Raw genomic sequence first — 127,847 nt, 5'->3', positions numbered from 1 at the left:
CTTTCAGGATGGTGCATTTCCACCTTAAACTAACTGCATATGAAATACAAAAATCAAATGCTCATCCAATCAAGTTAAAAGAACATTCTCCCAGCTTAAGTGTCTACTAGTTATTTTTTTAATGTGACGGCTATGATATCAATAGTTACATACACAACCACAACAGTTTGTATACATTAAAATGAGTGCAGTGGTTAATGCTGCTACCTGACAGTTTGAAGTTTCTATAGACTTCTTACATTGTCCTTGTGTCTGTGTGGGTTTTCCCTGGGCACTCTGGTTTTCTTCACACATCCTAAAGCTGTGTATGTTAAGTTACTTGATAACTTTAAATTGACTTGATGTAAGTAAGCATGGTCTTCAATACACTGGCATCCAGGATTGTTTTTTGATTTGTGACTGCCAGAATGTATATTAAGTTTTTAAAGCAGAACTCAAGGATATTGTGCTATATAGTGTGGCAAGATATTATGATATGGCAAAAACATGCAGTCTCAACAAAGATATATGACTGGAAATTATCCCACTGTATCCCAGTGGGTTGGTTGGTTCCAGTCTTATGTAAATGCTGTCTGGCACCCATTTGATTCAGAACCTGGATGGATGGATAAAAAAACTGAAATCATGTTGCTTGTGTACAATGAAGCAAACTAAGCATCATTCTTGATGGAGTTGATTTGATTTCAGTTCCCCTCTGGTTTCTTTCTGTTAATCTAGCACTTGTTCACTTAAATCCAGACACTTCAATTCACATTGCCAGATCTGGTCTGACTAACCAGCAGGCAGCCATCTCAAGTGTGGTTTTGAGCTCATCTGTGACACTATTGCTTTTTTATCTATCCATTTAAGCTACCCTTTTTTGGAATCCACTTTATCCAAAGAGGACACATCCAAACAGCATTGTGCATAAGGTAAGAACTATATCTGGGTGGACTGCTTGTTCATTTTATAACAAGAAATGGGCTAATTTAGAGTCTTCAACCAACTAAAATGCATGCTTTTGCACTTGAAAGAAAAACTGGATTGTTCTGTGGGAATCCATGGAAAGAAAGAAAGAGCATGTAAAGTGGATATAGAAGGTGCCTAGCCATAAGGAAGCAACTCTGATAACAGCACCTTCATATCACCTTTCTTCTGCACGCTCTATACCAAAGTGTTTTCTGTAATTTGTAATGCTTTGTTTGTACCAAAACTTGTTTTATACATTATTTGAGATGTTCTGTAAATAGTCACAATCCAATCAAGAAAAGTAAAGGTATGAAAAAAGATGTGTATATAATAATACAACAGTAATCATATAATTATGTTTTTAGTTATTAGTATGTTATGTACTAGTGAGTGTTACTTTACAGACTTGTTTTTTTATTTATTTAATTATTTATTAAATATATCTCTCATACAAACACATTGAAAATTGGGCATAGTGTTACAAAATATTCTTTTAACAGTGAAAAAAAGTGTTATTTTGATTTGCTATTATTTTTCTTGAAAAATAGGTTTATGAGCCTGTAAAAGTCCATGAACCCCTCTCCCAATTCTCACTCTTTCTAAATATATACATTATTTCAATTGCCAAACAACTCATTAGTCATTAATGTCAAATAAACACAAAATCCTGATATGCAAAAGAGTGTGTCCTAAAACAAAATTCAGAAAATGCGCCAATTGACAAATCTATTCAAATCTTTTCAACCTATACAAGATTTGCAACTTGAGGCCTCATGCATTTTTCCATGCTCACTTCAAGATGTATAAAAACTAAACTTGGCGTGAAGCTATGCACATTTTCACAGCAGCATCACACCATGTGTACGCATTTTTCTGCTTTTTTTTTTTTGCAAACTGCCGGCACACAGCGTCAAAGCAGTGCTATTTCTGTGTCATTTCCCTTTCTTTTTAGATTCACATCCATGACGCGGGCTGTATCAAATACATCAAAATTAATTGCATAGCGTTTACAAATTTAATGCACTTGAGTGTAATAATTCTGTAACAATATAATGCTGCACAGAGTGACCAAACTATTTCAACTACCAAAGTTGCTTTAGCGTTGTTAGAAGACATTGCAAATGGAAGAATTAGAAGAGAGTACGTATTTATAAATGATGATGATTGGCTTCTAAGTTGATTTCCAAGAGCTATTCTCTTGGAGCTGTGTGCTGAACTAGCGCTGGCTTTACAAAACCAGACTTTGAGGAATTGTGCTCTACCTGCTCTTTGCAAGTTCTGTCCACTCTCGGGTTTTTTTGCCACAGGAGCTTTTCAATGTGAACTTGATGACTGATTGGGTATTTCACAGTCATCATTGAGGTGCGCCATGCCAGCTGTATGGGATGGTATTATCGGCTTGTCATCCAGATATATAAGATTTACTTACACTGTGGTTGAACTGGAAAACATCAAAGCACAATTCACAGCAACATTTGGTTTTCCAAATGCAATTGGAGCGGTCAACTGCACATTGCTATTGTAATGGCACTGGACAAGTTACATCAGCCAATGATGAATCACTGAAAGAATGAGCTGACATTACAACATCTATATTAGGAGAGCATATAAAAACGTCAACTCTGCACAATCGCAGGTGCTTTTTCCAACTAGTCTGGCAAAAAAGCAAACAGTCCTTTTAAGTACAGCGAGTCACATCAAAGAGCCATGTAAAGAAAAGACAATTTATTTGTTGTGTCACTCAGCGCCGATGCTACACTATAAAGGTGCCCACATAGAATGAATAAAGTGGCACACAATTGTAGCTTGCTTGCACCTGAAGAGATGCCCTATGATGAACATGACCCTGACCCACTAAATGATCCACCAAATCAGACAGCACTACAACTTAATTTCAATGTAATTAGCAGAATGTAAAAACCAGTAATCAGTTGCAGCATTTATTTTCATTTATTTATTTTAATACATTTAATTAATTATTATTAATTTAATTTAGGGTCAGTATCACATAGTACAACCCTTATATTCTTTAGTTCATTGGCCACATCTCTTACAGCATCCACTATTGCATTTTATGATGCCTAGTGGTTTCTGAGGCAGAGGTGTGTGTACAGCCGGCGTCTGAAGATGTGCTGGGCACAGCAGCATCATCACCACTTAAGAATCATGTCCTCGGCATGGGAGTCAGCTTTTGTAATATTGTCAAAAACAGAATAAACAGATGGTGGGCTGCAACTCACCTTTTCACATCAATTTTGATATCTGACCACTTCTTTTTTATTTCGGGCACTGTGCGACTTTCTGAGCTTTAACTTCGTTTTGTTGCTTACACCACTGCTTAAGCCAACAAATAGTACGTTTTTTCTTGCCTCCACTTCGCATTTGCCGAAATTCTTCTTTTTTCCCACGTGCTTTTGCCATTGAACAGTAGGGGCTATTTATATTGATATGCCAAATTCGGGGAGGAGTTGGGGTAGGACTGTAGGTGCGTGCATGTGCGTTAAAATCCATGCTAATTAGGATTCATAAAGGGAAAGTGCGTGGAACTTGACGCACACCAGTGTTATGCATCTTAACTTTTTTCTGCATACACACATTTCCAGTTTTGTCCGTATACCATGTTTTAGTGTGAAATTCTATGCACGGCGTTATACCTGAGGCCCCTGATTATTAAAACACGATTGACACCAGAATCTTGGATATCACATACCAGATTAAATTTTTAAAAAGCATGAATATGTTTTTAGGTAGTTTGGTTGATAAAACAATATGAACATGTTTTAACAACTTGGTGTAAAGTTCCTACTTACTGAAAACATCTGCCAGTGACAGATATAGATGAACAATAAAGAGAATGCAATGACATTTTAATAAGTGAACATCTTTTCATCCATACACTCTCTAATCAGATTCAGTTCTCTGCATTTAAGAATTGTTTTGAGAACAACATAACGAGTAGGTACTAATATAAGCATACACATCTAAGGATATTATTACATGAAAAATCAACATATAATTATATATTAGCAGAATCATAATTAGCATGTAAAGGCAGGTCAACAAGAATAGGCTTTCTATGCATTAGAGGAGTGGTTCGCTACTAACATCACATCACAAATTCATGTCTTTTGATTAATAGTATATATAAACAGACAACTAGCAAGCTGAAGAACAGCACTATAATGTAATGCAATGAAAAAAAAATGCACTTATTTTTTGAACCGAATTGTACAATACAGAATTGTGGGAAACTAGAAGACTTAGAAGCATTGAGTGTAAGGCAAGAGTAAAATGTACATGGAATGATATCTCAATGCATGGGACACTCAAGCACACACTCACACTCATTTACACTAAACCAAGGTATACGTTTCAGTCAACATAAACACATTTATCAGAAGGACAGTAAGAAAAAACGAAAATCATATCTGAACAATACGAGAACAACAAAGTTTTAAGGAAACCCACATGAACCAAAGGGGGACATGTAAACTGCAATTATAAGATTTGTGCCAGCCACAGAATATACGTATTAGCTAGAATATGTATGGAACAATTAGAGATTACTTCATCTTATGCTTAGAAAGATGAGAATCGGCAGGTATTGTCTGAATAGAAAGAACAGAATAAGGAAGTAAGAACACCTTATACAGGATAGTGAGAGCATATAACTGAACTGTGAGAATTGAAGGAGCAGGTATTAACAGGCATCTCTGGAGGCATACCTGAATCACACAAACTGAACAAACAGATTCATCTTTACTAACTGAAATGTGATAACATGACAAACACAAAGTAAAACTAGAAAGTAATAACAATACAGTGAAATAAAGGACTATGTATGACTAGGAAATTCCTGCCTTTCCACCATCTTCTAATGTTAGGTTTAGGTCCCGCTAAATCCACCTGGGACAGGCAATTGGAGAATACAGTATGAGTGCATAAGAAGTGTAATGCAGAAAATGACTTGCGAAGGATGAAGAGGAGCATAATAGCAAAGCAAAAGGGCAATGATCAATAAATAAACATATGAGCAGTTTTCTATATTGTACTCATTCACAGAGAGTCCTTTAATGATTTATTTGTTTATAGATGCATTTTAATATATGTGTATAACTTATTATTTTGAATTTTAATGCAGAAAATGTCTTCTGAAATATTTTTACGTGAAAAGAACAAAATATTGTTTGGGCTAGCTCCAAAGAAAGCTATATTTTTCTACATATTAAAAGTGTAATATAATTATTTCAACAAGATCCTAAAATTTTCTTTGGAATGTATACAAGTTAACATGTAAGAGAATAATAATTTAATTATTGTTTAATAAACTAATGTGCTTTGGAAAACTATAGATTTGTGAGAGAATTGTTACTGTAGTGAATTTCAGATTGTGTGGGACTCTAAAGAAAATGCTGATTGTTTTACTTGCCAGAAAGGAAAGACTCAATAATAATAGTTTTCTATTAAAGATTGATGCTGTTACCACACTATGAAACAGTCATACTTCCATGTGCTTGACTCTCATTGGCGTCTATTAGCACAATACCTCTGTGCTACTTAACAATGGAAAACCCAAATACTTACGTTTACTTATCTCTGACCATAGTTTACATTTCCAACTTTTAAAGGAAACAGTTGATTATATTTGAAAACAAAAATTGGATTGAAACAAAGATAAATAAATCATTGAGCCTTTTGTGTTATGTAATCCCACCAAAAAAAGTGGGAAACTGACATAAACCTGGCTGACAAAAAATATTTTCATTATTTATTACATTGAAGAGTTTTAACAAGAAAACAAAATTCAAAATGCAAACACACACACACACACACACACACTAGGGCCATTTTAGCAATACCAAGGCACCTACCAGCACATCTTTGGACTGTGAGAAGAAACCCATGCAGACATGGGGAGAACATGAAAACTCCTCTCAGGGAGGACAAGGGTCGTAAAACCTAGTCTACTTACAAGGAGGCAGTTAATCAAAATTCAATGTCAAAAGAAAAAGGCAAAATATGAAAAACAAATAATCAGGTAATTACAAGAGCAAAAACAATATTATAAACATAAGAAAAAATAACTGAACAAAAAATTAACTAATATGAACTAAGCCAAAGAAATCCACATCCTAAATAAAAAACCCCCCAAAATAGGACAAAAAACTCAAAATCATTAATCTAATATCAGAAAGGTCAAAAGCCCACCAGACTTACAAAAAGGTACTGGGGAAATCAATAGCAGAGGAGCAGGAACACGCTAACCCATTGCCACTCTGTTGAAACAGAAACTGAGACTACACCCACACTATTATGGTTTCATTTAAAAATGGTGTTTTTAAATGAAAACCATCTCTATCCTCACCAAAACTACTGAAAATGTATTTGACTTTGCCATTTGCCTACAAGGGGCATGTGAACATCAGCAGAAAGTAGGGCCAGTAATGCCACCGGCCAGTGGATTTTTCACAACACTGTACATTCACACTGTACAAAACCCAATTTAGATATGTACTGGTAAGCAACACAACAAGTGCCATGGAAAGCAACTCTTATTTGTCTGCTGTTTTAGAATAAGGTTTTCTTCCATGAAAGGTGACCAATCAGAAAACGAGACATTGTAATGACCAGGATCCCGTCCGGTAAGGGCCACATAATAAGCACAAACCAATCGCAGTGTGATTAGTGTCTGTGTCTCTGAAATCTTTGTTTCATCCACCCACATTACAACGCTGAGGCTGCTTTGTCAGAATACTGCATATGGCTCTGGAGAGCGTTTTTAAAAGTGTGTTTTTGGTGGGTTCAAAATGCTAGGGTAGTGTGGATGAAAGGTGAAAACGCATACTAATGTCTGTGTTTAAAAGCAAAAACATAGTAATGGGGACAGAGCCTGAAAGTTCATTAAATAGTTTGCAGTACTTAAATAAAGGCAAAAAGGCACCTGGGGCTTGCACTCGATTAGGGGTCAGACCATCCCCCCCATCAAAACAACATAATTAACAGAAGATAAAGAAAACCTACTAAAGGTTAATGAAGAAACTGAAGAAAATTAACCATAAATTAAAAAAAAAACTGGTAGAAACAATGCACAATAATATAAAAACAAAACCACAAAAAGACATCCACAAAAGAATATTACATTTTGTTAAAATATTTAATCCATTATGTTAATTCAAGAAGAAATGTACCTAGCATATTGAGAAATATAAATTACTAAACCACAGTTGTATCAAGTATATGCACGGACGCTGGACGCAGAACGCACCAAGGCGCATGCGCAGAGCGCCTCAGTGCCCCAGAGTCAAACCCAGTGGCTTCCCAGAGTCAGTAGGTGGCGCCCAAACAACACAACCTGTAAACTAAACTTGCTCTAATCCACTGTGCCAGCAGTCAGTGTGGTGTATTTGAATCACATAACGGTAATTCAGTATTAAAAGTAAGTTGAATTATGATTCCTAACAGTAAACGACTTCTACCTAATGACACAGCCACAGAAAAACAAAAATGAGACTGCATGGATAAGAACAATAAACGAAGGCTCCTACAACGCGCTTCAGAGACACCAGAAGCAAAGAAGTCACAGCTCCAAAAAGAAAGAGCTCAACTAACGGAAATACAAAAACGAGCCCGTATGGATAAAATCCATGAATGAAGGCGCCCACAACGCGCTTCTGAAACAGCAGAGGCAAAGGAGTCACGGCTCCAAAAAGAAAGAGCTCAACGATTAGAAATACAAAAACGAGCCCGTATGGATACGACCTGTAAACTAAACCTGAGGTAAAGCATGCACGCCAGGTTGTACAGCCGCCCATACGCGACCGCCCACACCACCGCATATACCACCTTTGTTTAGTAATGTAGCCCTCCATGCCCGGATCTGCCGCCATGGTCACTTCAGCATGCGAATCCGCTTCCGTCAGCAAACGACTTCTGGCTAATGACACAGCCATAGAAAATCAAAAACAAGACCGCATAGATATAAACAATGAACGCAGGCGCCTACAACGCGCTTCTAAAACCGCTTTAGTACAAATATATTTATTTAATTAAATGAAAACTCTCCCAAGACGCACCCACCCTCCATGATATTTTTTCCCTCCAAATATCGGAGGAAACAGAAAGTGACTGCCATTCTTGGATTTGCAATTCTTTCCAGAATCGCGGGTTTACTGGTTAGCATATATACAGCAGTGGATACATCTTACACAAAATGAACTTTATGGTCTCAGCTTTACATGGTTGACCTCCCCAGAAATGATTTCTGAACTTAAAACAAGGCTTCTGAAAGCACCACCAAGCTAGTAAGTCTGCATCAACCCTTCTCCTGGTGAATCATGTCTGGCTATGCTTAGATACCCTCCGTGTCAATCTTGTACGTCCTCAGCTCTCACATGTTCTCTCGTCAATTAGCTGCGTAGTCTAAAGAGTGCAAAACTTAGCATTTTTTCTGTATATGCTATGGATGCTATCATGGCTCCTAAGCATTCAGCACCACGTGCTTCTGATACCCAGATGAAGCGTCAGTGACCCGTTTCCACATTAGGTTAAAAGTTTGAGAATTTTGACACCTTGTAAAGCAGCAGACAGTGATGGAGCCACTACAACCTCATCCAGCAGCACATATATATATACAGCAACAGCATATATATACTGTACATTCTAAGATAATATTGTATATTTTGTACATGTATGCTGTGTATGGTATGCATTGTCAAACAAGTAACTAATCCAATGGTCATAAGCAGAAATATCAAATGTTTTTTTTTTTTTTTTGCTCAAGTAAAAGAGATTTCTCAAGTGGCTCAGATTAGATCATAGTTAACACTAATTATGGCGTGTGGAATGCATTATGCTGATGTATCTCGTGTTAGGAAAACTTGACCCACTGTATGTTGTCTGAGAAGGGTTCCACTAGAAAGTGTCCTTCCCATAGTGCCCAAAATGAATATCCAGGACTTAAAAAATAGGGACAAAAGAAAATGTATTTCTCTACAGTGCTTAGTTTCCTGCTCCCTGTGTTGTAAATTCAGTTGTCCACATGAAGAAATTCTTTTCCATCTTTTGTGCTAAATTTCCCCTAAGCTTAATTATTCTGTGCACTTGTGTTTTGTTGAAGAATCGATTCTAAACATTTACAATCATGACACCTTTTAATCCCCAAAAGCTCAAGCTGAAATGGATCAGATTCTTCTGTCTGTTCTCATAAGTCGTACCCTTCAAATCTGAAACTGGTCTTTTAGCACCTCTTCCTAATGCTGTTATGCCTTACTTGTAACATGGGGGAAAAAACTACACAACCGAATTCAGATGAGATGATACAAGTGTGCTTATACTGTATACACTTGACAATTTTTCTCTATTTTGAGCTTTTGTGTGGCTTCTGCCCTTTGTTTTTATGTTCTTGGAATGGTTCTTAGAATCAAATACTGGTAATCACACTAGGACACAATGCAGCTGGACATTCCCATGAGCCTGGGGAACATAAGTGGTTGCTCTTCCAAAAAGCAAAGAAACTGGGAACAAAGGAAGAACAACAACCTCCACACTTATTTGAACACACACAAAAAACCTTCTGTTGTATTTAAAAAAATTGCAAAACTGTTATTTTGTTTATTTTCTTAATTTTAGGGACTTGTGGCTCTGGATTGAACAGGAGACTTAGGATAAGTCCGTTCCTTTCTATTCTTTTCCTTAAAGCTGTCTAATTCTTACTAAACAGTGGATGTTCACTCCTTCAGAATTTGTCCCTTGTGACACTAAACAGCAGCTGTCTGGTCCAGAAATGTGAGTTATCTCATGCAGAGCCCTGGCCAGGTCCTGTTCTGCTAAAGCAATCATCAAGGAAGGACGTTTCTCTTTCATGTCTGTCCAGCACTCATACTGCTGTTCTGTTAATGTCTGATGACTTATCCAACAATGAGGCCGTAACCTTATCTGTCCAAATAGCTAACTTCTATGCAGCTGTTTTGTCTGATTACTGAACCAGAGAGGCAGCATCAGGTTCTAATTTTGTCAGACCATCACACCACTAGATTACTGTCCTTCTGCTTTCAGCCAGCTATCAAATTAGGCAACATCTGCCTATCTAAATGAAAGACAAAGACATAACTACCTGTTTTGTGCTTGTCTGCTCATCCCAACCAGCAGCTGTCATGCATTATTTTTGCATGCTTCAACTATAAGAATATAGCTCCCTGGTGAGATTGTCTGGCACCTTGCATTTTTGTCATAGTCTGCTGTCCAAACTACACGCTAATAGATGCATTGCCAAGTCAGATCATCTCTCCCAGCGAGAAGATGATTTGCTTTAGGTCTGTCTTCTACATCCTTAAAGATGGTAACTGATTTGACCTTTCAGACAGCTGAACACAAAACACTTTGACATCATACAACCCAGGGATCCCAGTTGGTTCAGAGTCCAGATTACCACCTTGAGAAAGTGTTCTGAGCGTTGTTCAAAGTTTTTGTTTCACCTGTACTGTTCATGACACTGATTACATATTACTTCAGTGGTAATTGTATCTAAAAAGATGTCCACTTAAGATCCCTGTTCTCTTTCAGGACACATCTTCTCAAGTGCTTTGAATGTTCAATGTTACAACTCAATGTTCTGCCTTAGATAGACAGGAAAGAGTTTTACTGATGGCAATGAGAGGAGACATAAACAAGATATGCGCTAAGTTTGCTAACCAGGAATCAAGATGATCTTTTAACAAATCATGAAGGCAAAGGAAGAATCAAAGTCAGGAAGTGGAAATGAACCAATGTTTTTATCCAAAATTACATAATGTGAAGTTGGACTTAACTGACTTTTATGCAGTCATGTTAAAGATGTTACATGTTGCACAGCCCCAGAGAATTCTGGGAATGTAACCATGGAAACCCACAACACAAATGTCAGAAAATAGTGATGCCCACAGGAAAATCAAAATGGCACCACAGCATAACATTAACATTTTTTAAACTCTTCCAGGATGTTTTAAAATAAAAAAACAAATGCCAAAATTGGGTTCCTTAGTTTTGAATAATCATGGATGGAGAGAAACTCCAGGAAAAACAGAAAAAAATTAAAGATGGAGACCAATCATAACACTCAAAAGTGCCACCAGCAACCCAAACAGAATGAGTAAAGTGCCCATATTACCGTAATTTGAATTTCATATGGTATGCTATATAAACCAATATCATATTAGCCTTGTCCATATAGTCTGGTTGTCAACAAATTGTGAGTCCTGTGGGTCCCTCTAGAAAGTTCTAAATAGGTGCTTTTGCACTGCAGGCATTTTTTTCAAGGAGGAGGAACTTTTTAGAAACTCAGGAACTTCTGTAGCATTCCCACTACAAGAACTTGGGCCATTTGTAGTTCCTGGTAGGTCACTCCTACTCCAGTGTATGCACTTTTAGTTCAACGAAAAACTATTATTGGTGGGGCTCGGGTGATGAATTGTCCTGACTGGTGGACCACAAGTGCTTGTACCATCTTACAAATCTGTTAGTAATTTGGACTTTGGAGACTTATCGGTGAAGATGGAGTGCTGAGGAACGCCCCGCATTGAGGCAATAATCTCCCCCATGAACTCCCGATTGCACCACACTTCATTTTCTGTTAATCTGTCTTGTTGTTTATTGCCATTTTATGTTTTCTTTCTGCAAGGACACATGCAAGTTAACATTTTATTGTACACAGTACTTGTACATATGACAATAAAATATTCCTATTGTTATTCCTTGTGTTGAATGATAGTTTTTACTATGAAGAATTCACTTTGTGGGATTTAAGCTGTTTTTATTATTTGGATGAAGGTTCATTCTTACTTTGGTCGTTATCTTTTGTGTATGCAACACGCAGTTCGTATCACGTGATCATGAGCAGAACATCAAGCGGCGTATTTGAAATGGATAAATTCTTTAAAATAAACTAACTGCACTAAGGTTTTATTTCCTGGACAAATTCGTTACCATCAACAGCTGAGCCATTTTGGTTTAATAGCGCAGTTTTACTTTTGTTTCCACATCCCAATTACACCCCAATTCTAAATGGAACTTTATAAAGGCCTAAAAGTCTAGATTTTAAGATGTATCATAAGTAATATGCCTGCAAAATATCCTGAACTTCAACTTGGCCATTTCCAATGATGCATTTTTGTGCCACTACTACAACCTTTTCCAATTAAATGTATGTAATAATAATATGAGAACCGCTTGCTTGCTCATTATGTATTGTGTCTCCCAAACTGACTACACACACAGACAGACACTTGTTATATGTTACATACCTCTTGATTGAAAAGAAAGCTTTTACGACCACAGCTAAATAAAAAGCTGAGTGAGTATTCTTCAAGCAGAATGAGGCGACTAAAGAAGGACACCTTTTCAGAAAAACATTAACTCAGCCCTGAGGAAGCAAACCTAGGCTCAAGTAGTTAATAAACAGCCCGGCCCTCACTGCTGAGTACTGTACGACTTCTGTCTGAGAGCCATTTGCCCGCTCTGGAATGCATGCTGGGGCTTGGGGGTGTGATAGCGGCCAGGGGACCGCGCCCTTCTCAAAGGTCTAGGAGTTAGATGCCCGCTAAGGAATGTTTGATGGGGTTTGGGCAGTGGTGGTGAAGGGTGGGGGGTCTGGGTCAGGGGGGTGATGAGGAGATTTTGGAGTCATGTTGGCTAAGGCACCATGCAGAGCAACCCCGCCCTTTTCACACTCCAACAAACATTTAAAATTCAGCAAGATTCTTCTTGCCCGAGTTCTCTTCTCCCTTGTTTTGCAGCCAACCTTTGTGGCTTTATTTTTGATCTTTGAAACAGATATTGAGAATCATAGGACATCTGACAGCAGACTCTGATATCTTTAAAAGTGAGTGAGTTTACACACGCACACAAAACCGGGTTAAGGTGAGTAACCCAGTTAAGGCAGGAGCCTAGTTTCTTCATATCCTGCATTTACATGCACAAGTCCACTTCTGGTATTCTCTTTGGCAAAACACTCCGATATCATTAAACTGCACAAAAAAAAAAAGAGTTAAACATCAACATTGACCACTGAGAATCCAAAAACAAGCATGAAGCCTGGGATCATTTTCATGTGTTTTATAATTATGTGTAGTCCTTCATGTGCTCTGAAGTAAATCACATCTGTCCTCTTTTCACATGTCTGACCTGAGCCCCCGATGGTTTGTGGTATGAGCACTAGCCACTGTGTCACCCAGTCACATTGTTTTAACATATCTCTAGCAAGTAGGAGGTTATAACTAAACTGACACTTTATTAAGTTGGCTCAGTTACAGGATTGCACACAGCACCCTCTTCTGCAGGGCTGGCCAACTCTGATCCTGGAGAGTAACAATGGCTGCAGGTTTTTGTTCCAACCCAAGTTGCTTAATTAGAAGACAATCCTCACCACTAACAGATCTTATTTAATTTCGTGGCTTGTTAGTGTTTTAACTCTACCATGCCAGTTCATTCTTAAATCATAGATTTTTTTCCTTTCTAATCATGCATGTATTATCCAAGTGATTTGAAGCCTAAAACGGAGGAGTAATTTTCAGTTCTTCACTTTCTCTTCAGTTTCCTTCTGAGTACTTAATTAAACCAAACAGTGAATGATGAATACACAAAGATAGAAATGGAGACAACCTAAATGTAGAACTGCTGGTTCCTTTGTCACTTAAATATTATTGCTAATAAGGAGCAGTTAAAACAATGTTTAAGCCTAAAATGAACAATTAAGGGTTCAAAATATTAACAGGTGAGATAACTAAAATGAACCAATTGAGCAATAAGTGCATCACCAGCAATAAATGATTTCTCATGAAGCAATTGGGTAAGAACAAAAAATCTGAACCTACTGCAACCCTCCAGGACTAATGTTGCTTAGCTCTGAATTAAACGGTCTGAGTCTTAACAGCAAATACATTCAATGAAGTTAATTAGTAGCAAAAATAGTCACTAATGAAGAAAATATAGTGGTTCCTGGTTTCCTCCAAACGTGACGCCTGGCATTCACACCAATGAGTCCAATCTTTGTCTCATCAGACCAGAGAATTTTCTTTCTCGTGGTCTGAGAGTCCTTCAGGTGCCTTTTGGCAAACTCCAGGCGGGCTGCCATGTGCCTTTTACTAAGGAGTGGCTTCCGTCTGGCCACTCTACCATACAGGCCTGATTGGTGGATTGCTGCAGAGATGGTTGTTCTTCTGGAAGGTTCTCCTCTCTCCACAGAGGACCTCTGGAGCTCTGACAGAGTGACCATCGGGTTCTTGGTCACCTCCCTGACTAAGGCCCTTCTCCCCTGATCGCTCAGTTTAGATGGCCGGCCGGCTCTAGGAAGAATCCTGGTGGTTTCAAACTTCTTCCACTTACGGATGATGGAAGCCACTGTGCTCATTGGGACCTTCAAAGCAGCAGAAATTTTTCTGTAACCTTCCCCAGATTTGTGCCTCAAGACAATCCTGTCTCGGAGGTCTACAGACAATTCCTTTGACTTCATGCTTGGTTTGTGCTCTGACATGAACTGTCAACTGTGGGACCTTATATAGACAGGTGTGTGCCTTTCCAAATCATGTCCAATCAACTGAATTTACCACAGGTGGCCTCCAATTAAGCTGCAGAAACATCTCAAGGATGATCAGGGGAAACAGGATGCACCTGAGCTCAATTTTGAGCTTCATGGCAAAGGCTGTGAATACTTATGTACATGTGCTTTCTCAATAAATTTGCAAAAATCTCAAGTAAACTTTTTTCACGTTGTCATTATGGGGTGTTGTGTGTAGAATTCTGAGGAAAAAAATGAATTTAATCCATTTTGGAATAAGGCTGTAACATAACAAAATGTGGAAAAAGTGATGTGCTGTGAATACTTTCCGGATAGAAGAAAACGAAAAAAAAAAAAAAACCAAGGGAGCAGATTAAATTGTGAAAATTACAAAAAACAAAAGAGACTGAAAAACAAAAACACTGTTATAACAAAAGAGCATTGGAGCAAAGCTCACTGGTGAGAGGAAGACAGGAAAGTGTTTGAAGAGTGTGACAGCATGTGACAGATAAATAGGGGAGAGGAAAGGACAGAATGCTTCAGTCTGGCTCGTGCGAAGTGGTCAAGTGGGTGAGACACTTCACCTGATATGTGGGACAGAAGCTGTTAAGACAGGATCAGGGAGGGAGCAAAACACTTTGTCCTTTAACCTCCTCTGTGACTTTGACCGCTCCTCCACTGTTCATCTACCACAAAAAACAGTAACAGTCCTCGGGGTTCTCATCTGACCAAGCCTTAGCTGGGGCCATATGACAGGTTGTAGATCTGAACTACATGTGAAATGCAGCATGAAACAAGGTACAACATCAAATTTCACTAAAATGATATTCCACGTTCAGGCTAGCCAACAGACCCCTTTGACCCCTTGAAAATCATATCCTTGAGTAGACTGGAAAGAATGTCAGGTGAATCTTCTGATGATTAGCAAGGAAACAAGGAAGGGATCACTAGTTAATCTTTACTTCTCCAGTTAATCATTATGGAAGATTCAGATCATGCTTCTGTGTGTATGCACAATTTTGCTTCATTCCTTCACGCAGAGCTATTAATACGAGACTTTAATGGACAGAGTGAAGCTTGGAGCACTCTGTACTGAAAAAAATACAGCAATGAGCCATAATCTTCTGCTGGTGATTTTATCAGAAGCAATCAAAAATGAAAAATTGAACAAATTGAAGGTTAGTGAGATGTATTTGTATTTACTAGTGAAAAATCAATCAATCCATCATATTTAACTAAAACCAATCACAAAGATTGTCACAAATAACTTAAAACAGCCCACTCATCCATTCGCGTTCAGAAACCACTTTTTCCATTACAAAGTCATGAGAAGGGGGAGCCAAACAGGACAGAGATGGGACACCAGTATCTACTGTACTGATAAAGGCCCAAATTATGATCTCCTTTTAACCTAACATGCACAGAGGATACAGAAAATATTCAGTCACCTTTACTTTCTGCACACTTTGTGTTGTACATGCAATTTTAAAATGGCTAAATTTGTCATTATCAAAGCAAAAACATATTTTCAGAAAGGTTTGCAAATTTGTTAAAAGTCAAAAACTGAATTTTCTCAATTCAGACCCTTTGCTCTAGCACTCCAAATTGTGGTCAAGTGTGTCCTGTTTGCTTTAATTATCCCTGAGATGTGATTGCTACTAATTAACTCAGTCAGTCATCGTCCAACACGCTATATCCTAACACAGGGTCACAGGGGTCTGCTGGAGCCAATCCCAGACAGCACAGGGCGCAAGGCAGGAACACATCCTCAGGCAGGGCGCCAACCCACCACAGGGCACACACACACACACCAAGCACACACTAGGGACAATTTAGTATCGCCAATGCACCTAACCTGCATGTCTTTGGACTGTGGGAGGAAACCGGAGCACCCGGAGGAAACCCACGCAGATACAGTGAGAATATGCAAACTCCACGCAGGGAAAACCCGGGAAGCGAACCCAGGTCTCCTTACTGCGAGGCTGCAGCGCTACCACTGCTCTTTGCCTTAATTTTAATTGATGCACAACTTAAGACTCAGGTTCCTTAATTATTTCTTTTTTCCTTAATTAGCAACCAAACAATATTAAGACATAAAATGAACCAACACATAAACAACAACCTGCGTCCATCAAACAATAACTGAAAATAAAGAAAGGTGAAGGCTTCAGTAATGTTAATCTGCTCAGGTCCACAAAACATTTTGACAGTTTTGGAAATGTCTGCCATGGCAGAATGAGCACCATGGGATTAAATACGGGTTTAATTAGCAATGAGAACTGGCTTCAAGTTAAGAAATTGAATGAAGGTTGGAGTTTGAGGCCCCAACTTAGTTGGTCATCTGTTGGCTCACTTTTTCAAATTTACAGTTAGGTCCATAAATATTTGGACAGACACAACTTTTTACTAATTTTGGTTCTGCACATTACCCAATGAATTTTAAATGAAACAACTCAGATGCAGTTGAAGTGCAGATTTTCTGCTTTAATTCAGTGGGGTGAACAAAAAGATTGCATAAAAATGTGAGGCAACTGAAGCATTTTTTAACACAATCCCTTCATTTCAGGGGCTCAAAAGTAATTGGACAAATTAAATAACTGGAAATAAAATGTTCATTTCTGATACTTGGTTGAAAACCCTTTGCTGGCAATGACAGGCTGAAGTCTTGAACTCATGGACATCACCAGATGCTGGGTTTCCTCCTTTTTAATGCTCTGCCAGGCCTTTACTGCAGCGGCTTTCAGTTGCTGTTTGTTTGTGGGCCTTTCTATCTGAAGTTTAGTCTTCAACAAGTGAAATGCATGCTCAATTGGGTTAAGATCAGGTGACTGACTTGGCCATTCAAGAATTTTCCACTTCTTTGCTTTAATAAACTCCTGGGTTGCTTTGGCTGTATGTTTTGGGTCATTGTCCATCTGTATCATGAAACGCCGCCCAATCAATTTGACTGCATTTAGCTGGATCTGAGCAGACAGTATGTCTCTGAACACCTCAGAATTCATTCGGCTGCTTCTGTCCTGTGTCACATCATCAATAAACACTAGTGTCCCAGTGCCACTGGCAGCCATGCACACCCAAGCCATCACAGTGCCTCCACCGTGTTTTACAAATGATGTGGTACACTTTGGATAATGAGTTGTTCCATGCCTTCTCCATACTTTTTTCTTGCCATCATTCTGGTAGAGGTTGATCTTGGTTTCATCAGTCTAAAGAACGTTTTTCCAGAACTGTGCTGGCTTTTTTAGATGTTCTTTAGCAATGTCCCACCTAGCCTTTCTATTCTTGAGGCTTATGAGTGGTTTGCACCTTGCAGTGCACCCTCTGTATTTACTTTCATGCAGTCTTCTCTTTATGGTAGACTTGGATATCGATATGCCTACCCCCTGGAGAGTGTTGTTCACTTGGTTGGCTGTTGTGAAGGGGTTTCTCTTCACCATGGAAATGATTCTGTGATCATCCACCACTGTTGTCTTTCGTGGACATCCAGGTCTTTTTGCGTTGCTGAGTTCACCAGTGCTTGCTTTCTCAGGATGTATCAAACTGTAGAGTTTGCAACTTGTAATATTTTAGCAATTTCTCCGATGGGTTTTTTCTGTTTTCGCAGCTTAAGGATGGCTTCTTTCATCTGCATGGAGAGCTCCTTTGACCGCATGTTGTCTGTTCACAGCAAAATCTTCCACATGCAAGCATCACACCTCAAATCAACTCCAGGCCTTTTATCTGCTTAATCGATAATGACATAACGACGGACTTGCCCACACCAGCCCATGAAATAGCCTTTGAGTCAATTGTCCAATTACTTTTGATCCCCTGAAATGAAGGGATTGTGTTAAAAAAATGCTTTAGCTGCTTTACATTTTTATGCAATCATTTTGTTCACCCCACTGAATTAAAGCTGAAAGTCTGCACTTCAACTGCATCTGAGTTAATTCATTTAAAATTCATTGTGGTAATGTACAGAACCAAAATTAGAAAAAAGTTGTCACTGTCCAAATATTTATGGACCTAACTCTATGTTTAGGTGCCGTTTAAGGAAAAAAGAATCAATTCAGCGGTCAGAGTATCAAGAAAAGTCAATTAAAATAAATGGAAATAGTTAATTAGTAGCAAGAACTGGTCAATAATTAAGAAAAGAGTTGGAATGAAAACTTGCAGCCACAGTAGCTCTCCAGGGGTCTCATGCATAACGCCATGCATAAAATTCACACTAAAACATGGCGTAAGGACAAAAGCAGAAATGTGCGTACGCATAAAAAAATCCAGACGCATAAATCTGTGTGTTCGCCAACTTCCCCGTTCTTCTGCTCCAAAAATCCCGGTCAGCGTGAAAAGTAACGCACATGCATGTGCCTGCTGCCACTCCCCAAACTCCTCCCAGAATTACATCTCTTTGAATATGCAAATCAATATAAATAGCCCTTAAGCTCAGCGTTCTGTGAAAAGGCAATGGCAAAAGCACGGGGGAAAATAGAAGAATTTCAGTGAATACCAAGTGGAGGCAAGGAAAAACATACTATTTGTTGGTTTAAACAGTGGTATAAACAACAAAAGGAAGTTGATCAAGTGACATAGAGTGTCGAAGAAACTAGAAAGCTCAAGTTCACAAAGTCGCACAGTGCCTGAAATAAAAAAGTTGTCAGATATCAAAGTTGCCGTGAAAACGTGTGTCGTAGCCCACTGTCTGAGTGTCATATGAAAGCTTATTAGGGTACAGAGGAAAAAAAAAATAGGCACACAGTGGGAAAAAAGCATGAAATGTCAAGTTTAATCTTGAAATTTCCACTTTAATCACATAGTTTATTTTGTCATTAAAGTAGATCAAAAACTTCATCTTAAAATCGTTTAATTTACTAGTTTCTCAAATCCCATCATAACTAAAGTAGCACATTAAATGCTTTGTTTTGTATTTGATCTTCTATGTGCTCCGTGTGTGTGAATAACTACGTGCTTCTTAAACAGGCTTTCTCTTCCTCCAACAGCACACAGAATCCATTACATTCGTGATATTACAGCTCTCTGAATAATTAAAATACTGAGATGTATACTCGATATCATTTTCATGTTGATAGGAGTTAAAGCATGTTATTAAACATGGGAACACGGTGGCGCAGTGATTGTTCCTGCCTCACATAAGCTGCTTGTTGCGCCATGCGCGACCTTTGATGAAATATTTTATTGCGGCAGTACTGTCTCTTTCAAACGTACTAACCCCCAATTCCTTTCCTTACTTTTCTTTCTCCAAATACCCAATCGCCAACCAATCAGCTCTGTAATAGATGTTAAGCCATCTGTAAGCTTAGAACGCCGATTCTTCAAAACTTCTAAGGAACATTGAAAAATCCTCATAGTACATGTTTAACTACCCTATCCATCTATTCTTCCAGTGTCACGCCAGCCCCAGCAAGAATACAGTGCAAGGCAGGAACAATCCATGAACATGTTTACACATGTTTAATTATTAACAATATACAGTAGATCATTTAAATGAAGTTAAAGTTTTATCTGCATAATAAACATATTTTGCTGCATTTCATCTTAAAAATGATATTGTCATCATATGTAAATACGCGCTTTATAAAGTGGCTCAGGTTGTGCAATACTATAACTGCATTGCAAGTTTACAGTGAGGTAATTGTACTTACTGTATAAGTACAAAGCGTTCTACAAGGAGCACTTGATGGACTGATTGAGTGCGTTTATAGTTCTTGGGATGAAACTGTTTCTGAACCGCGAGGAAAGGCTCTGAAGCGTTCGCCATATGAGAGAAGTTCAATAGACAGCATGGCTGAGGCAGTGTGTGCTTGATGCTGTATACCGATAATCTCTTTCCAATCAGCTGCTGTAGAGCTGTGATTCTACACTCAGATACAGTGATATAAATATTCCGAGTGGTGCAGTGAGAGTAATATGGAAAAAGATGATCCGCTGTGGCAACCCCTAAAGGGAGCAGCTGAATGAAGAATAAGGTGCAGTGAGAGTAACAACGCTAAAGCAGCTATGGTATTTAGAATAGTTTGACCATTCTGTAGACCATTATATTGTTATAGGTTAATTACAATCAGATGAATTAAACTAATAAACAATATGCGGTTAATTTCAGTGTGTTTAAAAAGCCGCGTCAAGGATGTGGATCTAAAAAAGAAAAGGAAACCAAACTGAAACAGTAGCACTGCTTTGACGCTGGGTGCCGCCAGTTTGCAAAACTGAGCGGAGAACTTGCATACGCCAAGCATTTAGCTACCGTGAAAATGCGCGAGGCTTTACGCCAAGTTTAGGTTTAATACATCGTGATTGGAGCGTGGAATCGGGCTTACGCAACATTTTTGTGCGTATGCACTGTTTATACATGAGGACCCAGGACTGGAGTTGGAGACTCCTGCCTTACAGCTTTACAGTCACAGATGGAAATCTCAGGCTGGGCACACTAAAGTGTGAAGTCTGAACGCTGATTTCTTATGTGAGTCTTCTTCTGTTGCTTTCCCAATCCTTGCAATGCGCTGGTTTGTTGGACTGCACACTCTACACTGTCAATCAAATGTCTGTACAAACCCAGAAGATTTCATGTTTCTGATAGAAATTGTTATCTTTTTTTTTTGTCAAGATACCATTAAAATCATTTTAAATATACAAACAGTTCATTGATAACCATTAGTTTTATTGCTTGAAATGACTGATTAATTTATTATTCACACATGAATTTTCAGCAGCAATTCATTCAATGTCCTAATACTCGACACTCCTAACTTATCCATCCAAGTTGGATCCAGTTTTCCCTCTTCTCAAAGGAAAGTAATAAACAGCTTTGTATGAGACTGTCTAATAAACAATTAATGTTTAAAATGACTAGTTAAGGATATGTTAAATGTGTTAACTATTAGGACACAGAAGGAATGGTGCTTAAAATTGGCTTTGCAGTCATATGTTAAAAAAAAAAAAAAAAAAATCAGTCATTTCAAACAGTAATAGCCATTAGCAATACTAGTTATTTCTTGGCTGTATTTTAAAATAATAAAAATAAATGTTATATATATATATAGCACCTCTCCAATAAATAAATTGACTGGCATTTTGCTAAAAAGGTATCAATTTCAATCAAAAACATGAACATTTCTTGGAGTGTCTGTACTTTTGACTGGAAGTGTAAATGGTGCTGGTGTGAATGTCCCCTTAAATAAAGATCAAGAGATGGGATTGTACTTGTTGCACTACCTACCCCTATATACTACAGTATATAATTGAACACTTCACAATGTTAAGAAGTCTTTAAAAATGTATTGGTAAACAAACTCTAAACAGAGGCAAATCCAATTACTATCTCTCATAGAAAGTTGAACACCGAGGGAAAAGAGGCTGTGTCTGACAAGATGCGGACAGAAATGGACTTTTCTTACCTTAAAAAAAATACTGTACAGTACTTAGAAATCAGGGCACGTGCAGCCCCAAATGCACACTCTTTAAAATTCTCAAGTTCAAATAACACCCAAAAACTGAAAACACTTGGTCAAAATAATAAGGCAACAAATTTCGGTGTTCATCGAGCAGCTATTTCTTTTAACATAAAGCATTTACATGAAGATAGCGTGCCACCTCGTGGCAAATTAAGGGAAAATCAACCCAAGAACAAATACTGTACTGTACAGGAAAAATACAATTTTTGAAAAAGTTCCTTTGGACGTCCGCAAGATTATTGTGAGTTGGACTAAGTAGCAAAACGTTTTATGATGACCTAAATATGTATTCCCTAAATTTATACTAATTGGGATTTTCCAGTGCTTTTTCCCAGCTAGAGCCAATATACGCACACATTTTTCAAACTGAATGATTTGCAGGTTTAAATTCGTACGACCGAAAGAATGACGACAACAAAGAAATGATGAACAACGCTTCAGACTTGACAACATGGCCATATAACGAAACACATTGATTTCACAAATAAATTACAATTATTAAGCTACTTTACCTCGCTAGTTTCCAAAACCCTAATTCAAAACACACGAACACACTTTGCGAAGTTACAATCCGGAAGTAGTATCTGCCGTCACTTCCGCCGAGCCTGTCATTTGTGGTTTGAGGGGCTGTGCGCGCGCATCTCCTGCATTATGGCCGCATGTAGCCGCTTGTCAAGTTTGGGGATTCGAGTTTTGGCGCAGCGTGTCCCATGGCAGGGGCGTTGCTGTTTACAGGAGACGGCTCAGCTTGTAGGAGTACGCAGGCAAGTCGCTTGTCGCTTCCTTGCGCAACTAACTCCGAGAAACAGTAAGTATATGGGACTAAGGCTTGGAAATTTCATTTGAGGATAAGGGACGAATGCAGTTGACACCAGGGAAAAATATAACATGCTTTTGTACGTCAGAAAAAAAGGACCAAATAAAGTCCCAATTAAAAACATCCACTGAAGTGGTCACACTCATTTTGAAGAAAATGTAGCTAGTTTGAGAGACTTTTAGACGGGTGGCTCACATTTGAACGGATAAAAAGTAGGTTGATAGAGATCTAAGGACTGCAACATAGTCAGAGGTGAGGAGCTGAATCGAACTTACGAAGTAGTGAGAAGCGACGACTCCGTTATTAGAGGAATAGATGCTCAGGTAGCCCCAGTGACAGAGTGGTTCCCTTAGAAGATTGCCAGGGTCATTGTATATGCTTTGGCCAAAAGCGGGGTAGGTTCAGTTGCCCATATTTTAAATTAGAATGAAAGACAATGCCGATTATTTTGTAAACGATTAATCAATCAGCTGTTTTATTAATCTTCTACTAGAAAATCCACTATTATTATTAATATATCTGTCTGGAGTAAATATTACATTTACTCAAGGTTGGCTTAAATATTACCTTTATTCAAGGTGTCTTGCAACATTTGAGAAATAAAGTTGGTTGCATTTCTTTTGTTTTTCCAATTGGAGCACAAGCAAAAGAAGCGACTTGTGTATGGCTACACAGTGTCAGTAGCCGGATCTGAACCCACAACCTGAAGGTTTGAATTTCAAAGCCTTAACCACTGTTGTCACATTACCTGCCATGGGAGAAAAACTGAAGAAGTGGTTCTCAGGTTCACATCAGGAGATCAAAACGTCAAGTCCTGGATGTCTTTGTCCCAACCAGTTTCTTTAAATTGGACTCCTTTGTTGACTATGCAAGCAGTTATTTTCCATTTTTTTTTTTTTTAGTTTTTAACTAGTAGGTTGCGCTAAGTATTTATTGAATGAATCAGACATTTCCATGCATAAGGATTCTTTTTTGCTTTTTAGTATAAACACACAACACACTGAAACAGTTGCCCTGTAGCAGTTTAATGCCACTTTCTAAGGAGTCATTTGGGCTTAATTAATTCTCAGACTTGGGATACCATTAATAGAGCAAACTCCAGAGAAAATGTGAATTAAAAAAAAATGACAGTTACACATCTAAAGATATAGCAAAATGTAGATTTCTTAATTTCTCATAAAACTTAACACTAATGTCCATTGCTGAATGAAAAATAATAGACAAAAATTGAAAAACATGGCTAATTAAACAATGACATTAGTTAAAGGAAAAAACAATTCACTTATTATGAAACTATTCAGAATAAAAACCTGAAGCCACAGGGATCCACTAGGACTTGTGAAGCACTGCTGTAAAACATCTGGTAGATGGCCTTGAGTAAATCAGATACACTGCTTTTCCTTGGCGTTCCTTTCCAGGATGGGAGTTGATATTCATTCTAGTCTGTGCCAGCTTTAACGGTGAAAGCTGAAGGAATGTTCAGTAGTGCTTATTTTTTTAAAGACTTTTTTTGTTTGTTTTTTAAACTTGAAAGGATTTTACAGTTTAAACTGCAGATCAGGTTCAATAATGTGTATTTCTTTGGGGGGAAAAAAAGCAGCTTCCCGGCGTTGGCTTGCATGTTTGAGGTGAGCTGTGTATTGCTTTGAAGACTGACTGTTTCTACTATGAATGCGGTTAGATCAGCTATATTTAAAAAATTGCATCTTCATTGTCATCCTGATTGTTTGTTGAATATGATGTTTTACGCAAAAAAAAAAAAAAACTTAATAATGCTCTTATATATATATATGTTGTAATTCATTACTGCTAAAGTTTTGACAGACGTCTAATTTTTGTGTTTCTTTTTAGCAAGAGTTAAAGAGCCACAAGTTGCAGATCCCTGGAATATATATGGATATATACTAGCAGGGGTACCTGGTGCTGCTCAGGATGTAGTCGAGTCCTAGTGCAATGACCACATAAATTCACCAAGAGGAAATATTTTGTACCCAAACCAAAATTTGTTTTAATTGTACCCACCATTGAGAGCAACTTTGTGTACCTGTGCCAAGTCTCAAAAATGCCTCCCAGGGGCACTTTCCTATTAAAGTGTGGGTTCAATCCTTAAATAATGTTTGGAATTTGGTCTTCCTCAGCAGAAACTGAAATTTGCATTCATCCATGCTTAGTTTGCCTGTCACCATTTTGCCAGTTACTTGAGGATGTACATTTTAATCAAGAATTTAAAAAAGGGTTTACTTGAGTAATTTAATTACCCATGACATTATTAATAAAATGTAATGCTTTTCTCAGTGTGGTAGGCATTTCATAATAATGTGCAGTGTTTTTGGTGTTCCATTTGTTGTAAAGAAAGAAAAGAGTGGGGTCTTAAACATTACCACCCTCTCATGAGAACTCTGTCTTATTTTATTATGCTACAGTTTATTTAAGTTCAATTGTTGTAATTTTTTTCCACTACACACTGTCCTCTGATCTTGCTACTGTACACTTGTGGGACTTTAGTTACTAATTTTGGAGCCCACTGTATACATGTGCTCCTTTATTCTTTAATTTGCTGTGAAGCTATTTTATGTAGGAGCAAACTGAAGTAATCGGGGGTTGGAGTCAGAGTCATGTAAGGCTAGGTGGTTAGAAAGCTCAACTTGGCTCAATTGCTTCCATTTACCTGTATGATAACTTCAATGTAAATTACTTGTTTTTTATTTGTAAAAAAAAAAAAAAGAAAGCAAAGTTGACATAATGGGAAATAGCAGGTCACACAAGGATATCTGGCTTGAAAGAAATAGAGAAGATTAAAAACAAAAAAACAACTGATGATTGAACAATTCTAATCCACTATGGCTGATTGGAAATTTGTATGTGATTTGGTACATTAATATATAATGAACAGTGGTAGGTTTTTCTAAAATGAAAAAAAGTGAAATTGGCTATCAGAGATGAGGTGCTCTGTTATCATTGAATATTCTGTTCTAATCAAGGGACTGCTTGTAATAAAATTCAGCAGTCACTGTGAATGTTTAGGACCAGTATTGTAACTCCATGGTGTTTTGCCATATAGAACATGAAAGTTGATTGACAAACTTCTTTTGGGTTTTCATTTCAGACATTAAATTTAAGCTGGATGAGAAGACGGCACATAGCAGTCTTGAACTCTTCAAGAAAGATACAGGAGTGTTATACTACATGCTGGGCGTGGATCCAACGAAGGTGCCTGCTAACCCAGAGCGTTTTCGTGAATGGGCAGTAGTTTTTGGTGACACAGCTATTACAACAGGCCGTCACTACTGGGAGGTATCGGTTTGCAAGTCTCAAGCATTTCGTATTGGAGTTGCAGATTCTGACATGTCTAGAGAGGACTGTATTGGAACTAATAATAGCTCTTGGGTTTTCGGCTATACACACCGAAAATGGTATGCAATGACAACTAATGAGATGGTACCTGTTTCCTTGGTTGGAAAGCCTGACAGGGTTGGGCTCCTTTTGGACTATGAAGGACAAAAATTAGCACTAGTGGACCCAGAAAAGCAATCCATTATCTATGTTATGAATACAAATTTCAAAACCCCACTTTGTCCTGCTTTTGCACTTTGGGATGGAGAGCTGGTAACTCACTCTGAACTGCAAATACCTGATAGCTTTTAAAACCTTGAAACTTAAATTCTATAACACGTCAGTGAATTGTTTTTTTTTTTTTTTTTTTTTTTAAACTTTGCTGTGTTTATACTTGATTTTGATTATGTGTAGTCAGCCTTGACGGGTGTCATTTAAACAAGGAAGCATCTTCCCAAAGTATCGTTTACAACACTTTTTTAGATTCAAATGAAGTTTGTGTAAAATGCAGTTGTATCTGAGTTAAGCAACCTGGGTTTAGTAAATTGGAATAAAATACTTTCTAATTGCCTTTATAAGTGACATATGAAAAACTAAAGCAAATAATAATAATCAGGGAGAACAGGTTTTGAGTGCTAATTGAACACCGTTGGGTGATTCAAACAAGATGAGCTCAAACGGCTTACAGAAATCAAGCTATTTGTACTATAAAGATATACACTATAGGCAGCAAGGTGCTGTGAAATACATTTATATTACTTGCGTTGGTTGATTTTCAGTAATAAAGGAAACCGGATGGATGTGAATAAAATATCAGTTGTGGTGTTCTCCTGGTGGGATACATTAGTTTAAGGAAATGGTGAGAACCTCTCACATTTATGTAGGCCAATGCTGTATAATGGTAGTCCTCTTCAGATGAAGTACTGCTGTAAACTTAAGGTGTATTTGCAGCGGCCTTCCAATGCAGATTGTAGTTAACCCTTTAATCCCCTTCTGAATCTGTCTGGTTAATGTTGCACTTTACTGAAGTTACAGTGCTAGAGCAGCAGGTTATAAGGCATACAAGTGATATCGCATGATTTACTGATTATTGTAGCCATATTTTCAAAATGTTTTGTATTTATAAAATGAAAACAAACCTATAGGGATAGATTTAAGTCCATTATAAATGTGGATATTAAATTTTATTCACAATTTTGTGATCTTCTGTACACACTCCTTTTGCTATCTCCTGCCTATACTGACTTCTGTTACTAGGGTCACCAACTGAAGAGATAATAGTAGTCAGCCTGCTACATATAAAGTATTTTGGGACATGGCATTATAGAAATAAATAATTTAAAGGTGAAATTATAAAACCAGGATATCAAAAAAGGTAATGATAAGCTTGTCATTGTGTTTTTCTTCAATGTGGTTTACTTTAAATTGTTAAATTTTAACAAATAAAATATTTGTATAATTGTAGAGAACTTTAATAGAACAGAAAAAATGCCAGCTAAAGGATGAGTTAAGGTTAGTTGATGCTTCATGCAGTGATTGGTCCACAGTGTTCAATGAAATGTAATTTCCAGTTTGTAAAGACACAGAGAAATAGAAGTTTGCTAAATTTAAAACTGAAATAAAGAATGTGCAGGTAAATAACAAACAATCATGAGTTTGAATTAGTTTTACAAGAACACGGGCTCAACTCATTGATTTACTTTAAATGATTTAAATCAAATCTTGTTTCAGTTTTCACCAGCAGATGTCACCATAATCATTAAGGAAACTAAATGCCCTCCACAGGCAAAATAAATGCACCAAGTAGTATGGTACTGTACTTTAATGCTGCAGTGTTTCAGCTTCAGAGACAGTTTCAAAAATCCATGTTACTTTTTGTGTATTGGAACAACAGGACATTTTGATTTTGCATATTGTTTAGGAAGCACTCGGTTATTTAAAAAAAGAGAGGAAGGAGCTTAAATACACACAAAATAAATAAAAAATTACCCTTCAATTTAGCGAAAACGATTAATTAATGTGTAGTCATGCAGGCTAAAGCCTATCCCTGCGCCACCCAGTGCAAGGCAGAGCACAAACAAAAAACGATTTGTCACAATGTACACAACCATAATCACTCACACTAGGCCATATTAGAGTGGCAGATTAATATAATGTTAAGGTCTTTATGATGTGGGGAAAACTTGGGTAAATAAAGGGAGAACATGCAAACGTTAACCATTTATTAAAACAATTTATCTACTTCAATTTGATGAAGGGTAGTGTTTACCCCATTAGCATCAGGTGCAATGCAGGGAATAAACCTAGACTGTTGAAAAGCTATCCATTGGACTATCGGCTGACAGCTTTATTACTGTGCTTTCTTACTAAGTTTGCCTTACTGGCTAACACTTTCTTTGTAGCGTTTTCGGTGGTTTCACACTGTGCCACACCAGTTTAGTCTGGCTGAACTGACTTGCAGCCACACACAGAAATAAACTCACGTATAAGGAGGGGAACACTACTTTATGGATTAAAAATAATAAAAAGTACATAGTGAAAGCAGTTTAGAATGGAAGAGGGATACTGTACAAAAAAGGAAAATATAGTAAACCAAGCCCATGCATCAAACTCATGGAAAGAAAGTTCTGACAAATGTTGGCTAATTGAGAATGCCGAGGCCTCACAGAACGTGTCCATTTTAATGAAGAACAAGCAATTTTCAAGCAGCATGCTTCCAAATTCATGTACCCTCATATAGAAAGGTGTTTAATGGCACACTGTCAAAAGAAGCTCAACTGTAAAAAAATTAATTGAGCTCTCCCATGCTCAAAGACTGGCACTGTAAAAATTGTACTTTGTACTTTAATGTGATGTCAGGAGCTAAGGAAAAAGTGGAATGGAGCTCTGGTACATTGGTTAAGGTCTGTCTGGTACAATGTCCTGGGTTTGAATTGTAGTCTTTTCTCTGATTGTGTGACATTTGAATATTCTTGTCCATTTATTTTTCTCCTGCATCCTAAAGGCATGGAGGTTACTTGATAGGTAGTTGTGTATTTGTCGTGAGTGGTATGCTTGGCCATCTCCTCCTTTGATCATGTGCCCTCGTTTTACTGCACAACTTTAAAACATACCCTCACAAACCTTGGAGCTCCTTCCCTGATTTACATTTCTAGGTGGCCATCTTCTTCATGGTGCCAAATCCTTCATTCTCCTTCCTGAGAAAATAATAAAAATCTTTGCAGTCCTCTTGCCTCACCTTCTTGAAAATATCTGGCAGCTGTCCCTGTCTGATCACAGTTCATTACAATCCTGTTTGATTAATAGTACAGATATTTTGGTTTAGAATGTATTATATCCCCCTCATTGGCTCTTCTTCCACCTTTGTCTCTTGTTGATCTAGTTTAGCTATTCTGGGTCCCACCTTTCAGCACTCTTTTTCGTTCTGGACTTCTCATAGTTAAGTACTTCATGCTGTTCTTTCCAAGCTCCATGTGGCTCTTCTGTGTACTACTCTTACTCATTTAGTAGCCACTTCCAAAATTTGTAGATCAGTGGTTTTCCAAGTTCACTGCCGGGAATCCCCCAGCCTGCAGGTTTTTATTCCAAGCATTTTTGCAATCAATATTTTTATATTGATCTCATTGTTTATGTATTTGGCTTACAAATATTCATAAATGTTTGGATTCATGCCATAGTTTTAAATGCTAACATTTCTTTTGCTGTTTTATTTCTAATGTAACCTTTACTGTAGAGTTTGCTGTTTTAATCATATGCAAATACTTATTGTTTTTCAAGGCGACATACAACATTTGAGATGCAACTATTGGTTGCATTTATTTTATTGTTCCAGTTGAAGCATAGGCAGGTGAACTGCGTTGCTCATGGCCACACAGTGTCAGTAGCAGGAATTAAACCCACAACCTCAGGGTTTGAAGTTCAAAGTTTTAACCACTATGCCACACTGCCTTCTGTGTTTATAACTAACAATTGGAAGTGCTGAAAATATCCATCCATCCATCCATCCATTGTCTCCCGCTTATCCGAGGTCGGGTCGCGGGGGCAGCAGCTTGAGCAGAGATGCCCAGACTTCCCTCTCCCTGGCCACTTCTTCTAGCTCTTCCGGGAGAATCCCAAGGCGTTCCCAGGCCAGTCGAGAGACATAGTCCCTCCAGCGTGTCCTGGGTCTTCCCCGGGGCCTCCTCCCGGTTGGACGTGCCCGGAACACCTCACCAGGGAGGCGTCCAGGAGGCATCCTGATCAGATGCCCGAGCCACCTCATCTGACTCCTCTCGATGCGGAGGAGCAGCGGCTCTACTCTGAGCCCCTCCCGGATGACTGAGCTTCTCACCCTATCTTTAAGGGAAAGCCCAGACACCCTGCGGAGGAAACTCATTTCAGCCGCTTGTATTCGCGATCTCGTTCTTTCAGTCACTACCCATAGCTCATGACCATAGGTGAGGGTAGGAACATAGATCGACTGGTAAATTGAGAGCTTCGCCTTGCGGCTCAGCTCCTTTTTCACCATGACAGACCGATGCAATGCCCGCATTACTGCGGATGCCGCACCGATCCGCCTGTCGATCTCACGCTCCATTCTTCCCTCACTCGTGAACAAGACCCCGAGATACTTGAACTCCTCCTCTTGGGGCAGGATCTCGCTACCAACCCTGAGAGGGCACTCCACCCTTTTCCGGCTGAGGACCATGGTCTCGGATTTGGAGGTGCTGATTCTCATCCCAGCCGCTTCACACTCGGCTGCGAACCGATCCAGAGAGAGCTGAAGATCACGGCCTGATGAAGCAAACAGGACAACATCATCTGCAAAAAGCAGTGACCCAATCCTGAGCCCACCAAACCGGACCCCCTCAACACCCTGGCTGCGCCTAGAAATTCTGTCCATAAAAGTTATGAACAGAATCGGTGACAAAGGGCAGCCCTGGCGGAGTCCAACTCTCACTGGAAACGGGTTCGACTTACTGCCGGCAATGCGGACCAAGCTCTGGCACCGATCGTACAGGGACTGAACAGCCCTTATCAGGGGGGCCGGTACCCCATACTCTCGGAGTACCCCCCACAGGATTCCCCGAGGGACACGGTCGAATGCCTTTTCTAAGTCCACAAAACACATGTAGACTGGTTGGGCAAACTCCCATGCACCCTCCAGGACCCTGCTAAGGGTATAGAGCTGGTCCACTGTTCCGCGACCAGGACGAAAACCACACTGTTCCTCCTGAATCCGAGGCTCGACTATCCGACGGACCCTCCTCTCCAGGACCCCTGAATAGACTTTTCCAGGGAGGCTGAGGAGTGTGATCCCTCTGTAGTTGGAACACACCCTCCGATCCCCCTTCTTAAAGAGGGGGACCACCACCCCGGTCTGCCAATCCAGAGGCACTGTCCCTGATGTCCATGCGATGTTGCAGAGGCGTGTCAGCCAAGACAGTCCTACAACATCCAGAGCCTTGAGGAACTCCGGGCGTATCTCATCCACCCCCGGGGCCCTGCCACCAAGGAGTTTTTTGACCACCTCGGTGACCTCAGTCCCAGAGATGGGGGAGCCCACCTCTGAGTCCCCAGGCTCTGCTTCCTCATTGGAAGGCATGTTAATGGGATTGAGGAGGTCTTCGAAGTATTCCCCCCACCGACCCACAACGTCCCGAGTCGAGGTCAGCAGCGCACCATCCCCACCATATAGTGTTGACACTGCACTGCTTCCCCTTCCTGAGACGCCGGATGGTGGACCAGAATCTCCTCGAAGCTGTCCGAAAGTCATTCTCCATGGCCTCCCCAAACTCCTCCCACGCCCGAGTTTTTGCCTCAGCAACCACCAAAGCCGCATTCCGCTTGGCCTGCCGGTACCTATCAGCTGCCTCCGGGGTCCCACAGGACAAAAGGGTCCTGTAGGACTCCTTCTTCAGCTTGACGGCATCCTTCACCGCCGGTGTCCACCAGCGGGTTCGGGGATTGCCGCCACGACAGGCACCGACCACCTTACGGCCACAGCTCCGGTCAGCTGCCTCAACAATAGAGGCACGGAACATGGCCCATTCGGACTCAATGTCCCCCACCTCCCTCGGGATGTGGTCGAAGTTCTGCCGGAGGTGGGAGTTGAAGCTACTTCTGACAGGGGGCTCTGCCAGACGTTCCCAGCAGACCCTCACAACACGTTTGGGCCTACCACGCCTGACCGGCATCCTCCCCCACCATCGAAGCCAACTCACCACCAGGTGGTGATCAGTTGACAGCTCCGCCCCTCTCTTCACCCGAGTGTCCAAGACATGTGGCCGCAAGTCCGACGACACGACCACAAAGTCGATCATCGAACTGAGGCCTAGGGTGTCCTGGTGCCAAGTGCACATATGAACACCCCTATGCTTGAACATGGTGTTCGTTATGGACAATCCGTGACGAGCACAGAAGTCCAATAACAAAACACCGCTCGGGTTCAGATCAGGGGGGGCCATTCCTCCCAATCACGCCCTTCCAGGTCTCACTGTCATTGCCCACGTGAGCATTGAAGTCTCCCAGCAGAACGAGGGAGTCCCCAGAAGGTATGCCCTCTAGCACCCCCTCCAGGGACTCTAAAAAGGGTGGGTACTCCGAACTGCTGTTCGGTGCATACGCACAAACAACAGTTAGGACCCGTCCCCCCACCCGAAGGCGAAGGGAGGCTACCCTCTCATCCACCGGGGTAAACCCCAATGTACAGGCTCCAAGTTGGGGGGCAATAAGTATACCCACACCTGCTCGGCGCCTCTCACCGGGGGCAACTCCAGAGTGGTAGAGAGTCCAGCCCCTCTCAAGGAGATTGGTTCCAGAGTCCAAGCTGTGCGTCGAGGTGAGTCCGACTATATCTAGCCGGAACCTCTCAACTTCGCGCACTAGCTCAGGCTCCTTCCCCTTCAGAGAGGTGACATTCCACGTCCCAAGAGCCAGTTTCTGTAGCCGAGGATCGGACCGCCAAGGTCCCCGCCTTCGGCCACCACCCAACTCACACTGCACCCGACCTCCTTGGCCCCTCCCAAAGGTGGTGAGCCCATGGGAAGGGGGACCCACGTTGCCTCTTCGGGCTGTGCCCGGCCGAGCCCCATGGGTGCAGGCCCGGCCACCAGGCGCTCGCCATCGAGCCCCACCTCCAGGCCTGGCTCCAGAGTGGGGCCCCGGTGACCCGCGTCCGGGCAAGGGAAAACGCCGTCCAAAATTGTTTTTCTTCATAGGAGGTTTGTTTAACCGCTCTTTGTCTCATCCCTCACCTAGGACCAGTTTGCCTTGGGTGGCCCTACCAGGGGCATAAAGCCCCGGACAACAGAGCTCCTAGGATCATTGGGACACGCAAACCCCTCCACCACGATAAGGTGACGGTTAAAGGAGGGGTGTGCTGAAAATAAGCAGGTGCAAACAGCATAGAATGTTGAAATGGAGCATTTACTTCACTGCTATTTTCACTTGTCTCAGCAGTCTCCCCTTTAGCATTCAGTGTTACCAGCATTTGGATACAATTAATGTAGTGAACTCAATACAAAAAGGTGAATTAAAAGAAAAATGACAAATCTGTAAAAACATAAAAAAATTCAGAATTTCTTAGAATATAAAAATTATTTAAAAAAAGACAGGTCTCTGAACAATGAGATCACTCAACAGTAAAAATGACACACAAATTGTAAAATTCGTTGGAATAAAAAACCCTTGCCACAGAAGTTCCCAAAACTGAACTTGGAAATTACTTAATTATTAACACTGTTTGTTTGTCTCAGATTTCCTCTTCACCAATACAAGAAACTTTTCATCATCTTTCATCTCTTGTCATCGCAGTCTTGGTTTTAAAACTGTCTTACGAGGTGTATCTGCTATTGTGTAATCAGCCAGAGCAAATGCCACAAGCACTGTAGTTGCCACCTTCTTCCTAGTTATTCTATCATTTGCTGGTCCTTTTCTGTTTTACCTATCCTCTATCCCTATTTATCTAACTACTTTTTTATTGGCCAAAACTGTGTCCACTACCCAGCTTTCATAGCCCTTTCCCAACCCTGAATGAGTCATCTGACTCATCACCCTGTGCAGATGGTGCAGACCTATAAATACCTGGGATTGCATCTGGATGATAAATTAGACTGGACTGCCAATACTGATGCTCTGTGTAAGAAAGGACAGAGCCGGTTATACTTCCTTAGAAGGCTGGCGTCCTTCAACATCTGCAATAAGATGCTGCAGATGTTCTATCAGACGGTTGTGGCGAGCACCCTCTTCTACGCAGTGGTGTGCTGGAGAGGCAGCATTAAGAAGAAAGACGCCTCACACCTGGACAAACTGGTGAGGAAGGCAGGCTCTATTGTTGGCATGGAGCTGGACAGTTTGACATCTGTGGCAGAGCGACGGGCGCTCAGCAGGCTCCTATCAATTATGGAAAATCCACTGCATCCATTAAACAGTGTCATCTCCAGACAGAAGAGCAGCTTCAGCGACAGACTGCTGTCACTGTCCTGCTCCACTGACAGACTGAGAAGATCGTTCCTCCCCCAAACTATGCGACTCTTCAATTCCACCGGGGGGTGTAAACATTAACATTATACAGAGTTATTGTCTGTTTTTACCTGCATTATTATCAATCTTTAATATTGTTTTTTGTATCAGTAAGGTGCTGCTGGAGTATGTGAATTCCCCCTTGGGATTAATAAAGTATCTATCTATCTAGAAGATGTGTGATGTTTTGGTTTTGGGCGCCAAGTGAAAAATTTTGTGTGTGTCTGTGATTTTTCTTGTTTCCTCTCCAATGTCATGTATTTCTAATTTTGTCACAAACATCTATAGCTGGTGCTCATCCTAAAGCACTTTAACTTTTGTTCTTCTGTGCAGTTTAAAAGAGGAGAACTAATGGTTGTTAAACTGCTTGGAAAACGATATCAAGTCAAGCTGCCACATGCTCATTCCATTACAGTCCACCACTTATTTACTTCTAGTTGGGGCCAGACTGGGTCATCTGTTCTCCAGTATCTTGCATTCCACACAGATGGTTCAAGTTCATGCCTCTTTTGTACTCGTCACTTGCCCACTTGACAGCTGCTTGCTCTTTGGCAATGCTCAAATTTCTTGCATGCATGCTTAGGATTACTCACATTTATCATCCTTCACAGTCATTCACTTTTAATAGTTTTAGGACTGTTTTGATTCATACTGGCTTTTCTTATTTATCAGTCCAACCCTGGGAAAAATCTCTCAAATTTCGATAAATTAGAATTATCAATCTAATATGCTCATCTTTGGGATGTCGGAAGATATTTTCTTAAAGAAAGTTTCAGGAGGAGGATGTTCCTCTTTTAAATCAGTAGGTCAGTCAGCTTAGCTTAATGAAAACAATTTTATATAAAACAAGTGGACACCATACTCAATCTACGTGAGTAGATTAGAATTTTGTAGCATCCCCTCTATAATCCCTGCCTGTGTCATCTCAGCTGAGCTTCCCATAGCTACACAGAAGTTTGGCTTTAGCAAACACTGTCGTAAATGTTTCTACAAACTCTGCTATGTGTGTGTTGTTTTCTAAAAGTAAATCTAAAATACTCAAACCTGCTTATTCCAATTCAAAGTTGCATGGTGTCAGCTTTCCAAGCAGCATCAGGTGCAAGACCACAATTCCTACTTTTATCTATAGGAAGTTGGCGTCTCAAGTCCAGTGTTTGAATTTACATGCCTGTAGCTACAAAATCTAAAACTCAAAACACACATCTAAAATCTATGAAAATCTATGTGCATATTGGTTAATCTTGCCTGAAGAAAGGGCCTGAGTTGCCTCAAAAGCTTGCATATTGTAATCTTTTTAGTTAGCCAATAAAAGGTGTCATTTTGCTTGACTTCTCACTATGAACATCCAGAAATTAATATTAAGAATAAATAAGGATAGCAAAACAAATACTGTGTATAAAGTTCAACCACAAATATTCAGATGGCAGGTCTGCAGATTAAAAGTCATTTTCAATGAGGGCAACTGATATTAGTCAATCTGCCACTCTTATTTTATTCTTTAATCTATTTGGCAACCCTGTCACAAGTTGTTTACTCATTCAATTTGCCATATGCCAGTAGTATATCATAGTATATAAAATGTAGAACTTACCAATAAAGGAAGCTGAAATTAGATGCATCTATTATTTGGAGGAAATTTAATTGCCACAGAGAATTTTACAAGAAAGTAATAAAGCAAATAACACAAATAATACCCATTTTGTATGTGATGGTGTATTTAATAAATGAAAAACAGCCTTGTTTTTGAAATTCTTTTCTCACTGCATTTTTCACATGTGCTTTGGATATTAATTAAGGCAACAAAAAGTCAAGTATAACAGACAGCAGAGAAGTAATTTAGCAGCAAAATATTCAGTTGGAAAAACTGTAGCAAGAGTTCATTCAAATAGCAAATACGGAATTATTAAGTAATAAATATTTGTATATTTTTAACTTATTTGAGCAGTTTGTGCACCTCATCTTCTGAAGGTTCTACTGTTATATTACAATCTGCCATGGCCGTGGCTGTTATTTGAATCTGCTGTGTCCCACAAGTAAGATTATCTGAGGATATCAGGACAACTTCAGTGCACTTTGAACATCAATGCATCCTTGCGCAAAAAACCCTTGGAACCAACTCAGAAAATGATGGTAAATCCAGAAGACAAAGTTCAATCATACTTTATTTACAGCTACATTTGCAGCTATAGTATGTGCTTTTTGTAATGATATCTCTGTCAAATACTGTGGGTAGGATGCAGTGACTGTATGTATATCTCTGTAGAAATCCATCCATGCTTCTCTCAAGCCGTTAAAGCCATAAGGTGACAACATTCATCTGCTATCCAGGCACTTTACAACAATACAGTAGATTGTTGATTTGCAGTACTATGTTGTCGTAGTGAAGCGCTTCACTACATGAAAGACGAAGATGCACTTGGCATTTTAGAATGATCTTGGCATAAAGAAAGTTACAAAATAGAAAGTTTAATGTTGATGAGTGGCTAGCACAAATATGTAATTATGTAATTTTTGTTTTTATTAACCTTTCTGCCCATGAAGACCTTAATTCTAATAATGTGACACAGAGACTTTGCATGAAAACAGGAATATTAAATAATATGAAACAAAAACAACATGGCTAACAATTCACTAGACATCAGTTTTGGTCAAATTGTTCATGTCATAAGAAAGCAGTTATTAAAAATGAAAAGTCATTAAACCACAGAGAACTATCAGGGGAAAAGAGAGCCGAAGACTTAAATAATAAAGGCCTGAAAAGAACGCACTGTCCAGCTGATTTCCAGTATTATGCACACATGCTTTCCCTATGCTTGATATTTTTGGATTGCAAAAGTCAACTGCTTGATTTTTCTGTGCTTTTGCTTTTCTCCCTGAGTAAGATACAAAAGAAGGACTTTGCACTGTAGCAAAATTTCTACTCTAAGCCAAAGCAATACAGATACACACTGTCATGCTCCCAACAAATATCAGGTCTGCTGAATCTTCAACATTTTTACGACATTGTTGACAACAAATAAACTTTGTCACTCAGCACATTCTAACCTTCTAAATGTCTGGCATGGGCTCTCTATGACAATTTGTAAGAAGTCTTAATAGACTATAGATGAATTTAATTTATCACAACTCCTAAAATCAATGAAAGTCTAAGTGCATATTGGTTATATAAATATACAGTATAAAGCAGGTTAGAATGTTGAGAATAAATAAGGTTGGCAAAACAACAAAAACTGGAACAAAAAAAATCCAAACAGCAGGTTTACTACTTTGTTTTCAATGAGTGTTATGTATGCTTTGTTGGGTTCCTCATTGTTACACAGAATTGCCACATTCTGCACTTAGTTTTGGTTCCAGTGATTCGACCCACGATTTCTGGATATCTTTGAATGACCCAATTTAGCCCATTCAAACCATGCTCTCCAATGTCTCCAATTTACTAAGGTCCTCCACCTCTGATCCTGGATCAAGCATGGCATAGCGTGTTTGGTAATCCTTCATGTAATCTGCTACCTCTTGATGCCCAAACTGAACAGCATCATCTAGAGGGCTATTACCCCACCTAATGAGGGAAGAATTATATAGTTAGGGAAGTGAGTTTGGTTAAAAACAAGAAATTTAGTGATCAATTGGCAACTTCACGTGTGACAAAATATAATTAGATTTAAATGTTTAAAGTTTGAGGCTGTTAGAGGGCAACAAAACAGGGGCACATTAAATCATACTGAGCAATTAGACTAACAGTGCATGCCTATAAATGTCACTGGTCATCCAAAGGACAATTTGATTCCAGATAAGTAAATATATTGGTCTCCTTTAGGACAAATCAAACAATTCAGATGCGATTACAGTGCACATTGCAGACTTTTAACGGAATTTGCATACATTTCTGTCACACTATGTACAAATTACAACACTTTTTATACATGGCTCCCCCATTTCAGGGCCCGTACATTATTGAAGGCACTGTATAAAGATAACAACAAAATGCAATGATGATAATCATTAATGATAATTATTTTTCCTGGATGATTTAGTTTTTCATGTACTTTAAGGGAAAAGGAAAAGCTGAAATCCTTCCTATCCTTCCTGACTAATTCATCTCTATTTTTGTGTTTTGCTCGTGTTCTTGTCACTACTGGCAGCTAGCATTACCTGCCGCCAATTCAGGTTCCACAGGTAGTCCAGCTCCTCCAGGATGGAACATCCATATATGTGACGTTGCAAGATGGTTTGCTGTGTCTCCCAGTGCAGTCTCAAGAGCACGGAGGAGATACCAGGAAACAGGCCATTAGTAGAGGAGGAGGAACAGGAAGAGCACTGCCAAAGCCCTACAAAATAACCTCCAGCTTGCTACTGGTGTGCATGCTTCTGACTAAAGTGTCAGAAACAGACTCCGTCAGGGAGGCATGAGGGCCCGACGTCCTCTAGTGGGACCTGTGCTCACAGCCCATCACCTTATAGCTCAATTAGCATTCACCAGAGAATACCACAATTGGTGCCTCGTTCGCTTCACAGATGAGAGCAGGTTCACACTGAGCACATCTGACAGATGTGAAACCGTCTGGAGACGCCATGGTGAACGTTATGCAGCCTGCAACATCATCCAGCATGACTGGTTTGGCGGTGGATCAGTGATGATCTGGGGAGGGATCTTGGAGGGTTACATAAACCTACGTGTGCTAGAAAATGGTACCCTGACTGCTGTTACGTACTGGGATGAAATGCTCAGAGCCATTGTCAGAGCTTTGTGATGGATGGCCAGAACCCTTGCCCTTGCATTCATTTACGGACACAGTCATCATAACATTCTACCAAATTTGTTCTCAATGAAGCCTGGCCTCTGAGTCTTTTGTCACACGACAGATTCAATAAACTGATGGCAACTGACTGGCATCTCTTTTGTCAGTAAAATGTGGAGATTAAGTCTTGCTTCTCAACCCCTGGAAGCATTTCTTTACACAGTGAATTTAAATTTAACCATTGCCTCCAGGGCATCTCCTCTTTTGGTGAAGGGGATGCTATGTTCTTATCAGAAAAGGTAATTTGGCTGGCAAGACAGGTAACATTTCTCTTGAAGTATCATTATATGCACTTAAAGAGGCAGAAATTATAACAACACACTATAAATTCCAATGAAACATTTCTAAGACTGGCATCTTTCATTTTCAAACAGTAGAAACTCTTGAATATGTTTCACAACATTAGTTTAAAAGCTGTGATAACTGTTCTGTATATAATTTTCAATTTGCCATTAACAAAATTATTTAACAAATCTATGACCATATGAATTGCCATTAATTTTTTGGCAATTTTTTTTAACACATTTAATGTGTCTGTTTAGAGCTTATACTGTATGGTGCACAATAAAGTAGCCCCAAACTATGGAGTACATGCTGACATAACCTCTATGACACACTCATCTGTTACGATAACCACTACATTTACTTATGGCATCTTTCCATACGATTTGCAACATTGGCAACAACCTCTAGAGCATGGACACTCTAGAGCATGGACATAAGGTTTATGGGTTTTGGTGCATTGTTTACAGAACTGAAGTAAACCACTTCTTAACTGACTTCTAAATTGTGCAACAGGATCTTGTTCCACAAATTCCTTGTGTGTCACCTTGATGGAGCCTGCATGAACATATAGCTCTACAATGGAATTATAGTGTTTTAATCAATAGAGCAAGATTTCTCTGCAGTACACAAACACAGATAATATAATTAACGAAACTAACAAAATGTGCACTGGGGCTTTTTGCTGCTTCACCTGACTATGCTTGCATTTGTTAAAAGCAGGGTGCAGTTACATTTCTGCATGCATGGATACTTTTTTATATGCCACTCAGTACAAAATAAGTAAAACACTGTTATGCTGTATCTCACTCTACAGCAATACACTTTACATCAACATATGCCACAGCTGGAGAATATCCATTTCTCCCCTTACTAAATCTATCTTCTGTTTACTTTGATAGGAAAGCAGCATGCATCTACAGAATAATTCTAGAAAAGTGCGACCAGTGAAATGATTTCCAGTTGCGATTTCAAATATCATGAAACATTGGCCATAGTTTTTAAAATTTCCATGGGGTACTTTGCATGCCCTTATTGAAAATACATACTTTAATATTAATTTAATTCTGTAAATTTAGAATGATTTATAGGTACCATCATCAAGGTGGATACACCTTTTCTATTAAGACCAATTTTTGAAATATTAATTTAGGCTATCACACATTCCTTTTCATTTCTTTTTATGGATATCAGCCTTTTCCACATGAACATGAGCAGAAATATACCATTCCAAATTTTCATGCAGTTGCTACTTTATCTAAGGAATGAGGCAACAGTTGCTTTTTAAGCACATACCTATCTTTTGTGAAGGGATTCACCTTGCAGCCATCTACTAAGAATCTCACAACTTCCATGTGACCTAAAATTTACACCACAGTGGGATCCAAATTAGATAAAACAATAAGCCATGTTTAATAAATAGCAAGCACTCAGCTTAACTAACCTTCAGAAGCAGCAACATGTAATGCTGTACGAGAGTCATAATCCTTCTGCTCCATATCCATTGCAGACAGGGCAAACCTGTAGGGAATGAAAGATAAAGTGATTAAGTCAGAAGCAAAAGGTATGTTGCAGAGAATTCTGGCATGAAATATCAGGTATACAAACCTCCTCAAGGCTGAAACATCCCCACTGTATGCTGCAAATAGCAAATTCACAACTGACTTGTTCTGTAAGAAAAGGGCAAACTGGATTACTTGCATGACATTTGATTGCCTCAGCAAACAAAAGACAAAAATGGATCAAAAATAGTTGGCTCTGTTGACAAACAAGTTTACAGTGCAAATGCTATACTAAGAATGTAATGCTAGTTCCTTGTACTGCAAGCGGCTGCTGCTTCATCACCTGAGGCCACAGGTACGCCACGCCCTTGACCCTCTGCAGTTCGCATACCAGGAGAAGGTGGGAGCGGAGGATGCCATCATCTGTATGCTACACCGATCCCTCTCCCACTTGGACAGAGGCAGTGGTGCTGTAAGAATTATGTTTCTGGACTTCTCTAGCACCTTCAACACCATCCAACCTCTGCTCCTTAGGGACAAGCTGACAGAGATGGGAGTAGATTCATACCTGGTGGCATGGATCGTGGACTATCTTACAAACAGACCTCAGTATGTGCGTCTCGGGAACTGCAGGTCTGACATTGTGGTCAGCAACACAGGAGCGCCGCAGGGGATTGTACTTTCTCCGGTCCTGTTCAGCCTATATACATCGGACTTCCAATACAACTCGGAGTCCCGCCATGTGCAAAAGTTCGCTGACGACACTGCTATCATGGGCTGCATCAGGAGTGGGCAGGAGGAGGAGTATAGGAACCTCATCAAGGACTTTGTTAAATGGTGCGCGTGATCATCAGAGGTGACTGTGTGCAGAAGGTGCAAACCTATAAATACCTGGGAGTGCAGCTGGATGATAAATTGGACTGGACTACCAATACTGATTCTCTGTGCAAGAGAGGACAGAGCCGACTATACTTCCTTAGAAGACTGGCGTCCTTCAACATCTGCAATAACATGCTGCAGATGTTCTATCAGACGGTTGTGGCGAGTGCCCTCTTCTACGCCGTGGTGTGCTGGGGAGGGAGCTCGTGTGCTGGGGAGATGCCTCACGCCTAGACAAACTGGTGAGGAAAGCAGGCTCTATTGTAGGCACGGAGCTGGACAGTTTGACATTCCGTGGCAGAGCGATGGGCGCTCCAAAGGCTCCTATCAATTATGGAGAATCCAATGCATCCACTAAACAGTGTCATCTCCAGACAGAAGAGCAGCTTCAGCGACAGACTGCTGTCACTGTCCTGCTCCACTGACAGTTTGAGGAGATCGTTCCTCCCCCAAACTATGCGACTCTTCAATTCCACCCGGGGGGGGGGGGGGGGGGGGGGGGGGGGGTGGGGGGGGTAAACGTTAACATTATTCAAAGTTATTGTCTGTTATACCTGCATTTTTATTACTCTTTAATTTAATATTTTTTGTATCAGTATGCTGCTGCTGGAGTATGTGAATGTCCCCTTGGGATTAATAAAGTATCTATCTATCTATCTATCTATCTATCTATCTATCTATCTATCTATCTATCTATCTATCTATCTATCTATCTATCTATCTATCTATCTATCTATCTATCTATCTATCTATCTATCTATCTATCTACTGTTATTGACTGATTCTTCTATTGTAAGAACCCTAACAGCCCTATTGTAAGAAATGTTTGCATACTGAGTAAGCACTATATTCAGTATCATTTTAAAATTATATCATCACACATGACAGGAAGGAATATTTGAAAAAGACACAAATGTTTATTGTACAACGAAAGCAAGTTAAGATAAAACAAGGATTTGAGCTTTGGACACAGAAGCAAATTGCAGACACACAGCCTTCCATTTTGTACCAGCAATGCAGCAGAAGCAACATACCCAGACAGTGAGTGGACTATCCTTGTGTTTTAACTATAGAGTTGACTGCTGATGCCATCAATTGACTCTCTTTTTAGTATTATATCTTGTATGAGAGGATTTTTCCAACCAGTGAAATATAATGGGAGAACCTAAGACTTAACTGCTAAAATGTATTTTCAGGGTGCAATTATCCATCACATTATAAACAGAGAATATCTTTTTTTTACACTGACCCGAATATCACCAGGCTCCCTTCGTGGGTCCAGTTTCTTAGCAAAGTGCCTCAGATTGTCATAATTGTGAAAGTTGAACAAAGACACTAGCTCCTAGGAGACAAAATTGAAAAAAAGTAAATACTGAGCTGTAAAGAGTACCAAAAAGTTAAAGCTATCTGATTATTTACATTAAATGAACAGCATAAATAATTTTCCACAAAAGGTGATGACACAGATATATATAATATAATATAGAATATATTATAATATAATATAGAAATTATCAAAATAGTCATATATAAATATAGAAATAGTATAAAAATTTTAAAGAGTATGAGATTCAAATTCCCATTAACACCATCTATTTGTATATCATCATACAGCACATTTTTTGGATAGATTTAAAAGTGGTGTGTAAGTACAATATCTCTTGAAACATTCTTTAATAGATTTAAGAATACTCTTTTAATAACATATGGAACAGCTAATTTACCATTCAAATGAACAATAACAGAGTAAGGTTTGAATCCTATGCTTGGCTATGTCTGTGTCCAAGTCTGCATGTTCTCCCTGAATCTGCATGAGTTTTCCTCTGGACCTCTCCCAACACATGCACAATAGTCTAACTGGCAGCTCCACAGTAGGACTGTGTGAGTATAAATGTGGGTATGGGAATGAATAGACCCTGCAATGGACTGGGGCCTGCTCCGGGCGGTTTTCTGCTGTATCCGAAATTCTGCAGGATTAAGCTCTGGTCCCCACAAACCAGAAATGATTTAAGCGCGTTTGAAAAAATTTTGTTACGCTGTGTTACGCACAAAAACACACAAGGTGAAGTCTGATAATCACTAATCATCAATATTTTATAGAAGTGCCACTATCATTTTATTCTTTAGGCTACCTGTTTATAGTACTTTTTACAAAATCAATTGCCCATTTATATTCACATACAGTAATGTTTCAAGTAATTATTACTGTACAAAGCACCACTATCACGTTAATGTCTTAACGGATTAAAGAAATTCACTTTCATATAAGCACAGTCTTTTCAGATGCTTTGGTTGTTGTTTCTGATATTCTTTGCAGACTGAAGCATGTCTGTGGATTAAGTACTGAAACTGTAGAAATAACATATTTTACTGTTTTCAATTAGCAGAACTCTAAAATGTCTACATATTGAATTAACCCTATATTTTTAACATTAAATGATTATACCATTACACATGACATAATGAAATATTGGAAAAACAGAAGGTTTATTCCATGCCAAGAAAAAATTCAATGTGATTACTATTTTTTTTATTCAAAATCGAGAAGACTTTGTTTCAGCTAAAAACTGAAACAAAAAAGTCTGGAGCCAAAACAAGTAAAATATAAACCAGAAATCTTATTCAGATATAGCTCTTTATATTATTGTTGTGTTCCGATTTCCTGGAAATGTGACATTTGAAGGGGTTGTTGAAGCCGCAGGAAAGAGATGACTCCTGACTAGGACTTCCTGTTACTGTTTCCACTCTCTCCAAATAAACTGGCATGTAGTGAGTCAGCATTAACACTGTTAGCTGTAAACAAATACCTTTTTGCAAACCTTTATCAGGAAGAACATTATCATTTAATTATTGTCTGATTATATAGAACAGTAGCAGTTTTATACACAAAATAATGCAATGAGTTCCTTATTTTATATATGCCATATATTAAAGTTATTATATGGAGTTGGTGCATATACAGAAATGTTACCTGCGCTCAATAAATATTTAATAGTCAAAAACTTGAACATATTTTTACTTTTGAACATTTTTTTCTGTAATGGCCAGTTTAATTAGCTATTTACTGTATACCTACTACCGGACCCCAGCTGGAAATTCTATTCTTGTGCAACTGAGGCAGCAAAGAAGTTAAATCAATACACAGCAAGTTACTCTGATCTGTATATTAAGTAAGCTTTGCACATAAACGTTACCTGCTTTATTAAATATCATTATTTCATCTGAAATACATAATGTAATCTATTATTACAAGATACAACACATTTATTGTCAAATATACAGTAAAAAACACCATGTATTGAAATTCTGTTATATTGCTTGCTCTTCCTCCTTATTATATATTGTTGGTTTTTGTTTTTAATATTATAAGTCTCTGAGAAAGTTTTTCTTGAGCTTTGCCAGGAGAAAAGCAAAAAAACTTTTATCTTAAAATTCTAATAAGAGCTACTACTACAGGCTTAGTATAAAATTATTAATTATGTTGGTAATTTGATTTGGTAATCCAGCCACAAGGGATGCACAAACCAGTGTGTTTCTTCATGTCAGGAAGGGCATCCGGTGTAAAATTTTGCCTGATCAATATATGGACAACAATACAAATTTTCATACCGGATCGGTTGAGGTCCATGTTAAAAATGGCCTGCCACCAGTACTGTTAGCCAACAGGGTGAGGGTGGAAATTGGGCTACTGTTGGCTGAAGGAGAAGAAGAGGGGGGGGGGACGTGTCCGGAGGAAGAAGAGGAGGAAGGTAAAGAGAGTGGAACTGACGGTAGAAACTTTGAATGTTGGCTGTATGACTGGTAAGGGGAGAGAGTTAGCCGATATGCTGGAGAGAAGGAAGCTTGATATATTGTGCATGCAAGAGACTAAATGGAAGGGGAGTAAGGCTAGGTGGATTCAAATTGTTTTATCATGCGGTGGATAGGAGGAGAAATGGGGTAGGGGTTATTCTAAACAAACAGTATGTCAAGAGTGTTTTGGAGGTGAAAAGAGTGTCAGACAGAGTAATGATTATGAAGCTGGAAATTACAGGTGTAATGATGAATGTTGTTAGTGCATATTCCCAGCATGTTGGGTGTGCGATGGATGAGAAAGAATATTTCTGGAGTGAGTTGGATGAAGTGATGGACAGAGTAACCAACGGACAGAAAGTGGTGATTGGAGTGGATTTCAATGGACATGTTGGTGAAGGGAACAGAGGAGACAAGGAGGTAATGGGTAGGTATGGTGTCAAGGAGTGTAATGAAGAAGGTCAGATGATAGTGAATACGTATTTTAAGAAGAGGGAGGAAAACGGTGACGTACAAGAGTGGTGGAAGATGCACACAGGTAGACCATATCCTGTGCAGATAAGTCAATCTGAAGGAAATTCAAGACTGCAAAATGATGGCAGGGGAAAGTGTAGTTAGGCAACATAGGATGGTAGTCTGTAGGATGACATTGGAGATCAAGAAGGGGAGGAGGGAGAAGGCAGAGCTAATGGTCAACTGATGGAAGTTGAAAAAGGAAGACTGCAAGGTTGAGTTTAGGGAAAAGATAAGACAGGCACTGGGTGGCAGTGAAGAGTTACCAGACAACTGGGCAACTACAGCATAAGTAGTATGGGTGACAGCAAGAAGGGTGCTTTTTGTGACACCTGGACAGAGGAAAGAGAAAACTTGTGGTGGAATGGGGAAGTACAAGAGAGTATACAGAGGAAGAGGATGGCAAAGAAGAAGTGGGATAGTAAGAGAGATGCAGACAGTAGACAAGAGTACAAGGAGATAAGGCGTAAGGTGAAGAGAGGTGGCGAAGGCTAAAGAAAAGGCGTATGATGAGTTGTATGAGAGGCTGGACACTAAGGAGGGAGAAAAGGACCTGTACCGGTTGGCTAGACAGAGGGAATGAGCTGGGAAAGATGTGCAGCAGGTCAGGGTGATAAAGGATAAAGATAGAAACATTCTCACAAGCAAAGAGAGTGTGTTGAGCAGATGGAAGGAATACTTTGAGAGGTTGATGAATGAAGAGAATGAGAGAGAGAGAAGGTTGGATGATGTGGAGATAGTGAATCAGGAAGTGCAACGGATTAGCAAGGAGGAAGTAAGGACAGCTATAAATAAGATGAAGAATAGAAAGGCCGTTGGTCCAGATGACATATCTGTGGAGGCATGGCGGTATTTAGGAGATGGCAGTGGAGTTTTTAACCAGATTGTTTAATGGAATCTTGGAAAGTGAGAGGATGCCTGAAGAGTGGAGAAGAAGTGTACTGGTACCGATTTTTAAGAATAAGGGGGATGTGCAGAGCTGTAGTATCTACAGGGGGATAAAATTGATGAGCCACAGAATGAAGTTATGGGAAAGATTAGTGGAAGCTAGGTTGAAAAGGGAGGTGATGATTAGCGAGGAGCAGTATGGTTTCATGCCAGGAAAGAGCACCACAGATGCGATGTTTGCTCTTAGGGTATTGATGGAGAAGTATAGAAAAGGCGAGAAGGAGATGCATTGTGTCTTTCTAGACCTGGAGAAAGCATATGACAGGGTGACTCAAGAGGAGTTGTGGTATTGTATGAGGAAGTCAGGAGTGACAGAGAAGTACGTAAGAGTTGGAAATGTGACTGAGGTGAGGGCTGCGGTAGGAGTGACGGATGCATTCAATGTGGAGGTGGGATTACATCAAAGATCGTCTCTGAGCCCTTTCTTATTTGCAATGGTGATGGACAGGTTGAAAGGTGAGAATAGACAGGAGTCCCTGTGGACTATGATGATTGCTGATGACATTGTGATCTGTAGCAAGAGTAGGGAGCAGGTTGAGGAGACCCTGGAAAGGTGGAGATGTGCTCTAAAGAGGAGATGAATGAAGGTCAGCAGAAACAAGACATCATACATTTGTGTAAATGAGTGGGAAGTCAGTGGAATGGTGAGGATGCAGAGAGTAGAGTTGGCGAAGTTGGATGAGTTTAAATACTTGAGATCAACAGTACAGAGTAACAGGGATTGCGGAAGAGGGGTGAAAAAGAGTGCAGGCAGGATGGAATGGGTGGAGAAGAGTGTCAGGAATAATTTGTGACAGTTATCAGCAAGAGTGAATGGGAAGGTTTGCAGGACGGTAGTGAGATCAGCTATGTTATATGGGTTGGAGACGGTGGCACTGACCAGAAAACAGGAGACAGAGCTGGAGGTGGCAGAGTTAAAGATGCTAAGATTTGCATTGGGTGTGACGAGGATGGATAGGATTAGAAATGAGTACATTAGAAGGTCAGCTCAGGTTGAATGGTTGAGAGACAAAGTCAAAGAAGCGAGATTGCGTTGGTTTGGACATGTGCAAAGAAGAGATGCTGGGTATATTGCGAAAAGGATGTTAAGGATAGAGCTGCCAGGCAAGAGGAAAAGAGGAAGGCCTAAGAGAAGGTTTATGGATGTGGTGAGGGAGGACATGAAGGTGATGGGTGTAACAGATCAAGATGCAGAGGACAGGAAGATACGGAAAAAGATGATCCGCTGTGGTAACTCCTAATGGAAGCAGCTGAAAAAAGAAGTTGGTAATTAGGTTTGGTGATCAGATGAAGAACTGTAAGAACTACTTTTTCAAAGTGCATTTCCCAACAATGAACCTAAAGCTCAGGCTCTCTGCTGGGTACAGTGGCAGAATTAATGTGTAGTATGCATGTTTTTTTTATACTATAAGTAATTTTCTGCAGATACTGGAGTCCTCTGTGTATTGTAAAGGATTGACAAATGTTAAACGGCCTTTGTTTCCCATTCAGCATTGATGTTGTGATGATGTTGTCGTTTTGCTATGAAGTTGCAGTCGGCTTGACTGTCTAGACTGAAAACATGGTGCTGTGCAGCAATACTCTCTTCAGATAAGTTTATTAAAATTGGGGCAACACAATGACAAAGTGATAACACTACTGCCTTACAATAAGGAGACCTGGATTAATGTCCTGGGTTCTTTTTGCGTGGAGTTTCCATGTTCTTCTCGTGCTTTTGTGAGTTTTTGCATACAGCATTGCTATACTGATCAAAGTGTGTGTGCAACCTTCATGGACTGGCACCCTATCCAGATGTTGTTCCTGCCTTATGCCCAATTAGGCTGGGACCGGCTCCAGCTGCTTCATGATCCTACCCTGGATAAGCAGGTTAAGAAAATGGATGGTTGGATTATCAAAATTAAAAGTATATGGAGTGTTGAAGTAAAACTTTCCAAAACTAATGGAGCTGACCTGCAGTTGAATTCTCTTGAGCATGTCAGCTACCTAAACAACACTACCTGATGGGACAAAAAGACCTAGGATGTGGGCTGTTAATTCTCAAAATATTCTGAGATTAGAAGGGAAATTCTATTCAATGTTTCAGTGTGGATAGCTGTCTACTGGTACTACTGACGTGGGCTATATAGGAGGGGGGCACTGCAAGTGTTTTATATCTGTATAAAATGTTATATGTTACTTATTACATTCAAAGTCAAAAGTGTAAATATGTGCATGGAAGGATGCTCTCATAAAATACAGTCAAAACAGTAAGTAATAAGTCAAATGTTTATATTCTAAACAAGGGTATGCTAAAAGTACACAATCGCTTAATAAGAAAGCCAGTGTCTAAAGGTCTTTCTTGCAATTAATAAAGAAAACTGTGCTTGATCCAAACTACGGCTTATCAACCTACAGAGTATATAGTCCTCCCAATCAATTTGTGTACTCTGAAAGGGTAAAATATTCATTTCACTCATTATCAGCCTTTCTAGGTTGTTACCAAAGTCAGCATCCATCAAACAATATACAAGATTAAATATTTTATACATAATAAAACACACATGCCTGGCAGAAGTGAATGCCTCGTACACTGTTCCCTGCCTTGTCCAAAGGGGGTGACCAACACATAATGCCCATAACATTGGGTACAATCAGCAGCACTGCTCCAGAAACCCCTGACTTTGCAGGAAGGCCCACCTGAAAGATAAATCAGTTAGAAAATGTACACGAGGCACAACATTCAGGTATGTTTGGGGCTTTGTTAACTGCTTTAAATGTTGGAGCATTTTAAATTTTTGTTTAGTTGCTAAATTAGTTATCACATTATGTTTATTAAATATTTTTGTAAAAGTGCATCATATTCAAGTATAACAATGATAATAGAATGCAATTCGTAGAATACATGAAATAGATGTTTTTAATTGCATTTTACAAAATTGAGCTTTAAAATGTGAGCCCAGATAGTTTTGTGATGGTTAAAGCTTTCACAGACAGCAAGTTATAACTGAAGTGAAGCAAAAATTGCATTTTTTGATGTGCTTCTCTTATTTGTTGTTTGTAGAATGTATATGGCTAATGGTAGTTTAGAACACTGTGTGGGGGTAGATAAGTCAATGCAGACTAGTGGCAAGCTAACGAACATCATGGTGCAGGAAACAGAAGTAGCTGAAGAACTTATCCATTTTAACCACATGAATTGAAGATCCAAATGTCTAAATTATGTTCCTTATTCTTTAGAAGAGAAAAAGATAAACTAAGCTAATGTAATTTTATGTTTTGTGCTGTTTGTTGTCTTATGAGTGTATATCCCTTTGCATATGTCTATATAAATTTGCTCCCCAAATATTTATATAGTCATGTGAAAAAGAAAGTACATCCTCTTTCAATTATATGGTTTTACATATCAGTACATAAGAAAAAAATCATCTGGGGCCTCATGCATAACGCCATACGTAGAATTCACACTAAAACTTGGCATACAGACAAAAGCGTAAATGTGCATACACACAAAAAAATCCAGATGCATGAATCTATGCGTACACCAACTTCCATGTTCTTCTGCTACATAAATCCCGGTCAGAGTGAAAAGTAACGCACGTGCACGCGTCTGCTGCCACTCCCCAACTCCTCCCAGAATTATGCCTCTTTGAATATGCAAATCAATATAAATAGCCCTTAAGCTCAGCGCTCTGTGAAAAGACAATGGCAAAAGCATGGGGGAAAATTGTAGAATTTCAGCGAATACCAAGTGGAGGCAAGGAAAAAAACATACTATTTCGTTTAAACAGTGGTATAAACAACAAAAGGAAGTTGATTGAGTGACATAGAGTGTCTGAGAAACTCAAAAGTTCAAGTTCACAAAGTCGCACAGTGCCTGAAATAAAAAAGAAATTGTCAGATGTCAAAGTCGCCGTGAAAAGGCAAGTTATAGCCCACCATCTGAGAGTCATATGGAAGCTTATTAGGGTACAGAGAAAAGACAAAAAATAGGCACACAGTGGCAAAAAAGCTTGAAATGTCCACTTTAATCACATACTTTATTTTATCATTAAAGTACAACATCATAAACTTCATCTTAAAAATGTTTAATTTACTCGTTTCTCAAATACCATCGTAACTAAAGTAGCCTGTTAAATGCTTTGTTTTGTATGTGTTCTTCTATGTGCTCTATGTGTGTGAATCACTACGTGCTTCTTAAACGAGCTTTCTCTTCCTCCGACAGGACACGGAATCCATTACATTCATGATATTACAGCTCTTTGAATAAATTAAATACTGAGATGTATACTTGATATCATTTTCATGATGATAGGGATTAAAGCATGTATTAAACATGGAAATACGGTGGCACAGTGATAGTGACGAGCTAACGCCCCATCCAGAGATTGCTCCTGCCTCCCGCAAGATGCTTGCTGCGCCATGCGCTACCTTCGAAGAAATAATTTATTGCAGCAGTACTGTCTCTTTCAAACGTACTAACCCCCAATTCAAGTACTCAATCGCCACACAATCAGCTCTGTAATAGATGTCAAGCCATCTGTAAGCTTAGAACGCAGATTCTTCAAACTTTTAAGGAACATTGAAATATCTTCATAGTACATGTTTAATTATACTATCCATCTATCCATCCAGTGTCACGCCAGTACCAGCAAGAATACATCGCGAGGCAGAAACAATCCCTGAACGGAGCGCCATCTTGTCGCTACTGCTGTCCACCGTGTCCTCACATGTTTAATTATTAACAATATAGATTATTTAAATGATGTTAACATTTTATCTGTATAATGTAAAAAACATATTTTGCTGCATTTCATCTTAAAAGTGATTTCGTCATCATATGTAAATACGCGCTTTATAAAGTGGCTCAGGGTGTGCAATATTATAACTGTATCGCAAGTTTACAGTGAGGTAATTTTACTTATAGGTACAAACAGTTCTACAAGGAGCACTTGATGGACTGATTGAGTGTGTTTAGAGCTCTTGGGATGAAACTGTTTATAAACTGCAAGGTCCCTACAGGAAAGGCTTTGTCGTATGGGAACAGTTCAATAGACTGTGCGCATGGCTGAGGCAGCGTGTGCTTGATGCTGTATACAGATAATTCTCTTTCCGATCAGCTGCTTGAGAGCTGTGATTCCACACTCAGATACAGTGTGATAAATACTTGAGAGTTACAACGCTAAAGCAGCTATGGTATTTGGAATAGTTTGGCCATTCCGTGGACCATTATATTGTTACAGGTTAATTACAATCAGATGCCTTAAACTAATAAACAATATGCGGTTAATTTCAGTTTATTTGACAAAGCCGCGTCAGGGATGTGGATCTAAAAAAGAAAGGGAAACCACACTGGAACAAAAACACTGCTTTGACGCTGGGTGCTGCCAGTTTCCAAAACTGAGAGGAGAACTTGCGTACGCCAAGGATTTAGATGGCATGAAAATGTGCGTGGCTTTACACCAAGTTTGGGTTTTATACATCGCAATGCAAGTGTGGAAACGGGCTTACGCAACATTTTTGTGTGTATGCACCGTTTAAACGTGGCCCCTGGTCCTTAGCAGGTCTTAATATTAGGTAAATACAACCTCAGACATGACATGTTACACTGTGTCATTATTCATTTAACAAAAACTAAGCCAAAATGCAGTGCGTAAAAAATTAAGTACACCCTTGCTGCTTCTATGGGAATTAAGAGGGTAAGTAGCAACCAGGTGCTGCTAATCAAATGCACTTGATTAACTGATCATCAGCAAGTGTGACCACCTCTATATAAGCAGAACGTTTGGCAGTTTGCTGGTCTGGAGTATTCAGGTGTGTGTTAACACAACGCCAAGGAGGAAAGACACCAGCAATGATCTCAGACAAGCAATTGTTGCTGCCCATCAATCTGGGAAGGGTTATAAAGCCATTTCCAAACAAATTGAAGTCCATCATTCTGCAGTGAGAAAGATTATTCACAAGAGTAAAACATTCAAGACAGTTGCCAATTTTCCTAGGAGTGGACACCCAGGCAAATGAACCCCAAGGTCAGACTGTGCAATGTTCAGAGAAACTGCAAAAAACCTCAAGAGCTACATCTCAGACTTAACATGGTAAATGTTAAAGTTCATGACAGTATAATTAGAAATATACTAAACAAGTATAGCTTTTTTGAAAGGGTTTCCAGAAGAAAGCCTCTTCCCTCTAAGAACAACATGGCATCATGGCTTAGGTTTGCAAAGTTACATATGAAAAAACCACAAGACTTCTGAAACAATGTCCTTTGGATAGACAAGACACAAATTTGACAAAAACCAAACACAGCATACCAGCACAAACACGTCATACCAGCTGTCAAGCACGGTGATGAAGGAGTGATGATTTGGGCTTGTTTTGCAGCCACAAAACCTAGGCAGTCATGGAATTGACCATAAACTCCTCCATCCATCCATCCATTTTCCAACCCGCTGAATCTGAACACAGGGTCACGGGGGTCTGCTGGAGCCAATCCCAGCCAACACAGGACACAAGGCAGGAACCAATCCCGGGCAGGGTGCCAATGCACCGCAGGACACACACAAACACACCCACACACCAAGCACACACTAGGGCCAATTTAGAATCGCCAATCCACCTAACCTGCATGTCTTTGGACTGTGGGAGGAAACCGGAGTGCCTGGAGGAAACCCACGCAGACACGGGGAGAACATGCAAACTCCACGCAAGGAGGACCCAGGAAGCGAACCCGGGTCCCCAGGTTTCCCAACTGCGAGGCAGCAGCGCTACCCACTGCGCCACCGTGCCGCCCACCATGAACTCCTCTGTACACCAAATTATTCTAGAGTCAAATGTGAAGCCATTTGTCCAACAGCTAAAGCTTAGCCGAAATTGGGTCATGGAACAGGACAATGATCCCAAGCACACCAGCAAATCTACAACAGAATAGCTGAAAAAGAAAAGAATCAAGGTGTTACAATGGCCCAGTCCAAAGTCCACACCTGAAATAGATTGAACTGCACAAATACATAAAAGAATGCCTGCAAACCTCAATGAACAGAAGCAAAGTTGTAAAGAAGAGTGGGCCAAAATTCCTCCACAAAGATGTGAGAGACTGATAAATTCATACAGAAAACAATTACTTCAAGTTATTGTTATTGAATCAAAAGGTGTACTTACTTTTTCACAAAAGGCTTCTCCATTTTGGCAGCACTTTTGTGCAATAAATAATGACACGGCGGAATCTGTCATGTGTTGTTTTATACCTGAGGTTTGATTTAAATAATTTTAGAACCTGGTAAGGACCAGCTTTTTTTTACTATGTCCTGATATGCAAAACTATAGAAATGTAAGAGGGTTTACTTTCTTTTTTACATGACTGTATATTTTACTTATCTATATACAGTACATATGTAACAATTCTAGTTTTTGATGCCACTTTTTTATTGCTCTAAATTTATATTGTACAACACTTGGGGAATGCTGTTTGAACTTTGTGCCATAACCATAATGTAGTTCTCACCTTAAATTTACTTTTCACAATTCAAATCCATACTTAACAACAAGCTGTTCTCTATTTAATTTTCTTCGTTTACTTTATCCTCTATGTACATAGTACACTGTCTTCCACTTTTCACTACTGTTGTTTCTATTTAATGTTATCTATGTATGTTTTTATAACTTTGGTGTTTTATGTATGTTGACTTAAACCAAGGGTTTTCAGCCTGTAGTTGTGTCTACCTGTTTTCTGCATTTGAAATTACAAGATAATGAAGGCACAAATGCACAACTGAAATGAAGAAGAAAAAAAACTGTGTGGGACATGTAGCTTTAGTCATTAATATACATTTTTTACTTATTAACTGAAGGAGGATATAGCAATCTGTTTCATGTACAGTATCTATCTAATCATGCTATCCACCATCTGTTCTTGTTGCTAAAGGCAATAACAGAGTTGTGACTCTGCATTATACCATGATTACAAACCTGAAAATGAATGGGTGGCTTATTGATAAGGTTAAACACAGTAGTAAACATGAAACTATTAAAATATGTGAAAAAACATGTGAGATGTGTTTTTTAGGAGGAATCCATAACTAACCCCATACTGTATATCTCATTGAACCATCCAAATGGAGTACAGGACCACACTCAGAAAAGAGAAATAAAGCAATTGAAATATAACAAACAGTACATAAAATATGGATCTTGTGCATGGTAATCAATGATGAACCCCGCCCATAATGTTCACTTGTAAATGTAAACCTGAAACCTTTAAATTAATAAGTCACTAGAACACCACATACAAAGATAACACAGTAGACTTTTTCTGCCATAAACAATAAAAATTAGCTAGCAAAAAAATAGCAATAACAAAACACAGTACGGTGACAGACAAATCTTTGCCTGCTTTATTTGAAGTGGTGCATTTTCCAAATCTAAAAAGGTTCATACAACTGGCTAAACTCTCATTCACCCAGTATTATTGACTATTTGTTGACATACGTACGGAGAGAAGCCAACAACATTAGACACATCCTACTCTAGGAAGACATGATAGGCTGCTGTAATAGTTAGATGGCAAACAACATTAAATTTCAAATGACAGTAAAAATTAATAATAAGGGGAAACATTTAACAATTAGTTGAGACAACAGACACCTTGAAAGCTGTACAACTTCTTGCATTTGTTTGCTACTGCCATGAGAGATCACAATTCTATTGTGCAACTGGGATGTCAAAAAAATTTAACAGGCTTACCTGGAAATAGAAGTCTAGGGCACTGATCATATCTGCTCCACTTGGAAAACACTGAAAAAATACAGGCAAAATAGCAGTACAAATGACAAAGGAAATGGACATTACAGGAAAAAAATGTCCACTCCAAGACATGTAAAGCTTAATGAAACATCAAACCAATAAAGGACTTTCTACTCGAATGTTAATGACAATATCCAAAAAAAGCCCCCTCAGTTACTGGGCTGACCTTTCCCTAAGAGAAATATAGAAAAGACAAAGGGGGGATCTGCAGCAGACCAAAGCCCTGGGCCAAAAACAGAAAGCAGGACTTACCAAAGTTTAGTGTGAGAGCAAATTGTAGAGGTCACCATTACAGGATAAGATTGCATATATTCATGTCTTAGTTTTTTATTGCACTATACACTGGCATTGCTCATCTGAATAACCCTTGTTATGAAAACAATTTGTTGTTGCATTGGCCAAAGAAAAATATGATATAATATTCCTGTTTTCAATAAAAAATACTGTTCATTTAACCTGCAATTATTAGTCTATCTTGACATGTTCATCAAGGTATCAGCATTGTGTCTACCTTCAGAGAAAATGTATGTTTAAGGCACAAGAAAAACAGATTATGGCACAAGAAAAGGTTTTTACCAGCAGTAGCTTATGTATGTTATCTTGCCAAATAAAGCATATTATTATGTGAGGTACAGGAGAAGCACTTGCAAAACCATTATTGTTAGAACTAAATAAATACCATAGCAATAAGGGAATTTTTACAGGAATAATGCCTACAAACAGGCAAAGATTTCAGACATAAGCAATTGTTTCCAGTAATCTGAGAAAAGTAAAAATCTCTTCTGAAGGAACTGTTCAATTTAACATATTTCAGGTGAGAGTAATGCCACAGATGAAAACATACCTTTTTTTCTTTCAGGTAATATCCAATTGCAAAATTTCGATCCCCTGTTTCCTTCTCTGACTGAAATCTGAAATTTACAGTAAATGTCAAACTTTGAAAATATACTGAATCATTGCATAAAAGTCTAATGTACAGATATGGACAAATTTGTTGGTATCCTTACAGTTCATTTAAAAAGTGCTGTATGTCTCCTGAAAACTAATTACATGAAAAGAAGTTGCCCCATATACCCCATGTATACCTGTATGCCTTTAATATTTCATCGAGTAAATCAAAGCAAGTGTGAAAAGAGATAAGTATTGCTTATTCTACAAAGATATTCTAAAAATGGTCTGGACACAATAATTGTAAAATAATAGAAGTGATTTTTCAAACTAGCTGTTTTCTTGAATTAGTATTTCACATGTCTCCAGTCATGCAATGAGTCCTTCATCCTGTTTAAATGGAGAAGAGTAGTCACCCTGCTGTTTGGTATCATTGTGTGTCCCACACTGAACACAGACCAGAGAAAGCAAAGGAAAGAGATGTCTGAAGAAATCAGAATGAAAATTATAGATAAGCATGTTAAAGGCAAAGACTGTAAGACCATCTTCAACCAGCTTGATGTTCCTGTGATAACAACTGTAAATATTATTAAGGAGTTTCAAGGTCCATTGGACTGTAGCCAACCTTCCTGGACACAGCCATAAGTGGAAATTCAACCCCATAATGGGCAGAAGGATAGTGAGAATGGTAGTCAAAAAGCCAAGGACAACTTCCAAAGAGATACAAGCTGAACTTCAAGTTCAAGGTTCATCAGTGTCTGATCACACCATCCGTCACTTTATGAGTGACAGTGGGCTCAATGGAAGAAGACCCAAGAGGACTCCATTGTTGAAAAAACATAAAAAAGCCAGTTTGCAATTTGCTAAAATACATATTGGCAAGCCACATCACCTCTATATCCACAGATGAAAAAAATGAAGTATCATACCTACTATGAAACATGGAGGAGGCTTTGCTTTGCTGCATCTAGCATGGGTTGCCTTGAGTATGTGTAGGGAACATTGAAATCTCAAGACTAACAAGACATTCTGGAGAAAAATGTAGTTCTCAGTGTCACAGAGCTCTGTCTCAGTCGCTGGTCATAAATCCTTGAACAAGATAATGACCCAACAAACACAGCTAAAAGTCAACAAGAATGGCTAGGAACAATACATTGGACTATTCTGAAGTGGCCTTCTATGAGCCCTGATTTGAATACTATTGAAAATCTATAGAATGAATTAAAACATGCAGTCTAGAGAAGGCACCCCTCAAACCTGACACACCTGGAGCAGTTTGCTCAGGAGGAGTGGGCCATACAACCTGTTGACAGGTGCAGAAGTCTCATTGAGAGATACAGGAATCATTTGTTTGCAGTGATTGCCTCTAAAGGTTTTGAAACAAAATATTAGGTGATGGGTCATTTTTGTCCATGCCATTTTCATTTTTATTATTTGAAATATTCTGTTGAATCAATACTCTAAAGCAAAGTCTGATTTTTGTTAAATAAGAAATAAATAATGATGGGTGCCAATTAATTTTGTCAGTTTCAATTTATTTCAGAGACAATTCTGGGTTCTTCTTTTTTTGTGGAAGGATGCCAACAAATGTGTCCACATCCATTGTGCTCTCATTAAATGTAACAAGGTTCTCAGGAATAGATGGTAACATATAAGACTGCATATTTACAAGTCAGTTTCTCAAAATATAAATATATACACATTTATTTTATAAATGAATCTACTAAAAAACTCAAGCATGGGCATGACAACAATTCCAAAGAAATTGTTCAAGGAAAAAGGAAAATGTCCTACAAAGCCCTGTTCTCATTCCAATTAGGAATACGTGGCTCTATTTTAACTAATTTCTGAGTTTCACTGCCTTGTAAAAAATAGCATAAAGAACAAAAATTCAGCATTAAGATTCTTTGTTTATATAAAGTTACAAGAATAAGTCCTTTATCCCAATATATTTGCATGGCACTTTATATAAATGTTTCACTGTCTTGTATTTTAAGTCATAATTGTAAAATTGTACATCCATGCAGGGACTCTAGGCTTCTCTTCACAGAAGTGCACGACATCAGAATAAACTGAATTGAAAAGAAAAAAAACCTATCTATAGACCAAATTAGATTGAATGAAACATGAGTGATTTGGCCTCCAGCTAGACAGCTGTATAAGTAGAACTGTTACAATTTCACAGTAAATTCTAACTAAAGAAAAGTTTAAAGTCTGAGCAAAGAACAGAGATTTATTAAGTGTTTGGCACTCTTCATCCCTACATCCTCTGTATGCTCATGAAAACATGCTTGTACAAAGCAAAAAAATATAAAATCTAATTACTGAAATCCCATGGGGACAAAGAAATGAGGAAATGACTATCTTAAGATTGCTATCACATCCAGTAAATGTAGGATATTTCAGTAATAATGTTTAATTATAAATTAACGTATTGACTACTCTTGATCCCAAAATCATTGTGGGACCTGACTAGAAAATGAACCCAGACATCTTGTTTGAAAGTCACTGCTAAACAAAGATACACTGAGCATGGGGAAGGGAGAAGGGTTGGGTCATAAGCTCACTAGAGAAATTAGGTGAAAAGAAACAGAGGGTTAACATGTGAGATGGTATGTTTGAAATTCTGGAGGTTTGTGATGTGGGGTAGCCACCCCACCTGCACTTCGTAACTCATAAAGGTAATCAGAAGGCTAGAAGAGCTCATGTACAGTATACTGCATATTATTTCAAATATATTGTTGTAGATGTTCAAGCCAAAAAAAGTAGGAACAATAAGGTTTACCCAGTGGCACAATATTAACACTGAAACCCAATGATTTATTATATTAGGGTGTCTATTAGGTGCTTTTTCTCATTTATGCGTACATTTACAATTGAACTATAGCATGCTAATGCTGTTGAAAGAAGTAACTCAAACTTTGAATACTGTTTGCGTTTAATATTGATGTTTATAAGAATTATAACTAACACCTCTGTAGGTATTAAAGGTGTCTCTTAATTAAAGCACAATCAATCTATTCTGATTTGTTCTGCAAAACTGTGCCTTTGCCCGAGGGAGGTATATGTTATATATGTTAATGAGGACTTACGTGGCATTGCTGAACCCTACATACTCAGATCCAGCCATTTTGTTGAGGAAATCCATCACCTGTTGAATAAATATCACATATCAGTTGACAGTCTATCCTTTAAGCCCTCTTCCCACTTTCCACAAGCAAATTAAATAATGGCTTAATTTCCCCACCTGATTTAAGGCATAGTGGAATTTTGCACAATACTATATGTTATCAAGTAGTTTGACTGATAATTATTGGTAACTGTAAAAAAAAACATTGTAATCATTGAAATATGAGATTTATCAACATACTATAGCAGAGATTTCAGTCTGATCTGCTTTAAAAACAATGTTAAGCTTTTTTTTTTATATGTCTAGTTTGTCTAGTTCAAATATAAACTATAAGCCAGGTCATGTCCAGTTCAGCAAATAATCCGAGATTCATAGACACAGAGAAATACTCACATAGTCAAACTTCTCAGCTTTGTTTGCAGATGGCTGTGAAAAATTAAAGAAGCATTAGTGACTTTAGCAGTGGTTATACTATAAGCGCATTAACATTATTCAGCAGCTGTATCCTCTTTGCTACAAGCAGAACTGAAATATTGACTGTTATCAGGGTAACTGATTGTGGGCACTGGTTGTCACTAAGGATGTCTTGAAGGATACTGTTAAGGTTATGGATTAAAAGAAATACAACCACTTAAATGTTTATTGCATAAAGATGCAGACAGAAATTGTGAAAGTGTCTACAACCATACCCCAGCAAAGCTATTAAGAATGTTAAAAATCATATATATGGATCTGCTTAATAAATGAATACTGGATGGTGACTCATGATGATCACCATACAAAAGAGTGACTTTGAACAAAATTAAGACAGCAGAAATTACATTCATATGTGGTCACAAAAAGTAAAAGACACAGCTTTAAATGAGCACAAAAAATATCTAAAATGACTACATCATAGCAAAGTTTGATTATTCAAGGCTACTGCAGCAGATTTCAGTCTATTTATTTTGGCTAAAGACAGCTATTCTAAATATTCTCAGCAGAATTTGGCATGGACATTCCAACTAACCACAGTAAATATTTCAACTTAAATTGACTACTCAGGAGTCTAGTGTGGTTATTCATATATAAAACAAACTACAATATTCACAATATTCATGTTTAAAAAACATTTTGGCTATTCATAAACCCAACAGGACAGAATGCTTACATCTACAGTATATGTGTTTATAATGCACACAGTAATTTTTCAAAGTGACCACTGAACAACTCAGCATGTCTATAAAGACAGAGAATTGTTTTTAAGTCTTTCCTTTGCCAGCAGTCACCTGACCTATACACCCCTTCTGCAAACTTTTCTCTGATAGGATCTGAAATAGCTGCCACCCCAGCACGTTGGAAGCAAGCCAGCAGATTGTAACTGTAACATAGGCACACAGAAATGAATAATCGGTTAACAAGAACTGAAAAACAGCAGTGATAGAAAGAATTAAAATCACTGTTAAAATAGTCCTTTAATTTATAACATGTTCTCATCAGCAAGCTGGTATTCCACAAAATTCATGGTCAGCATCCTGTCTTGGATAGCAGGAAACTGATTACTGAAAGGGGAACAAAACATACCCTTAGGTTCACTGGTGAATACACATAATCACAAAGTTCAGTTTTTGTTTCATACAACTGTAAGGTTTACACAATGAAAACTATTATTTATATTATACTTCATATGCCTATTTTAAGCAGGTAAGCTGGTATAAATGGGTCATGTACAGTATGTCCATTTAATTAGAAGAAGTCACAGAACTAATGCTGTAACATGAAGTGGTCCCATGCACTGAAAGCCCCTGTATGACTTTATCAAAAATACCAACTCTATTGCGTTTGTCACACATGAATGAATCACTTTCTTAAAAAGCATGGGTCACAACCCAAAAATATTCGGCCAACAGCAGTCTTATGGTCAAGTCAGAACAGTTACTGTATGTAAATTGCTATGAGAAATTGTGATATTTTTTCAGGTTAATAGAGTGGCTATTGTGAGTCAACTAACAGTAGCGGCATTAAAGAGACATATGACACAACCTGTCCTGCTTTGCCACACAGGTAGAATATATGCTATATAATAAAACACTAAGGTCTGTGTGTGTATCCAGTTCCTATGAGCAAAGCAATTGTTCAGTTTTGCTTTGGCAACGCAATCAAAAAAGGAAGTCTGAATGTGAGACACATGAGGAGGAGTAAAGGCATGGTAGGCAAGCAATGAGCTTCAAAATGAGGCAGGCTTTACAGGAATGTGCTTGAAAAAGGGAACATCAATCAAGAGCAGTTCAGACACATGAGGATACCAAGGAAAGGTGCTAAAGGTACACATAGAGCAAGACATTTAAAATACTTTACATTGTATTCTATTACTTGTCTTTGACAGGTAACATGGCTAGTACATTTATAAACATATATGCATATATATTAATCTGATAAGAACAAAACTGATCAAGCCACCTAAAAATATTTCACATTAGCATTTTAGGACAAGGGCAGCACATTGCCTCGCAGTAAGGAGACCTGGGTTCGCTTCCCGGGTCCTCCCTGCATGGAGTTTGCATGTTCTCCCCGTGTCCGCATGGGTTTCCTCCAGGTGCTCCGGTTTCCTCCCACAGTCCAAAGACATGCAGGTTAGGTGCATTGGCGATTCTAAATTGTCCCTAGTGTGTGTGTGTGCCCTGTGGTGGGCTGATGCCCTGCCCGAGGTTTGTTCCTGCCTTGAGCCCTGTGTTGGCTGGGATTGGCTCCAACGGACCCCCGTGATCCTGTATTAGGATATTGCGGGTTGGATAATGAATGGATGGATGCATTTTAGGACATTTCACATCATAAAAATATATTTCTTTGAAGTGAAAAGCTTCCTCTGGGTCCCTACTAAAGTGGTAATATTGAATTTCTTCTTGAATCTTTGAAAGCAAGTACAGGAATATAGGACTTGAAACCGAAGACTAGTAACATTCAAAATACTCTGGTTCAAAATATATTTAATTCATTAATAAAGGCAATGGAAAGATTTTGAAAAAACATAATAAAGATACCAGTGAAGCTATGTTTTGTTGTACTCGGATTGCAACATAAAATTAACTCTAGGGTCAGGTACTTTCTAGGTATAAACCTCCTCTAAGACAACATCATATGTGCTACATTTATGTACTCTTTTACTGCACTATTTTCAAAGTGAAAAAGGGCATAGTGTGACAAAGAGTATATAATCTATGTAACAAAAATCGGTTCTGTGTTGGAGCTAATATTTGGAAGATCAAAATAAATAAAAAGACTGTGGATACTGCTATCTTATCTAGATATGCTAGTGGGCGATGAACCTTTTGGTGAATTGTCAGTCTTGTTGGTTATCACGGTCAAGATGGATCAATACACGGAACATTGAATATAAAAAATGTAAATATAACAATCTAATAATCCATTAAGTAAAACAAATATGCCTCCCCTCCTTGGAGTTTTTCAACTGGTAAAAAAATCAATACAGCCTGAATATTATTCTGTATTGTTACAGTCTTTAAGCACTATTTATTCACAGTTGCAATGGGACTATTTTAGAGTCCTGCCTCACTCACTGTTTTCATATACTGTTCATATTTTCCCAGTGGCTGCATACATTTCCTCCTGATACTCCAGTTTTCTTTAATATCCCAAAAAATGGTAGGCTGGGTCAAATAGCAATGCAAAACTGTATAAATGATTTCTGAAACATGCATGAGTATGGCCTTCAAAGGTCTGGCACCCTATTCTGATGCTCCACAGACAGGTTCTGATTCCATGTGATCCTAACTTGGAATAAGCGGTTTCACAGAATTGGAGGCTGAATGAATATTAGGTGAATCCAGACCTGTTCAATAACTGAAGTGATTTTTATAACAATGAGATAATACAGATGATCTGAAAGAATATACATTTTTTTTTCTACTGATTGTTTGTGATATACAAAGAAGAGGTGCAAATTCAAAAAATAAGGAAAGTAATTATAAGCCTGGAACAAGTGGAATTGAAAAAAAAGTACGTCCAATCCGGACGTTTGCGCTATACACATGCAGAGCAGGTTAGAGATTATGAAAGCAATGGAATTCGACAGGCTTAAAAAAAAAAAAAAAAGTTGGAGCGATACACATGTGGAGAAAGTTAAAGAATATGAAAGTAGGAAAATTAGAAAGTATAAAAGAAAGAAATTAAAGATTGCAGTAGCGCAAACAAACAGAAATTATTACTCGAAAAAGGGACAATAATCACCACGGACCAGGTGTCATTGAAACAAAAGCAGGATAAAGCAAGGTCAGAAATAAAAGACAGTAGAAAACAAAGTAAAACGTCATAAAGAGGTTAAAAAACAAGGGGGCCAAACACATGTAGAGCAGGTTAGAGATAATGAAAACTGGAATTCAAAAGCCCCAGAAAAAACGTAGGTGCAAAACACATGCAGAGCAAGATACAGAATATGAAAGAGAAAAAAACGACAGTGTCAAAACAAAGAAAGTAAACCGCATTAGCGCAAAGAAAGAGAAATTATTACTCGGAGAAATAAAGAAAAGGTGAATAGAAATCGAATATATGGACATACTGTAGGTGATATGTCAGAAGTATGTAAATATTGTAAGGCTTTGAAGTTTAAGTCAAGAGAATTTCAAAAACGAGATTGACCCAGGACCATCTCGCATTGACGTAGAACACGAGATTCTTGCAAGACACGCCCTACTTACAACCAAATAAGAGCACAGGCAGCAACACACTCAATCGTGTTTTGGCTTTGAGCACACACAGATCCAGGGCTCTCAGCGCATATAAAGTGTATAAGGACAATACGTTATAGATGAAATGTAGACGGCTAAGTGAAGAAGAAAGCAGCGTGGAGAAAAGAGACTCAAAAGCATTGGAGAGACAAAAAAGAAAAAGAATAATCTTGGATGTAAATTCAGAAAATAAGGAAAGTAATTATCAGCCCAGAACAAGTGGAATTGAAAAAAAAGCATGTCCAATCCGGATGCTGGCGCTATACACATGCAAAGCAGGTTAGAGATTATGAAAGCAATGGAATTTGAAAGGCTCAAAAAAAAAAAAAAAAACGTAGGCGTGAAACACATGCAGAGCAAGATACAGAATATGAAAGCAGAAAAAAACGACAGTGTCAAAACAAAGAAAGTAAACCGCATTAGCGCAAAGAAAGAGAATTTATTACTCAGAGAAATAACGAAAAGGCAAATAGAGATGGAATATATGGACATAGGTGATATGTCAGAAGTATGTAAATATTGTAAGGCTTTGAAGTTTAAGTCAAGAGAATTTCAAAAAACGGAGTTTACTTCACATGCATTTATTGGTTACTTTGCAAAAAAAATTATTAACTGCTGATGATGTGGATCAATTTGTCTGTGCTGAAATTCCAAACAGAGAAACCTATCCTGAATTATGGTACAAAGTCATTAAACACATGTCTCACTGACCTCATTAAAAAGATTCAGCACATTGGGACTCGAAACATTCCAAATATTGTTTTTACAGAAGTTCAGAAATAAAAGTGAAACTAATGAAATAGCAAAAATTAAAAGAAAAAAAAATCTTAAAAGTGTGTATCCAGAAAAACAAATATTTGGGTTGGCAAGTGAAGCGAGCAGGGGGCGAAGCCCCCTAGTTAAAAAAAAAAAGTTTTTTAAAATCCTGTATAGCATATACTATACATACTGTATTGGCCCTAGGCTCTGTAGATGTTTAAAAATTGGAAAAATCTAAAATAGTTACATAACATTTTAATTTCTTTTTTTAGTGGTTCTGTTGACTGTTTTCCATGTAAAGTTTAAACTTTAAGAAAAATTACTATAACCTTGTGCACCAAAATTAAAAGATTCTTGTGTGGGAACCAGACCTGGCACATGGGAACAACAAGTCTATGGAGATATATTTCCAGCTACAATACCATTAGAAACAATATAAATTTCCCATAGGCATACATTTTGATCACAGACAAACAAGGTTTGGTTGGCGAGAAATACAAAACATACTGCAATGAGAGGTGTGTGGGATAAACAGGTTGAACAATTGCCCTATGTTTACAATTTTTAACCTCACGGGACTGTGGATGAACAATGGGTTCCAATTCTTAATTGCAGTACATGCCAAACACTCCAGTAAAGTATGGAATAAAAATGTGATGTCCAGGCCAGTTGTTCATGGAATATACAAGTTTACACTGGGGAATCATTTGGGACAGAAGTTGAAAAGAACCAAGATATGCAGATAGTGTTAGACTTTCTTGCTGTGAAGGAAGCCATAAGAAAGAACAGGCTAGAGTTTTCCAGAGCACTTCAGAAAATAAAGGACAGGAAGGTAACTTCCTATGTGCCGGTGCAATTAAAATTTCTGTTGAATGAATGAAAGCACTAACAAAAAAAATAGTTAAATACCTAATTTCGTTATCAGCAAGGACTATCTTCTAATTAAGAAATTAGTTGAATGGAAAACCTTCAACCACTAAGGCCCTCCAGGATTGTGGACCCATTCTTAAATTATCTTTTATAAATAATTGTTCTTCAGTTTTTTACTTTCATTTTGTTACTCTCTTTAGCTACTATTACTGTAAAGAACTTTGAACTTATTTCATGTATGGAAATGTTCTATATAAATAAATAAATAGTGTTAGGCAAAGGATTAGGAATGAAATATAAGTTGCATGTTTTATATGAAGATGAGAGTCAGTCATGTTATAGAAAAGATCAACAAGTGTAAAAAAAAATGTGAATTGCCTTTTACATTTCAATGTAATAAGTTTTTCAGCATTAAAACTAGTTCATAAATTTTAAGACCCATCCAGTTGGAACTATTTTGTTGCCTTTTTTAGCTTCTAGGGTTAATTTATTCTGAAAAAAATTATAAATGAGTTTAATGCAAACATAAAAGGAAGGAAGGTTAAAAATTGTGTTAGCCTTATAAAAGCTGATAGGATCCCTAGGTGTCACTTACTGCTGCAGGACAAATGGTCAAATCATAGCTATACTTCCACTCTCTACTCACACCTTTACTGCTCCTTATTCATCCTTCCACTCAGCAGTCAATTTTCATTTTTTTTCTTCCCAACACTAGTTTATTGGGTCACTATTATATCTTTTATATCCTACTAATACAGTACATTCAAATTCACTCCTTGTCATATATCAAGGTTCATGCATAGTTATTAACTAAATAAGACAAATGAGCGAAACATTTTTCTTGAAGTCTCAGGAAGAGCATTCTCACAAGGAAAATTAAACAGAAACTGGCTGGACCTATACTAACGATGCATTAGGAAATAAAACAAAGACCAGGCATTCACCCTACAGCACACCATGGGTAAGCTCCTATCTATGTCTTCATAAATGACAAATACAAAAAAGTGTTCCATCCTTGGGTGGCAATTAGCCTGTGTATTCTAATCTATCCAAAAGCTGTTATTACATAAATGACACTGTTAACAGCAAGAGTACTTCTGCCATACTCAAGGTATTTTCATGCATTTACTAAGCTTTTACAATGCAGAATGCAATACAAAAGCAGATTCAGAATATAGCCTTTTTCTTTGAAGATGATTTCATCAGTTATTTTAACATATGGCTTTAAAAAATGAAACTATAAAAACTCAATACAAGTGGAACACATGCTACCAGTGTTGGGGTAATGCATTGAAAGTAATGAACATTACACAGCCGTATTAATTTTTAAAGTAACCAGTGACATAATAATCATTTTTTTAAGGAAAAATACCTGTATTATTTTAAAAAAACACATATGTGTTACTACTAAAGATTATTCCTGCAACTGCAAAAATTATTTCACAGAATTATTCACTTTTTTCATAAAAGAAGTTGCTTACTCCTGTCAGAGTAAAGCCAGGTTTATGCTTGACATGTCTGTACTGATCTTGAGGGCCACATGACAAATATAACGTCATACGCAGAGAGACGCTCCCTCACATGTACTGTGTTATCGCAGAGTATTGAATTTTTTATAAATAGGCAGCGATGTGGACACAGCGCCATGTATCCTAAATGATGAATTTCAAGGAGAGGCTGGTTGCATGACTGCCAGAATCATGAACGAAGCCATGAATATGAGGTAACAAGTCATCATAGTGGAAGGAAGTGCAGGGAAGACATGGGCAAGTAAAACATGCCAAAATAATACTGGAAGTGCATCTCTTCATCACGTAGGTCACCAATTCATGAGAATATCATGGTCTCCCTCCTTTCCCCACTGTTGGTTAATTGGCGTGGCATTCCACATTTTCCATTTTTCCCTATTAAAGACAGTAATAACAGGCACAACTCTTATTCCATCAGCAGAGTCTCACTTCCTCTGCTTTGAAATCATTAAGTATGAAACACTGACCTAACACTGTCAAACAGGTTGCCACAAGTATAAATGTATTTTAGTCATCAACAGTGATCAAGTATAAACAAGGCTTTAGGGCCACAGGGAGCCAGTAATCACCACAGCAGCACTGGGTTATAAGGCAATAATCCAATGGACTTTAATAGCTGGGAGACACTGTGCTGTATCTATGTTTCCCCCTGTGCTGCTTGGGGGTCTGCTTTATATAGCCGGCTTCTCCAGGTATTCCCGCCCCCTCAGACAGGTGTCAGCACCTAAGGAGAATGTCATTATCAAGTCCAAAACCAGGGGAGCTACAGTATTTATAATACCTAAGAAAATTATACAATTTGACAGTTTTAATGGTCAATTTCATGAAGGTTTATGGGTTTAGGATTTAATAAGAAATGCTAACAAATGTGTAGTTTTTCTTCAGAAAGAAGAAAAAGTAACCCAAATGTAACTGTTTCTAACACACTTGTGCATTCTATAATATGTAATTATGCAGCATGTTTAGTTACTTTTTACTTTATCATATACAAAGTATAGGGAAAGTATTGTAATTGCCCAAAAATTTGATGTCGAGATTTTGATGAATCTTGACGTTTTAGACCTCCCTCAGTCTGAAAATACCATTTTTGGAATTATGTCTGTGTGTGTGTGTGTGTGTGTGTGTGTGTGTGTGTGTGTGTGGGTGCGTGTGTGTGTGTGTGTGTGTGTGTATGCAAACACAATAACTAAAGTATGCTTTCACTTAGGTCAACCAAATTTTGCATACAAGCAGTAGGTACAAAACGTAGATTTCTATCAACTTTTGGACTATTTCCGCTAACCAGAAGTGGTGCTTTATCTTTTATTCAGACAGCTGCAGAGTATGATTTAATAAACTTTACTTTTATAATAATTGTTCAATATAATATTAATTTGAATTGATTTGTTGTTGATTTTTTTTTAATGTACATAATATAAAAATATAATCATTGTCTTGCGGTTTATCCCTCAAATATCCATCCCCATATCTGAGTATACGAGAAAGTCTAGGAGAGACCACTCTCAATTTTTTTGTTTGTAATGAGAAATGTAACTAACTGCTTGTCACATTACATTTCTGAACAATGAGCAGTGCGTGAGCACTTATCCAAAAGTTAAAGTATGTAACTATTCATGGTATGATTTGCTTATGTAAGTATGATTGTGTATTTCTAATAACATGTTACAAATGGTCACTTTGTATTAAGAGTTCCTTAAGTCTTTTAGATACTGCTTAGCTGTTGCTACATATTGTTAAAGTGAACATTTATGCCATTATCCTCACTGAAGGCATGCAGTCTCTATAACTATGCAGTTATCCTCAGTGTTTCTCTTTCCTAATTTCACCATCAACAAATTACCTTAATTAGAGAGCTGATGACAATGGCCCCTGCATTCACCATTGGATTATGTGGCCTATCTGTGGACAGAGAAGACACCATAGGAGACAGTGTTATACAATAGATATTACATAAGGCATGCATACAGAGAAGAAAATATCAAACTAGTCATGATACATTTCTTCAGATATTCACAGAAAAGTCTAATATAGGATTACCATACTACTTGATTTGTATTTTAAAAGGCTGTACAAAAAATTGTGATTATTTTCTATATTTGCATATTTAAATGTATATTATGCTACACTAGAAATTCTTAGAAGCTACAGGTCAACCGGATACAGGTACAGAGCCAAACACCCAACAATATACAAGAAACTTCACCATGTTTCTGATTTAACTGTTTGACTTAATTTTTATTTTGTTGATGTGTTACCTTTCTATGCTTTGACAGCTCTTTCTTTCCAGAAGCTATCATTATTAAAAATTAAGCAAAGCGCTTTTTTACATAATGTTTGAATGTGTTGTTCTTCCATCACCTATTAGTAGATGTGTGCTGTTAAGTAGCCAAGGCTGAAAAATAATTAAATGTCTGCTAAATACCCCTTCCTAATTCACTTCAGAACATATACCATACTTCATTTACCCTAGCACAATAAAATGCTTTAGTAGTGAAGAAAAGTTAGGCATGGAAGAAAAACAGAGAAAAAGCAGAGAAGGAAACAGGTAATATGGACCTTATGGTTATCATACTTTCTGAAGGTACTGTAAATTTTGTTAATACAAACTGTCAGTGAAACATCTTATTTCACCCATTGCTTTCATTGGAGTCTGGTGTTGCTGGTGGCTTCATTAATAATGAACATACTAACGATTGCTATAGGCAGGTTGAGAACAAAGGAATGCAAAAGGAAGGGGTTAATCACTTTCAGTATGTGGACTTATACTGTGGACTTGGGAGAACAGCAGGGTTGTGAATGCAAAAATAATTATAAGAATTATACTGAGTAGGCTCAGGTAGATACACAGTACTGAATGATCAAAAATGCCACCAGCATGCTGTACTTGACAAGGCATGTTAAAATAGGAGATAACTTGTTTTTACTTCACCTTATATTTTTTTTCTTCTTCCACACCCTGTCTTTAACAAAAATATAAATATTATAATAAAAGATATTTATATTATATTGTCATGTTAAAAAGCCTATTTCTGGAAGCCATGGATAATGAATATATATATTAAGTATTTTAGTTGCAGAAAAGGAGAAAACTACTGGCTTTTTCTGAAGAATATATACTGTAAGTATGGAATAAACTTTAGAATATAATTTTTATAACTCTAACTAAATGCAAAGGTCTTGAATAAGTTAGTAACTTGGCATAAAGGTAAACTATTGAGTTTCACTGCTCTGGAGAAGCTCTTTTATAAAGATACTAGTCATTTAGCCCGTTACAATAACGGGCGCTAGAACAGTAGTGCATAAACATTAGTAGGAACAGTCTATATTAAATGGCAAGGGACTTTGACCTCATTCTTTTTGTTGGTCGTATTTTTCTTTCTTTTAGCCTTTCTTTTGTTGATGTTTACTTGCTGAGCTGACTGTTCTTCGTGGGCTGCCGCCATGTATTGTGTGTCTTTAATTTTCTGTGACAGTAATACTGTCTTGTACGTCCATAATATACCTTTAATTTTCTCTGGCGATAATACAGGCGTGCATGTCGGTAATATGCCTTTAATCTCCTCTGACAGTAATACTGGCTTGTATGTGGCTGTAATATGCGTCACTGTATTGTGTACCTTTAATTTCCTCTCACAGTAATACTGATTTGTATTTCCGTAAAACGCCTCTAACTTTCTCTGACAGTAATATCGCGCATCGCACCGTGCCCCGCGCATGCGCACTTCACCAGAAGACACACACACACGGACACCTGGACGCACAAAGGGATTTTATTAAAGAGGATAGATTTTGGAGATGGTAAACTGGTTTGTTGTGAATACTGTAAATATGAGGGTACTCATGAATTTTCCATGCAGTGGACAGGTGTCCAGTACACAATTTATACATTTGTAGGTTTATTATTGTCACATGTACAGAGGAGTGCAGGGAAGTTCTTACCTGCATGTGCTATTCAAATGCAACACATCACCACTCACCAGCACCCAGATTATAACTAGTGATAAGCAAACATTGCTGAGTTTGCTTCGTCGTGAGTTCCCTGAAATCACAGAAATCTTCGCTATATTCACCGAACTTGGCAAACTGCATTAAAGTCAATGTGGAAGGACTAACTAAACTAGATGAGTGGATTATAATGGTGCAGTCATCTTTAAAATGTCCCTGAGGGTTAGGGAAAGCCAACAATATTGGACCGATTATTGCGGCCAATTAGGTGACCTGAGCTGTGCTCCAGCAGTGTCAACCATTTCAGCACAGTGCATCTGTGATATCAATGAAGAAAGTACACAGTCAGACAGACGCAGAGAGCGGGAATGCTGAAAACACTGAAAAAACACGTAGATCTTTTAAAGGCAGAAAATTCAACGTGGCTTGTTCTACTTTTTGAAGTCATGCTGAAGTTCTCCAAGCTGTCTGTGCTGATGCTTTGTACTTTTCCTCTATCAAAAAGTTAGACATGTGTTGTAAGCAGTAATAAATCTCCTTCTCTTATACTGATGTGGCACTCGAAGATCGACCTGCTCATTGGCAAACACTAGCGAAAAGCATTGAACAAACTTTCCGGTTAATGACTCATACAATTCCATTTATCAACTTGAGTTATGGTTTTACTATCCTTGTTCTGGTAATAACTTGTATTTGCTTAATGGCTTTTAACATTTCTCAGTGTGACGGTTTTACTGTCTAGTATTTGATAATGTCAGTCCCATTTAAAACCAACTTCACAGTTGCTCAGAATCCCTGTTGACAGCAGGCAATTCAAAGACGTCAGCTGCAACTAAAAAAGAAGGTGGACCTACGCTATGCAGTGGTCTAGCCAAGCACTTTGGATACTTGCAATTGACATAATTGATATTTTAAAATCATAACTGTTTATTATAATACATCACTATTATAATTATATTATATATATAAATTATATCATTATAATTATATAAATTAAATATAATATATAATTATATTATTATTAAATTAATTTTATCATAATACATTATTATAGATAACTCATTTATTCTATATATATTTCATTATTGTGGACAAAAAGGTGACCTGAGCTGTGCAGCAGCAGTGCCAATCATTGCACCACTGTGCCTCCATGATATCAAAGAAGAAAGAACGCAGTCAGAGATCCCCAGTCATGTATTTCACCAAAACAAAGCTCAAATCCCGAAATCTTAGTAAAACATCACAAAAAATATGTACGTCTTTTAAAGGCAGATAATTCAAAATGACATGTCATGATTGACGACACTGGCTCGTTCTATTTTTTGAAGTTGTGCTGAAGGCTCTCTAAACTGTCTGTGACACTGAGCTGTTATAGCAGTTAGAAAACAGGTTAAAGAATAGATGGACTGATTGATACACTTTCTCATTCTACAAAGCAAACACTGGTGACTAATTTCTGTAGCCTCATTTGAATAAGAGAGCAGGCATTTTGTAATTAATTTTATTAACCTTTTTAAATAATGTATATTGATAATATATGGGAATACTACTACTGCTACTAGATGATTTTAAAATTCATTCATAATATATAAAAGTATATAGTGTGCATTTCACTGCATGGCTTTGATAAAAGTAAAGTATTTTATGATTACATACTGCTGATGTTCCCTTAATGTTTAAGCAAATACTGTATGCCCAATTTCTTTAGGTTTACAGAATAAGAAAGTACAAATAAGCCTGTAAATATAGTAGAAATTATATCACTTTAAATCTACATGAACTAAGCTGTACTTAGACATCTTTGTTTATAAAAAGAAAATATTTTCTTTATATAAGGATTTATTGCCAAATTGTTTCTTTCCTTCAGCGCAAAATATTTTAACAGCATCACGTTTACAGGCATGAACTATATTTATGGCAATAAATACACAGCATCTATGAGATTTTCAGGTTAGTTTTTCTCCAGATCCCTTCTGTAAAAAAGACTCCAGAGGTTACAAGGTATAATATTTGTTTGACTTAGTACTTCTTGTACACTGAACCACAGAGTGGTGTGCGTTATTAAAGGTAAGGCATGCAAGTAAGAATTTTGCTGTACTCTGTCTATGGGGGAATAAACTTGAACTTGAACATACCACTTGCTCTTTATTCAGTAGTTTCTCAAACCTACACATTTTAATACAGGGTTGCTGGGGCCAGGATCTACCTGAGAAATTCTGGGTAACAAATTGTGATATTATCACATTATTTGTTTAGGTTAATTTAGGTTAATTTAACCAATCCTGATATCAGACTTTATTTTCCTACTTTCAATGATGTTTTTTGCATTTCTACCAATAAGCATAGTTCAGCAGTCCATACTTTAAATATATTAGTTAACTAACAGATAAGAGCACACACATTCTTTTGAAAATTTTTCAGTGACCTGGCAGTTCTCCCAGATTATTAAAAACAGCATCAAATTAATTTGATTAGCAAATAGCTAAGTTTTCCAAATATCTCATTCAGATACTTTTTCAGTTGTCAAGGTTTTTGCTTCAACTACATAACTCAATAGTTTGTTCCAGATCCCCACAGTCAGTTATGCAAAGAATGCCTTCTGACTACCTGTTCGTTCTCTTCCACCACTGTCATTGAATATGTGATTTACTATTTTAATGTACATATTGTGCTGGGTAAATTTTAACAATGACTTAGAGAATTCTGAAGATCTGCACTACTTCCAAATATAATCTTATGTGGTGAAGTCTTTACAAGTTTAACTCCCTTAGCCTATCAGAGTAGAACATGATCTTTAGTCTTGGGATGTACAGTACTTCATTGCTCTTCTCTGAATTGCTTCAAGATATATTGCGTCTTTTAACAACAAGATGACCACAAACAAACATAATACTCCAGTGTAGTTTCATAAGTAGAGTCTTAGCATAATGTTCCTTCATTTATATTCAACAATTTTCATACCCTTCTATTAACCTTTTTATTTGCCAAGACAATGAGAATTTTGAACCAACATAAATTTCTAAAGCATTTTTGGAGACTTCTTCCTTTAGGTCTGTGTCCTCTTCCAAACCCTTCCCCACACTGCCTGTGGCTCCTCTTCAAAACCGGTCCCGCCCACATGCAGCCGACACGGCATTTCTCGATTCCTATTCGTCCTCCTCCAAACCCTTCCCCACATTCTTCCAGTGCGATTCCTGCAACAAAACTTTTCAAACGCAAACCTCACTTGCTAAACACAAGAAAAGGCATTCTTCCTAACAACTATATGAGTGCCAGAAATGCAATAAGAAGTTCACTACACAGGATTGTCTGACTAAACACAACAAAACTCATTCACAACTCTTGCAATGTGACATCTGCAAAGCAACGTTTCCAAACCACCGCAGTCTCAGCAGACATACACACAATCCTCTTCCCGTTACCACAGGTACTTCTTCACCTAATTCCTGTCTTCCCGTCCAAGAGTACAACACTGTCATGCACTATACTGGCCTGCTGAGCATAATACATCCAAGAAGTACTTGAGGTGCTGTCACAACGGTAAAGTAGCTTTACCACATTTGCGGGAGCCACCTGTGTCTTTACAACAGCTTCTTACACAGTAAACATCAGAAGGTAAAATTATATCGTGAACACATTCAAGAATACAACTCTTACTAGCGTTTGCTTCCATGGGTGCACAGATAACTCAACCTCCTGGCCACGGACCATACTGTTTTAAAATACAAGAGCAAATTTATCACCAAATCTCTCCACTATACGCTAACACTTCTACCTCTCCAGGATATGGACAGTTGTATATTTTTGACACAGTGTAAGCTACTGAAGTACGCTTACAAAATAAAGCAAACTCTGCATGCAGCGAAAATTTACTTCTCCAGCTAGATTCCATGCTCAGAACCATCAACCCCTTCACTAAATCACACAAACACAAGCATGAAATCACTCAGCCCAATCCAACAGCATCTGTATGAATGGTTTTCAAGGAAAACCCTAGGCATGATGTACGACGATACAATGCCCCGACATGTCACACCGATGTTGCAGCGATTTTCGTAGGAGAAGATGGCGAACCGCCTGCTGAAAGGGACATTTGCATCTATCCCATAGGTAACTCCTGTAAACAGATTTCCACGCTCAATATGAATTGCGATCCTATGGTTTACCCACTTTTATTCCCTTACGGAGCCATTGGCTGGCACAAAGATTTACAACATGTTCCCGATAAAAGAACCGCCAAGCGAATAAGGCTTACTCAATGCCAATTCACAAATACAGATTAGCAATGAGGAATACATTTAGTATTTTGCACTCCAGCGGCAAACTATTCCAACAGTACGTCGTAGATGTGTATGTTAAAACAAAGGGCACTCATCTCAACTATCTCAGATTACATCAACAAGATCTGTGCATGGAACAATACAAAGGACTATCAGATGCACTGCACGCAAATGCTGAAAATAACAACGTACGTGTAGGCAAAATGATCATATTACCGTCCACATTTCCAGGAAGTCCAAGATACATGCAACAAAACTATCAGGATGCCATGGCCATAGTACGTAAATTCGGAAAGCCTGATTTATTTATCGCTTTCACATGTAATCCTGCTTGGCCGGAAATTCTACATACACTGTCAGATACCCAAAGACCAGAGCACAGACCTGATATTGTAGTATGAGTAGATCTCTGCACCAAAACACCTATTCACAACTGCGTCTTTCAAGAAGTATTTATTTCTTCTTAATTTCTGAATTCCTTTCTCACCGTTTTCCGTTCCTATTCTTACACCGCCATATGCTACAGCGGGCTTCGGCTAGTGATATATTATTTCAGAAATTAAATTAAAGAAAAAACTTTATTTTCAAAAACATATGATTATTTTACATTTATATATATGGAATATTACATAGCTTCATAGCCAAAAGGAAAAAAATAGCATCTCACTTGGTTTACAGGTCCATAAAAGTCCTTTGTGCAAGTACCTTATTTACTATGCAAAGTGATATGAAATTACTGTGAGCAGTGACTTTTCTCATATTGCCTGTGGAAGGCTCATGAATCACAACACCAGTCACACTGTTTCTCCCTGGCAATCAGGTGTGATCTTTACCAAAATAGGGAATAGCATCTAGTATATACATTTGTTACTTACATGAGCAGCTATCCAAAAAGTGTAATGAAACAATATGAGTGGATTATAAGTGTGATTTATTTTTCCTTTTCTTTGATTATTTCATAGTTGTCTGCTGAAGGCAGGCAGAAATTCACATGTAAGAAACAAGTAATGTCAGTAACAGCGGCAGGAGAGGGTTTGACAAGGTAAATGGATATTCAAATGCCATCAAGTGCAAGATGGAGGAGAGAGACAGCTATTCACATTTCTGCAACAACATTTAATAGTGTCGCTTGTAGCAATAAGAAGGGCTCCTTTATGTAAAAATATCAATCATGTTTTCTAAATAAAATTTCAGCAACATGGGCATTTGAAGTGCAGAAATTTAGGAAAAATCAAGGATGGACAAGAGCATTACAAGCAAACTGATAAGATATTTAAAGATTTAAAAGCACAATGTCAACTGGTGTCAGTTGTGGTTCTTCTAGTGTTAAATTATTTTATATCTCTATTTGTTGCAGTGCTCCTTTGAGCAGCTTATGAAAAGTCTGTTGTAGTATTAATGTATGCAATATTCTAATTAAACTTGTTACTGTGCCACTTGAGCTCTGGATGTTTCCTAGACTCACCTTCATCATTCAGGAAAAGTTTGTTAAATCTGAGCCCACTAGGTTCCTTTCCCACATAGCGATGAACACGCTCAGTTCCTACTTCATTGATGGCAATCGCATACTCCAGGGGTTTGACACAGGACTGGAGGCAGAAAGGTATCCTGGTGTCACCCACAGAGTGCCTGAAACAATCATGACATAAGCTGTATCGAAGGCCTCCTATTGGACACAAAATGTCTCTAAAGTCCTATTTTAGAAGAAACATGAAGGATGTCACAGTGTACTGTACATTAAGTTGAATGCGTAACTACTCACCTCTGACCATCCACAGTGCACAGAGAAACACCCCATAGGTCTGGGCTAAACTTGGCAAGCTGAGGAATGTAGTCAGCAACCTACAAGAAAAGATGAATAAGTTAGGCGTCTTATAACCACACTCAAGGTTCAGGCAGACAACTAATAATATTTAGAAATACATAAAAAACAAGATGAAAAGAGTACAGTTGTATCAATAATACATTATGAAAATAACATCTCAATGTTTTTCTTTCTCTCTCTCTCTCTCTCTTTTGGTATCTGGCTTCTTTCTTTGCTTTCAATAAGCTCTAAATACAACTCACCTCCAGATACTAGACACAATTTTCCGCTTCATAAAAGGTTCACTTCCATACAAAAAAACCTAGAATCACAACTGGGTTCAGAACAGCTGTACAAAGTGCTGATTCTTTTAGGCAAGACTGCCCTCTGATGACCCTCATAGAAGCCTTCATAGAATAGAACACCTTGATTGTCATTGTACCAGTACAATGAAATTGTAAAAGCTACCCTGTAAACAATGCAAGTACAGCAAACTATGACAAACAAATCATATAAAAAGCCCACATCCTACAACAAATAAATACCATACATAAATAAATATGTATCAATTAGTATGGCAGGAATGATTGTATTAAACACCAAGGTATAATCGACTAACAGCATCCTTACATAGGTTCCTAGGTGTTCCAGGCGGCTCATCATTGTATGGAGGGGCTGTATGGAGGGCTACATTGATGGTGTCTTTTGTGCATCTATTTGATATATAAGCAAACAGGTAAGGGCTTATGCTGGGATAGAGGCTAGCTTCAACATGCTGAACAATAAGTCTTTCAAAACATTTCAAGACTGTTGATTCTCCTGCCTCCTCCAATGGTGTTGACACTTGGATGGTGTGCTGCAACTCAACTTTTCATGTCAACTTTGATATCTGCCCACTTCTTTCTTATTTTAAGCACTGTGCGACTTTCTGAACTTGAACTTTTGAGTGCCTTTACCACACTGTGGCACTCCATTAATTTCATTTTGTTGCTTATTCCACTGCTTAAGCCACCAAATAGTACATTTTTTCTTGGTGTCGGGGTGGGAATGTAGGCATGTGCATGTACATTCACGTTGACTGGGATTTATAAAGGGAAGGTGCACAGAACTTTGTTTCTGCACAGTTTTATGCATCTTAATTTTTTTGTGTGTATGCACATTTCTAGTTTTGTTTGTACGTCATGTTTTAGTATGAATTTAATGCAAGGCATTATTAATGAGGCCCTAAGTGTCTGACTTGGCCTTTAAAGAATATTCTAATTCTTTACCTTGAGAAACCCTTGGTTTGCTTTTAGTATGTTTTGGATCATCCATTTGCACTTTGAAGGTCCTTCCAATCAGTTTTGCAGCATTTGGCCGAATCTGAGCAGAGAGTATAGCCCTATACACTTCAGAATTCATCCTGCTACTTCTGTCAGCAGTCACAATATCCATAACCACCAGTGATCTAGTTCCATTGGCAGCCATACTGTATATGCCCATGACATAACACTGCCTCCACCATGTTTGACAGACGATGTGGTATGCTTTGGATCATCAGTTGATTCTTTCTTTATCCATACATTTCTCTTCCCATTATTCCAGTACAGGCAGTCCCCGGGTTACGTACGAGATAGGGACTGTAGGTTTGTACTTAAGTTGAATTTGTATGTAAGTTGGAACAGGTACATTATTTTAATAAATTCTATTTTTGACTGACTGTAACCAAGTGCTCTGCCAATGAATGATGGAGTTTCACCTCTCTCTGACCTTTTTATTATTTCTACTTTATTTTCAATGGTGATGGTTTTTCTCTTCTTTACTATATCACCAGCACTTGCATCAGATTTGTGTTTCAGAGACATTCTTGAAGGGTGAAGACAAAAGGTTAAGATGAGCTCTTCTGCACAGCACTGTACACGTTATCACAGCAGCAAGGCACCAGTCATCAACATGTCTGATGTACTGACAAGAGACAACTTCCTGCTATGTGCATAACAGTACAAGCAGGCTTGCTATTGAGAATGAATGGGGGTGACGAGGGGCGGTTCATCACTAGCCCATCTCACAGTCACCTCCACTACAGTATGCTGTAGAACGAACACAGTGTGGCCAAAGGCAAGTAGTGAATCGCCCAATCCCAATTCAACAGGCAGCCATCCGAGGCACACTACAATGCTACCCCCGCCGCCCCGTTCAGCCACAACCGGGTCACCGCTTGCAGCATTACCAGCCGTATGTGCTGGGCGGGCAGTGAAACACCCCCATCTGCTCCATCCAGCCTGTGTCCAGTCAGGAGCAGTAGCTGCAGCGGCATAGTGGGCTGGCAGCGAACCATTGTCCTGCACATGAGCAATAGCTGTGGCCCCGGTGACTATGGACCATGGGTCACCGCTTGCTGCCGGGAGCCGCCCAAGGGACAGTAAACTGCGCAAGCAGCGAAATCGCCCCCCTCCAGCCACCGCTTGCAGCATCCCCAGGCTGAAAATGACGGAGCGGCAGTTACTGAGGCTCATCATCGCAGCTGCGTCCTCGTTCGTAAGTCGTAGGTCGGGTGTGCGTAACCTGGGGACTACCTGTACAAGATGATCTTGGTTTCATCTGTCCAAGGAACCTTATTTGAGAAATGTGCAGACTTAAGAGTTTTTCCGGCAAAGTCTAATCTAGCCCTCCTGTTCTTCAGAAGTACCAATAGTTTGCATCTAGAAGTAATCCCACTGTATTTACATTCATGAAGGTGTCTCTGGAATGTAGACTTTGACAGTGATATGCCTACCTCCTCAAAAGTGCTCTTGACCTGGCTAGATGTTGTAAAGTGGGTTTCCTTCACCAAGCAAATAATTCTGTGATCGTCCACTTTAATTGTCTTCCATGCCTTTGAGTATTGCTGAGCTCACCAGTGCATTCCTTCTTTCTAAGGATGTACCAGATTTTTGACTTGGGCACTCCTAAAGTTTTATTCATCCCTCTGATATATTTGTTTTTTCAGCCTAATGACGGTGTCCTTCACTTGAATTGACACCTCTTTGGACCTCATGTTGAGTTTCAGTGAACAGCCACCAAATGCAAATCCGGTGCTTTGAATCAACTCTAGTTCTTTTATCTACTTAATTTGTCATGGAATAATAAGGGAATGGGCCATACCTGGCCATGAAACTGCTTGTTAAGTCACATGTACAATTACTTTTGAGCCTCTGAAAATGGAGGAACTCTGTGAACAATTGATGTCATTTCTGAAAGCTTAATGCAATACCTTTTTTTAACCCCATAAATTAAAGCTGACAGAATATACTTCCATCACATCTTGTTTGCTTAATTTCAGATCCATTGTGGTGTTATACAGAGAGACAAATTAACAAAAAATGCATCAATGTACAAATACTTATGGATCTAACTGTATATATTTTGGAGGTTTTACTGTAAGCAGTACCACAAAGCGTTTTCAAAGCAAATGAGTACACACTTCCAAAATAATACACACTAATATTTTTTATGGAAAATAAAGACAAAAGCAATGGGAAGAACTGTCACAAATTCAGTTAGGCACAGAAAAAATGTCACAAATACAGTGAGATTGGCAAACTCTGACAAAGCATTAAGTAAATAAGTCAACAAAACCAAGGAATGATAGCTAAGGTGAAAGCAGATAGCTTACCTGGCCTGAAGTCTGCCTCCTGGCATTTTCATACAGATGATTTATGTGTGACACAAAAGTTTCAAAGTCAGGAATCACAAACTTTTTTCTGAAAGCCTGTGTTAGAAGAACAATGTTGCTACCCACACACCTGCAACGAAACAAAAGCAAAAGTTTCAGTTTTATTCTGGTGAAGCAGAACATGTCCAGACAAATAGTAACAAGATGTGCTAAACACCAGAAATCATTGCAGCCACTGCTACAGAATGAAGAAAAAAACCTGATCTTCTGAAACCAGCACACCTCCTAGCAGGAACCTAGTGGCAGCTCCAAGCCTGACCAACAATCAGACGGCTAGGTGTCAATGTACAGTGAAGCAATCAACATGTAGGCTGGATCTACCAGGCTCACTTCTTAAAGAGATATCGATCCATCATAGTTCCACCCGCCGTCTCCTGTACCGAGTGCTGCAGAAGATCCATACAGTCTCTGAGTCGTGGGTCTGTGGTCAGAAGACCTGTGCTTTTCAGGGCCTGTTAAAAACAAAATACAAGAATATCCTCTGAATACAAGAAAATCTAAATGGTAAGAAAACAACATACAAAATGGCCCAGTAATTTTAATTAAGTCCTTGAGAATAATTAATTCATCATCCTTTCTTGGTTTGAAAATAAATCATAAAAGCTTTGAGCTCTTGAAAGCAGAGTATTTCACAGTCTGTAATATTGATTCAGGGTTAAAATGACTACCTCATTTATAATTTTTAATTCTAATTTATTTTTAACATACACCTCTAGCTCTGATACTTGGCAATACTCTACATTAAGAGGCAATAATTACTTTACCTTGTCTTCATTACTTGTCTGGATTACCCTACTACTCACTTCAGACATTATTCTTTACGATCATAAGAGTCAGCACAATTAATAAAAAAGTTTAATGAGCACCAGCCAGAGTTCGGAGTCATATCAACAACAACAATTGCATTACTTCATAGATGTGTCTGCTACATACAAAGAAAATCATCTATAAAACTCTTTAACTAAACCTATTCTGAATTTGCAGATTACACTTAAACAATTATAATACAGTGTATGTAATACTATTTTGCCAAATACTAAAAATCATTGTGCTGCATTTGATTAATTATCATGGGCTCACTTAGGTCCAAAACAAAGGCAAACCTTCTATTCACTGGATTTATGTCTATATGTAATTTTTACTTATTTCATTTACTTAATTTGACAGATATGAGAGATTTACAATGTATACAGATTGTTACCTCTGTCACACAAGTCACAGGTATGTTAACATTTCCTTACAGTAGTTTCAGTATCTCACTTCCATAGCTTGCTACCTGCTATTTTGAAACTGAACCCCTTAGCTTATGTTTGTGTACTGCCTACATTCATGGACCAGTTTAACAGCTAAAAAAAACAAAAAAAAAAACTCAAAACCAAATCCTAAAATGTTCATAATTCTGGCATGTTTCAAAGTCTTAGAAGGATGTTGAGCTATCATGAAAAACCTCAATATTAAAGCCTAGAAACATTATCTTTACACTGACATTATGGCGTTCTTAATTTCCTATGTTTTACAGCATAAAAAAACAAAATTATTTTATTGTGACCCTAGTACCAGGATATTGTGAAGTTCCTGGCAATCCCCTGTTCCCAACTATAACTATGTACAGTGGATTCAGAAAGTAGATAGATAGATACTTTATTAATCAGAAGGGGAAATTCACATACTCCAGCAGCAGCATACTGATAAAAAACAATATTAAATTAAAGAGTAATAAAAATGCAGGTAAAAACAGACAATAACTTTGAATAATGTTAACATTTACCTGCCCCAACCAAGCCCCCCAACCCCCGGGAGTTATTGAAGAGTAGCATAGTGTGGGGGAGGAACGATCTCCTCAGTCTGTTAGTGGAGCAGGACATTGAATAAAGTCTGTCGCTGAAGCTGCTCTTCTGTCTGGAGAAGACACTGTTTAGTGGACGCAGTGGAATCTCCATAATTGATAGGAGCCTGCTGAGCGCCCGTCGCTCCGCCACAGATGTCAAACTGTCCAGCTCCATGCCTACAATAGAGCCTGCCTTCCTCACCAGTTTGTCCAGGCGTTAGGCGTCCTACTTCTTAATGCTGCCTCCCCAGCACACCACCGTGTAGAAGAGGGCGCTCACCACAACCGTCTGATACAACATCTGCAGCACATTATTCCATACCCTTCACTTTTCTGCACACTTAAGTGAGTTTAGATTTAATTTCAAATGGATAAATTTGACATTTTTGCTCATTGGTGTACAATCAATAACCAATAATAAACACTTGATTTATTTAAAATATTCAGACCTTTAATCATGACTTTGTAGAAGCCTCTTTGGCAGCATTTACAGTTTTGAGTCTCTATAAGTTTTCACACCTAGATTTGCGAAGTTTATCCCATTCTCCCTAGCAGATTCCTCTTAAGCTTGGTTACTTTAAATGGGAAGTGTCTCAAAACTGCCATATTCAAAGCCCTTTCCACACATGATTTATGTAGTTGTAGGACATGCAGGCATTACCCATCTTGCTATGTTTTGGCATTACAGGTTACTGATTGTAGATTGATGGTCAAAAATGGTAAATTTATTCATGTAAAATTAAATCTACAAAACACTAAAGTATACAGAAAGTGAAGGTGTCTGAAAACTCTAAATAAAATCTGGTAGCCTATAGAATTATATGAATGGAATGGAATATATCAGAAATATATGAATGGAATGGAATATATCAGAAATATAGAACTTGTCTTTAGAACCAAACAAAAATACCAGATCTTATATTGATCCACCAATTCATCCATCCAACCATCCATCCATCCATCCATCCAAACCACCTCCAGAAATATTGACAACACACAATAGTCAAATTAATATGAAACATTTAAATAATATACATTTAGAGAAAGGCCATGTCTGTGTTCAGGTCTGGCAAGGATGTCCTGCAAAAAAAAACAATTCAAGTTAATCCAAACACAAAAAGGCAGAGGATGTACATATTTGATCCAAAAAGCATAAGAGGGAAAGAAGCCACAAATGTGTGTTTATGTGTTTGTCTGGTTTACTAATAATCCACACTGTTGAACCTCCACCTGTTTTGTAAAGATTCATAGGGAAGACCATAGATGATGCTTCATTTCAAAATTCTTCCCATTGAGTAATTTTATGTGCCCGAGGATGCATTTTTGGGACTTGGCACAGATATGCAAAAATTGCTCCACATGGTGGACATAGTCAGTAAAACTGCTTGAGGGCAAAGTTTTTCTAATGGGGCATTTAGTGACAACACCTGCACCTTATTCTACCCCACGTAGAGCCAGGTATCCCTGGTAGTTTTTGTATAAAGCTGTAAAATATTACTTACCCAGTAATTTATGAAAAAACAGTATCTTTAGAAACAAATATGCAGATTACAAAGAAGCTGGAAAAAAGAATTGCAATTTAGAATTATCTGGGTTAGCAAGGAGCTACTGCAGTGCATAGAAGTGGAGACATGGATAGTGAGTACTTACCTGCAAATACTTAGGTACTTCTCGTCTGCTAAAATCCATTGGCCTGTGTACATGGCCACTAGTGGGTCTCATTGAGCATACTGGCTTGCATCATTTCATTGAGTTGTGGAAGGTGACATGGGTAATGCTGCATCTGACCCAAAGTGAAGAACAAGGCAGAGCCGGGAGAATAAATGTGCAGGCAGGGAGCAAGGTAGATGAGAATGCCTGGGGCACTCCTAAAGAAGCACAGGAAGATCAGGGTTGCTGAAGGAGGAGACCTACCATCAGCATTGTCTGAAGTGCTAGTTCATTCCTTTATCAACATCCCGGGGCATTATAATATGTGCCATATTCTTCCTGTGGTATGTATACCTCCTACTATTTTTGAACATAAACTTTTAATTGAAGGAGTTCAGGAACAACATGTATTTATTTGTTTTGAATTTGTTTAAACTCAGTACCCAGATGATGTTGTCAGATTTTATTTTAAAGTATATGATCTTATTCAGTTGCTTTTTGTTAATTCTTAAAGGTGGTCTGTTTAATAAAGAAGTACCTTTACCTTTCGTTTGAAAAATATAAGATACACTTATTTTATCTAAGATTTGAATAATATGTTTTAGTATTACTTAAGTATTTTTATGTTATATTTTTATCATCAACATGTAAATGTTAAGTCTATGTCACAATCTAATCTGCTGTCAAAAACTGATTACCAAATCAGTAGTTTTTGTTTTTCAAGCAGATTAAGAGAGACAGACAGACAGACAGACAGACAGACACAGAAATTCTTTCAAAATTAAAGTATTAAATAGGAACACTAGGTTCTTCTTTCTTTCTTTTACACTTAGTATTGCACTTTTGTTTTAGATTTTACCACCTTTATATTTTCTTTTTTTCAAATCACTGGGAATGTCAAATTACATGACTGCCTCTGACTTGGTAAGATTATGTAAATAATGTCTACAACTGAAAATCGCTGGAAAAGTTGTGTAGTGTGACCAGGTTTATAATATTGAACATACCATGTATTTTCATTTATTTAATTAAACTGCGTTCCAATATAAAAAATTAAATAAAACAATATAATAACAATTACATCAAAATAGGGTACAATATCAAAAATGAAAAACAAAATATATTTGAGTTAGGTGTTAGGTGTAATTATAAATATAGATTACCATTTAAATTATGCAGTACCTGTTTCTAACAAAAAACATATACTGTATGATGCACACAAACAAGCAATTAACACACAGCAAACCTTTAAAAAAAGCCACACACCTATCAAATATTCATAAGATATTTACAAAGAAGATAAAAGTATAACATATAGTGACATATATTCACATAAATACAATACAAATTAAGCATATATTCTTCCACCATGCTTAACAAGTTTACAAGTAAAGTAGATACATTTTACTGTGGCTTCTTCTTTTTGAGCGCATACACCGTCATCATGGCACTACCAGATCTAAACAGCAGCGTGGCGAATTGCTCGTGTACTGAAGCGACTTTAGCTGCAGGTGGAAGTCCCATTTTATGTTTTGGTGCCAAGCAGAATTGTGTTGCGGTGCAGCCATCTATTAGCTGGTGAAAGCGCTGTGAAGAAGCTATCTGTTGCTACGGTCCTGCCTTTGTCCAGTCTGATAGTGGTCACGGGACATTGTATCTTTGATTGCCGGTACAACAAATAGTTCTGAGCAGGCATCAGCCACAGCGCTGTTCTTGTGAAAAGAATGGAGATAAATGCCATCAACTCAGAGAGTGAGAGGCAATTATATTTTCATTGTATCATGTGAACGTCACTGAGAGAATAAAACTGAATAATAAAAAAACAAGCGCTAACTTTTACAAGTAGCCAAATGTAGCCAAAATTTACACCAGGTGTTACAGACTCTAATCAAATGTATATTTTTATTATTTTGTAGAAATTATAATAACAACAGCAGCTCACTGCTCAAAATGCAGATTGCCCGGTCTCGAACCCGGGACCTCCTGGTTATAAGGCTGTAGTTCTTACGTCTGCACCATTCAAGAATATGTGTAACCTCTCTGTCGATTCACATCTGAGCTTGAGTTTTTTAACTCATTGACAGCCAGATGTAAATCAAATGCTGTTTTTTATTCTTTGGTTATATTCTTGAATAAAAGCGCACATGTTTATTTGATATTTGGAGTAAAGTCTTCACACATTATACACTTAAGGTCATTATTAGTATAACATGGAAAAAGTTTCTGCTTTAGGTATGTGTTCAGCATTTCTTGCATTTCTCGCATTCCCTTTCATCCTACACTTAACCATATCTTTGTAGACATGGAACACAGATGAAATTCATGTATTCCAAATAACGATATACTGTATTATTTATCCCATACAACCCCAGGCACCTCACACACCTTGAGCTGGGAGAGCTTTTTGCCCGAGCTGAGCTACGTCAAGGTGGGGGATTGAACAGCAGGCTGCTTGCTGCTTGTGCTGATCAATACATTTAAAAAACAAAAGACTATGATGGAGAGGTGAGAAGGGATTTAAGGTGGGCCAGGATTATGAGTTTTTCATAGGCTTCAGGAATTTTAGTGTTAAACAAAAATAATCTCTGTATAATCTGAGACTGTGATGGGAGCAGAAATATACCATTTTTAGATTACAAATGGAAATCAACCAAAGACAGAGTTCATTCTTCCTCAGTCTGCGTAAGACACAGCTTAATCAAGCTTATAAAGTATATCGCACACAGTTTTTGCGATTTTGACTGTCATGACATCTTAATGAACACTGTTTTAACAGCCTTCACAATTCTACACCTCACTGCATCATTCTGTCCAATCTTCTACACCACAATATGAAAATATGTTTCTATTACAATAAAAAAATCCTGGGACGAGAAAACTTTTTAGCCTGGGACGAGACGTGACTTTTTCAGAGAGATACTTTCACGTCAGGCGAGACATTGTGCCAAGAGATTTAACCATGCCTAGGGCCGGAAATAAAAGACAAAGAGTAGATGACAAAGTAGAACGTCGTAAAGAATTCAAAAATTTTGGTGCAATACACATGCAGAGCTGATTAGAGGTAATGAAAGTGCTAAAATTCTAAAGTCTCAAAAAAATGATAGTAAAGATCGCATTAGTGCAAACAAATGGAAATTATTACTTGGTGAAATAACAGAACAGTGATAACAGATTGAATATATTCGTGTTGCCATCAGGGAAAAGTAGTGTTTCTTCCCAATGAAGAGGTGTATCCGTGAGAATTAAAAGATTTGTTGTTTGGTGAAAGTGAAATCCACCAGCGCGAGCGGCAGAGATGTGGAGCGGCTGGCACGTAGCACAGGCCGGGGGGGTTGGCGAGTGAAGCGAGCAGGGGCCCCCTAGTATTTTATATTATGTAAAATTAGGGCAAATCACATTTAACTTCAAATTTTTTAATTAAATGTAAGTTTTTCATTAGAATATCTCCATTTAGTACTGTCCTTAAGAAACTCCCTGCTGTGATCATTTTGCACCCATTTTCATCACAAATTCACACCTCTGCATAGCATACATAGATGAAGCCAAAAGAAACATATATTATATTAGTACTAGTCATTTAGCCCGTTACAATAACGGGCGCTAGAACAGTAGTGCATAAACATTAGTAGGAACAGTCTATATTAAATGGCAAGGGACTTTGACCTCATTCTGTTTGTTGGTTGTATTTTTCTTTCTTTCAGCCTTTCTTTTCTTGATGTTTACTTGCTGAGCTGACTGTTCTTCGTGGGCTGCCGCCGTGTATTGTGTGTCTTTAATTTTCTGTGACAGTAATACTGTCTTGTACGGCTCTATTCAATAAGGGCGCGCACAAAAAGGCGAGCTTCAAAAGGGCGACCTCAGTTGAGCGCGGCAAATAAAGGCGTTCGTAGATAATTTAGTTCAAATGGCTCTGGAATATGTGAAGAGCAACAAAGGTGCAGATCTTTATTTACGCGCGCCTTTATTCGCTGCGCCCAATTGAGGTCGCCCTTTTGAGGCTCGCCTTTTTGTGCGCGCCCTTATTGAAGGATACCGTCTTGTACGTCCGCTGGCTTGTACGTCCGTAATATACCTTTAATTTTCTCTGGCGGTAATACAGGCGTGCGCGTTGGTAATTACCTTTAATCTCCTCTGGCAGTAATACTGGCTTGTATGTGTCTGTAATATGCGTCACTGTATTGTGTACCTTTAATTTCCTCTCGTAGTAATACTGGTTTGTATTTCCGTAAAATGCCTCTAACTTTCTGACAGTAATATCGCACTTCGCACCGTGCCCCGCGCATGCGCACTTCATCAGAAGACACCCACACACGGACACCTGGACGCACATAGGGAATTTATATATATAGATATTATCGGATCAGAAATCCACTCCAAACACAGTAAGTATTGGAATGAGGTCAAATCAATTGTTTCTGGCTTTATATAGCTTTATATAGACTGGAAAGAGACCTAGGTCCAAAGACCAAACCTGGGGTGTTTTCTGTACTTACAATTGTATCACTCACCACTGATGGTTTAACTCTCCAACACCTTTGCTTGGCTGCCCTTGAAAATCTCCCATGTGGATGCTTTTTCTATGTCTGGCTGCAATGTAGCATTGATACAATGGGAGATTTTATATATACCTTCATCTTCTTTTTCAGCTGCAGCTCTGCTCCCTCTTGAAGGTGTGTGGGCTCTCTTTCCAAGTTCAGCTTCCTTACCATCCTATTTATTTACATATAGCCGCTTTTTCTTATTCTAATAAACTGCTTTTTAAAACATGTCAAACTATACTCTAAGTACATTGACTATCAACGTAGGCAGTTTCAGTTTGTTTACAGATATTTCTTACTTCCATTGTACTTTTACTATGGAATACTCATCACCCTATTTTATTACTCTTGCTCTAACAAGAAGCCTTAAATATCCTTATAAGTTTTGTTTTTGTCCACCTGTTATGCCTTTGTGTTCTGCTTTCAGTTCCCTTTAATTCTCTGTGCATAAATATTGTATCTTTCTGTATGTGCTTGTATGTTCATCTGTCTAAACACAATTTATCTCCTGTTCCCTTGCAAATGAAAGTTCTACTGCTGAGAACTATAGCAGCCAAACTCCCTATAGTTTAAAGATAGAAATATCCCAGGTATGTTAGTTCTTGTCAGTGATAATATCTTTCTATAACTGTGTTCATCTGGAATTATCTGCAGTTTTAATTAATACAAATACAATCAAACCTACAGTATATCCACATTTATATCCATACTGGTTGGGAATATACCATGAACTCTTTACACTGTGCAATACACTTCTTTTAATTTCCCCATTGTTAATTCATGACTGTTAAGCATTTCACTTTTTGGAAGTGGCTGCAGTAGGGGTTGTGCATTCTTTTGGAGTTTTAATGTCACATTACAAGTTACCATTTGTAATTTTAGGTGTCAGTTCTTGATTATTTGATTACAAATAAAAAAATTATCATAAAAAAATATAATGCAGGATTTAAAGGTGGCACTAGGGTAGAGAGGGCAGCGCTTTTACCATATACTGTAAAACCAGAGTCCTGGGTTAGAATCCTAGCCCAGCCACTGTTACCATTGAGTTAATGCAGTCTTCTCAAGTCTGTTTTAGCAGTTTTCTAAATATTCAGCTCTCCTTGCACATCCCAAAGTCATGCATTTTAAGTTAATTCGTAACTCTGAACTGATCCAATGAGTGATTATGGGTATGTGCTTGAGTATGCTGGCATAGTGGCTAACACAGAGTTTCTGGTTCAGTTCTCAAATGTGAAGCTGAGTAAATCAATTTATTTTCCTGTGCTCCATCTGTAAAAAAATACCTGTGAACAATCGGACTGTATCCTAACCAAGCAAGCTGATTTGCACAAAATTATCAGCTAAAGGTATAACAGACATCATCCTTTAAAACGATGTTAATATCAAAAATGCAAGATATAATCCATATTCCTTCTAATTCACTAAATGACCACAAAACTAGCTGCAGAGTCAAGTGTATCACATATAAGACAACAAATGAATTATAGTGAGCAAATGAGTATAGAATTCTCTTTCATCCATCTATCTATCCATTTTCTCAACCTGCTCTTTCTGGAGCTCGTATTCTAACAGAATCAGACATAGTACAGAAATATTACACTGCACAGCACTTTCACTCATGTCTGGCCAGTTTATTGTGAATGAAAAGATTAAAACAACAAACCATCAGAAACTACAGATACTTACAGAACTGAAGAAATATTTAAACCAAAAATTATTTATTTTTTGATATGCTACTTTTGCCATGTAGTTTGTAATGATTGCTAAGAAGAAATTTTAATAATTTTTTTGATTTTATTGTAATCACACAACATTCCATACAAGTAGATCAATTTTTACAAAAATAGGATTGAAAACAAATCAATCCCCACTCCTGAGAAAGAGAGCATGGCCAACAGAGTTAAACTTAAAGCTAGTAAAAATAAGTAAATCGATGAATTAATAAGTGAATAAAACTAAACGGAGAAGAAAAAGAAATGGGGAGAGAATCTGCTTCCTCAGTGCTTTAAAAGCTTATTCTAAAATGTTATTGATTAGATCCTGCCAGGTTTTGAAAAAGTTCTGCACAGATCCTCTAAGTGAGAATTTGATTTTTTCCAGTTTCAAATAGTATAAAACATCAGTTTTAATCTTATATTTTCATGGAGAAATTACATATTGAACATTCAATTTTAATGGGACCCTGTGGTGACCAGTTCTGGATAAATGATGTGAAAAACATCAATGGGAAAAAGTAAAAAAAAAAATCTAAGTCAACTTGTGTTGCATAAGCCACATATACAGTCATATGAGAAAGTTTGGGATCCCCTTTTAATTCCTTGGATTTTTGTTTATCATTGGCTGAGCTTTCAAAGTAGCAACTTCCTTTTAATATATGACATGCCTTATGGAAACAGAAGTATTTCAGCAATGACATTAAGTTTATTGGATTAACAAAAAATATGCAATATACATCATAACAAAATTAGACAGGTGCATAAATATGAACACCCCAACAGAGATATTACCGTACATCAATACTTAGTTGAGCATCTTATTGCAAATATAACAGCCTCTAGACACCTCCTACAGCCTTTGATGAGTGTCTGGATTCTAGATAGAGGTATTTTTGACCATTCGTCCATACAAAATCTCTCCAGTTCAATTAAATTTGATGGCTGCCAAGCATGGACAGCCTGCTTCAAATCATCTCATAGATTTTCAATGATATTCAAGTCAGGGGACTGTGATGGCCATTCCAGAACATTGTACTTCTCCCTCTGCATGAATGCCTTTGTAGATTTCAAACTGTGTTTTGGGTCATTGTCTTGTTGGACTATCCAACCCCTGCGTATCTTCAACTTTGTGACTGATGCTTGAACATTATCCTGAAGAATTTGTTGATATTGGGTTGAATTTATCCGACCCTTGACTTTAACAAGGGCCCCAGTCCCTGAACTAGCCACACAGCCCCACAGCATGATTGAACCTCCACCAAATTTGACAGTAGGTAGCAGGTGTTTTTCTTGGAATGCGGCGTTCTTCTTCTGCCATGCAAAGCGCTTTTTGTTATGACCAAATAACTAAATTTTTGTCTCGTCAGTCCAAAGCACTTTGTTCCAAAATGAATCTGGCTTGTCTAAATGAGCATTTGCATACAACAAGTGACTCTGTTTGTGGCGTGAGTGCAGAAAGGGCTTCTTTGTCATCATCCTGCCATACAGATGTTCTATGCGCAAATTGTGCTGAATTGTAGAGCGATGTACAGATACAGTGGTGTGAAAAACTATTTGCCCCCTTCCTGATTTCTTATTCTTTTGCATATTTGTCACACAAAATGTTTCTGCTCATCAAACACATTTAACCATTAGTCAAATATAACACAAGTAAACACAAAATGCAGTTTTTAAATGGTGGTGTTTATTATTTAGGGAGAAAAAAAATCCAAATCTACATGGCCCTGTGTGAAAAAGTAATTGCCCCCTGAACCTAATAACTGGTTGGGCCACCCTTAGCAGCAATAACTGCAATCAAGCGTTTGCGATAACTTGCAATGAGTCTTTTACAGCGCTCTGGAGGAATTTTGGCCCACTCATCTTTGCAAAATTGTTGTAATTCAGCTTTATTTGAGGGTTTTCTAGCATGAACTGCCTTTTTAAGGTCATGCCATAGCATCTCAATTGGATTCAGGTCAGGACTTTGACTAGGCCACTCCAAAGTCTTCATTTTGTTTTTCTTCAGCCATTCAGAGGTGGATTTGCTGGTGTGTTTTGGGTCATTGTCCCTGTTGCAGCACCCAAGATCGCTTCAGCTTGAGTTGACGAACAGATGGCCGGACATTCTCCTTCAGGATTTTTTGGTAGATAGTAGAATTCATGGTTCCATCTATCACAGCAAGCCTTCCAGGTCCTGAAGCAGCAAAACAACCCCAGACCATCACACTACCACCACCATATTTTACTGTTGGTATGATGTTCTTTTTCTGAAATGCTGTGTTCCTTTTACGCCAGATGTAATGGGACATTTGCCTTCCAAAAGTTGAACTTTTGACTCATCAGTCCACAAGGTATTTTCCCAAAAGTCTTGGCAATCATTGAGATGTTTCTTAGCAAAATTGAGACGAGCCCTAATGTGCTTTTTGCTTAACAGTGGTTTGCATCTTGGAAATCTGCCATGCAGGCCGTTTTTGCCCAGTCTCTTTCTTATGGTGGAGTCGTGAACACTGACCTTAATTGAGGCAAGTGAGGCCTACAGTTCTTTAGACGTTGTCCTGGGGTCTTTTGTGACCTCTCGAATGAGTCGTCTCTGCGCTCTTGGGGTAATTTTGGTCGGCCGGCCACTCCTGGGAAGGTTCACCACTGTTCCATGTTTTTGCCATTTGTGGATAATGGCTCTCACTGTGGTTCGCTGGAGTCCCAAAGCTTTAGAAATGGCTTTATAACCTTTACCAGACTGATAGATCTCAATTACTTCTGTTCTCATTTGTTCCTGAATTTCTTTGGATCTTGGCATGATGTCTAGCTTTTGAGGTGCTTTTGGTCTACTTCTCTGTGTCAGGCAGCTCCTATTTAAGTGATTTCTTGATTGAAACAGGTGTGCCAGTAATCAGGCCTGGGGGTGGCTACGGAAATTGAACTCAGGTGTGATACACCACAGTTAGGTTATTTTTTAACAAGGGGGCAATTACTTTTTCACACAGGGCCATGTAGGTTTGGATTTTTTTTTTCTCCCTAAATAATAAAAACCACCATTTAAAAACTGCATTTTGTGTTTACTTGTGTTATATTTGACTAATGGTTAAATGTGTTTGATGATCAGAAACATTTTGTGTGACAAACATGCAAAAGAATAAGAAATCAGGAAGGGGGCAAATAGTTTTTCACACCACTGTACACCATCTGCAGCAAGATGTTCTTGCAGGTCTTTGGAGGTATCTGTGGGTTGTCTGTAGCCATTCTCACAATCCTACGCATATGCCGCTCCTGTATTTTTCTTGGCCTGCCAGACCTGGGTTTAACAGCAACTGTGCCTGTGGCCTTCCATTTCCTGATTACATTCCTTACAGTTGCAACTGACAGTTTAAACCTCTGAGATAGCTTTTTGTAGCCTTCCCCTAAACCATGATACTGAACAATCTTTATTTTCAGATCTTTTGAGAGTTGCTTTGAGGATCCCATGCTGTCACTCTTCAAAAGAGAGTCAAAGGGAAGCACGACTTGCAATTGACCACCTTAAATACATTTTCTCATGATTGGAGACACCTGTCTATGAAGTTCAAGGCTTAACGAGCTAATCCAACCAATTTGTTGTTGCAAGTAATCAGTATTGAGCAGTTACATGCATCCAAATCAGCAAAATTACAAAGGGACCCAAATTTCTGCACAGCCAGTTTTTCACATATGATTTAATTTCATACAATTAAATACTGCTTCACTAAAAATCTTTGTTCGGAAAACACCCCAGTACTCAGATGTTCCTAGGAAATGAAAGACATACCACTGTTATCTTTTTTGTTGAAAAGAGAGTAAATTATTATGCAGGCTGAGAGGGGTTCCCAAACTTTTTCATATGACTGTATGTTATCCATTCGCATAATCAAAAATTTGTATATTCGAAACAGTTACTTCCAGATGGAATTTTTGACCAATGAATGAGGGGGAGATGCAGATCTTCAATTCAAGACATCTTTCCTGTTGACATTCAATGCAGAGTTTTCCAGAACTGTTAATAATATTTTAGCAAAAAATGCACACATTTTGCACATTTTAACCATGTTTGATTTTTTTGATCACTTGAGTTGTCCAGAACTGGTCACTGCAGGGTCTTATTCAAGAGATAATTTATCCACAAAAAAATTAGACTAAAAATTCTTCCTGGCCACCCCTACAAATTACATGGGGTAAGTAACATATACAAAAAATACGATTTTTGGAAGAAGTACTTTTTAGAATAATTAATTATTTAGCCACACAGGAGTATACAATGGCGGCACGGTGGCGCAGTGGGTAGCGCTGCTGCCTCGCAGTTGGGAGACCTGGGGACCTGGGTTCGCTTCCTGGGTCCTTCCTGCGTGGAGTCTGCATGTTCTCCCCGTGTCTGCGTGGGTTTCCTCCGGGCGCTCTGGTTTCCTCCCACAGTCCAAAGACATGCAGGTTAAGTGGATTGGCAATTCTAAATTGGCCCTAGTGTGTGTTTGGTGTGTGGGTGTGTTTGTGTGTGTCCTGCGGTGGGTTGGCACCCTGCCCGGAATTGGTTCCTGCCTTGTGCCCTGTGTTGGCTGGGATTGGCTCCAGCAGACCCCCGTGACCCTGTGTTTGGATTCAGTGGGTTGGATAATGGATGGATGGAGTATACAATACAAAGTAAACATGGTATTTATAGTTTTAACATATATAACTGAAAATATGAAAGAACTTGGTGATAAATCAGTGATGAAATGGATATTTAGGACACTGACCGGCATGTGAGCCACTCACAAAATGTTCCAAATAGCAGCTCTTTGGAACATACATGCAGATAGGTACATAAATATTTGGACAGAGACAACTTTTTTCTAATTTTGGTTCTGTACATTACCACAATGAATTTTAAATGAAACAACTCAGATGCAGTTGAAGTGCAGACTTTCAGCTTTAATTCAGTGGGGTGAACAAAATAATTGCATAAAAATGTAAGGCAACTAAAGCATTTTTTTAACACAATCCCTTCATTTCAGGAGCTCAAAAGTAATTGGACAATTGACTCAAAGGCTATTTCATGGGCAGGTGTGGGCAAGTCCGTCGTTATGTCATTATCAATTAAGCAGATAAAAGGCCTGGAGTTGATTTGAGGTGTGGTGCTTGCATGTGGAAGATTCTGCTGTGAACAGAAAACATGCGATCAAAGGAGCTCTCCATGCAGGTGAAAGAAGCAATCCTTAAGCTGCGAAAACAGAAAAAACCCATCCGAGAAATTGCTACAATATTAGGAGTGGCAAAATCTACAGTTTGGTACATCCTGAGAAAGAAAGCAAGCACTGGTGAACTCAGCAATGCAAAAAGACCTGGACCTCCAGGGAAGACAACAGTGGTGGATGATCACAGAATCATTTCCATGGTGAAGAGAAACCCTTTCACAACAGCCAACCAAGTGAACAACACTCTCCAGGGGGTAACCGTATCGATATCCAAGTCTACCATAAAGAGAAGACTGCATGAAAGTAAATACAGAGGGTGCACTGCAAGGTGCAAGGCACTCATAAGCCTCAAGAATAGAAAGGCTAGATTGGACTTTGCTAAAGAACATCAAAAAAAGGCAGCACAGTTCTGGAAAAACATTCTTTGGAGAGATGAAACCAAGATCAACGTCTACCAGAATGATGGCAAGAAAAAAGTATGGAGAAGGTGTGGAACAGCTTATTATCCAAAGCATACTACATCATCTGTAAAACACGGTGGAGGCAGTGTGATGGCTTGGGCATGCATGGCTGCCAGTGGCACTGAGACACTAGTGTTTATTGATGATGTGACACAGGACAGAAGCAGCCCAATGAATTCTGAGGTGTTCAGAGACATGCTGTCTGCTCAAATCCAGCTAAATGCAGTCAAATTGATTGGGCGGCGTTTCATGATACAGATGGACAATGACCCAAAACATACAGCCAAAGCAACCCAGGAGTTTATTAAAGCAAAGAAGTGGAAAATTCTTGAATGGCCAAGTCAGTCACCTGATCTGAGCATGCATTTCACTTGTTGAAGACTAAACTTCAGACAGAAAGGCCCACAAACAAACAGCAACTGAAAGCCGCTGCAGTAAAGGCCTGGCAGAGCATTAAAAAGGAGGAAACCCAGCATCTGGTGATGTCCATGAGTTCAAGACTTTAGGCTCTCATTGCCAGCAAAGGGTTTTCAACCAAGTATTAGAAATGAACATTTTATTTCCAGTTATTTAATTTGTCCAATTACTTTTGAGCCCCTGAAATGAAGGGATTGTGTTAAAAAAAATGCTTTAGTTGCCTCACATTTTTATGCAATCGTTTTGTTCACCCTACTGAATTAAAGCTGAAAGTCTGCACTTCAACTGCATCTGAGTTGTTTCATTTAAAATTCATTGTGGTAATGTACAGAACCAAAATTAGAAAAAAGTTGTCTCTGTCCAAATATTTATGGACCTAACTGTACATTCCTTGTATCCTCTGGGGCTAACTTTTTGTTTCCATATTCATCTGTAATTAAAATAGATACACCCACTCATTTAACAAACCAGTGGTCTCTTAATATTATGACAATGTACTGTTATAAAGAGCCTGATTCTGAACTAGGTAGAGCAGGGATGTGCAAAGTCATTCCTGGAGGGCCGCAGTGGCTGCAGGCTTTTGTTCCAACCCAATTGCTTAATAAGAAGCACTAATTGCTCTAGAAACACTTCTGCTTCATTTTAGTTATCTCCCTCGTTAAGATTTTGAACCCTTATTGCTTATTTAAGTCTTAAACAGCTGCATTCTTGGTTTTTAATTGCTCCTTATTAGCAATAAGATGCAAATGACAAAAGAAACCAGCAGTTATCCATTTTGCTTGTTACCCTTTACACCTGTGTGTATTTATCATGCACTATTTGGTTTAATTAAATACTTGGAAGGAAAGAGAAGACAAAAAAGTCAAGGATTGAGAATTACCCATCCGTTTTACACTTCAAAATATTTGGATATCTTTAGAATGGAAAAAAAAATCTAGGATTTGAGAATGACTTGACATAGCAGAGTTAAAGCACTAAAAAGCCATGAAATGTAATTATTGGCAAGGATTGTTTTCTAATTAAACAACTGGGTTGGAATAAAAACCCGCGGCCACTGCGGCCCTCCAGGAATGGCTTTGCACACCCCTGAGGTAGAGGTTGTTTTCAGTACTTCAGAAGAAATAGTTGCTTTTTATTCTTTAAACATATTTACATACAATAAACTTCCAAAACTGGAAGAAAGTCTGATATATGAATCAGACTTACTACCTTATCGTTTGTTCTATGTATCTTTCAATCGCGTATGTCAGATGCAGATTCAGGAGCTGTTTTGTACCCTACCCAGCAATGGACTATTTACATAGTTTTTTAATTAAATTACAAAAGTTAATATTACTCTTCATTTTGTCATTCACCAAATTTTCTTTCAATTTCACCCTGTTAAAGTCTTGTTACAAAAATCCTGAACCATGTGCCTTGTAGCAAAACTTGTGTCTTAGAGTAGGCCCACTGAAATGAGTGAAGAGACACTTCATGATTGCTGAAAACTAGATGAGTTCCATAACACAGGTAGAGCACATAAAATTTTATGGAACTGAGTCCTTCAGTTTAAAGGTAACAGGTGGGCGGCATACAGACAGACAAATTATCCAGGGGATTGGCTGCCAGGCTACTGTGCACTTCCCTAAAGACTTTGTTTGTTTTTCTGTCTCTCTCTGTACAGCTGCATTAACTCCCAGGAATTTGACCTCCTACACCATTCTGACACCATCATTCAGAACAGTCTTTTCCAAAAGCCACACTTTATGCATCTGCTGTCACAGATCCCTTGAAAAACTAAATGCAGACACAAAGTAATGTAGTTTATCTAGTATTGTACTGACAGACGTATAGCATGCCTTATCAAGGACTGTTTACGGCAGGATTTGAATTCATTTCAGAAGGTAAAGTGCATTAGATCAATTAAACATAGTCATGATGAGATAAAGCCAGCAACTATGGTCTTGCTTCAGGACAACATGACCTGACCCAGATACAGATTACCTAGTTTAGCTTTGACTAAAATATCTGAAAAGCTGTTCCCAGCTTTGACAAAGATACAGTAAAGCAAATTCTGATTATAAAAATGTCATACAGCCCTGCTTCACCACAATGTCCAATATCTTCAAAAATCATTGATAAATGAAGATATAGTGGATAATAATTTTTAACAGCAAATACCTCAAACACCACATTAAAGCAATAATCTAAATATCAAAACCTCATTTTTTTAAACAGGGTACAACATGCATAATTACTTAAATGTTTAACAAGTCAGATAGACTACAAATCTGTGATGCATATGTAACTAGATTAATCTTGTCTTAGCAATATCACTAATACTAAGAAAGGGGTTGGCCACTTTCATTGTCTTCAGTGACTTAATTCAGATGATCCCTGTAATTCGACCTTCTAATTTCATTTAATTATTAACATGAAGTTAACAATCCCAGTAATTGACTGAATATAACCTGTGTATAAAAATTAACACACAAATATGTTTCAAATCAAATACACTAAAATTATTGTAGTGAGCTGGAGATTTAAGTTGAGAATACAAGCTTGCCATGAAATTACCTCTTTAAGAAAGTTTATTCTAACAAAGATCATATCTTTCTTTGGTGTACAAAAATGAAATGAAACGGTATATTGTATTATAACTATTTGGTCACACCTTTACTATTTCTGGCACTAAAATCAGACAAAATATGAAACCCGCAATACAAAAAAAATATTTCCATCACATTAAATTATATAACAGTTATTTGTATGTAAAAAAAACATTAATATTGTCTATATTTTACTGAATTATAAATTACTAAAGTTAGTTTGGTTATGAAATTATTTTCTTTTGAATCCATGGGGGATGCAGATCTGGGTACAAGGCTTGAAATAGCCCTGAAAAGGGCTCTAGCTCAGTGCAGGATTCACTTATGCGCAAACCCACATTTACACAGGCCCAGTTTGGAATCTCTCATAAATTAGGTCAGGTCAGGTTGAAGAGTATGCACTGTTACAGCATGTTACCGTACCCACCACACAACGAAACACCTCAGGATCCTTGTTGGCAACCCCCCAGGCAGCAACGCAGTCTGGTTCCACTCTCCGGAAATGACCTTCTATCTGCCAGGGCCAGGAGTTACGTGGGCATCCCTTGGCCTGGTCCAGCAACTTGGATCCTCAACAATGAGGCTCCTGAGAGCCAGATCACCTCTGGGAATCACGCCAAAGATACTCCCTCACAATGCAGGTAATGTGCCTCATTTCGGGACTCCATGAGCAACTGCTCATTCCACACAAAGTCAAACTAGTGGTACCCAAGGATGCTCCGAAGAGACACAGTACCAAAAGAGTCCAGTCTTCACCTCAGGTCAGTGGGTAGCGTCCATGTCTCGCAACCATATAGCAAGACAGGAAGCACCAGGACTCTAAAGACTTGGACCTTTGTCCTATTGCCACACAACCCTTTCCAGCGACCTCATGACACCCCATGCTCTCTCAATCCGTCTACTGACTTCATAGGAAGAGTCAACAGAAACATGAATTTCACTGCCAAGGCAAGTACACCTCTTGACAAGGTCGACACTCTCTCTGCAGACAGACACACTGCTGATGGCTGTGCCTAAGATGTCATTAAAGGCCTGGATCTTGGTTTTTATCCAGGACACTTGCAAGCCCAGACACTCAGACTCCTTGCTCAGTCTGTCAAGAGCCCCAATCAGGGCCTCCATGGACTCAGCGAAGATCACAGGATTGTTACCAAAGTCAAGATCAGTGAATCTTTCTTGACCAACAGATGGACACCTACTGGGACATCTATACATCTAGCCAAATATATTTGGGAATGTAAGATGAAACCAGAGAACCCAGTGAAACCTACGCAGACAAAGTAAGAAGGACAACAACTAGGCTTCAAACTCAGAATGCTGGATCTGTGATGCAGCAACAGCACAGCCCCATCTGTGCCAACAGGCTACACCTATTGAAGTTGACATATTTTTCTTAATTCAAATTGTTAAATAAATTAATGTTAATGCATAGATTAACTGGTACTTGATTCAATAAATTAAAATATATAAATCAATTTAATATGCTACCCATGTTATAGTGAATGGATGCACAAAGCTTATTTACTGAAAAATAAATCACCACTAGTGTGTTTTCTACATTTGAAACCAAACATTGAAAGACAGGAAATGTCATTTTGATCAATAAAGCCTTTTTTGAATGGTCAACCAGACTACAAATGCACCTGGGTTATACATGGACCACAGAGTATGCCTTTCATCAGTAACATAAGCTTTTCACACCAAACACAGATCAGGGTAAATGTGCATACACATAGACCCCTCAAATTAAATATAAAGACATCATTCTGAACTTGTGCTATGTTTCCTTATTACATAGCTGATTGCTTTTTGAGGATGTGTGTATGTCTCCATGTGAGAGATGTTTTTTGATATACTTACATTAATGAATCTAGTAATTGGAATTTGTTCTTTGCCTGCTGTGATGGTGTAGAACAAGAGGTCCTCGAGGCCTGGCAGCATGCCTGGCTTTAACCCACCCCTGTGGCAAGGAAGACACATAAGTCAGTCAGATGTTAGGTGCAGCAGTTTTCCTTTTTGCAATATTGATCTTTGCAATCTACCCAGAACTCTTAAAGAAAACCATCCCACATTCCAAAAAACAAATAAACACATACAAATCTCTAAGGATATTTGTCAAGCCAGAATAATCCAGAAGGTTTCCCGAGTGAGATGTGCAAAAAGCACCAGATCAAACATAAGACTCTTAATGTGTAAGCATATACGTCAATTACATTCACTCATAATTTAGGATACATTTAATATCTCAGAAGAAAAAGATTTTTTGTCAATAAATGTTTAATACACTACTTATTAAAACTGAACTCTGTAGCATAAATCTAGACAAAACATAAAAGATTAATAATTGCAACGGAAAAAGCCCTAAGTATCAACAGAGCATTTAGTAAAATAGGACCAGTCTAACCTGTTGCATCCTGGTTATAATTATTCATGCGTATAATAAAAACGAACTGTTTAAAGAGTGACTCTGGAGCCCAGGGCTGCCCTGGTGGCGAGACAGCAAGCAAAACTGACTGGGGATTAGCCACTTGTTTGCTGCACCTTGTCCAGTTGCCAATCTGAGAGGGCGCATTTCACCAGAGACGGGATGATGTCACGTAATGTCGTGAAACTGGAGAGAAGACCTACACGCTATATTTAAACTGACATTTCACGCATTGGCCACGTGCAGAAGTAACATGTTACAAAACTACATCTATTCCCGGTTACACTGAAAAAAAATTTTTTATCATGGGCACCTTACCGACAAAAAGTGTCATTTACACTTACATTAAGACAATTTAAATCATATTATAAAGGTAAAATAATCCAGGCGCTAAATTCACGTTCAAGCAAATATACCGTATTTGTTTTAATAATCTTGTAATAAACTAAGACTTCGTCGTCAACAATTGTTTTAAAACGTCTGCTGGATAATGATCCTATGCAAAAACTGTTTTTATCAATTCATTTTCCTAACCACGCTTGGTGGTTCATTTTATTTTATGCGTCAATATGTTTCTATTCACATTCACTTACAGTTTATGTAAAACATGATGAGCGTCAGTATGGTTCACATCCTGGGATGACTGCCGAAACAGCACCGAGTAGGTGTGTAGTTGCCGGGAGAAGTGGGTCCGTTTAAACAGCCTTATGTTAGTTGGTCGGGTCCACTCGGCCGCAGCAGAGAGTATCGTCTTCACAAAGCCAGGAGAGGAGGCTCGCACACGTTTTAAGACAAGCATGCCCACTGTACTGTTGATCTTTCTCTTTCAGACTAACCGCACGTAATCTCAAAAAACAGCGAAGCAAAGCTCCCGCTTTGCCACTGGTCACTCACTCCAAATAAAGCAGGTCTCCTGCGTCTTTAAGAGACTCACGGCCTCGAGACTGACAGATTGGGCGGGCTGGTGTGGAAACGAAACGTATGATAGACACGTCAGCAACCAATGAGAGACAAAGAAATAATATCAGGCTGGTTTTTGCGAGGTAGCGCCAATCATAACGTTTAGAAAGTAATATTCGCCGAAAGTGATGGATTTACTGCAGAAGCGAAGCGTAACTTTATAGATGACTTAGTGTGTCAGAGTTATGTTTGGATGTTTGGTGGTTGCTGCCTATGCATTGCAGATGTAGCAGATTTTATATTTATTTATTTATTTAATTATTAATAGCCCTTCATTAACATAAAGTAAATGAAAGGTTGAATGCTGAACAACATCAAATGGAAAATGTATTAATCATTTTATTCTATTATTTTTTATGGCGTGAGATTGGAAAAATAACGTTTGTCATCTAGTGTGATGAATCTTTTCTACATGTAAATATTACGAAAATGAACGAACTAACAATCGATTTTAGGAGAAACACCATTCACTCACAAGAAACAATCACCAATTGGTGACAATCATAGACGCGAAACTGTCGTTTAACTGTCTTTTGTTTAAGGAACATTTTAAGTCTTTTTAATGTGAGTTGCTACCATTTCGTCACTATTTAGTTACAAAAAAACCTTGTATCTGAGTCTGTCATTGTTCTTCTGGTTTGGTTTTGAAATAGTAATATCAACAATAAAACACAGAATAAATCGGATTGTAAAATGGAACCAAAAATAATAATAACAAATTCTCAACAGTCATATCTCATGGACAAGTTTAACAAGCAAGTATTACGGAAAGCAGAGTGTGTTCTCAAAGACAAGGCTCACCAACTACTTTCTCAGTTTCAGTTATTGCCATCAGGCAACAGAGGTAAAAAGCAACCAGTTTAAATGCTCATTTATTCCAATTGCTATTATTCTTCTAAATCAGTTCAATTACAAAATTCATAGGATAAACAGTTACATTTGTGTCATTCATCAGTCAAGTCTAAAGCATGGTTTCATTTTTATGTATATGTTCGATCTAATGTTTCAAGTGCTCACTATGTTTATCTTTGATGACCACATTAAGTAAAGAGCACTGTAATTTGAAAAAAAAGGCATTTTCTAGCCTGTTCTTTAAAACCAACTTTCTAACACAGTGAAGTGATTTGTCCAGGGCTGTGTATGAACTGCACCAGCATTCATAATTATTTCAAATGAATGAGGGATACTCTGTGTGTGTCTTAAGTTATGTTGACCAAGCCCCCGCCCTTTGTATTACAATACAAGCATACAGTAGATTGGATATTATAGTAAAAATATGAAAAAATACAGAAAGTACAGTAAAATCTTTATGTGATTTCCTCCCAACTACCACCCTCACTGTTTTACGCCTTCCTCACCTCCACTATCAGAATAGCATGCCTCAATCCATATATTTTCAAATCTGTTTACCATTTCAAGGTCATTGGGGCTGAAGCCTAAACCAGTAACATCAGACATGAGGTAGCAAACAATTCTGACAATATGCCAGTCCATCTAAGTTCACACTCATTCTCATACCCACAAGGGCCTCAGTTAGAGTCCTTAGTTATTTTAACACATATGTAATTACAATATGTTAAGAAAATTGGAACACCCCCATACATTCATTGGAAGAAATTGTAAAGTACTACATAGCAGGGCCTTGTAGGATCCTGGAGCAGTGAGGCAGCAACACTAGTCACCGCATCACTGTTCTGCCCACAGAGCCATCATTGATTGGAAATTTATGATCAAAAGGTAACCACCTAACAAGAAATTATCTGACAACACAAAACTGCTTTATAGAGAGTGGTCATTACCATACAGGTTCCTGTTGTTCAGAATTGTTGTGGAGCAACCATTCAGCTTCAACTAGTCTGCTTTAAACTCAGCCTCTGACATCATAAACCAGGAAGTACATTAAAAAAAATCTGTATGAAATCCTTGGTTTGAATTAAAAAAAAGCTTATTTTATCCAAACATCCATCCATCCATTATCCAACCCGCTGAATCCGAACACAGGGTCACGGGGGTCCGCTGGAGCCAATCCCAGCCAACACAGGGCACAAGGCAGGAACCAATCCTGGGCAGGGTGCCAGCCCACCGCAGTTATCCAAACAATATGTGGTAAATTATGAGCTTGCACTTAAGAATCTATCATTTAAATTTCCAAAGTAACCAGGTTTTTTAATTTATTTTTAAAAAATGTTAAATTTTGTGTCTTCAAGTGTAATGTTTCTCTAGCAACCACTCCCCATGCACTTTAGAACAGGTAATCCACCTAAGCATGTTTGGGCTCTGCCAATACTTGGATGAGACACCATCTATAAATAGCTTGGGTTGCTCCTGGAAGAGGTGTTGGTGAGAGCAATAGGGGGCACTTAACTTGTGTTTTTTTTGTGTGCATCCCAATTCCCCATGGCAGTGATAGGGACACTGTACTGTATAAAATGGCTCTGTCCTTCAAATGTGATGTAAAACTAAGTTCCTAACTCTTGGTGGTCATAAAAAGATCCCGGGCATCCTTCATAAAGAGTAGGGTTTATCCCAATGTCCAGGCCAAATTGTTCATGACAGCCTAGTCATTCTGGCCTCCTAATCATCCCCTGTTTCTACCTGGCTAACTGTCTCTCTCATCCCTTCACCACATAATAGCTAAGATATGCTGAGGATACTGGTGCAAAATGGCTGCTAGGGTGGTGGTGGAAGTGGCTGGTTTTTTTTTGAGAAGTGAGCAAAGTAGTATATAAATTGTCACAGGAGGCTGGGGGCCAGACCCAGCCGGGATGCCTGGAAGGACCGGGAGGCAGTGTGTATGTTCCCTGGGCCACGAGAGGGCAACCGCCCTGGATAAGTAGGGGACCATGGGGACCGAGCCAGGAGGCTCAAAGCTATAGGAGCCCGTGCATCGTGGAGCCCGGGAAACCTGCACTTCCGCCACACCAGGGAAGGTGGAGGAAAGACCTTCCAGGGACGCCCGGAGTGCTTCCGGGTGCAAGGGCAGCACTTCCGCCACACCAGGAAGTGCTGCCAGAAGAGCATCATCAAGCCCCTGGAGCACATCTGGGTGGAAATAAAAGGGGCCGCCTCACTCCATTCAGGGAGCTAGAGTCGGGAGTGGGAGCAGGACGAAGCTCCCATGAGGAGAGGAAAGGCGGCCCACGGACAGTGGAAGGCCCGAGTAAGGGTGGATGGTGCGTGAAGCACTGTGAGTGTGCAGGATTTGGACTTGTGGGGCCAATTCTGAATAAAAGCATGTGTTTTTATGAACAGTTGGTGTCCGTTTGGTTGTGTCTGGGCTGAACCTCTCACAAAATGTAATGTCTTCTTCTTCTCCTTTATAATGTCGCAGGATGAGTTTAAAGATGATTTACTGATGGCAAATTACTGTCCTAGAAGAAGAATTTATACCCCTGGGAACAGAAACCCAATGATATCATATCATCTAACAACTCCCAACATCATTCCTTATTGAGATGATGTCTTAAACCAAAAAAACAAAAAAGGTCAACGGTTCATGCTCCATACATAGTTAGGAAATAGTTACAAGCAATCCAATATTGTTAAAGACTTTGTTGTGACCTGTTAATTCCTTTTTTTATGTATACTAATGTTGTGACGTTGTGCAGTTTATTTTAGTTTGGAAAGCCTGTTTTTTATTTTTCAGTTCAGATTTGTTTTTAGATGACATAGCACATTTTCCATTTTTAAGCCTGTAACACTGTGCACATTTACAAATATGCAATAGTAAAAACTGAACACAAAATAAAATTCAGTAAAAATGTGAAAACACCAAGCAATAAACCTCAAAAACAATTAAATATCCACACACAAATATTTTTTAAATGTACAGAGTTAATGACAGCAAAAATCATCTAGTAATTTATGTAAAAAAATTTTAAAAATATTAGTTATTTTTTAATAAATAATTTCTTATTAGTTGTATTTACTGCTAGTGTGTTATTATGCTATTAGTTCATCCTTAAATAAATTTATATAAGTATAAAAGAAAAAACAGAGGCAATGTGATCATTAATTGTATTTCTTTATGTGGCAATATGTTGGCAGTCACAATTTCATGCTGCAGCCCATAAATAATTAAACAGTTATTTACCATACCCTTCTCCCTTTCTTTTGGATTACTGGCATTCTCTCTGCTAAATATTAACAAACCAGTGATTCATTGTGTTGTGGTCAGATTACTGATATGCAGCAAATGTTAGGACTGTGCATCTCCTCAGCTGCCAGCAATGTCAATTCAAGACATAGTTTTCTGAAACGTACTGGGCCCATTCATGCACATTCCCACAGGGCCAATTCGGAATAACTACTTAAACTAACCTGCAGTCTTTTGAAGTGTGACGGGGGAAAATAGAGTACCCAGAGGAAGACCCATCCACAAATGAGACGAATAAGCAAAATCTACTCCAGTTACAACTAAGTGTGCGATTTTAATCTAAAAGACTAGACACATGAAGCAGCAACACTACTGTGCTTCCATATAACAGAGGCACTATCTATCTATCTATCTATCTATCTATCTATCTATCTATCTATCTATCTATCTATCTATCTATCTATCTATCTATCTATCTATCTATCTATCTATCTATCTATCTATCTATCTATCTATCTATCTATCTAATTCACTTTTTGAGAAACCCAGACATCAATTCCAGAATCAGGAATAGTCTAGGGATCTGCTGGGACTATTTTCCTTGATCTCTCCCTAGTGGTTTCATGTATCCCTGAAATGCAGTTCCACTATTCTTACTCAAAAGACCAGGATCTTCTCTCAATGTGGAGCAGATAATAATTTTTTCCTTAACAGGTCTTTCCCCTGCTAACCATTAGTTTGATGGAATCCTTTTCTATCCGTTATTGTTTCATTCTGCCCTCTATCCATCTCCAAGCCCCAGGAATAATTAGCTCCACTGCTCCATCCATTATATTGGCACACAGTACCTTCTAGTGGTGGTGATCTAGAGGCCCTGGCAATGTTGCCATTCCCAGTGCACAGTCCACCAAGATGTGTTTTGACAACTCAATTTTGATATCATCATGGAAAAAATCAAACAAGATGTAAACAGATGGTCTACCCTCCAACTCAAATTAGCAGGGAGAATCAATACTGTCAAGATGAACATCCTTCCCAAGCTTCTTTTTCTTTTTCAGAGCATCCCTATATTCATTAACAAATCATTCTTTAAGAAATTAAACTCAATTATAACTTCATTTATTTGGAATTCAAGATGTCCACATATTCAACAGGTGACTTTACAAGGACAGAAGGTAGCATGGCACTACCTAACTTTGAATTTAAATTCTGGGCGGCAAACATACAAACTATAAAAACCTGTAAATTGACACAAATTGATAAATATATACATGCCTGATCTGCAATAGAAATAAAATCTTGCTTTACTTCTTTATATGCCCTGCTTTGTGCCGCAGTAAATACAAGTTATCATCAATATACCAATAATCTGATTGTTGATTAATCACTCAGAATATGGAACCAATGTAGGAGGCACTTCAAGGCAGAGAAGCTTTTATCTGTTGCACCTCTATAAGATAATCACCTTTTCCTAACTGCTGAAACCTACTCAGTATCTTTGGAAAAAAATCCAGATTTAAAACACTCAGAGAATTATACATTGTGGACTATGGCCGGCCGTTCATCCCGGCCAATACCCCCACGCCGCTAGATGGAGCCCTTCCGGCAGAATGGAGGTGCCCCGAATTCCAGCAGGGCATCATGGATATTGGAGTTTTCCTTCACAGCCCTGCTGGATACCATGGGGTCCGCAAGGGGACGCTGCAGGGAGGCTCAGAGACTTATATTTGCCCTATAACCCGGAAGTACGTCCTGGTCACAGGGACAGAGGAAATGACGTGCTTCCAGGGTGAAAAGAAGAGCTTTTGATCTGACCCGGAAGTGCTAGGAAGTCACATGGACTGCGGGCTCAGCAGCACTTCCGGGTCAAGGACTATAAAGGACTCCCAGACAAACAAGTCGAGCTGGGAGGAAGGGTGAATGAGCTGCTGGGAGTGGAGGATTATTGTGTTTGTGATTATTATTGATTTGTTTATTGAGTATTTTGGAGTGGAGGGTGCTTTGTGCACATTATTATTATAAAATAAATAATTCTTGGACTTTTATCTGGTGTCTGACATGTGGTCTGAGGGTTCAAGGGGTCAACAGCGTCCCCTATTTATCACAGCATGGATAATGTTTTTGCATCTTATAAACAACTACACTTCAAATATAAATTCCCAGCAACACATTTTTATTCCACTACTTTCAAATCAGAAACTTTGCTAAAAGGAACATACAAAATTTTCCTCACCTTCCACCCCCATTTCTATTCCAGAAGAAATACTGACCAGTCATGAAGACAGCATCTCCACAATATATAGATAAATAAAGTCTCTTCTTTTCAAAGATTCCAGGGTATGGTGGGGGGATCTTAACATCTCAGAAGAGTAGAAGGCAGCCATGCATATAATACACTCTAGTTCCATATGTGCAAAGCATTCAGTTATTCGAGTTAAAATCTTTCATAAATCACATTTACCTTTTTTAAAATTGTGCAAAATGTAGGCAGGGCAAGATTGAACCTGAAAGCATTGTAATCTAGCTGCAGCCTCACTGGGCCACCTCATTTTTTGGAAGTGCTCCATGTTAACATCATTTTGGACAAAATCTTTGAATACCTATCAGACAATCTTCATGTCACAATCAGTCCAAATCTATTGACAGTTGTGTTTAGTAGACTCCCAGACAGGCTTAAAGTGGATCAGGACAAACTGATTGTAATTGTTAAAACCACACTACTAGTATGTAGGCTTATCTTACTCAACTGGATGAACCCCAACCCACCTTTTATAAGTTATTGGGTAACTGATGTTCTGTACTATTTTAAATTAGAAAAAAAATCAAATTTGCACTTTTTTTAAAAAAAATATGGCAAGATCTAATTAATAAAATTTTAGCATAAGCATTTATATTGGGGAAATGGCTGTTCTCCCTTCTTTGCAGTTTTTAAAGATTTGCTCTTGCTATTGTCTCTCCTCTCTTGCTCTCAGGTGGGGTTTGAATTTTGTTTTGTTAAGTTTGACTTGATTGCATATAACGTTCTCTTCTTTGTTGTATAAGTTAGACTTGATCATATGGAATGTTATTTTCTTCAAATAAAAAAAGGAAAAGAAAAAGAAAAGAATGGTGTCACAGACAGCCATGAGCCTTTGCTGGCTGGGATGCTAGTATTGTGGAAGGACCTGGGGAAAGAGAATGGTCAGGGCATTATCTTTCTCAGGACACTAGACTGCAGCCTTCTGTTTGCTGTGGAACCATGGATTCCCGCAGGGCACACTGGGAACTGGAATTCGCTACAGCCCTGTGGAGTTCCGTGGCAGCCTCCAGGGGGAGCTGCAGAACCCTGCTTTGGGCTTCTGCCACTACTCTGAGTGATTCCAGACCTCCCTAACAAGCCACCTGGAATACTCCTGGGTGCAGTTTTAAAAGGAGCCAGCAGCCACTACTCTGGGAACCAGAGTCAGGAAGAGGAGAATGACAAAGCTTGCAGAGGAGGAGTGGAGGCGAAAGAGAAGAAAAGAAGACAAAGTTCTGTTTATTTAGTATTGGTGCTTGTGTACTGTGATGCTGTGGGTAGCAAGAGAAAATGCACTTCCCCGCTACAATAAAGGTGTGCTTTGTGTTTAAACTTGTGCCTGGTGAATGCTTGTGTCAGGTTAGGGTGGCTGGAGCACCTCCTACAGGTCATAATAGGAAAGACTTTGTACTGAAAGTGTCATCCAAAACAACAGCAAAAATGATTCAAATTCAAAATGAACAACTTCAAGAACAGAGCTAACAAGAGTATACAAAAGTAATGAATTTTTAGTCTTTAATTCAATGCTGCAGACAGTGCGGACCTTTTTTTAAGGGTGGTTTGCCTAAATTCCAAAAGGCTATTGTCAATGACATATCCATATTAAAGAACTTGGATTGCAGTGGATTGATTTTGTTGAAAGTTGGTACACTTACTATTCAAGGAAGTTTGTTGAGAAAGTTCAATTTAATTTTTTTTTCAAAATATCTCAAATAGACCATATTGTAGAAATTTCTGAAATTTTCAAAAGCTCACATTTAATAAGCATCAGTGAATTTTCAAAATCGTCTCATCTGCTTAAGACTGAAACGTTATGTGTGACCTCAGTTACAGGATGAGTTCCTTTCAGATTTACCTTGAGAGAAGTTATGCCATGATATGTATTTTATATGTTTCTTTTTAGTGAAGTAAATAAAGAAAAATAAAAATGTTTGACAACAGTTAACTAAGTCCCCTAATGCCCCTGAATGTTAGTGTATGCAAATATTTCCTAACCTGTTATCAGTGCCCCATCTTGAGTTGTTCCGTGACATGCAGGTAATGCTACTAGGATAGACTTCAGCCACATGTGGCCCTGAATAAATGAATGAATTAATGAATAAATGAAGTGATGGCTGGATTGATCATTCATGAGTTTGGAGACCATGTAGCTATTGGATCTTCTATGGTAATTTTATTTATCATTTGAATTTTAAAGAGGCCTGCAGCTTGAGCTTGCAGAGTACGTTTAAGTGTATAGGTAATATAAGGTTCTGTAAAATAAGGGTGGCCTAAGACAATTATGATTTTATATGTTAAAAGGAGGATGAAATCATCCTTAAATTTAAAAGGAAGCCAGTTTATTTAATTAAGGACTAGATTTATACCGGTGTACTTCTTAATTCCAATTGTGAATTTTGCTGCTGTGTTTTGAATTATACTATTTGAACAGCCTGCCAGAAAAGCAATACAATAGTCAGTTACACTTGAAACAAGTCCTGGATGTTAAGAAGCACCCTTTATTTTACAATATTTGTATAGTAGATAAAACAATTTTTAGATATTCTATTATCATTTTTAGACTATTTGGGGATTTTATTTATATTGAATTCAGCATGATGCCATTTTGTTGTTTCTTGAACACGGGTGTCACCATATTGCTCATAGTTGCTGTTCCTGTTGTCAGTCATGTTTAAAGAAAGTCAAGTGAGAAGTTGCATCATTATTATTATGAGTATAAAAGATGTCAGCAAGGTACAGCATGCATTCTATTAGCTGAGTAAGTCAAAAACAATTATGGGCACTTTAGCAATACCCAAAGATAATGTGAGTTAGTACAAACCAGGAGTTATAAAGTAAGACAGGTATCACGGTCTGGAACAAGAGGAATGTCAAAGCCAGGAAGAAAAAGAGACTGTGGTGAACAAAACTAAACAGCAGAGACAAATCATAAATCAAGACTAACAGGATCAAAACCAAAGTAAGAATTCTACATACTAGGCCTACTTGGACAAAAAAGCTAATTAATGCTACATTTGAAAGTCACAGAGAGAATTCACAAATGGATACCATTCTTGTTGCATGTTACCATATTTATACTGGAAATACCAGTGACGTCACTGATTCCTGCTCCAGCGACACTGTAAAAAAGAAGATGTGAGAGCAAAATGGTGTTGGATACAATACAAGTCAGTAACATAACATAATGAAAACAAAAATATAAAGTCCTCATGCACAAAAACCCTAAAAGGGACACAGAAGGGCTAGGAGAAATTACCAGATAAACAGAAAAACTTCATTGTATTTGCTCTTGTTTTTTTTATTTTGAATTTGACTCCCTACAATGTTAGTGTTTGACTTTATTTTTGATTGTTGTCTTCCTTTGTATTTAAGAATTGTATTGCCTTGTTTTTTCTAGATATAGTAAAGGTAAAAACACCTTTACTCATTCACTGGTTTACCTCACTAAAGTGGTTAATTAATTTTTTTTTTCAAGATGGTGGTGTGCAGTAGTGCAGTGTCTTCTCTAGCTCCCAGAGTTAAATCTAGTAAGAGAGTGGATTTTGTAGTATATCTGGGTGTTAATGTAACAGGAAAGTGAAGATATAGTCCATTCGAACTTCAGGATATCAACAGCAACATGCCAGCGACCCAACTCCTACTAGAGCTCAAGGCAACACTTGAGAGACTGCAGCTGTGGAGGACAACGGACGAGTACAGCAAGCTACAGTGATTCAAAGTCAAGAGGAGGCGGTGCACAAGAAAACAGAAAAGGGGCAAGCATGGTAGTTTTCTGGCTAAACTACAAAGTTATTGTCTGTCTTTATACCTGCATTGTTATCGGCATTGTTATCACTCTTTCATTTAATATTGTTCTTTATCAGTATGCTGCTGCTGGAGTATGTGAATTTCCCCTTGGAATTAATAAAGTATCTATCTATCTATCTATCTATCTATCTATCTATCTATCTATCTATCTATCTATCTATCTATCTATCTATCTATCTATCTATCTATCTATCTATCTATCTATCTATCTAAACTAAAAATTAATGCGAGCAGACCAGCTATACCATTAGTTTTCCTATCAAATGTGCACACACTGGATAACAAAATCGACCTAATCCTGTTGTCACTTAACCACTGGGAAACGAGGAACTGTTGTGTCCTCGTTTTCACTGAAACTTGGCTGAACAGCAACATGTCAATGTTGGCTTATTAACTTCAGGGGCTGCTTATTTTTTGAGCAGACAGGAATCAGCTATCAGTGAAATCTTGAGGAGGAGGACTCTACATATATGTGACAGGTGTCTGGTCACACCTACAGGTAATCTAACCTAGACACAATTAAAATATCCGACTACGCCACCCAGGTTTATTAAGAGACTGGGAACTCTTGAAATTTACCAATAATAGCGCACAGGTTTCTTTAAATTGGGCGGTGAGTAAACACACAATGAAAGACACAACAGTAATTTCAGGAAAAGCAACAGTAAGTTCTATTACCCAAGACAATATAAAGTACATTAAAAAGATAATGAACCTAAAAAAATCTAACAATATCAGAACAAAATTGCCTTTTTTAAAAGGAAAGCACACAGTCCACACTCTAAAAGTCCATTAAAAACATTAAGTGGAGGATACAGTTTGCACACTGTGTTACCCCAACAATTAATCGTTCGACTGTCCATGGATGCACTCTGTTTCACTGGACACTCGTTTCCCAACAGAAGTTTTGTCAAATCGTTGAATCTGGGCTCCTTGTGTTGCTGCGACCTAGGCATGCCTCACTTCTCGTCCGCCAGCTTTGCTCAGTCCTTTCATGCGGCTTCCCCCTCTCGCTGGACCCACAGCCGGCATCTTCTTGTGGAGCTGTCTCTTCCTCCCTGGAGGTAAGTGTTGCCATCCTTGTACCTCACGTCATACCAGCCACGTACCCTAGTCTGTCTGCAAGCCCCTGTGCTCTGTGCAAGTGTCTTGGCAACGTTCTCTGTAGACCGTCCCTCACCCCTGCCTTCTCCTGCACAGAAGTTTAAATCTCCTTCAGTCCCTTTCTAGATCAACATAAACAATGGCACATCCAAAGTTTAATAAATAATGTAAACACAGGTTAACAAAAAGTGTTGTTACCAACTATCAATGAGTACATATATGCTGATTAGAAACCAATATTCTCAGACATGTTCATTTCTAAGTCAGGTAAATACAAACATTTTCCAAACAAGGTACAGTTCTGTTATCACAATTTTGTATTGTTTGTATATTTAAGCAGTTAAAAATTCAAAGCAGTGATTCTTTAGCAAGACAGCAAATACCTATATCCTGTAGACAGCCATCACAATAATCAATAAGAGGATTACCCAGGAAATTTCTCTTTAACCCGTTATCTCCCAAATTAATTTTTAAAAAAAATTTTTTCCCAACAATGGGTGCTCTATTGCCTCTTCATCTACTGTGTTTCACATGTAATATTTACATGTTCCTTTGCCTAAGAGGGAAATGAAACACCTAGTGTACAAAAGATGTCCCCCTCTGATGTCTATATCAACAAAGGCTGCTGTACAAATTGTTCTTTGGTTAGCAGCTATTGTTCTGGGGCAGTGGAACTCCTAATAGTAAAATGAAGACCACATTTTCTATTATGGGAGCTCATGGCTGTGTCCATAGTCGCTGTTTACATTCCCCTGTGTGCCAATGTTAATGATGCACTGAGTAAACTTTGTGTCAGGGTTGCAAGAGAATTCAATCATGTTAAACTGTCAAATACTTTACCACAGCTTCACCAGCATATAAAGTTTGCCATCCGAGGTACTAACACGCTCAACAGAGTGTACACAAACATGATGGGGACATATAAAGCCATCCACCAGCCTCGTCTCTTTTATCATATCTCCATTTTGCTAATCCCTGCATATTGCCCTATGTTTAAGTCCAGGAAGCCAATACAAAAGTCCATCACTGTGTAGCCTATTGACGCTGTCCCTGTGGTTCGGGACTGTTTAAGGAATCAGCAACAAGTGGGAGAGCTGTGGACCTGGAGGAGAATGCACAGTTACAAGCTATATCAGTAAATGTGTTGAGGATGTTACTGTCACCAGGACAATCACCACACGTTACAAGCAGAAACACTGAAAGACAGCAGAGGTCCATTCACTACTGAAAGCTCAGAATTCCACTTTTATGTCTGGAGATGCAGTCGCACTAAGGGAAGCAAGAACAAAACTGGTGGTGGGAATAAAAAGGGCCCAAAATAACTATGTGCTTAAAACACATGGTAATGTTCATACCAATTACCCAAGGAGCATGTGGAAAGACATCAAGAGCATCCCAGATTAGAGGCAGAATGCCCCACAGACTCATCTCTATGTGATGCTCCAAATACCTTCTACGCTCATAGAAAGTGAACACTTTTCCAACTGCCAAACAGACCCCTCCATCAGACGAGTTGCTCCTCACCGTGTTAGCAGCAGATGTAAGAGGTCCCTATTGAAGATTAATCCCAGTAAAGCTGCAGGCCTGGATAAGATACCAGGCAGGATCTTGAAGGACTGTGCTCATCATCAAACAGAGGTGCTGAGAGATATTTTTAACATCTCACTGTCCCAGGCATCTGTACCAACATGCCTTAAGACCTGTATCATCATTCCAGTCTTGATGAGCTCCACAGTGTCTTTCTTAAATGACTACCATTCTGTGGCTCTCACGCCTATAATTTCAAAGTGCTTTGAAAGGCTGGTAATGGCAGAGATAAAAAAGAGCGTCAATGTAACAGTGGACCCCCATCAATATGCTTATAGCAAGAACCATTCCATAGCTGATGCCATCTCTTCTGTGGTTTATCTGGCTCTCACCCACTTGGAGAGAAAGGACTCCTTTGTCAGATTACTCTTCTTGGATTTTTGCTCTACCTTTAACATCATCATCCCCCAAATGCTGGTGAACACACTGTCCCTACTTGGATTAAATTCAGTACTTTGCAACTTGATTTTGGATTTTCTAACAAACAACCCTCAGTCAGTCAGAATCCATGGCATTACATCTTCTACCAACTGCGTTTTGAGCCCCCTACTGTATAATCTGCTGACCTATGACTGTATATCTCACTGTCCAAACAATCATATAGTGAAATTTGCAGATGACACAGTGGTGGTTGGACTTGTCACTTATAATAATAAGTCAGCATACAGGTTGGAAGTCGCTAAACTAGAGGCTTGGTGTAAGGATGGCAACCTTAGCATCAATGTCAAAAAAATAAAGGAAATGATTGTGGACTTTCGGTGGACTGGTACTCTTCCTCCTGTAGCAAAAGTTAGACCTCTTATAACATTACAAAATGCTGAAAAATTAGTTCATGCTTTTGTTTTCAGTCGGCTAGATTACTGTAACGCACTCATCTCAGGACTACCAAAAAAAGACATCAATCGATTGCAACTAGTGCAGAATGCAGATGCTAGTATCTTAACTAGGAAAAGAAAATCCGAGCAAATCACCCAAGTTTTGATGTTACTACATTAGTTACCTGTGCCATTTAGAATTGACTTTAAAATACTGCTTATGGTTTACAAAGCCTTAAATAATCTCGCTCCATCTTATATTTCAGAATGACTTACACCTTACACTCCAAATTGTAACCTTAGATCTTCAAATGAGTGTCTACTTAGAATTCCAAGAGCTAAACTTAAAAGAAGTGGTGAGATGGCCTTCTGCTGTTCTACACCTAAAATCTGGAATAGCTTGCCAATAGGAATTCACCAGGCTAATACAGTGGAGCACTTTAAAACACTGCTGAAAACACATTCCTTTAAAATGGCTTTCTCATAGCTTCATCTTAGTTAAATCCTGATACTCTGTATATTCAATTAATTATCATTATTATTCATGGTGTCTTCAAAATCCGTACTAACCCCTACTTTCTCTTCTGTTCTTTTTCCAGTTTTCTGTGGTGGCGATCTGCGCCGCCACCACCACCTAATCAAAGCATTGTGATGTCCCTACATTGATGGATTAAAGGTCAGAAGTCCACATGACCATCATCATCAAATTCTTCCATGAGAATCATGAATACAATGAAGACTAATTGAGGTCATTTATCTTAGATAGAATGCCAAGAGGGGGCTGGGCGGTCTCGTGGCTTCAGACCCCTGCAGATTTTTTTTTCCTCCAGTCATCTGGAGTTTTTTTGTTTTTTTCTATCCTCCCTGGCCATCAGACCTTACTTTTATTCTATGTTAATTAGTGTTCCCTAATTTTAATTATTTATTTTGTCTTTTTTCTCTTTCTTCATCATGCAAAGCACTTTGAGCTACATTGTTTGTATGAAAATGTGTTATAGAAATAAATGTTGTTGTTGTTGTTGTTCGTCCTATTCCCCTTTACATCAATGGAGAAATGTAAAGGGTGCATATTACAAATGACCTCTCTTGGAGCTACAATACATCCTGCCTGGTAATGAAAGCCCACCAAAGCCTCTACTTCTTGAGAAGGCTGAAGCGGGCTGATCTGTGCCCCTCCATTCTGACCTCCTTCTCAAGTGCTAGATAGGTTGAGGTAGAGAGAGTACTAACCTCCTGTATTATGGTGTAACACAGCAGCTGCTTGGCTGCATACAAGAATGCATTGCAAGAAGTGGTTAAGTCTGCACAATGGATCACCTGCAGCAGTCTTCCCAGTATTGAGGACATTTACACCAGCATGTGCAAAAGTATAGCCTCCTCCATTATGGAAGATGTCAGTCATCCTGCATATGAACTGTTTGCCCCCCTCCCATCAGGCAGGAGATTGCACAGTTTACGGGCTAGTTCTACCAGGTTGAGGAACAGCTTTGTCTTGGGCGCTGTTAGATTAATGAGTACATCATCAGTAAATCTGACTGTATGCTCTGTGTGACTTGTTCTACTCTTTGCATTTTGATTAAGTAATCTCATTTACTAAATTATTTGCTGCTACACTTTTTAACTGGCTACTAATTGCAGGGCATACTGCATTAATTTTTCTTTTTGCAATAATAGTTCTTTAGCTATAGTTATCTTACTGAAATTATTTAGTATGGAGATCTTGAGTTTGCATCCCAGGTCTTTCCTTTGAGTAGTGAGAAAAGCGATGTATAAATGTAATGAATTTATTTTTTTATTTTTGAAAGAAATTGTGTCTCTTGTATTTTATAATTATCAAAAGAACAAATATTTTTCCCTAAAACTGGTTCAGGGTTTGAAGGAAAGATGCTTTGCACATTTTAAACATTTTTATAAGCAAAAGTGGAGATGTTCTCATTATACCAAGTATTACTACACATATTCAGAACTAATATCTTAACCCAAATTAATTCAGGACTTGCTTATTTAGACAAAGAAATCAATTTTGCATATCATTTCTTAAGCATAATACAACATTTTCAAAACAACTGAGCACTGCTTCAACACATTTAATCACTTGCAGCAATTTAACACCTTTCAGTCTTTTCAAATATACTCTGTCTTTCACTTGTGCAACTTTGCAGCGCATTCAGCTCTTTTTAGTTGTTAACAGCATCTTCTATCTTTGATAAAATTTGCATTTATGACTTATTAATTTATTGGTTTATACCAGTGGCAGCTGATGAAAAAAAAATGCGTGGGGACACAGTTTTTTGGGGGACAAACTGAAGCAGTACTTCATAACTCAGGAGAAGAGAACAGAAAAAACTCATACACAAACTGTAAAGTTGCGTATACACAGAGTGCTTTGAGTAGTGAAAAAAGCGCTATATAAATGTAAAGAATTATAATTGTTATTAGTAGTAGTGTAGCTAGAAATGTCTTGGTGGGTGGGCATATATGAAACTAGGTGGGTGAATAAAATTTCACCCAGATAAAATGTTTTATAGAATTTGACCATCAGCATTTGAATAAGGGGGATCCTCTAATAAAACCCTGCTCAATAATGCACACAATATTGGAAGAAGCACACACACAAATTCAAGACCAAGCCATGTGGGTATGACCATACAATGAAGTAAAAAACAAAACAAAACAATAAAAACATTTAACTGACATGATAGCACCCTAACTATAGACATCAATAATAGCCTATGATGAAGAACACTGACAAGTGAATGTTCATTTCAACCTTCTTAACCTGCATGATCTTAACAAACAGTAGGCCTATTACTAAAGCGCACTAAGGGAATAAAACACAATGTATAAAAAGAAAAGACAGAGAGTTTTGTAATTATACAGGATGGTGTTTACTAGAGTAAACTATGAATTATGTAAACATGTACAGTTACTACACCATCAGATCAGTTATAAATATAATATTGTCAGTATTGTGATATGCTAGAAATAATTCTCAGAGTATTTCAGAAATTTGATTTATTGTCAAAGTTATTACAAACTAAACAATATTTTGGACATATCTGTAACATTGCTCAAGGCCACTGTCATTATTTTTCCTTCTTAATATTCAACCAGTTGCTAAGGCACACAAGTTTGTTTACATCTTTTTTGTGTACAATATGAAAAATAAAAAAAGGCAGCTCCACAATGCAGCATGGAACATCAAAGACTGATTTTGAAATACTTGCAAGAATAACACACCTGAATCACAATATCCCAAGTCTATTGTGATGTTGTATGCAAATGATTGTACTTGTTAGCTCACCATTTGTCATAAGAAGAGCCAGAAGTAAGCTCATCCTCGATCATTAGCCTTCTGCTTCTGCTGAATTCTTACGTCAGGTTGGTTTGGTCCAAGGTCCTTTATTTTCTATTTTTCTTCAAGTGAATGATTTATGAAGGGGTGTTTCATTAAAGAAATAACTGAATTTTATTTTATTTCTGAAGTTCCGCTTGAAGTCACCATCTTCTTAAATTTGCACAGGCTCATTTGTAATTACATAACATTAAAGGCAGATGTGAACTGTGAACCATTGATGTCAACATGACATACTGTGTAAACGATTGTCCAAACACATTAGATTAAAACAAACTAAAAAAATACAAATTTGCTGTCAATAAACATAGGAGTGTCCAAGACACACAGAACTGCTTGCATGAACAAATCTGAAAGCAACCAATTAAAGGGCAGCCTCAGGTGACCTGTTTGGCAAAAGATCAAGGACTTACATACACTCATTTGGCCAGTGTCCTTCACTCCAGAAATAAAGATATTTAAACAGAAATTAAGCAAATGTAAGTAAGAACTAATTTCTAATGGATGCTGACATGCGCTGACACCAGACACATTGTGCAAATAAACAAATTTATTTCATGACTATTTCTCATTACCTAATTAATTTAAGTAGCAGTTTTTAAAATATTTAGGGGGTGGAATCCCAGTGCCCCACGTTACAAACTAACACTGGTTTATATTCTCTTTATACCTAAACCTATTCCTAATCCTATCCTCCAGTGGGAGTCACCCTACCACAGATTGCATATATCTAACTCAGAAACTGAGACCCAAGGTCCCATAGAGTTTTATGCATGTGAAGCGTCTTCCACTCTTGGATCCTATTTACCACAGCTTAGTACAGCAATTTCCCAAGTGCTTCCTAGAGTGTTCTGCGAATGGCCACTTGGCACTATACATACTCACTGGTAATCTCCGGCGCATCCAAACAAATTATTGTGACAGCATAAGGTCACTTTTATGCAGACAAATGGCACTGGTTACCAGTTCTGTAACCTAATACCCAGGAAACTACACAGCCCTAACATACTCTCTATACTAATGGCCTATCAAGAGCAAGAGCAAGATATCTTTATTGTATGTACTGTACAATGACATATTGTTTGGAGTAAGCCTATAGATGCTTTATATAAAAGTATATAATAGTAGACAATAATCTAAATAAACATAAAACTGTGAGAAGCACAGTTACTATTAACAGTAACTAATAGTAATAATTCTCATGGGATGGTGACCACTGTAGCTCAATCTCCTGAAGTCCAGAATCAGTTCCTTTGTTTTCTTGGAACTGAGTGCAAGGTTGTTGTTCTGGCTCCAACTCTCCAGATTCTCAACCTCTTCTCCATAGGCTGCTTTGTTAATATTGTGGATCAAGCCTATCATGGTGGTGTCATCTGCAAACTTTATTATGATGTTAGTATCATGGGTAGATTTGCAGTTGTTTGTGAAGAGGGAGTAAAGGAGAGGGCTCAGTACACAGCCCCACGGTACCCCAATGTTCACTACTATGGATAAAGAGAAGTGCTTACCCATGTGCACAATTTGTGGTCTGTTAGTGAGAAAATCTAAACTCCAGTTGCACAGGTGTGAGTTGAGACCCAAGTTGTTTAGCTTGATAGTCAGCTTGTTGATGAGGACGGTGTTTAAGGCAGAGCTGTAGTTGATGAACAGCATCCGCACATAGCTGTCCCTCTGCTTCAGGTGTGACAGGGCAGTGTGACAGGCAAATGAGACAGCATCCTCAGTTACTCAATTACTTATACTGAAACTATGCGCTTTCACCTAGCTATTTTATCCCAAGAACAAATGAGCAAGCCTTCTCCTACCCATAAAGGTTCATTCCTCATTGGAACAGTCATTTTACCATGGAGTCTCGTGTCCCACACAGATGAGAAGGGGCCGGCCATTCTGTTGGGTGTTCCTCACCAGGAGGAATCAGACCGGTCTTAACTTTGGGCACCACAAACTGTGGAAGAAATCGTTACCTTAAATATGTATCTGTTAACAATTAACCCGAAAAACCAGGCAGAAAGAAGTTTGTCCTTTTGCGTCTTTTAGTTCTCTTAATGAAGAAGGATACACTCCATCACAGCAGTCTGTGAATGAATGGTCACAAAATAAAGACAGAGAGCTATATTTATAGGTAAATGAATTTACATAACAGTGTTGAATTAATTCTTATATATTCATCTGATATTTACTCTGATTGGTCCGTTGGCTTGCACCATCAGAATACTTATTCTGATTGGTTAAAAGACATGAGATGTTTCTAGCAAAACTCAATAATCAGTTCCTTGGTTTTGCTGATGTTAAGATGCAGATAATTCTCTTTGCAGAAAAAGACAAATTTCCCTCCTGACTCCTATACTGTCTCATCCCTTTATCAATACACCCCATAAGTTCAGAATCATCTGAGAATTTCTGAAAGTGATATGACCTGGTGTTATATTCATAGTCTGAGGTGTACAGAGTGAAGAGAAAATGAGGCAGGGCTGTTCCCTGTGATGCTCTAGTGTTGCTCACGTTCTAAGATAAAAATATAAGTAGAGTTAAACCTTTTTAAATTTATACCTAGCATAAAATTCTTTTCAATCAGTGGATTTACATGTGCTTTAATAACCAGGTTATTAACCTGGTTTCTTAAATGTCAGGTAAACCCTTATCCCGGTCTTTGAGAATCCAGGTTAACACATGCAGATCTCTCTTTGAGTAACCCGGTAATTTAACCATGTAAACCCTTAACCTGGTTAGAGCTAAGGATTTTGTAGTCTGAGCAAGTTCACTGCACTCTGTTCATTTGCACATGCATTAGCTATTCCTTTTTCCAGCAATGTTTAATCAAAACATGCACATGAAAAGTAAATTGTTCCCAATTTTTTTTTTGACCCACGTCGTCTCCAGGTCTCCGTATTATTCAGCAGCCACAGGTAGAAGTGTCCACATGACAAATTTCCTGTAGCAAATGCTCAAGTGATTGCATTATCCCTTCTCCAGCTTGAAATGATCTGGCTCAATATTTCAGAAATCAATAAATTTACACTAATGAGCTGAATGTACAGTGTCTAGGTTCAGCAGCACAATCTCAGGAGCAGTGTTTGGGGTAACATGTTAAAAGTAAAATGCATTATATTGTCTGATATCCTTTTAAAGTAACAAGTAACCTAATGCAATACTTACAGTATTTCACTGAAGTAAAAATATCTGCATTATTATTATCTCAGCAGCACTAAGTGCAAGGCAAAATGTATTGGGTCCTTTGTAGGGCTCAATTGCACAGCCAAGCAGAAAAGAAAAATAAAGTGCCATTTTTGGATGAACAGAAGCCTACTTGCCCATGTAAACGGAGGTTTTTAAAACAGGTTTCTACCTTAAGCAGGTTACTCACCTTATCTTGTTTTGTGTGTGTCTAAATAATTGAAAACCTACACATCACTGTATCAAAATACATAAGTGGACCCTTCAAAAAATGTGTCTTAGAAATTTGAAATAAATCACTTAGTTGAAGAAGATACCATTCTTTCAAATAAAGCCTCACGGGATCTCAGTTTCAGCTCTTTTCTTTTAAATCATGAAAATATTGGGCATGCAGCACTTAATCTTTCATAATGTATTTTATTTTCCTTGTTAACTAACTCTCGAGATGATTTTATCAAACATAATGCAGCACTTTGTTGTGTTCTATTTATGGATCTAGCCAGACTTCCTTACAGAGTCTGCTTCAACAATAGCCCATTAACTTATTTTTTAATGTAGCTTTCATCAGGAACCTCAGGAAAAGATATATAATATGGGTTATAGTGTTTCAAAAAAACAAGACATTAAATGCATTAACAGAAAATATAAACATTTAATTATCCTACACAGATTCATAAATATCTGGCACTTCAAACTACCCAGATGGCTCTCACCACAGAGAAGCTGCGCCTCCACATAAAGTTCACCACTGCCACCCAGGGAGAAAGAACTCTGAGGGACCAAATGCTGATGGCCAAAGACTGCTGGCAGCATGAAAGCTGAAAAAGTAAAATTATGAAAAGTAACATGAAAAGAGCATAGACTGTGCACTGCTGTCTTTTGACATGTTGTCTTGTACAGCACCTATTACATATGTATATATATACAGTATATATATATATATATATATATATATATATATATATATATAAAGGAGAAACAGAGAGTGTAGATATTAGGGGTGCACATTAGCTTCCTTCCCTCCACCAACTGAATTCCTGTCATCAGCTACTTCCCAAGTCTAAGCCTACTGTTCTGCAGACTGAGAGCACTAGTGTTTTACTGTTTCCAGGAACATTCTGGACAGTTCTGGGTCTCAGGTGATGTAAAAAAATCCTGGGGCCTCATGTATAAATGGTGCGTACGCACAAAAATGTTGCGTACACTCATTTCAACGCTCACATCATGATGTATAAAAACTAAACCTGGCGTAAAGCCACATACATTTTCATGCCAGCTTAAACCATAGCATACAGAAGTTCTCCACTCAGTTTTGCAAAGTGGCAGCACCCAGTGTCAAAGCAGTGCTACTGTTCCTGTTTGGCTTCCCTTTATTTTTTAGATTCACGGCTTTATAAAATACCCTGAACTTAACCGCATATCATTTGTTAGTATAAGGCATCTGATTGTAATCAACCCGTAACCATATAATTGTGCACCGAATGGCCAAACTATTCCACATACCATAGCCACTTTAGCATTGTTACTATCAGTGCACCACTCAGAGTATTTAACCTACTGTATCTGAGTGTGGAATCACAGCTCTACAGCAGCTGATCAGAAAGCTCTATGGCAGATTATGTCAAGAGCGGGAGAAATATTGGAGTACAGCTTCTAGCACAGACTGCCTCCACTATGCGCACAGTCTATTTGAACTTCTCCCATTCTGCAATTGCTTCAGAGCCTTTCCTTTAGGGACCTCGTGGTTCAGAAACAGTTTCATCCCAAGAGCTCTAAACGCACTCAATCAGTCCATCAGGTGCTCCCAGTAGAACTGCTTATACTTATAAGTACAATTACCTCACTGTAAACTTGCATTACAGTTGTAATATTGCAGAACCTGAGCCTCTTATGCTTTCATATTATATATTTTTCACAGTTTTTTATCCTATTATTATTATCGTTGTTGTTATTATTTTAATATTTTATAGGAAAATAAGATTATGGAAGATTTGCATATTGAATCTCATTGTATCATACAACAACAACAAAGGAATTCAATTCAATTGAGAGTGCATATTTACAGATCATGACGACTGGCTTCTAAGTCGATTTAGATTTTCAGGCACTATCTTCTTGGAGCTCTTGATATCATTTTTAAGATGAAATGCAGTAAATTATACTGTATATATTGCATTATACAGATACATTTTTTACTTCATTTAAATAATGTATATTGTTAATGATTAAATTTGCAAGGACTCGGTGGGTAGCGGTAGCGATGAGCTGGCACCCCATTCAGGGATTGTTCCTGCCTTGCGCTGTATGCTTGCTGGGACTGGCGCAACCCTGGATGAATAGATGGATGGAATAATTAAACATGTACTACAAGGATATTTCAATGTTCCTTAAAAGTTTTGAAAAATTGGAATTCTAAGCTTATAGGTGGCTTGACATTTGTTATAGAGCTGATTGCGTGGCGATTGGTTACTTGGAGAAAGAAAAGGAAGGACAGGAACTGGGAGTTCGTACGTTTGAAACAGACAGTTCTATTGCAATAAATTATTTCATCAAGGTTCTCTCACAGTACAGAAAGCATTTTGCGGGAGGCAGGAACAATCCGTGGACAGGGTACCAGCTCGTCGCTACCACTGCACCAACGTGCCCCCATGTTTTATACATTCTTTAATTCCTATCATCATGAAAATGATATCAAGTACACATCTTAGTATTTAAATTGTTAAGACAGCTGTAATATCATGGATGTAATGTATTTTGTGTCCTGTCGGTGTAAGAGAAAGTATTTACTGTGCTACTTTACTTACAACGGGATTTGAGAAACTAGTAAATTAAACGAGTTTAAGATGAAGTTTATGACGTTCTGCTTTAATGACAAAATAAACTACGTAATTAAATTGGAAATTTCAAGATTAAAGTGGACATTTTGACCTTTTTTTTCCACTGTGTCCCTATTTTTTTTTCTTTTCTCTGTACCCTTATACACATCCATATGACACTCAAACAGTGGTCTACGACTCACCTTTTCACTGCGACTTTGATATCTGACCACTTCTTTTTTATTCCGGGCATTGTGCGACTTGCTGAACTTGAACTTTCGAGTTTGTCCGCCACTCTATGTCACTCAATCAACTTCCTTTTGTTGTTTATACCACTGTTTAAATCAACAAATAGTATGTCTTTCTTTGGCTCCACTTGGTATTTGATGAAATTCTTCTATTTTCCCTGTGCTTTTGCCATTGTCTTTTCACAGAATGCTGAACTTAAGGGGCTATTTATATTGATTTGAATATTCAAGGAGGTATAGCTCTCGAGGAGTCAGGGTGGGGCGGCAGTAGCAGGCATGTGCATGTGCGTTATATTTAATGCTGACCGGAATATGTAGCGAAAGAATGTGGAATTTGGTGTATGCACAAATTTATGCATCTGGATTTTTTTGCGCATACGCACATTTCTATTTTTGTCTGAGTGCCATTTTTTACTGTGAATTCTACACATGCCGTTATACATGAGGTCTCTGGACATTGCCACAAATCCATGAATATTCACAAGCCCGGTTTCCATTAGATTTAAAATCTTGCAGTACTTCCTTTATATTCCCTGCTCTGTGACCTGGTAAATGCAAATTATCATCAATACACCAATAATCCAAATGCCCTTCATTCACTCCAAATATGGAACTATTGGAGGAAACAATCCAGGGAAAGATTCAACCTGTGAACATTACAATCTAGCTCCAGCCTCATTAGGCCACATGTTTTGGGCATGCACCAAATTAAGATTATTTTGGATTGAAATCGTTGAATGTCTCTTAGACAGCCTTGGTGTCACAATCACTACTAACTCATTAACAGCTCTATTTGGTGAACTCCTGGATGGGCTTGAAGTGGAGAAGGACAAACAAACTGTAATTGCCTTTACCTCACTATTAGCACATAAAATTATCTTGCTCAATTGGAAGAATCCCACACCACCACTTTTTTAGTCAATGGGTAACTGATGTTCTATACTGTTTGAAATTGGAAAAAATCATATTCTCACTTAGAGGATCTGTTCAAAACGTATTTTTTAATACAGAAGGATGCAATCAATAACATTTTAGAATAAGCTTCAATATTCAGGGAAAAAGGATACTCTTTCTTCCTTGCCATTTTTAAAAATTTGCTCTGGTTGTTGGCTCGCTTCTCTTTCTTTTTCTTTCTCA

General features: G+C 38.3%; 2 protein-coding genes across 3 annotated transcripts; one reads left to right on the top strand and one right to left on the bottom strand.

Annotated features, from left to right (window-relative positions):
* The first annotated feature begins 22,528 nt into the window (after positions 1-22,528).
* On the top strand, positions 22,529-27,272 carry spryd4 (SPRY domain containing 4). Its single transcript, XM_028798112.2, has 2 exons — positions 22,529-22,732; positions 25,848-27,272. Exons 1-2 carry the CDS (start codon positions 22,576-22,578, stop codon positions 26,384-26,386), a joined length of 696 nt encoding a protein of 231 aa, XP_028653945.1. The 5' UTR covers positions 22,529-22,575; the 3' UTR covers positions 26,387-27,272.
* A 9,001-nt stretch (positions 27,273-36,273) lies between these two features.
* Positions 36,274-103,422, bottom strand: LOC114648837 (glutaminase kidney isoform, mitochondrial-like). Of its 2 annotated transcripts, none has more exons than XM_028798109.2 (17): positions 103,064-103,422; positions 101,906-102,005; positions 82,020-82,141; positions 81,630-81,759; positions 77,954-78,033; positions 77,657-77,820; positions 69,807-69,865; positions 60,478-60,510; positions 60,047-60,105; positions 56,911-56,977; positions 56,007-56,057; positions 49,836-49,967; positions 43,288-43,380; positions 41,266-41,327; positions 41,102-41,178; positions 40,954-41,017; positions 36,274-38,135 (listed from the first exon to the last, which is right to left on the bottom strand). In XM_028798109.2, the coding sequence occupies exons 1-17, from the start codon at positions 103,267-103,269 to the stop codon at positions 37,982-37,984; spliced, it is 1,653 nt and encodes a 550-aa protein (XP_028653942.1). In that variant the 5' UTR covers positions 103,270-103,422; the 3' UTR covers positions 36,274-37,981. The 2 variants fall into 2 exon arrangements, with proteins under 2 accessions (XP_028653942.1, XP_051780033.1); XM_051924073.1 differs by lacking the exon at positions 103,064-103,422 and adding an exon at positions 102,450-102,597.
* Between the last annotated feature and the right edge of the window lie 24,425 nt (positions 103,423-127,847).

This window comes from Erpetoichthys calabaricus, chromosome 3 (assembly GCF_900747795.2).
Source record: "Erpetoichthys calabaricus chromosome 3, fErpCal1.3, whole genome shotgun sequence".
Taxonomy (NCBI): domain Eukaryota; kingdom Metazoa; phylum Chordata; class Cladistia; order Polypteriformes; family Polypteridae; genus Erpetoichthys; species Erpetoichthys calabaricus.
Note: the sequence above shows the minus strand (reverse complement) of the source record. Positions and strands in the feature narration are given on the sequence as shown.

Excerpts from the sequence above, each read along its gene's own strand:
- spryd4 (XM_028798112.2), top strand. The coding sequence starts at position 22,576 with ATGGCCGCATGTAGCCGCTTGTCAAGTTTGGGGATTCGAGTTTTGGCG. Across the intron at positions 22,733-25,847 it reads GCAACTAACTCCGAGAAACA|ACATTAAATTTAAGCTGGAT; the intron begins GTAAGTATATGG and ends TTTTCATTTCAG.
- LOC114648837 (XM_028798109.2), bottom strand. The coding sequence starts at position 103,269 with ATGCTTGTCTTAAAACGTGTGCGAGCCTCCTCTCCTGGCTTTGTGAAG. Across the intron at positions 81,760-82,019 it reads GATCGATATCTCTTTAAGAA|GTGTGTGGGTAGCAACATTG; the intron begins GTGAGCCTGGTA and ends GTTTCGTTGCAG. Across the intron at positions 41,018-41,101 it reads ACATGTTGCTGCTTCTGAAG|GTCACATGGAAGTTGTGAGA; the intron begins GTTAGTTAAGCT and ends TGTAAATTTTAG.